Source organism: Ochotona curzoniae, unplaced genomic scaffold (assembly GCF_017591425.1).
Source record: "Ochotona curzoniae isolate NIBS_2020 unplaced genomic scaffold, NIBS_Ocur_1.0 contig_2210, whole genome shotgun sequence".
Lineage (NCBI taxonomy): Eukaryota > Metazoa > Chordata > Mammalia > Lagomorpha > Ochotonidae > Ochotona > Ochotona curzoniae.
Window position 1 is genome coordinate 28,735,321 of NW_024465369.1, and position 144,179 is coordinate 28,879,499.

The 144,179-nt window shown below is 36.8% G+C and overlaps 1 protein-coding gene and 1 non-coding gene across 2 annotated transcripts; both read right to left on the bottom strand.

Annotated features, from left to right (window-relative positions):
* Positions 1-24,672: 24,672 nt before the first annotated feature.
* On the bottom strand, positions 24,673-81,042 carry SCN7A (sodium voltage-gated channel alpha subunit 7). The gene is made up of 24 exons (XM_040971999.1): positions 80,812-81,042; positions 78,981-79,099; positions 78,575-78,664; positions 76,888-77,016; positions 69,416-69,507; positions 65,173-65,379; positions 60,601-60,670; positions 59,787-59,928; positions 57,382-57,579; positions 52,275-52,365; positions 51,014-51,252; positions 49,093-49,266; positions 46,871-47,227; positions 43,010-43,447; positions 41,223-41,328; positions 38,807-38,961; positions 34,589-34,762; positions 34,030-34,137; positions 32,771-33,049; positions 31,730-31,783; positions 30,914-31,051; positions 28,603-28,707; positions 27,489-27,759; positions 24,673-25,730 (listed from the first exon to the last, which is right to left on the bottom strand). The coding sequence occupies exons 1-24, from the start codon at positions 81,040-81,042 to the stop codon at positions 24,685-24,687; spliced, it is 5,013 nt and encodes a 1,670-aa protein (XP_040827933.1). The 3' UTR covers positions 24,673-24,684.
* Positions 50,029-50,135, bottom strand: LOC121150993. The gene has a single exon (XR_005883085.1). It is a non-coding gene; the product is annotated as a U6 spliceosomal RNA (small nuclear RNA).
* Positions 81,043-144,179: the final 63,137 nt, after the last annotated feature.

Below are 144,179 nucleotides of genomic sequence, written 5' to 3' on the forward strand. Positions count from 1 at the left end.
GGCCTTATCCATGGATGTCCCTAGGCAGCAATTACATACTCTAAAAAGCTTAGAGCTCACCACTGGGTGGCTAGCAGGCAGGCAGAGCCTGGCATCAAATAGGTGCACTGGCCGCCGAAAGCCTAGGACTGGCTCACTGCATAGCAGCAGTGACCATGGCCTGAATCCCAAGCATTCGGATCCTGCCTGGCTCGGACACCCCCCTGCTGCTGCCATGTTACAAAGGGCTCCTTTCTCCTTACCCCCTGCCTGAACACTGCCCAGATTCTACCTGCCACAAGATGGTGGCAGCAGAGCAGAGCCAGGGGTCTAATCTCATTCCCGAGATTTACTCATGGTGTACTTACCCTGAGGGAAGAAATCTCTTGGGCCTGGGCACACCTAGGACTCACTCACCGTGTAGCAGCAGTGACCATGGCCTAAGTCACATAATTGGGGTCCGGCCTGGGCACCGCCCCTCCCACAGCAACCACGCTACAAAGGGCTCCTTTCGCACCAGCCCCCTGCTGAACCAGTGGTATTTATTCTTTAAGTTGAAATCCAAACATTAATTTAAAAGTGTGATGTCTGAGGACTTTGCATTTTTGTTTCTGAATCAAATTTGCAAGTCTTATGACCACAAATAATAAATAAGTAAAAGTCTAGCAAGGTTGACAAAAGCAGGAGAGGAAGATGACAAATATCTAAGATTCAGTGGTCCCTCGATAGTTGTTGTTTGTCATACCTAAGTAACAGTCAAGAGAATGAAGTACACAACAAACTTACTTTGTGCTGAACTAGCTTGCCTTCTCCCTCCATCCCTCCTTTGATCCCATCTTCCTTTCTTTATTTTCTGGCCTCCAATAATTTATATCACAATCTTTCATTTTTATCAACTTTTTTCAAAATGCTCACTAGGTGACAGAAACAGTCTTCATTCAGCTCTGTCAGCTTTCAACATTACCAACTTTAACCACTCCCCTATTTAACCAGGGACCCTAGGATCAACGTTTAATTCCTTCTCATGCACATTGTGGCTACTAGCTTCCAGATCACTGTGTTTGTACTTTCCTGTGATGGAGCACTCTGTCCCAGCACCCATGAGTTCTGTCTGTCTTTTTGTAGATCTTAGTGTCACATTGCCCAAAACTTGCTTGCTCTGCCAGCTGTGGGTTAGACTGACCTTGTCTATGCTCCCATTATTCTCTAAACTTCCATATTTCAAAGCATGTGTGATATTTTATTGTAGCTGCTTGTTTGTATAAAGACTTCCCATAAAAAAAGGTTGCTTGAGCTGGATAGGGGAAGTTGGTCAAGACTAAGATAAATAATGTTGGAGGAGGGAGACATGGTAGGCAGAAGAAATTCCTTAAACAAATGTAAGACTCTGTAAAACTTCATGCCTCTGCAGTCTGCATGGATGGGGTTCAGGAAACATTTGGGAGAATAAAGGAAGGTAAAAGGGGGGAAAGAAACATGGCCATATATTTGGCTGAGTTATCTGGATTTTGTGAGAAAAGTGAATAAGCTATACACTTCTGAAAAAAGGAGTTAACATATTTGATTTTTATTTAGAAATATTTTTAAAGATTTTATCTATTGTATTTCAAAAGCTGAGTAACAGAAAGAGAGTAAAAGAGGGAGAAGTAAAAAAGGGTAAGGAGAAGAAGAGAGAGGGATCTTATATCTTCTGCCCAAATACTTATATCTACTCCCAAATACTTGAAACAACCAACAAAGGGTCAGGGTAAAATCAGGAGCCTACACCTCCTTCAGGGTATCCCACATGCGTGGTAGGGGCATAAGTACCTGGTTCAGAAGTGGAGCAACTGGTTGTTTCCAACTAGTACTTATGTAGTTATAGCCACTGCAGACAGTGGTTTAACACACTGTGCCACAGTACCAGCCACCATATTTTATTACTAGAAACATAGTTTTCATAACAAAAGTCAAACACATGTTATTCTGGTAACATTACAGGAATGGGTGAACAATAACACAGTGGGGGAAAATAGCTACCAGAAGAAACGAATGAAGTAAAAATCAGCAGCTTAGTAAGAATTGATAGTCTCTCTCCCCTCTCTCTCTCTTTCTCTCTGCTTCTCTCTCTGTCTCTAAGTAGAATGGTAGAAAGTAAGAATCTATTGGATACAGACAAGAGAGTAAACAAGGTATCTGATATATTAAAATGTTAATGAAGTTTTCAAACTAATACGTGGAAGCAAGTATTTGTCCTGAATGACCTAACACAGGAGTGGTTGGCTTCTTGCCACCCAATCAGGAAACTGATTTGAATTCCACACTATGTGTTTGTTGAAATCATTTTGAGAGTGAATCATCAAATGGGACCTTTGCTTTTCAAATAATGAAATAACAGATACATAAAATTTGTACATACTTATTAATTCACGCAATATTGTGATACATGTATACATTACATCACATCCATCCCCTAAATGGTCATCATTTCTTGATGGTGAAAGCATTTAAAATCTTTCTACTACTTAAGGAAATACACTGAACATTACTGTTATCTACTATCAATCTACTCTGCAACAAAATGCCATTTTTTTCTCCTATATACTTATAACTTAGCACCTGTTAATCATCCTTATCCATTATTGCCTCTGTGCCATATTTTCCAAAACTAAGTTTTTTTGACATGAGTGACAACAGATGGCAGTAATGATTTCATTACCAAGCCAATCATCTGCAACAGGTAAAAGAAATATCTTTTCTTAATCTTTCTATAGAAATGATATTCATCCTCAAAATTAACAAGTAATTTATCTTGCAACACCATACTGTCTATAATTATTTTCTTACACTGGCCATTGCAGAAACATCCCACTTCCAGTTACTGGCAAAAGGAACCACACAGATATATCAGTCCGTTCCCGGGACATAGGCTAGAACTCTGGCTGTGTTCAATCCAGGCTCCTGGTGCAAAGGTACCATAATCCAGTTTCTTCTACCCAGCCTCACTTCCTTGCTTCCATAGTGTACTTCCTAAAGAATATTCATGCAAATCTTTCTCTCTGACGTCTCTGCCCTAGAAGCAAGTCTGAATTGCGTAACAATATTAAGGAAAATGAAATGATTTGCCCTATGTTACCCCATTCTGGGAAAACTGTGGGAGTTTTCAGGAAAATCAACTTCAGGCTTTAGCATTTGGCACTATGTCTGATTTTTCATTGAAAGGATGAAAAAATGAAAGAGCTGGAAGCCAGGAAATGAATTGGCCAAATATTGATAGAACACTAAGAGCTGTTAGTGTGGGAAGGAAACTAGACAGTCTTCCGAGTTGCCTCGGTGCCTATTTTCAATGATGCTGTCAACTGGAAGTACAGATACCTATACAGACAAGTGAGAAGTTACAGTAAGGTGAAAACTGCTATTGACATCCAATCACACAGACTACCAGTGACAAATCCTTACCAGGTGATCCTATTTCTCCTTATACTAATCTTTGCCATAGACTTTAAAACATTGAGTGTATTCCAAATTAAATTATGTAAAAAAAATTTTAAACTTAATAAACTAGGTAGGGCCTAGCACAAGGTAAATCCTTACCTTACAAGCACTGGCATCCCAATGTGCAGGCTAGTTCTAATCCAGGCTGCTCCATTTCCTCTCTGGTCCCTGCTTGTGGTCTGGGAAAGTAGTTAAAGATGGTCCAAAGCTTTGGAACCATGCACCTGTGTCGAAGACCCAGAAGAAGCTTCTGGCTCCTGGCTCCTGGCTTCAGACTTCAGATCAGCCAAACTCTAGCCACTGCGGCCATTTGGAGAGTGAACCAGTGGTTGGGAGGATCTTTGTCTTTCCTTCTTCCTATATATCTACCTTTTAAATAAGTAATAAATAAACAAATAAATCTTTAAAAAATAAGGTAATTTGTGCTACACATATCACAAAAATTATCAAGGATCTGTGTGGTGGCACAGCAGTGTAAGCCACGGCCAGAATTCCAGTATCCCATACTGTAGCAATGGTTTGCATTCCAGCTACTCTGTTTTTGATCCAATTCCTTACTAATGTACCTTGGAAAGCAGCACAAGATGACCTGAGTGTACAAGCTTTTGTCATGCACTTAGGAGATACAGATGAGGTTCAGACTTCTGGCTTCAGACTGGCCCAGCCTCTGCCACTGTGACTATTTGGCGAGTAAACAGCAGAAAGATGTGTCTCCTCCATCTCTCTTCTTCCCCTTTCCCTTTCTTTCCCCTAACCCCCACCATATTTATCTCTTGTTCTTTGTTACGATGTCTTTCACATCAATAAAAATAAATGTCTAAAAGAAAATAATTCATGTTTTGAGAATGTTGAAAACTATTACCCGAAAATTCAATCTCTTGTATTTCCTTCCAACTTACAGAAATTCCCCAAAATATGTATCTGAACCTGACCATCAAAGACAGACAAACTGTGACCAATTGACACAATCATTTTACTGCCCTCTTAAGCCACTGGCCCACATTAATTGACATTGTCATAAGCATCAGCCTCTAGAGAACAACAGAAGGAAGAAGACTGCAATGTAAGAGTAAAGTAATGCCACTGGCTTTGTAATTATGGCTTTCAATAATCTACAAGCTTTCAGGAATCCATTACATTATGCATATATGTATGTGATCTGTGTGATCAACTTGTGTTGACAAGGACACTGCATTTCTCAGAAACTAAAAACACAATGACTCCATTTTGACTGATTTATTATTTTAAACCTGGTTTCCTCAATCACTTTGCTTTCTATCCTTTCTTCTAGTGAGGAATTTATGATTGTAATGTTCTGCTATTATATGCAAAATAATGCTATATTATATTACTTCCTGTCCACATGCAAGTTCTAACTTTCTGAATCTCAGCACATGTGCTTCATGTCAATATTTTTTAGAAAGGAGATGGAAGACAATTTTCAATGAAAGGATACCACAGGCTGTAGTGTTTAGAAAGCCTAGGCTGCAGGGCAGTAAAGCTAGTTGATGGATTGTGTGATTATGAAAGTAATTTAAATGCTCTGAGCCCTAGATCCCACATGAGAACATTAACACCTGTCTTATTAAAGTGTGTGAGGGTTAAAGAAGACCATATCTATACAAAGATTTCACAGAGAATGGCATAGTCAAAGTACAAGTTAACGTTCAGGGTTAAATACTTAAGCAGAGAAGTAGATAGCTAAGGATTTGAGTGTTCATGACATGCTAGAAATTGGTATTCTCATTACAATACAAGTGTTTGCCAATCTTATTCGTTCTAAATTTAAGATACTGGAGCTTTTTTTTTTCTTTTTTTTTTTTTAAGATTTATTTTTATTATTTTTTCATTGGAAAGGCAGATATACAGAGAGGAGAGACAGAGAGGAAGATCTTCCATCCAATGATTCACTCCCCAAGTGAGCGCAACGGGCCCATACTATGCCTATCCAAAGCCAGGAGCCTCTTCCGGGTCTCCCACGCGGGTGCAGGTTCCCAAAACCTTGGGCCATCCTTGACTGCTTTCCCAGGCCACAGGCAGGGAGCTGGAAGGGAAGCGGGGCTGCCAGGATTAGAACCGGCGCCCATATGGGATCCCGGGCGTGCAAGGCGAGGACCTTTAACCACTTGCGCCACCGCGCCGGGCCCTGGAGCTTTTCTTAAATTCTGCACAATAAAAAGCAGTAAGGCAGGAATATCAGTGTCTATGACTCGGTGACTGTGCTTTCATGTGGTAGGTACAATATCATCTCTCTAGAGAAAAATCAGTAATAAACAAAGGGGTTGGGAAGAAGTAAGAGTTGGAGAAACAAAAAGGTACAGACAGAAAAGCGAGACATTTCCTTTCAGTTATCGGAGCATGAAATACTCTATTTCAGAGGCCTTTGTCCACACAGCTTTCTGTGATTGGCAGACCACTCCAATCTTCCCCTAGCTAACTCTTTTCATCAATTGTTTCTTAATTTGAAGTCAATCCTAAAATCTCAAGTCTGAGTCTGCCACTTCCTGACAAATGCTGTCACACAGCTTTGAACTACTTCTTACTCCAAACTTGGCAATATCATGATTCATTTATTACCTACTTATTTTTCAGTCCCAAATGTCAAATGGGGGTCTTTGAGAACAGAGTACCTATCTGCTTCACTAGTATTCTTTGGGTTTGGAGGATGTTTAGCAAGCAGCAGCAGCGACATAATAAAGCATAACAAGACTTGCACTATTGAATCAGAGACTGATGGTGACAAGATAATCCAGCAAACAGTACATGCAAACTTGGCAGTGAGTGTCAATAAATGAGTATCAGTTGGGCAACTTAGAATAAAAACAAAGTTGATGATATGAGCAGGAATGAATCCTGGGTGGACTGAACAGACATGCCAGGAAGCTTAGGCTTTATCCTCTCAGTGATAAACAGATGAGAAGCTTGTTGCTGTTTTACGGGTACTTTGATTCATGCATTTCTTCCTTGTACAGGATTGTGGGAAACTGCCCCTGGATCTTTGCATGGTTGGCCTATGTGGGAAGTCAAAAACACAGCACACCATATCCCCAGAGGAGTCCCCTGGCAATGGTCTTGGCACATCAAGACCTCAACTTGCCTCCATTACTAGCCTAAGAGTCACAAATAAACTGGTAATATCAGGGCAGTGTGGTGGCTCAACAGACTAATCCTCCACCTGTAAGCACCAGTATCCCGGTTTGTGTACCGGCTTGTGTCCTGGCTGCTCCATTTCCCAATCAGCTCCCTGCTTATGCACTGGGAATGCAGCAGAGGCTGGCCCAAGTCCTTGGGACTCTGCATTCACATGGGATAGCAGAGAAGTCAACTTAGCTCCAGCCATTGCTGTCATTTGGGATATGAACCAGATGATGGAAGAACCTCTTTCTGGCTCTCATTCGTCTGTATATCTTTCCAATAAAAATTTTAAAATCTTTAATAAATAGTAATAACATTTCAATGAGGTTTTCGTGGGAGTTATAGCAAGAATGCAAGTGCGGCTTCAGGACGGCAAGTCGCGGAACCCGTGCTTAGAGAAGGGTCCGAGGTGGGCAGCAGCACGCATGCGCATGGCACCCACCACCGGCTTGCCCGCGGCTTCCCCTGTGAAAGCGCCACAGACAACTGCTTCCGGTGGAATCCAGCAGGTCGCGCCAGCACCGTGCGCTCCAGTTCCGGGCAGAGATGTAGCGACTGCAGCCTCATGGCCGGGAGTCTGGACACATTTATTCACCCTCAGTGTGCCCTTCCCGACCCATCTGGAGGCAGAATTCGTCCCGGAGTCCCGGCTCCAGATGCGGAACCCCACCAAAAAGCAACTGAAAAAGATCTGGCAATGAGCGGCGCTATGCTGGTGGTCTGTCGCACTGCAAAAGATCCTCGCCTCCTCAGAGAGTCCATTATCAACTTTTGGAGCAGCTTTCCTGAGAGGTGCGGTGCTTTGACCCCTGGTTTCCCGCTGAGACAGACTAACTAAAGCGCCCTAGAGACACAGCTAAAGGCCTGTACCCTCCAAACAGTGCATCTTGCCAGTGGGCACTCTGGCAGCTGGAAGAAAGCAGCTGGACGCCCTGTGGTTTGCTTATCAACTCCACGTGCTCAGGAACCATTTTGTGTACTGTTTAAATGTTTGTTGGTACCGAGAATAAAACACAGCTGCTCTTCCAAAAAAAAAAAAAAAAGCAAGTGCTTAACATAATGCTAATTTTAGATAAATTATATCATTTCAAGAATAACGTATAAATATCACTCAAGTTTTATTTCACTTAAGCAGCTTCATCCTTTGTGCTACTGTTATGAAGTATTTTATGTGTCTTCTAACTTGTCTATTCAAACATTACAAACATACTACAGATAGCAATTGTCATCTTTTACAGAGTATTTTTAAGATATCCCTCTAATTAGTAAATATATTTTATATTTACCTGCAAGTTACAATTTCGAGTGCTCTTTGTTGCATTTTTCATGTGTACAATTCCTTCTGATATCATTTTTTCTTGAAATAATTTCTTCGATTTTTCCATCAGTACTGCCCTATCGTGGTAAATTTAATTTTTTTGTGTTAAAATATTTACTCATCTTAATTTTAGAAATATTACCTATAAGTTAAATACCACATATTGACCCTCTGTCCTTTTTAATGTTTTCATCTTTTTATTTTTTGCACACTTTTCACTATTACAACTTCAAATCCATTGATCTCTTCTACAATGCCTTATATGTTGTTTATGTGCATTTAAACCCACTCAGTTTATTATTCAACTGAAATGAAGTGTTCATGTGAATTCAATTCAAATGCTTACTGTTTCATATGGATATTTAGCAAACATTTTCAATTTCTCTCTATTATATCTTTATAGCTATGGGTTGTGCTCATTTTATAATTTGTAAAGTCATTCATTCATTTCATGAATCTGTTTTCTTTTAAGGTATCATGAATTATATTTCCTGATTCTTCAATATCTTAAAGATTATCACTGGATATTGAATATTGAGAATTTTACATTATTAACCAATCGTTATAGTCTTTAAATTTGTTATACACTTACCAGATTAATCTTTTTTGATTGTTATGTTGGAGATTTACATCCAGCAAAATTTTTAATGTGAGAGATTTTAAAATGTAGTTGTCTCAGAATCACTTTTGCTATAGTTCATAGCTCTCGGTTGCCTGTTGCCCAAAGTCTAATGATTTTTGGTTCATACATTTTCTCCAATGTTCTTGTTCCTTACAAAGAGAAAATAATTCCCAATGGAAGTTAAAACTTCATAAATAGGGCCTGGTGCGATAGTGTAGCTGCTACAGTCCTCGTCTTGAACATGCTGGGATTCCATATGAGTGCTGGTTCTAATCCCAGCGACCCAGCTACCCATCCAGCTCCCTGCTTGTGACCTGGGAAAGCAGTTGAGGACAGCCTAAACCACTGGGACCCTGCACCTGCATGGGAGACCTGGAAGAGGTTCCTGGCTTCAGATTGTCTCAGCTCCGGCCATTGTGGCCACTTGAGGAGTGAACCAGTAGATGGAAGATCTTCCTCTCTGTCTCTCCTCCTCTCTGTATATTTATCTTCCCAATAAAAATATTTTTAAAAAGTCATAAATAGCAGCAGAAGACCTTGATGTTATGAAAAAGAAACCAAATAAGCCAAGCATCTCTCATGAGTACAACCCACAACAATAAAACATTTACATTTCATTTTTCTCTAAGACATAGGTTTAGTTTTTACTGCCTTTGCAGTCTCTATTCTCCACTTTAACTTATTTAATATTTGTGAATTAGATAGAAAATGAATACAAATGTCTCAGTTGTAGAAAACTATAGCAGAGTAATAATATAGGGAAAACTTTCTTGAATCTGTAAAACAAAATATTCACAACACTTAGATAAGCATTTCTGTCTTTTAATCTTAGAAAAATTAATTTCTGACTTGATGTTATGTAGGATTTATTGCTGACAAGGTAAAACACTGTAAAATGAGATGTAAGTTTGTGATATAAGATTGTTATGGTCTTTTACAAAAGTCAGTAAATGCTTAATATATAGTAATTAAATAAGATGGTGTGCAACATTATCTTGCTGAAGAAGTGTGTAAAAGCCTCAGGAAGCTTAGTTTTTAAAAGATTCTTAAAAATCTTTTAAATGAAAGATTTTTAAAATTTATTTTTATTGGAAAGGCAGATTGACAGAGAGAAGGAGATAGAGAAAGATCTTCCATTAAGGCCACAATAGCTGAAACTGAGCTGATCCTAAGCCAGGTGCTTCTCTCAGGTGTCCCACATGAGTGCAGAGTCTGAAGGTTTTTGGCTATTCTCTACTGCTTTGCCAGGCCACAAGCAGGGAACAGGATGGGAAGTGGAACAGCCAGGATACATCCAGTGCTCATGTGGGATCCTGACATGTGCAAGGCAGGAATTTAGCACTGAATCATTGCACTAGGAAGCTTATTTTGGACAAATGAACTGATCATACAGCAGTCACTTTCGCCCACCAACAGCAAAAGTTATGCTTAGTCAATTGTATCTATAATTCTAATGGAAGTGAATATACAATTGCTATTACACTGTAAAATGAATGCATAGTTTGTGATGGGAAAAAATGATCATTTTTTTCACATAAACTAATAAAAAGGTAATGTGATGCTAGTATGGATTAATGGTATCTATTCCAGGAAGGTGTTTGGATTCTCCTGACACTTCTTGTTATTCGGGTGAAGGAAATGGACAGGAGTGCATGCACATTGCACAAGCTGATCCATCAGTCCTGGATATTGCTCACAGGCACTTATCTAATTACAGAGCGCCTCCAGATAGCTTATTTTGCTTCTTCCATATTCTGTATTGAAAGGATGGCTCAGGATTTCCATACTTCAGGTTACAGATTACTTTGTATTTCTGTTTAATATTACAACAGTGCTTATTGCTCTGATTTGCATGAGTCTTCTGTAGAGAACAATTCAAGTCAGTGTAAGCTAATGGACATATGATCAATGCCCTGCGAAGCTTTTAATCACACTTTTTCCCTTGTACAGATCAATGACTAATGAAGGCATCCAATTACTCCTCTCAGAATGTATTTGGGGACAGCATTAAGTGCAGAGAGCTAGATACAGCCAGCTGCTTACAATTGTACATTACCCATGAAATAATTCTGGTGTGCATCAAATGCCGCTGCAGCAGAAATCCCCAGAAGACACTGACTCAGTGTATTAGGGCTGCATTGCAGTAGAGTCCTTGTGTGCACTGCAGGGAAGCAGTGTTTCCTTCTGCAGAAATAGTATGAGCATATAAGAATATACTTAACAATTCAAGTCCAGGAAGAAATGAGACATGTTAGAGATAAATCGCATCATTTTCCTTTTTTTTTTTGGTTACTAAATTCTTAAGTAATTTTTTTTCTTCCTCCTAAAAGTAAATTGTAGATTTTATAACTTTTATTAGTGTAAAGAAAACAGATTTTGTGAAATCTATAAGTACAGGGCCCGGCGCGGTAGAGCAAGTGGTTAAAGGTCCTCACCTTGCACGCCCGGGATCCCATATGGGCGCCGGTTCTAATCCTGGCAGCCCCGCTTCCCTTCCAGCTCCCTGCCTGTGGCCTGGGAAAGCAGTCGAGGACGGCCCAAAGCTTTGGGACCCTGCACCCGCGTGGGAGACCCGGAAGAGGCTCCTGGCTTTGGATTGGCATAGTATGGGCCCGTTGCGCTCACTTGGGGAGTGAATCATCGGACGGAAGATCTTCCTCTCTGTCTCTCCTCTCTGTATATCTGCCTTTCCAATGAAAACATAATAAAAATAAATCTTAAAAAAAAAATCTATAGGTACAGTTCCAACAAGACAACCACAATTCCATCACTGCCCTTTGCCCATCAATAACCCTGTCTCCTCTCTCTTCATAAGATTTCACACATTATTTAAATTCACTTTATATCAACAGGCTTATTTTTCCCAATAATTATGATATACAAGTCAGAGGAGCACAGACTGCATTTCTTTTAGAGTACAGACACAGACTAAAAATTAAAATTGTATCCCAATTTGACCATTTGGTGCCCATATTTTTATATTCTAAATTAGCTACTGCATATCAGAGGAAACATATGACGGATGTTTTTTGAAATCGGCTGGTTTCCTTAATCATAATGATGTTCAGTTGCATCTGCTTTGTTGTAAGGCAGAATTTTATTCTTTTATGGTTGGGTAGTATGACATGATGTACAAACACATTTTCTTTATCCAGTCCTTATACTGATAGAATCTGTGTTGATTCCATATCTTAGTTATTGTGAATTTAACTGCAATAAACATGGGGTATAACAGCTTACATGTATGCTAAATCCTTTTTGCTTGGTAAATTCCAAGGATGTCTGGGTAATAGGGTGGATCTGTTTTCAGAGTTCTGAGAATTTCTATACTGTTTTCCATAAAGGTTGCACTGGTTTATGTAACCACCAGGAGTGAATTAGTGTACACTTTACCCCATATCCTTGCCAGCACTTATTGTTGCTTTGATTTTCAGCTGACAACCATTGTTACTAGACTGAAGTGAAGTATCATTGAGATTTTATTTACATTTTCTTGATGGGTTATGAATCTGAGCATTTTAAAATATCTTTTGGTTATTTGCATTTCCTCCTTTGAAAAATACCTGTTCGTGTTCTTTGCTTGTTTCTTAACCTGGCTGATTGTTTTGTTGTTGTGGAGCTCCTTGAGGTCTTTCTAGATCCTGGAAATTAATCTTCTGATCCTGGAAATTAATCTTCTAACAGTTGTAAAATTTGCATGTATTTTCTTTCATTTTATTGGTTGTCTCTTTAATTTGTTGATGGTTATCACTGCAGTACAGAATCTTCTCAGCTTGTTATAATTTGTCAATTTTTGCTTTGATGGCCTGTGGTTTTGTGGTCTCTTCCAAGTGATTTGCATATACCTATGTCTTGACAAAATTTCCCCAATGATTTTCTCTAGCAGTTTGATGATATCAAGTCGTGGACTGTTGATTTAGTTTGAGTTGTTTTTATATGATGTGTAAGGGACAATTTTTGTTTCATAATTTTCTCACATATATATCCAGTTTTCTCAGCACCTCTTGTTGAAAACTGTCCTTTCACCTTGGATTGATTTCAGATCATTTGCCAAAGGTTACCTGACTTTAAATACATGGATTAATTTCTGAACTTTCTGTTTCACTGACATTCATGTCTAGTTTTTATTATCAGTACTACCCTGTTGTTGGTTGTGGCTACCCTGTAATATCTTGAAGTCTGCTATTGTGATACTTTTAGATTTGTTTTTGTTAACATTGATCATACATTTTGGTATGTTGTATTGACAATTTTTTCCTTAACTTTTTTATTTCCCTTTTGATCTATGATTCACTGTTCTTTCATTGGCATATTATTCAGTCTCTCTGTCATTGTATATTTTTGAGAATTTGTTAAATTATTCCTTTACAGCTCAGTTCCATTGCAGCTAAAAAAGATACATGGTATGTACTACATTATGGCCTAGAACATGGTCTATCCTGGAGAAGGTTACATACACTGCTGCTGACCAGAATGTGCATTCTGCCACAGTGGGATGCAATGTTCTGTAGAAAACAATTAGGTCCATTTAGTCCACAGTGTAGGTTAGCTCTGTTATTTCTTTATTGATTTTCTGTCTAGTTGATCTGTCCATTGATTAAAGTGGGGTGTTAAAGTCTCTTATTACTATTACCTCAAAGTCTACGTTTCTCTTTTTATCCATTATCATTGTTTTAAACAGCCAGGCTTGCTAGTACTAAGTACATACTCATTTACTATAGTCACACCTTTCTATTGAATGATCCCTTCATTATACATTGCCCTTATTTGTTTCCTGTGTGTTAAAGTCTATTTTGTCTGATATTAGGATGGTTATATCTGCTCATTTTTCTTTCCACTAGTATTTAACATCTTTTTCCATCCTTTCTTTTTCAATGTTTGTGTACTTTTTGAAGTATGCTTTTTTTTGAAGACTAATTAATTGATTAATTTTAGGATTTACTTGTTTTTATTGGAAAGGCAGATCTATAGAGAGAAGGAGGGACAGATAAAGATCTTCTGTCTGCTGGTTCACTTCCCAAATGGTCACAATGGCCAGAGCTGAGCAGATCTGAAGCCAGGAACCAGGAGACTTTTCAGGTCTCCCATGCAGGTATAGGGTCCCAAAAGCTTGGGCCATTTTCCACTGCTTTCCCGGGTGACAATCCGGGTGCTGGATGGGAAGTGGAGTAGCTAGGACACAAACCAGCACCCATATAGGGTCCTGATGCATGTGAGAATTTTAGCCTCTAGGCTATTGTGCTGGACCCTAAGCATGTTTCTTACAGGCAGCAAACAAATGGTCTTATTTTTAAATTAACTTCAGCAGTCTGTATCTTTATTTAGAGAATTTAAGTAATTTACATTCAAGATTGTTATTTACAAATAATTTTTGGTTCAAATATTTTTTTCTGAAATATTTTTATTTTTGCTTTTGTTTCCTTTGTACTTCTATTAGGAGATTTTCTATTTCACACTGAATATTAACTACAATTCTCTGTTTCTCTGTGTAGTACATCCTTAATGATCATTTGTAAGGCTAGGCAAGTTGAAAAATCATTTCAATTTGTTTGTTTTGGAATATCTTTATTTCATTTTCATTTACAAATTAGGGTTTTTCTGGGTATAGTATTCTGGGTTGACAGTTTCTTTAAGACCCGGAGTATTTCTGGCTAGCACCATGGCCTAATAGTCTGGGTAACGGCATCCCATGTGGTTTGCCACTTCATGTCCCAAGTGCTCCACTTCTAATCCGGCTACTTGTTTGTGGCCTAGGAAAAGCAATAGGAGATGGTTTGGGTCCTTGGGCTCCCATTCTTGCATTAAATAAATACCCAGAAGAGGGTCATGGCTCCTGGCATTGGCTCGACTTGGCTCTGGCCATTGAGGCCATTTGGGGAGTGAAGAGTGGATGGGGGACCTCTCTCTATCTCTATACACACACACACACACACCTACCTTTCAAAAAGAAAAAAAAAGACAAAAAGATAAAACAAGACAAGACTGGGTTGGCATCTCTCCATTCTCTACTGGCCTGTAGAAGAGGAGTGATGAGAAATCAACTGTTTACCTACTGGGGTTCCTCTGAAGGCAACCTTTTGTTTCCCTTGTGCACATTTTAGAATATTTTCTTTGTTTTACAGTTGAAAGTTTGACTATGATGTCTCATCATGAAGACTGTTTCTGATCCGGCCTATTGGGGATCTACACGCTTCCTATACTTGGCTGCCCATTTCTTTCTCCAAATTAGTGAAGTTTTTGCTATTTCACTGAATAGAACTTGTATTCTACTTTCTCTTCCCACAGCTTCAGCAATTCCTGGGCCACATACATTTGATTATGTGGTAGTATTTCATAAATCCTGAACACTATTTTCCATTTTTCTAAGTTTTTCTTTTTATCAGAATGAGATATTTATTTCCAGTTTTGATTTCCAGCTCAGATACTTTCTTCTGCCTCGCCAAGTTCGTCTTGAAATTTTATATTTAATATACTGAATTCTTCATTTCTAATACTTTAGTTTGATTTCCCTTCAATATCTCAGTGTCTTTGCCAAATGTGCATGTTTATCCCATGAATTTGTTTCTCTGTATTTCTGAATAATCGTATGATTATTCTTTTGAAATAATTTTCAGACATTTAATTAATTCTTCATTTTCAAATTCTAACAACGAAATGTTCTTATATTCCTTTTGGGGAGTCCAGTACTTTTCTTGTTCTTGCTTCTTGTATTTCTTCATTCATTTTATGACATTTGTGGAAGCACTAGGTTGTTTTGTCTGATGGTTTCAATGTTTGGATCACATCACAAGTATCTGCTTCTTCAGTGAATATCAAGGCATTTGTGCTGGGAGGAGCCAGGAACCTCTATTCATTGCCTCTGGGTGTGTGTGGCAAGAATCCAGGGTGAGCCTAAGTTAGGTGTAGGAGATCTCTCCTGCTGTCCGCAGGAGGAGAGAATGATCATGCCTGTTGATGTAATCATGGCTTCACCTCCTGTCTTCCAAGGTAATCAATGACCACGTTTAGTCCACAGTGGGGACAACCTTAACCCTCTGGATATATGAGTCTCACAAAGGATCTGTAGGGTTGTTGATGTGAGCATAAAATTCTGTGGAATGACCTACTCTAGGCAAGTAAGAAGCTCTGTGTGTCTGACTTCAGACATAGCAGTTGCCCAGAGAACTTGCTATATTTCATGTCCTGTGTACTATCACAGAATTCCTACAAAGACATGTGAAAGAATGCTGTAGTCACAGGGCAAAGAGCTGCCCAGAGAGCACCACCTTGGCTATTTGAGCTCCTGAGCCTCTGCTGCAATGGAGGGATTGGAATGACTCACAGTCCCAAGTGGGAGTTCAGGCCCCTGCCAACCTCTAGTGCAGATACAAAAACCACTGGCAATTAATCCCTTAGATGCAATCTCTTGGATGTGAGATTTTTATCACCACCACATTCTCTACTGGGATCAAGACAATGCCTTCTCCCTGCTGGTTGCAGGAAGTCCCATGGGAGAGTTGGGGGAAATAAATTCACCTTTAATTCATTGGATTATATTAATACCCTGTCCCCTGGTCAGGCACCAAGGCTGATTCAAATTTAGTGTGGTATCACCAGTGGCCTAGCCTACCACAGTCTGCTCTCACCTCATTCTCAGAAGCTGGCGTCTCCTCCAGCCCCTGCTCACATTGCTCCATGGCACCTCTCCTTCTTCTATAGAACTTCCACTGAAAATGTTGCTCCAACTCTCCCCTGATTATGCTCCTCCTCTGTCTTTCTTGTGTTACATTTACCTGGTCAAATCAGTCCTGCATTACTTTCTATGATGCAAAAGAAAAATAAACAGCATAAGTTTACCAATCAAACTGTGGAGTCTTATTTTTCCTAAATATGTCAGGGCTTCTCCTTGATCTAAATTAAGTTCACTCAACTGAAAGAATATTTTTCTTATTCAGAACTATCAAATATGATTGATAGACTATTAGGAGAAATATTTGTTCGATAAACCAATTCAATTCTTTTTTAGTCTCAAACAACAGGATCTGTCCAAAGACCAAAATGTAGATCTGTTTTAGATTGCACAATTTTATGAGTTCATAAAAATTTGCTTTAAATACTTTGAGCAACAAATTAAAACCCAATGTATAACTAGAAATTATTGCTTATATCTATATAGTATAAATTTAATTATATAATAAAATATTTTAGAAAATTATGCTTTTTATTACTACTATATAAAATATCCAAGTTTAAGCTCTAGAGAAAATGATACTTCTATTAAGGTGTGATTTTAAAGAAAAACTCTTCTGATCTTTACATGTAAACCTCAGGGAACATATTCAGAATATCATCTTAGTGTCACTCAAAATTTTTGTTGTATAGTCTGCTTACATAAAAAATTTATTTTGGCTAATGTATATTTTCTGAATCAGGGTCTTATGTTTTGTTGCTTACCATTTAGTGACTGGTTATCATTAGTGGCTTCATTCGTTTTGCAACAGATGGCATACCCCTTATCTTTAAAAAATTTTTAATATGAAAGGCAGATGTACAGAGAGAAGCAGTGACAGAGAGGAATATCCTCCGTCCAACGACCCACACTCCAAGCGACTGCAATGGCTGGTGCTGCGCCGATACAAAGCCAAGAGCCAGGAACCCCCCTCCAGGTCTCCCAATGCTCTGGGCCACCCTCGACTGCCTTCCCAGGCCACAAGCAGGGAGCTGGATGGTAAGCAGAGCTGCCGGGATTAGAACCAGCACCTGATAGCATACCTCTTAATCTATGTTTTGACGAGTAGGAAGAAGTTTAAAAGTATGGAATTTATTTGTAGAATATTACTTCGTTAAAAAATAAGAGGTAATAAAATATAGTGTTAATTTCAAATCATAGGATTATCCAAGAATCAAGAATGTTATTACCTTAGGAGAACAGTAATATAAATTTGTGTCTTAAGTTTTATTTGAAAGGCAGAGTTACAGAAAGATAGGGGAGATCTTTTGTTTGCTGGCGCAGTACTTGAAAGGTCATAGCCAGAAGCCAGGAGTCTACCTGGTTATCCCAGTTGTGTGGCAGGTATCAAAGCAATGGAGACATCTTCTGCTTCTTTAGGTGCATTGATAGGGAACTCGATCAGAGGGAGAGCAGCCAGGACTCGATCAGACTCACATGGATTATCAGCAGTACAGGCAATGTCTTAATCCCTTGAACCACAAAGCTAGCCCTGAGCATAAAATTTTCACAACCAGTAGTCTTTAATGCTGTATCTAGTGTTGGAGTGATGATACCATAGACAGACAATAAACCCCTACCTCATTTAAGATACATACCTGTTAAATTAATTATCTAATTTTAATTGCCATGCCTTGTTTAAACTGAGCAGTTTGGGACTACGGAGATGACAGAGCTGGTACCCGTCTGTGCTACAGGTTTGTGATATAAATTCTGTTAGACAGCTTTGAGAGCATTAACTTATACTATAGTAATAATACATGGGAAATCAGCCGGGGAGAGTGGGTTTGGGGGGAAGGGAAATTCCATCAACTATGGAACTGTAACATAAAACAAGCAAACAGAAAAGACTCAATGTTGTTGATGATAGCTTTCCAAAACTGAGATTGGGCTATTCTGTGTCAGAAAAGGTGTGGTTTTCTCAGAAAATGATTTGGAAAAGTAGGAGCTGAAGCAAAAGAAGAATCATGGGGCTTACATCCATGAAAATGCTTTCAGTGTAATTATTTGGGAGAAAATTCATGAGGAAACTCAGCTCAAGACACAGATTTTATGTCAGGAGGTCCAAAAACTAAGGAAAAGATGAAATCCAACAGAAATATCAGCTTAGCTTCTATAGTATCTTTAATCCCATTAATAGTTTGGGTTGGTAGGTTTTTTAAAAAGATTTATTTACATATTTCAAAGGAAGATTTAAACAGAGAAAAGGAGATGCACAGAAAGAGAAAGTGAGAGAGAACGAGTGAGCAAGAATCTTCCATTTGGTGGTTCACTCCCCAAATAGCTTCAACACACAGAGCTGGGCCAGAATGACGATAGTAGCCAGGATTTAAATTGGGGTGTTCTGCATGGGTGCAGGATGCCAAATACTTGGGTCATTTTCCACTGATTCCCCAAGGAAATTAGAGGAATCTAGATGGGAAATGGAGCAGTTGGACTTTAAATCAGGTAGGGACCAACCCGCTACTCCACAAAACCAAACTGAAGGGTTGGTATATTCTAACATTTTTATTTATTTATATTTTTAGCAAAAGAGGAGGGAAAGAAAGGAGAGAGAGATTCCCCCACCAGCTGGTTCACTTTCCCAAACGCTTGCCATAGCTGAGACTGGATCAGGCTCAAACTAGGAGCTGGGAACTCAATCTAGGTCTAACACGAGTGGGAAAGACACATTCTGTGGATATCAATCAGAAGCTTGAAGGGGGAATTTAATCAAACTCAGCCATTTCAATATGAGGTGTGGGCACTGATATCAGCTGCTAAAGTGTTAAACCAAACACCAGTGTATATCCATCCAGTGGATGGAAGGTAATCTCTCTCCGCCTCTTTATGGGACAATGAGGAAAATTGGCAGGGAGGGAGAGGAGAGGGAATGTCATTGCATTCTTAGAATTGTTTCTAAAAATGTTATTGAATCTCCTGGATGCTATCAAAAATTAAAATATTTTTAAAGGAAACTTTGAAAAGGTGTTCTGAAAATTGAAATGGAATACTTCCATATTTATTAACATGATCAGAATGAAATATTAGCCACACAATGATATTATCAGTATAGAAAATTATAAGCCAATATCTCTGATGTGCATAGAGGCAAAATTCTTTAACTAAACACTGGCAAGTAAACTCAAACATTTTAAATGATCATTCGCTATAAGTCAATATTTAGTCTTATGCTGCAACATGATTTGTTCATGTTGAATTGTTCTGTATTCTATGGATAAAAAATTGAATTGATTTGCCAGTGCTCAATAATTTTGCATCTATACTCAGATTTAATTTTTATCCTACAAGAATGCATTCTATAATGCAGATTTAGATGCCTGGTATTGTAGACTGGTCGCTAAAGGCCTCATCTTGCATGTGCCAGGATCCCATTGGAGGCCGGTTTATCTCCATTCATTTCGTCCACTTGGAGAGTGAACCAGTGGCTGGAAGATCTCTCTCTCTATAATTCTGCCTTTGCAATGAAACAAATAAATCTTTATAATCCACATCTACTCTTCTCAGAATACTTTTTGCAAGACCACACTAGGGATAACACTCTGTTTCTTATATTTGCTATCGATTTGTCTTGAAATGTCATTTATTTCCTTCAAAAAACTCCCCAACAAAATCCCATTCATGAGAAAACTCAGCTCAAGACACAGATTTTATGTCAGGAGGTCCAAAACTATCAAAAGCATCATGCCTTACTGGCAAGTGAGATTGGAAAATTTCCTTTACTTTTTGCCTTTTTCTCACTATTGTGAAGAAATTACATTGTCGGGCCCGGCGCAGTGGCGCAAGTGGTTAAAAGTCCTGGCCTTGCACGCCCCGGATCCCATATGGGCGCTGGTTCTATCCTGGCAGCCCTTCTTCCCTTCCAGCTCCCTGCCTGTGGCCCGGGGAAAGCAGCCCAGGATGGCCTAAAGCTTTGGGACCCTGCACCTGCGTGGGAGACCCGGAAGAGGCTCCTGGCTTTGGATCGGCATAGCACTGGCCGTTGCGCTCACTTGGGGAGTGAATCATTGGACGGAAGATCTTCCTCTCTGTCTCTCCTCTCTGTATATCTGCCTTTCCAATGAAAAAATAATAAAAATAAATCTTTCAAAAAAAAAAAAAGAAATTACATTGTCAAATTTTAAATGCCAACATGGTGATTAATGGATAAAAAAGGACAGACTTTCTGATTCTTCCTTGACAAGCACTGAATTGTGCCTATCAATATTTAAGTCACAGAAAGAATGGAGTGTGTAGATGACTTGGGGGATGTTTCTGTAAGCAGCTCATTTGGGAAGAAAATCTACCAGATGCAACGTAAGCCTGACCATGACCTAATTCTGTGTCAGTTTTCCTAATGTGAAATTTCACAATGGTTGTGCAAGTCAGGAAGCTCACACATTCTTCGTTCAGGATACCAGAGGAGCTGGCAGACCTCACTACCATCACCAGGCATTCTTCCCCTGCTGTGTTTGTTCCGTGCACTGGCAGAGAGAATGGGACAGCAGAGCGTTTTTCACTTCCCTGAGCTTTCCTTTTCAAATGCTGGCTTTCTGATCCCCAGCGTCTGTTTCTGCTGTGATTTCCAAGAGCGCTCCCTGAACCTCTTCCTAAAATGCCTCTTGCCCCCCAGTTGCGCTGATGTGATCCAGGGCTAAGAGAACCTCTGGGTTTCCTAACCTCGTGTCCTCTCAGGGGTAGATTGCATTTTCATATCAGAATAAAATTTTCAAACAAAAATAATTAGGGCCTCTGTTTTCCTCTCTTCAACTGTTAAAGGTTGTCACTCTGCTTTTTGACTTTTGAACATTGACATTGCTTTTGTCTATTTTTTCCTCTTTCAAAATGTGACCAATTCCTCCCCCCCCCCCCAACCCCCGATTTCCATGTCCTGCTTTAATTTGCCCTTGGTTTTTGTTTAAATGATTGTCAGGATAAAAAATGAAAATCTTGCATTATCTCCATGAAATATTCCATACAGACTAGTTTTAGGGATCATGAAGGCCTCAAATTGCTCGTCCCCTTATCGAGATTATTTAGCTGATCAGGTGGTTCATCTTCTACATTATCTCTGCTACACATCTTTGCCCAGTTCTTGGTGGATACACAGGAACCTGAAGAAAGTCAGTAAAATGGCATACTCTTCTGCTTGCAGTGAGTGGCAGCACAGATGTTGCATACTGTGGCCCCAGCTCTACCCTACCACATCCTGGGGTCAGCGTACCCACCCATAGGGCTTAGAATGCAGGCAGCAGAGCCAAAGGGGGAAAACTATTGGAGTTTGTCATGGCTTGCTGTAACTGAGAAAGCAGACTCAGCATGCATGGAATGCAACTGTTTCAGAGAGGAGAGTTCGAGAACAAAGAGGAAAGGTAAATTGTGTTTGGAGTGGACACCGCTGCCAGGAGTAACTTTGCTGGCTTTTTCTAGTGCAACACTGAGGTGGAAATAGTGTCCTCTCCTTGGCTTCTGTCTGTCCACTGTCATTGCTGCTGTCCATCTAAGAGACCTTGGAGTTGCCACTGTGGTGAAGGAAGTCCTGTTTTTGTCACATGGGTGAAGGTTCCTTTTTCTTCAAGGGCTCTTCTTTCCAGTGCAGGCCTCAACATTTCTTCGTGTGTGCTCACGGTTACTAAAGTGGCATCAATGGTAGGAAAATGATCTTTTCCAACGTCAGCTGAACAGTATTGCTTTTGTCCTGTATTTGTTAATTTCTTCACTGTAAGTTATCTTTATATGCAAATATGGTTTGAAAAGATCTCTGATGTCAAGCATTCAGTAAATGTTGAAAAGAAAAAAAAAGTTCCTGGCCTTTTCTCAAGCATTTTTTTCTGTATTTAAAATGAATTACTCCCGTTCCCCCCCGCCCCCAAAGAGAAGGGAGAGTGAGGAGAGACAGGAGGAAGAGAGGCGAAGAGGAATGCTTGCTTCTCACCCTTCTTGCAAAGATCACGTGAGAAGAGGAGAAATGAGAATTAGAGTTCTGGAAGTTAACCTTATTTGATACTTTCTAAGGTGGCTTTGTCATTTATATGTTCTATGTCACATAAAACAAATGTAACATTTCCAAATCTATTTTTTAAAATCTATAAACTGAGATTGAGCACTGTCTTATGCATGTTAAATAGTTAGCACACTAATAGTGCTGTAAATAGAAATAGTAGCTATTCTATAATTTTAAAACTACTTCAAGTATACAATATTTATTACACAAGAAAAGTTTTAACGAAGTGCAAACAGATAAACAGTAACAACATATTTCAATCTTAACATTAATTTGCATAAAGCAGATTTTGATAAGTCTGAGATAAATCTAGTAAAATTATTATGATTTTGATGAGTGAATCTTGCATTTTCCAGATGCATAGTATATTCTCCTAAGTTTATCCACATTTAACAGAATTAAATGACCCAAAGGGTATACAACTGTTTACAATTTTGAACTTTGCTATCCCATTCACTTGCCAATTTATTTATTAAGCTTATTTATTAAGCTTATTTATTTTAGCTTATTTATTAAGCTAAAGAGAGAGAGAGAGAGAGAGAGAGAGAGAGAGACAGAAAACATAAGCAAAGTCCAATGTGGTTAACAGATTGTTTTATTATCTTATCATTTTCTACACTATCTAAAATGTAAAGTATATTGTAAGACTTTGTGAAAAATAATCCTTTACATACTTTTCAGAAGGTTATAAGCAAATACAATTTATAAGTAAAAGTTAGTTTTAAATTAAAACCAGTTTGCGATCTTTATAGAATTTATAGAAGCAGCCAACTTATAACCCAGTTTGAATACTTGAAGCATTCCACATTAAAGTATTTCTAGTAAATAGAAAATTCAAAGTTTAGATAGAACACCAGCTGTCACTGTGTCGCCAAGGTAACACTGAGTCCTTGCTGGTCCCCAGAACATGATGGAGAGCAATAGGAGAAAGAAAAAGAACATTTTTAGAAAGACCAGAAACCTGAAATACATTTACTGAGTGACTCCTCCAAAGGCATCTTGGTAAGGTTATTCAATTTCTGAGGAACAGAACTTGATTACAGTAATTAAGGCTCCAGATCATGCATTAATAATGAAATATAATTACTAATATGTAAATGATAACAACATATTTAAACTTGTTATTTAAGTTATCAACATATGGATTTTCATTTTGAATCCTTTAGGACTTCATGGACAACTGAAAGCAATCTTCATAGAAATATCAGAATCTCAAACTACATGAATATAAGTGAATTCATTTTATGAATGTGAAATAATTATTTATGACAATTTTAAAAGACAATTGCAGTAAGAAAACCATTTTTTAGGATTTTGAAGTACTTAATATATAAAATGGTTTACATGGTTATTACGTATGTGACATAAATTAAAATTATTTAGAAAGATAAATAAGTGAAAATTAACTTTTATACTGATTATAAATAAGCATGGACTTACATTTCCAACTTCTGATTCATGGTCCTCTTAGCCTGAATGAACACTGTTTTCTTGAAGGTACAAAGAAAAAACAAAGTGCAGTGAAAAATACTTTTAAAAAACTACATCTCCTGAATGGTCAAGACACTGAAAATCCTTTGACGTAATAATAGCTCTCAATAGTTCAAATTTATATTATTACATTTACCAGCTCTCACTGAATATTGCATTACAAATAAATAGAAAAAAACGTGTTCATAAGGTGAAGCTTGAACTTAAAATGCAGTACCTATGATAAGTTTAGCAGATATGTGCTTTTTAAAAGAAGCAAATTAAAGAAAATGAGAAAATGTAGGTCATAACTGTGGTTTCTTTATATGCTTCTCATCCTATAAAACATCTTTAAAAAGAGCTGGATCTTAGGTTCAAATTTATGATAAGCCATGAGCCCAGGATCAGTAATACAACACAAATCTCAAACTAAAAAATAAAAGAACAAAGAATAAGGCTTCAAATAAACTTATACAGTCCTCGTGTTCGTTAAAAAAAAAAAAGGCACTTTCTAAAGAACTGTCTTTGCATTTCTGCCACTGGCATTTATCAGCAAAAAATATGATTTAATGGTCTATAACATTTCACTGTTTTAATTAGGTCTTAATATAGTTACATTATATGTATTAACCTATACATACACATATAACACAAGGAAGCTCACAGTTCAGTTCATCTCTATCACAACCTCGCTACTCCTTCAGCAGTGTACACCACATGGTTCAGGTGAGACAAACACTGAATTGTCAAATGCAACTTCAACACACTGCAGCAACATTGAGAGGCTATCTTTACTGACAGATTGATTAGAATGAACATATAAGGGTAAAAGTATATTTTCAAGGAGTCATGTGGACACACACTTTAACTTTCTCAGGCTATAAACAGTAGATCTCTGCTTGATCTCTTTTAATGACTGAGATGAGCTTTGAATATTTCTGTGGTACATGAAGATCAAGAGGTGATGAGTACGTTTGAATCTGTCCTTGAATATTTCACTTTTCCTTGGCTTTATCAAAACAGTCACCTTCTTTAGAAGGCTGAAGATCTCTGTCACCATTTAGCGTCTGGATATCTGATCTGTTTTTTTCATTTTGCCTTAAGCGGTAACTTTTATAAGCACGTTGAATAATGGTTGCTGAAACTGCCTCTTGTTTTCGTTTTAGCGTAGTTGTGATTGGCTCATATGTGATCTTAAAAGGGTTAGCTAACAGAAATCCCGTTTCTATCTCTGAAAGGACTTTGTCCATCCTCATATCATTACCCATCACTCTGTTGGTAAAAGCAAGTAAAATGTCCAGGCAATGAATTCTGTCTCCAACAGCCATGGGAAGATCCATGGCGATGAGCTGGCCCTTGTTGGGTTTTGCCATGTAAAGAGGAGGATCGAGAGAAGCTGCGAAATCTGAAAGTTTGCTGGAATCTAGGTACTGGGTCCTATCTGGATCAAACCTATTCCATACCTGAAAGAACCTCCTAAAATCATCTTCACTCAAGGTTTTGTTTTTTTTCTTAGAAGCAATGTTTAAAAACTCCATGATAACCACAACATACATATTTACAATGATCAGCCATGATATGAGGATGTAACTGACAAAATAAAAAATCCCAACAGAGGGATTACCACAATCTCCCCGAACCCCAGTCCCAGGGTTAATTTTATCAGGATCACAGTCAGACCATTTACTGTTGAAAATTGCATTAAGCATCCCATCCCATCCAGCAAATATTGTAACTTGAAAGAGACAAAGCATACTGCTTCCAAAAGTTTCAAAGTTGGACACATCATTAATTCCAGCTTCCTTTTTAACATAGGCAAAGTTGTACATTCCAAAGATGGCATAGACAAACATAACCAGGAAGATCAGAAGACTGATGTTCAACAAGGCAGGAAGTGAGAGAATCAGAGGGAGCATCAAATTATGAAACACCTTTGGTCCTTTCCCAAGACGTAGGATGTGGATAATCCGTGAGAGAAGTATCATGGGCACAAGAGAGGAGGGTACGAGTGAGTGTCCTACAGTCACAGGCAGAAGCAGACCTTGGCGTGGGACAAGATGAGAGAGGCAATAGAATTACCCACATTCAATTGTGTTTAGGAGGAACATACATCACTACACATTTTGTTGACTTTCTGTATTTTATTAATTCTTTATTAATCCCCTGCATTTTCTGAAGAATGATATTCTATTGCTTATCTGAAATTTTCTATTGCTAATCAGAAATACTACTTGTATCAACTATCAGAAGTCCAGTAAAATCTGAAGCATTATTCTAGCATATAATCATAAGGATATTATATATTATACATTTCTGGAATCACAGAGTATCTGAATACATAAAGAAGGATAGTACATTATTTTTTTTATTAGTTTTATCCAGGAGCTCAAATATAAATAATCCATAGTAAAAAAAAAAGTAGTTGCTACTTTTTTTCTGATTGCTTTTGAATCAGGATCTTCTATGCAGTTTGTCTTTTACCAAATGCCTAACAGATATTATTTAAATATGTAAAAGTGAAAAATGTGATTTTTGTCCTCAAAAACCTTATATTACAGAAAACAGTGATAGGCAATTAAAATAATTACAATGCCAGGCAGAAAGGCCTAATTGATAAATATGATTACCAAATTGTCTGGCACCCAGTGATTCATAGGTTATAATATAATTTGTAACTAGTATTTGGGCCTCCTGATCTTTGGATATGTGAGTTCTTTGTTTAGAACTCTTTGTGGTGATGGTAGGTAGATGAGGCAAGTATTAGAGTTATTAGGGGAGGAACAGTTTAAAAAGAAAACATTATACTCAATTCCTGTAAGAGATATGAGAGATGTTTTCTGGAGGTGCTTGAGAAAATGTGGTTTATTTTGAATGTGTAGGTGGTACAAGGATGAAGTCTGCAAATTACGCAAAAGAAAGGGTATGCTTGCTGCATCTGGAAGCATGACGCCTCATGTTTTCTATTAAGCTTGGTCACTGCTTAGGATGACATTTTTCTGATGCTTTCCATCACCTGTATCCTCATCTTCATGGTGCCTTAATAGTCCTCCACTCTGACCTCCATTTCCATTTCTTCTCTGTCTTTCAAATGCTCTCACTATAGAAGAAGGGCCTTCCTTTAATTGTAAATTTCTCTCCATACTCAGCACCTTGTTTTTTATGAACTTATCTAAAATATGACTCTACTTGGAGATCACCACTCTCCTTCCAAAACTCAAGGGTAGGCAACTCATACTCTCTTCCTCTGTATGTCTCAAAGTAGAAACATGGAAGTAAATACAATTTTTATTTCGTCATGTGATTTCCAATCACTTCTCCTTCCTATCATTTTTATAAAAGTAAAGTAAGTTTATAACTTTTTTTAGAAGATGCAATTCAACTATATTATTTCCTACCATTGCTTAGCTCCTTAAATCTAGTTGTCCACATCTATGGCCACATTCTGGACACAAATACAGAATACTTTCTGAAATCATAAACTCAAGCAACTTTCTGACTCCAATTTCTTTTTCCAGCTCTCTGATTAAGTGACTCTAACTTTGAAAATAAACAAAAACAACAAAATCCTCTCCATACACAACAGTTTGTTACAATTTTGCTTTGCTCTTTCCTTATCCCACATATCTCAATTTAGTTTTGCTTCCATAATGTAGCCCTATGAACCCTAATTACCATTCAGACAACCCTCCCTTGTACACTCGCAGCACCCTCTGCTTCCCCGACCCTAGTCTTAATAGAAAGCATTAAAATGTAATTTGCCCATACCAACAAGTGAAAACTTGACTAGACAATATCTTACCTGTAATGGAGAAAATGACTACCATGAAATCAAAAATGTTCCACACAATGGTGAAATAGTGACAAACAAAAGAGATGAGCTTCAGAACGCATTCCACAGTATACAGCATAACGAAAATTGAGTTAATCCAGTAGATAGCAGTTTGCATTTGTGCACTCTGTCCATCACTTTGTATCATAAAGGTTATTACTTGGAAACATATCAGAACTATAATGATGACATTGAAAACTTGGCTTGTTACCAAGTCAAAAATTAATCCTTGGAACTTGTTCTGTAGGTAAAGAAAACAGGTGTAATAGTTTATAAATTTTTTGTTAATAGTTTAAAATTACTTGTTAATTTTTACTTACATGTTTTCATTTTATTTTAATAAGGCAGGTAACAGAACAATGTTTAATCTTCCAGCATGCAAACAACAACATGGGCTAGGCCAGGCCAAAGGCAGGATTTCAAAGTTCCATCTGGGTCTTCAATGTGGTTGGAAGGGACCCAATTACTTGGGAAATCATCTAGTGACTCCCAGGAGGAAACCATACAAGAAACTGGATGAGAATTGGGGGAGCTCTACTTGAAGCACGTATCTTGATATGGGCATCACAAGGAGAAACCTAATTACCCACTCTGCTTCAAAGCATTTGTTAAGAAGTTTAAAAACATTTTAATTTGAAAAGACAATGTATAAATAATATGTTAACTGCAAAAAAATCTTTTTACTTCCAGTGATATGGCATAGCACGTTAAACCTCCAGCTGTGGGAGTCAGCATACCTATCAGCTAGTTTGGGTCCTGACTATTCCACTTCCCATCCAGCTCCTCTGCCTGTGGCCTGGGAAGGCAATGAAGAATGGTCCAGGTGACCTGCATGCACTATGGAGAGTCAGAGTCTCTTAAGAGACTCCTGAAGCTCTGGTCCTGCTTCCAGATAGGTCCAGCTCCGGCCTTTGAGGCCATCTGGGGAGTGACTCAGTAGATGGAAGGTATTCTCTGTGTGTGTGTGTGTGTGTGTGTGTGTGTGTGTGTGTGTGTGTGTGTGTGCGCTTGTCTCCTTTCTCTGTAACTCTGCCTCACAAATAAAACCAAATAAATCTTTAAAAAGATCTTGATGTTTTCTTACTCCTGGACGAGGCACTGGTCTTTGAGAGTCATCACACATCAGCTTCTTTAGCTCACGGTACTGTTTCTTTTGTGTTGCGGTTACAAAGATGTTTGAGCCTCCCTGGTAAAGAAATGAAAGAAAAAAAATATTAAAATTACATCTAACCCCAATCTCCTCTGTACTGATGCATAGTTTAGAAAACTTGTCAGTTATTGATCTAATTTTTAAGAAATGTTTAGCTGTAATAGGCTAAATCTTATTTGAATATGACTGACTTCTGCTTCATAATCTATAAGAAACACATGAGAATATGTGCTAGCTATGTGTGACGTTCAATAAGCCTTATTTATCTCTATGTACTTTTGATTCTTTTGAGTAATCAACCCTATTTTCATTTTTTAATCTATTAAAGGCTCCTTCTTTCTAAAGAGGGAGGGACAAAAGGGAAATGTGGGTGGGTGGGGAGACATTAAGCAAAAGGGTAAGCTAATTTGTGCTTTTTAATTAATAAAAAATATAATTGGTCACATCTATATATTTTTAGTGATAATTTTACTATCTTACCAATACACATTGTATACAATGTCATATTATTCTAGGAATTAAGAATTGCTACTGCCATCATCAGTCAGTACTTGTTTGTCACACGCACTTGTTTGTAAAAAATAACACTGTGACTTGAAATAGAAGAGCAGAGCAGACTGTGTCTGGAGGTGTCAGAGACTGGGGTCAAACTCCGCTGGTATGGCCTGTGAGTGGACAAAATTCTAAGACCAAAATCGAGGCCTGCAGATTAAGGCCAACAGCTGGGCAATGGTCCAAAGCTATAGGACTTTGTGTTTTAAGATATTCTGGTGGGCAAGGTGCAGCAGTATACTAATGAAAGTCCTTGCTTGACATGCACTGGAATCCCATATGGGTCCTGGTTCATACCTCAGCTTCTCTGTCCATCCCACTCCCTGCTTTTGGCCTGGAAAAGCAGTCAACGATGACCCAAAGCCTTGGGTTCTTGCACCTGCATGGGAGACCTGGAGGAAGCTCCTGGCTCCTAGCTTTGGATCGGTTCAGCTCTGGCCATTGTGGCCACTTGGGGAGTGAAACAGCAGATGGAAGATCTTTCTCTGTGTCTCTCCCTCCCTCTGTGTATCTACCTTTCCAATAATATCATTTAAAAATCTTAAAAAAAAAAAGATATCTTGGAGACAGTCATGTACTAGCTTCTGTACTTGGCTCATACCTTTATGCTTGTTTTCTGATCATCAACCTTTGGGTGGTTAACATGAGCCGTGGCTATCAATGTTTGTGCCAGATCAATTCCTAGGTATTGACTCACCAAGAATTTCAGTAAAAGACTGAGGGAGTGACACTTCTAAGTCAACCCCCTTTCTCAGAGAAAGAAGCTTTCCTCTTTATCTTGTGCCTGTCTTAATTTTATTTACTCAGTTACATATGGCCCCCTTTCCAACCCTGTTCATGCCAACCTGGTTGTAGTAACATAGTCACTTAAAATCAATAGGTATCAATAAGTAAAGTTCAAAAACCTGTTCTGGATTTTGAAGTCCCTTGGTAGCAGGAATATCCAATGAAAATCATTTTTTAACACTGGACTCTTGACCCTCTGCAGATCATTGGGAATTCAGTGCTATACAACCTTCTTTTCAGAATTAACATTTGATGACATGGCTAAACGTGGCATTTTAAAATTAAACTATTCTTCCCTTGGCTGTTTCAGAAGGCTTGCCTATATTTTATAGAGTTTATGTCTCATTCAAATGAACACAAATTTTTTTTGAGGCCTTTGTATTTGTGGAGATCCTTCAGGCAGTCTCAATAGCAATGGCGGCAAAAACAGGTTGTTCTCTGAACTCTGTTGTCGAGTTAAAAAAACTTGCAGTTATGCCATCCGATGTGGATTTATAAGTTTCTGTACTTTAAGCAGAAAGAGCTACTCTAATTTACAAAGCTGTGCAAGTTGCTTTTAGCTTAAAGGGCTAGCCAAAATAATAAGAATTTTTTAAAGCTCTTTACATATTTATTTAGATTCATGAAAACATCACTTATTTTAAACACATCATTAGCTATAATATGCTTATACATAAACGTTCACTTTTGTTCTTTTAAACTTGCTTATAATGCTGTGAATGTCGAAAGTAATAGAAAGATGAACATTTCAGCAACGTTCAACAGTGCAAAAACACTAGTAATTTTTCTTAGCAAAAATCAAAGAAATACATTAAGCCAAATCCTAAACCAATTATTTGAAACAGGGCATTTTTATAAATTGTTTCATTTCCTCAGGCATTGATGATCAAAAAATATTTATACTTATCTTTATTTTATGTTTGTTGAAATTGACCACAATCACACTAATCAGCACACTCAAAGGGAGAAATAGTCCAAACATAATAAAGATGATGAAGTAGCAATACATGTAGATACTATATTCAAAACTAGGCTGCATATTTATCTGAAAGATAATTTTAAAGAAGTAAAATATTAATTCTGAGTTTTTAAAGCACAAGATTTATAAACATTTTATTACAAGGAGATAAAACAATGCTATTTGAGGTGATGTCTTTTCTGTTCTTCAAAGAATAGTACTGATTTGCTTTTTATTTTGTCTTATTATAAAGGGACTAGATTTCATGTATGTCACAGATACAATTGTAAGAACATACTATCACTCTCCATCTCCTTTTCTTTCTCCCCTCATTCCTTTCAGTTTTTGTGGTAAGTTATTTTGAATTTACCTTATAACCAGTATTATTACTATGGTAGTATTATTATATTAACCAGTATATTAACCAGTAGTATTATTATACTGGTTATAAGGTAAATTATACACTACAGTATTCACCAAGCAAAAAGTAGAAAGACTATCGTTCCACAACTATATGGACCAGGGCTATAAACTATCAAAGCAGAGGATGTCGGCTTCCCTCTTATTTTATTCCACTGGTGTGGACATTGATACAAATTTACTAACTAGCCAAGTGACCCTAGATACAGTTCTATACTTCTGAGAGCATTCAGTTTCCCATGATATACTCAATCTAAGCTTGGGTATTGCTTCTGTCCTGTGCTTGAATTTCAAAATGACTTTGCTTGAAATAAGACAAAAGTTCTGAAGCTATATTGTACTTACACCCACAGAATCAACTGCTGAGTTCATAATAGTGATCCATCCATTAAATGTTGCCTGTGAAAACAAACCACATGTGTTTAATTCCTATGGAAATATATGCTTCACGGTAAATACAAATGAAAATTCAATTTGTTGTTAATATATTAAACCATTTGATAGTAAATACTACATACATAAATTATAAAATAATTAAGATCTTTAATACATCTGTTACTATGTTATTTCTTATTTCTTATTATTTTTGGTGGGGGAGGGAAGTCAGATATACAGAAAGGAGGAGAGACGGAGAGGAAGATCTTCCTTCTGATGTTTCACTTCCCAAGATTAGCCAGAGCTCTACTGATTTGGAGCCAGAAACTTGAGTCTCTTCTGGGTTCCCCACACAAGTGCAGGGTTCCAAGGCTTTGGGCTGTCCTTGACTGCCACAAGCAGAGAGCTGGATATGAAGTGAAGTCGCTGGTATTATAACCAGTGCCCATATGGGATCCCTGCACATGCAAGGCAAGGACTTTAGCCATTGAGCTCCTGCACCAGGCCTTTAGTTATTTTATTTGCACCACACTCTAACCAACTGAGTTAACCAGCCATTTGCCTTTAGTTATTTCAAATGCTTAGTTTATTGAAGGTAAATAACATTTTTAAGATGGTATACAATAGGGCATTCCAGCCATCTAGAGCTTGTACACCTGTAGTATTCTATGTGATCAAGAGATAAATGGTGTACCTCTAAATTTTAAAGGTACAGTGTAACATATTAGTCATTCCTCAAGGCAATAAACAGGAAAAAAGTGATATCTCAGGTTTGTGATGCTATTACTTGGTCATTGATGGCACAGTAAGTTTGGCCAGCAACTGCTTTTTCCTATGTAAATTGAAGCTTCACATCTATCTACTTCTCCCAACAGGGCAAGAGTTAATATTTGCTAAAGTATTTAAAAATTGCATAAAAATGTAATAATAATCTGAATTTAGTTCTTTATGCTCAACCAGTAATACATATGAAAAAGCTACTGTCAAAAAAAAATTAAAAATAGCACTTACTACTTGAAGCAGTGAAAGGAAACCGTTTCCAACATTATCAAAGTTTACTTTTGCATTTTCCCATGGCATGGATTCATTAAAAACAAGGCTCTCACATTGAGTCTTATTCATGACTTCGGATACAGGAAACCTTTCTCCACTTATTGGATCAATGCATTCATAAAATTTTCCAGCAAATAAGTGCACTCCCATGATACTAAATATCAGCCAGATCAGAAGGCAGACCAGAAATACATTCAAAGCTGGTAAAGTAGTTTTTATTAAAGCTCTCACAACAACCTGGCATATAAGAAAATAAACATATAAACTTAAGGCAAGCAAAAACTATTTTAATTTCCAAACTGGAAACAGCAACGGATGCAATATCATTCAGAAGAACTTGAAAAGATCATATCTAAAGATTTAATAGCCCACATGGCAATATCGTGATGATCTAAATAGAAATTCAATGTTAATTAAAATATACACTAAAACTTAAGAGATTTTCAAAGTCTTTGTGCTATTAATAAATCAAAGGTAACTCTGGTGTAAACTCCAGAGTAAGTATTTCACTGATTTAACCTTTTATTGCTTGAGTAAGAAAAATAATCAAGTGGTGTGTACATATGAGATTATCTAGAAAGCTCATAAACTAAGACATCAGATCAAGAACTGACTTGAGGAGTTTATATATAGAAAGGGTTTGCTCAAGGACAGTCAAAAAAGTAGGGAAGAATCAAAGAGACTGCATAAACTGCTTTACATGGTGTGGTCTACTCATTTTCTTCATAGTGGTCAGAATAATCCTTAACATGAGATTTGTAAGAATTAAGTTTTGATGTACGACTTTAATAAAAGTAGGTATATCTTAAAACCAAAACTTTCCTTTCATTGAGTAATTACTTTGTGTGTATTCTTCTAGTTTTTAAAGGTAGCTACTTGATCAAGTTTTCATTTTCTGATATATATGTTCCTAAAACTGAGACAAATACATTAATATCTATATATTGGTTAAAATATTCACGTATAAATGTCTCCAATATATTTTATCAGTTATGTTTTATTTGTCTATTATTAGCTTTCTGGTTTTTTTTACTTACTTAATTAGTTTTCATATCTTAGCAGTAATGGTCCTTAAGCCTCAAAAAGTAAAATTAACATCTTCCTCTGTCTTTAAGACTGCAATATAACACTTTCAATGTGTTGATGTTAAATGTACACATGAGAAGACAATAACACTTAGTAAAAAATATAGATCACTTCAGGAATTTTTATCTTACCTTCATTCTTTCAAATTGAGATAGAACTCTGAGTGCCCGTAGGAATTTAATGGAAGTAAGTGGTTTTAGCTCTTCTCGAGTTTTGCCTATTAAGCTAAGACAAAATACCTAAATATATATAAAAAAAGAGTTAGCAACATCAGAATTAAAATGACATGTAAGATAAACTTTGAATTTATTAAATATTTGTCCTCCTAAGTTGATTTTAATGACATAATTTTCTTATAGCTTTCTACAAGTTATTATCAAGATGTTAAAATATTACCCATACTTATTAGTAGGCATAGATCAGCATAGTACTGGTTATGACAATGCCATTTTGTAGACATGATTTAAAACTCAAGCCAACAGAATATAAGAATTTTAGGTTGCTAATATTTTTAGACTTTATGAAACCTATTAATTGTGATTTCATAGTCAATACAATACTCTTTTAGAAGAACAAGATCAATATTTAAGTGAAGAAAAGATGAAATTTTGGTTACTGAAATGTACAGAAGGTAGTAAGTTAAAATATATTTAAGATGTGGCATTTTAGATACTTGTTTGAAATACGTACAACAACAACCATGAAGTCCAGTTTGTACCAGTTGTTAGAAAAATAGGCTTTAAAACCATATGCCATCCACTTTAGAAGCATTTCCAGAATGAATATGTAAGTGAAGATCATGTCAGCATATTCTAGTAAAATTTTGATAGTTTTTTTCTGGTCAATGTATATATCTTCAAAAGCCTGTGAGTTAAAAAAGAATCTCTCAGGATTAATGTACCCAGAATTTCTAAAAGCTCTTTGAAAGAATGGAACTGTCCACAATAAGCAGCTGATGAACAGTGTCACAGTCTGTAGTCTAAAGGAATCTTTTTCATTTGGCTTGGATTATAGAGTTGCTAATTATCATTTCTGGTTCTCATGCCTATAGCATTAATTGGTACTAGTCTAGTCATTTGAGGTGGTCAACCCACAGACATAAGCTACTTCCCAATACAGGATGAAAGATTTAAAAACAGTATGTGTTCAGAGATCCTTACAGCTATTACCAGAAAATGCCAATAGCTTCTTTTGCTGCAGGAATAATCAGGAAACCAACAGGAAATTGGTGAATGCTAAATAAAATAATTGTGCAAACCTTCTCAGTTTTATCAGAGGACTCTTAATTTTACTGTGGTATATGTAAAGTCTAATCATCTCATTCAAAACAGTAATATCATTCACTCCAACTCAATAGAGATCATAAAGTACCAACGGGCTCAAGTCCAATTTCACAATCAAGTATTTTCAAGGAGAAAAAGTAAATAAGGATTAAAAAATCTAATTCAAAAAACGAAGGGATTCTCAAAACCCTACTGTAAAGTAACAGTAAACAGAAAATAACATTAGAGATGCTAACATTTAATCAAACTGATTATAAAGGGAAAATGTCTACAGAAGCAGAATCTAGTGAATGATCAAGTTTTTAAAATAAATTAATTTTTTGGAAGTACTTGTTTATTTAAAGGCAGAATAAGGAAGGGCTAGATGGGGGAGAGACAGATCTTGCACTCCTTGATTCATTCCCTAAATGGCTGCAACCTTCATGGCTAGACCAGGCTGAAGGCAGGATCCAGAAACTCCGTTGCATTCTCCACAGGTGACAAGGTTGCAGGCATGTGGGTCATTTGTAGCTGCTTTCTGAATTGGAAGCAGAGTTGCAAGCAGCAGCTTAACATGCTGTTTTACCATGCTGTTTCCTGTTTTATTATTTTCTTTACAGGAAATTATAAAAGATATGCAAAGATTTTCGCCTGAATTGGCATAAATGGATTGCCTTTCAGCAGGCAATGCTCCCGCTGTGCACAACTAGAAAAGTTGTGTATAAATTTTTCAAAACCATCCTTTCTTAAAGCCATCAGTGAAAATGAAATGGGGTCTAACATCATAAAGGACGTTATACAGAAAACAAAAACATTTACTCCATAAGGTCTAATAGAATCTAACATCAAATCAGACAAGACATATAACTAAAGATGAAAATTTCAGAATGATAAGGTGAATATCACAGTACACATTTATGCACAGAATACACCATCAAAATATTAAAAGACAATTTTAATAGAGAAGAGATTTACAAGAAAAACCAGGATGGTGCAACTATTTAACACATACTTTCCATGGCTGATAATTACACATAGTAATTTTTTTTTTTTACTATATAAATAAGAACGAAGTAGATGGGAACATCAGAAACGACAAACATTGACACTGCACCCAACGTGTCAGGAGGTACTGAATAGTTAATTTTATTTACCACAAAAATATACCCATTCCACAGCAACAGTGAAAGTCGTCTGATAACACATGACTAACCCCAACCCCATCTGGAGCACTATCTTTGCCAAACAAAAGCTATCTCACTCAAGAGGCAAAGCTGTCCTCTCAGAGGAACAAACTTCAGTTCATGTTGAATGGCACAGACACACAAATGCTAACTGCATCTACACTCAGCATGGGGCCCTGGGCAGCAGTTTGACTCCTCACATTTCCTTCAACTTTAGGACTGAAGCTAGCTTTGCTTGAGGACATTAAAATACTTTTAGTGAAGAAAGTATGCTTTTTTTAAAAAAAAAAATACATTTCTTTAAGGTCTTCTTTCGCTTTCTTTCCTAGCAACCACAAGAATAACTGGAGCCAAATTTCCTTATGATAGAATTAAGTTTGCTAAAGAAGAAGGCATATATGCCAACAAGACTTGGAACACAAGTAGCATATTCATTCAGAAAATGACAGAGTATGCCTGGAAGTGTATCCCAAGGGGAACTCCACATTATCACTGCTGTAATCTTCAAACCACATAAATATTCATCCTTATGTTCTTGATTTTAGAAACCTGAAATCAGATTCAGTGGGCTAAAACCAAATCAAATCTCACACACACATACATGTGTATATCTATACATATGTATACACAGACTTACATATATGTGATTATATATTAGATTTTTAAGTATTTGAAAGGCAGTGTTAGAAAGAGGAGAAGAGAGAGATTGCTTTTCTATCTGCTAGTTCACTCCATGGTGGGCCAGGCTGAAACCAGGAGGCAGGAACTTCATCAAGGACTCCATGTGGTTATAAGCCTAGGGACTTTGGCCATTTTCTGATGCTTTTCCTTCGCACTTTAGCAGGGAACAGGATCAGAAAGAGAGCATCCAGTACTTTAACTGACACCCATATGGGATGTTAGTGCTTCAGGTGATGCACCACAGCACCAGCCTCACCCTTGACAATACTGATGCAGTCTGTTTGTTCAGGGATTCCTGTATCCTTGTTATTTTTTAGCAGGTTGTAGTGCCAGAAACTGCTCTAAAGTGTGTGTTGGCTTCAGATTTCTGTTTGACTCATATGAAGACAATGGGACACTAAAAAGCTCTGTAGCAGAGAAAGACAAAGTACAGAGAATCTGGCAAATCTACTTTTACGTATTTGTACTTCCCCATCTTTCCATCCTAAGTGGGATTATGAGCTCATAGGTCCCAGAATAGGGCTTTTGAGGATGTTAAATATCTTCCACTAACTTAAAAAACGAAATTGTGTTATTCAAATTTTGTATTTCTTAGGCCAATAAGAAAAGGAAGGAGTTATCAGACTTTCAGGGATATTTGACCTTGCTAGGAACCTAGCACTGTAACAAATGAGGAAAATCAACACTGCTTAACTCTATTTTCTAATTAAGTATAAAAGTGGAATAGACTAATTTATGGTAATGGAAATACATGTACCATTCACGCTGAGTAGGAAAATATCTGTGGAAAATATTGCTCCAATTCTCAATCCAAGTGACAGCTATCCAAGCCTAATGGTTTTGTGAGTAATCATTCAAGCTATACATGCAGGGGACATTCGGCATTTATATGTTAAAGGCCACTTATTACATATTTACTCTAAAAACTCACCCAGGGCAAAGCCTACTTAGCAACAATGACTTTGCTCCATGTGTCTCACACACTACTATTCTTCTGTATGTTTCTCTGTTATCCTTTATAAAAACACAACCAAATCAAAATATATATTCTGTTTCTTTCCCTTGTTAAATGCACCAAGCATATAATTTGTGTTATGACTTTCTTCAATTACCACCATTATTTGTGGTGTGACAAAAGCAGCGTGTAGGTAGCTTCTGTATTGTTTAAAACAGCTGCACAGCTTCCCATTGGATCCTATACTGAAGTATATTTAAGCACTCATCTTAGGCACTCGCTCTTTTTTCCATTAATTCTTTGCTATGACAAATAATATTTTAACAAAGTTTTAACATGTGTACAAAAATTGGTTGAATAACTTTAAAGATTGGGCATAAGTTCAATTGTAGTTCAAAGCCCCCTAATACATTTGATAATTCTCTGTTTTGGAGGTGAGTACAAAAGTACTAAAAAAAAAGACAGCAGAATTTTGGATGTCCAAACTACAAAAAAAATTGTTTAACAAATAGCATTTCATTGAAAGCAAACAGAATCAGCTTATCTATTTTTGGTTCTTTTTACCACTGTAGCCCATATACTATTAAACTATATTACTTCCTTAATATTTTGATGTTAAATTTTAATAGCAACACTAAATTCAGCACTGAATGATGCACGTGTAGACTGTCTAAGAGCAAGTGATATATACTTCCTAAAATCAAAATCCGCAGGATACAAAATGTTGCACTTTGCTAGGTGTGCTGAAATGGTGACCATTTCAATTAAGAGTGTTGTGACACACTGTTCAATATAGCACTATCACTCACCATGAATGCTCACTTACCAGGGTACCTGTACTGAACAGAGTCACAAGTCCAATGAAACACTTGAACCAACTGTTTTCAACTATCTTGCAGCAAGTTTTCCTTAGGTTCTGCCAAATTCTGCCTTTCCTGGAGAGTCTACTGATTTGGCCAAGGGAAGACCTTTGTCTGCAACCTGACAAGAATAAAATCAATATGAACTGATATCTAGAAAATTGACTAAGAAATCAATATGTCAAACTTTATAACATGTTCTTCCACAATTATTTATCTACAGATTCTAATAAGTGATCTCTGATTAGCAAACACTGGAGATTTTTTTCTCCTGTGACCACGCGATCACTATGGAGAAACTGGGGGTTTTGTAGAAAAGGAGGAAACAGTCTTAGAACATCAATTCCACTGAGCAATATCCTGAGACTAAAATTTATCCTCCATCCCTACAGGAATAAAAAAGGTGCCCACATAACATTTTCTGATTGTAACATTTTGGTAGAGTACATGAACATTAACCCAGAAAATGTACATGACTTGGTGAGCATTCCTACTTTAAAAAAAAAACACTCATAAGATGTTAAAGAGCTGAAATCTAAATTAAGCCAATTGGATTGCTCTGACTTCATTCCTGTGGTGGCAGGGAAGCGGCACTTCTGACTGAGACTAATAAAGGAGGCATCCTGAACTGTGAAGTACTTTCATATGGGGCTGAACTCTATCTCTGGTCAAGAAGATTGGCAAATGATAAGGCTTCAAAATCATATGACAAGCAGGCAAACTATGAGGAGCAGGAGGAGAAGGAGAAAGAGGCAGGGCAATGGTAGAAGAGGAGGTGGTTGTAGAGGAGAAATTGAGCTAATGGAATTTAAGGTCCAATTTTTAGATTTTTCATTTTAGAATTCTGCCTAGTGTTAAATTTTACATCTCTAATCTGAAAAATATGAATGTGATTCTGTTCTTATCTTAGAGGATGCAGAAGTCCTGAAGGTAGACTACTAAGAAAAATTTCTTATTCTGAATTTGAGTACTCAACAATTACCATTTTGATCTTTTTCCTGTGGTTCTAAGTGATCAAATCTATAGTCATGTCTTAATCTTACAAAGAAACCAACTTCAATTATAAGTCAGAGATGCAGGTTTTGCCTCTCTAATGTATAAGGCAACTGAGTGAAGTCATATACATTCCTAAACATTCACATGGAATGTATTAACATGTTACCAGCACAGATTGTTTTCCTAGGAAAATGTTAGGAAGTGTATTAAGGGTATTTTAAATATTGATCCCAATTTGTTAAGTCTAAATACACTGTATTTCATTTCTAGACACACACAATGTGGATTTTTTTTTTAAATTTTATTGTTGTTTACATTGTGGTGCAGTTTTATAGGCGCTGGGGATTCCCCCCTCCCCTCCCATACCCCTCCCCCCATGGTGGATTCCTCCACCTTGTTGCATAACCATAGTTCAAGTTCAGTTGAGATTCATTCCTTGCAAACACATGCCTAGCATAAAGTCCAGCGTCTTATTGTCCAGATAAGTTCAGTGGCCTCTTGGGGAGACCTTCTCTGGTCTGAAGGTAGGGCTAACAGAGTAAAGATCCGGTCAGTTAAAAGCCCCAACAAGACTTCAGTATCAATATACAACATTATGGAATTAATTGAATGACATAGTATTGGGTAAACAATATGTTAAAAATAATGCAAGTTCCATTCTTCGAAACATCTGGGTTGAGACAGTATCAATGACAGGTTCAAAAAATAACAAACAACCAAACAAAAAATTACAGGTTAAATCAAGGCAAACTTTGATCCTGATTTAACAATATTTTGTTTTACTCCTAAATCACACTTTTAACAAAATATGAACATAATATAAGATTACACAATATTTTCTTATAGAATGAAAAGTATGTTTTGGGATCAATGCAGCTTTTACCTAGACTACAGACTGTTCCACTTAGACAACATTTACATTAACTTTATCAATCAAAATCTGAGTTTATTTAATGAAGTGTGATAATATCAACAGTATTATTTTAGGATATACTTTTTGGCGAGGTTATCTTTCTAAGATCACACACACACATTTACATACACACTAGTTTAATTTTTTCCTATAATCTTACAAGGTTTATCCTGGATTCTTCTGTTGGGTATCTGAATCAAAGAGGATGATTAGTGGTGTAAGGGAGGATAACTCAGCCTGGCTGATACCAGTGAACTATTCTGGCTACTGTAATAGGCTATGGGACATAGGCCCTTTCTGTCTTTTCCTGGGGAATACTGACACTGCTTTAAGTGTCTTTGAGGAGAGACGTGTATGCCTACATGCAGTGTGTGTATTCATTAGTCAAACATTTAAAAATCTAAGAACATTATTTAGATTCATGGAAATTTTGTCTGATTTCAGCAATATTTACCAAAGACTTTTTTTCTTACCATTTTTTAGATGCTTTGCCTTCTCACGTTCATAGCACATTTCTTCTTCCTCAGAGATGGCAATATCCACTGTACTGCATTCAGATGAGCTAGACTGCTTTAATTTCTAAAATGTTAGTTCCCATAAAAAGTTGTCATTAAAATACTAATATTTCTCACTGTAAGGTAAGTTCATTTCATTTTCAGAAGTAATATATTTAGGTATAAAAAGAACTACATCATGTCTAAAGGAACATTGGCCAATTCCATGGTTGAGCTGCAGTTCCAGAAAATTATTTTAAGGTCATTCCAAGTAAAATAACTGTGACTATAGCAATTATGAGCTGTAATCTAGTCTTACGTGTGCTGCTATAAGATGGAACTGACAATGCAGTTCTTTAGGTCTAGAACAAATCACAAGTTTAGGAAAGTGGTCCCAGTCCTACAGAAAGAAACTATATGGAAAACAACCACTTCTGTTTTTTGCCTCATACTGAAGTTCAAGGCTGGCTAGAAAGAGGTGGCCTTTGTATTTTATGTGTGGCAGTAATGTTAGTGTCATGCTTTTATTTTATCTAAATTTATGTTCTCAAAATGATTTATTTCACCTCACTGAGAAAAAAGGATATATTTTAAACCATCCTTTAAAATCATTAAGATTCCAAAATCTATAACAGCAATGTAATATTTTTGTTCAAAGGCATTTATTTATATGAATGAATAAAGTGAATGAACTTCATGACATGAAAGTTCTAACCCTCTATTCCTTAATTTTTCCTAATTTTTATACTACAGCTTATTCTCATTTCATTTCACAACCACAGACTTAACATTCAAGCCATAGCTAACTGAAAGGCCTACTGTTCTTCAGGAGTATGTTCAAAGGCTCTACACAATAATCAAATCCCAGATGCTAATCTCATTCACAGAGCAAACACGGTATTTATCTTTTTGGGCCTGGTTTATTTCACCAAATAGTATAGTTTCCAATTTCATACATTTAGTTGAAAAAGACAAGATTTGATTCTTTTAAAGGATGAGCAGTATTCCATTGTGTATATATGCTGTTTTCTAGCTCAAGCAAAATCAAAATAAATGTACTAAAATGTTTGGAAGAAAATCAGTAAATTTCTTTAAAAGGAAGGAAATATCTGTATAGAATTAAAAAGAGGCAACTGTAATTATTTTGTCAAATATTTTGGTATTATGCACAGTGAGTGTCAATGAAATATACTTGGGGTTCACTTTAGCATTACATAGTGAACTGTCATTAAGTCATCGTGCCAGAGATACTGAATACCTGGGAACAGACACTTCCTGCCATTCCCCTGATCTTGAGTGGTCTGTGAGGTTTGCACAATGAGATCCACAGCAGGAAGCTCACAGGCTGAATGGTCTCTGTAGGCTTAGCTCTCCATTAAATTACACTTCCCGCTGAGATGCTATGCTGCTTGCATAGCTTGCTTAAATGTGCTTCTCAACATCACATATTATCAGCTTATTAATTTATAAAATTTCAAACTAAGTATTTTATAAACTCCTACTATTTATTTAGCATTTTTCTACACAATGTTGAATTTTGATGTATTTTTAAGCTTCTATCCCCCCAAAGGAATTTTAATTCATTTATATACTAAAAGAGCAAAACTTAAACATCTTAATTAACTTTATCATAGGCACTCCACCAAAGCTAGAAGTAGCAGTTAGGACTAAATGCAGTTTCTGACTGAAATTGCAACCCTGAGTTAACTGTTCCTAAACAACACTATCAATCAACAACAAGTGATCAAGATACTAAACTCTCTTACCTCTTTGCTGTCTCCATCACCAGACTTGCTCTGAATTTCCTTATTATCTAGATTCTCTATATCCGATTCTCCGGAGGCAATCGGCACCGTTTCTGAGCCACTGGGACTGGGGATAAGTGACAGCTTCTCATTTTCAGTCATGGTGTTTCTCTCGGTGCCGTTACCTACTTCATTATCCTTGAGGACATCTTGAGAGTTGCTCAGGTCAGAGAGAGTATGATCAGAGATGTTCTCTGTAACATACACATCATTCACATGGTCCACCACCTCCTTTGGAGCACTTTGTTTTTTGCACAATATTTTGAGAAATACACAGCTTATTTTCGCCTTAAGCCTTGTTATTGCAAGTTGGAGATTTTTTGCTTCATTGCTCTCTTCAGCTTTCACAGCATTATAGGTGCCAAATGAGACCACTAATGCCAGAAACAAGTAAATTATCTAAAGGAGGAAGTGAAATGAAACTAAGTGAATACCACTTATATGTTTCTTTATTTTTTAAAAGATGTCTTTGTAAAATTTACCACAGATCTGAAAACAGAACACATGAAGAATTATAATGATATTCAGCTCTAATTAATTTATAATTTGTCAGGGAATTGCTAGGGGCTTTCATGGCCAGCAGTCAACTTTAGGCTCACCATGTCTCAAGCAGTATGACTTTTCTCTGTTCTAGAAATGGAAAGGTAAAGGCTTATTGAAGGTCAAACCAATTAGACTCAGGTTTCTCTTTTTCCAGAGTTTATTTTACTACTGTGTCAGGCTGTCTCACAGTTGGTAACAAAATGAAGTGCTGTGCCAGAAGGCAGACTTCACTTCAATTCTATCCTAGGAATGCAAATAGTGATTTGCAATAAAGTCCTTGCCTTGCAAGCAACAGGATCCCATAAGGGCACTAAACCCGAAGGCCCTGCTTCCCATCCAGCTCCCTGCTTGTAGCCTGGGAATGCAGTTGGGAATGGCCCAAAGCCTTGGAACCCTGCACTCACATGGGATTCCTGGAATAAGCTCCAGGCTTCTGGCTTCAGATGGGTGCAGGTCTGGCCATTGTGGCCGCTTTGGGAGTGAATCAGCAGACGAAAGATCTTCCTTTCTGTCTCTCCTCCTCTCTGACTTTACAATTAAGAAAAAAAATTCTTCAGCATTTGGATGTATGTGAAGAAGTCAGATTCTCATACATAAGCCATAGACCTCTTGGGAGCATTTGTATCATTTGTACCTTTTGCATTTGTATCATTCTCAGAAGACATGGGTCCCCAGCATAGGAAGGTGATACCAAATATAATTGAATTGGTAGTTCTTTTCCCTCTTTCAGTTAAGTATTACACAGTACAAAATAAGGAAAAGACTTTTTGTTAGTATCTTAAGCTTCATGGGAACAGGAACCAGGTTTTCCTCTTAATGAGGAAATATGCTGATATCTTTTTAGTGTTTATGATTTCTTATATCATACATACACACATGCATGTGTATACAGACACATAGTGGGCATTTTATAAGGCTGAAAATGAAGTTCATCTTAAAATGCACTGAGGTTACAGTAAACAAACACAAATAAACATAAAACCTTCAGAACATTGCAGAGTGCTACCAGTTTGCACAGTGACCTTTGAATTTTTAGAAAATAGTCAATTCCTTGAAGAACTAAAAAGGAAAATTAGGCTACATTAATGGCCAAAGCAATGAAGAATTGGTGTATTCTAATCTGAGCAATGAGAGGGGGGCAGGTAGGGTTAAAGAGTATCTTTCCTTTGGGGCCAGCCAATTATGAATTTCAAAACATAGATACTTCTATTTTCCTTTGAGAGCAAAGGCAAATTCATGTATCCTAAACATGACACTTGAGTTTCCCCTGAAACTGGTTTTTATCCTCTTCATGGTAAACCATTTATTAAATGAGAATTGAGCTTTCAAATCAAAATCAATTGGCATGAAAGAGACTGGAAGGCCATGATTTATCTAAGTGTCAATTTTCTGATGAGGAATTAGGAAATACATTTGCATTAGGAATTCAACATGAATAGAGTCATTTTCATGTATAATGCATAAAATGCATTAAAGTAAAGCAAAGCGAAGTTCAAAAGTAAAGTAGAAATACTGACATATTTTACACAAAATATATAATATTAATATAGATGTTAAGTGTGTTAAAAGTATATATAATATCTGTGCCACAGTATTTCAGCTTCCTTGCTTTTGGATTTTATGTGTGTTGTTTTTCTTTCTGTTGTTGCTTTCCTCAGCAGCCACAGACTTTCCTTTTAGAGACAGAATTCTGTAGTCTATTTGGTAAGCCACCATTACTCTATGATTATTCACATGGATTAGATTTGGACTAGTGCCATCTCTAGCTCCAAGGAAACAGAGAGTGGCTTAGAAATGGGCCCATGATTCAGAACTGACGATTAAATATAAAAATATGCTGTGGCTTCTAGGAAGGATATTCTGTATACATATGATTAGGAGACTACTGACTGCAGCAGTCATCTTAACAAAAGAGAACAACCTGAAAGGAGTACCAAGATGAAGCTGAAATGTGCAAAGACCTGTCTCTAATGATTGTATTTGGATGCCAGTATTGTTTCACAAATTAAGGTTTATGATATTTTGAGTTATGTGTGCAAATAATATGGTCATTTTTATACTGCTTTATGCCACTGGGAGTTGAACATGCATTGATGACTGCAAATGACCAGGAGTGGTGAAGTAGTTTTAAATACTGGTTACTGCTTCAAGCTTTAAGATAATGGAAGAGTTAGTCATTTCCCTCATGGAGCTAACAGTTTAATGTGAAGATTGACAACTACAGCAACCATTAAATAAAATTCCAATGTGATAAATGAGTGATAGAGATATTTTCAAAATAACATAAAAGTATGAAAGAGGACACAAAGCTGAGTTTAACTTGGTGTTTGTGTTTTTGTGGTTTTTTTTCAGCCTTTTGGGAAATGTGCTTGATATTTATAACATATGACTAAAAGCCAAATATTGAATATTCCTGTAAGAACTGCCTTCTATCATAAATCATACCTTTTTTCTCAGAAGCATTAAAAGCTACTGACTCTGTTCATGTAATACCACTTTGGATATTAAGAAATTTAGATGTGGAAGCTTTCTTAGTAAATGCATAAAAACAGACTCATGTTTTCCAGTTTCTGCCTCACAGTTTAATCAAGTGCAATTTTTTAGATGATCCTGATGACCAGACAATAACAATGAAATCAGAATCTCTGGGACTAAATCCAAGATATGTTTTAACTAAATCCCCAGGGAATTCTGATGTACGGGCTATTTTGACAACCAGTGTTACACTTAAGTGCTTCTTAAAATTTAATGTGCACACAGTTACCTGGGGATGTTGTTACAATGTAGATGATGTTTCCTTGGGTCTAAGATGGTATCTGAATGTCTGCATTTCTAACCAGCTCTGTGGGATGCCAATTCTACTTTAGTCACAAGATTACACACTAGTGCTTTTTAGTTGACATATGATGCAAGTCACATGGTCTAATTTAAAATTTTCCATTAGCCACGTTAAGATCATATGAAAATAAATTAATTTTACTAATGTGTTTAACTACATATGTACATTGAAGTGTAATAATTATATTTTACTAAGTATTCCATACAAAATTGTTTCTGAAATTTTTATATCAATTTTCAGGTAACACTACAAATTTAGTGTGATTTGACATTTGTAACAAATTGAACCAATCGTGTTTCAATGGTAACATCCACATGTGGCTAGGTGATTCCTAAATCACCATATTGGATTGCAGGACTCTCATCAATTCACATTATGAAAATGCCAGACTACATTGTATCAAGCTTTCCAAGGGAAATATGAAAGCAAGAGCTACTTACCAGAAAATTTCCTATTAAGATAACCATCATATAAAACAAAACACACTGAGGTTGGCCTGCTACCTCCATGCAGTCCCATAAGGTCTCTATCCACTCTCCACAGAGAATTCGGAACACGTTCATGCAGGAGTGGAAGAAGTCACACATGTGCCAGCGTGGGAGTTGAAAGTCACTGTCTGTATGAGACAGATGTTGTTTGTAACTTCTACCAAACAACTTCATGCCAAACACAGAAGAGAAAAAGATGAATGTGAACAACAGTAGAATCACATCTTTCAGGGCCTCCAAGGAGTTGCCAAGTGTCAGCACCAGGATCTCGAAAGTGGGCCAGTATTTTCCCAACTTGAAAATTCGCAACTAATGGAAACAAACAAGAAACACAAGCACAAGAAAAACAAGCAGAAAAATCTGCTCAGTACATATCATAATGTACAGTACTTATTACAATTTACAATTAAAATTTTGACAGCATTACATATATGCACATAAATGGCCCTGAAAACAATATTTTGAAGTACTACAAATATATTATGTGTTATTCTTAATATTCATAGTATGTTACATATTCTGTAGTTTTGTATGCTAACTCTATTCATAGTCTTTGCAGTCATCATATAACAGTAGACTTTTCTAAAGCCCACAAACCATTTTTCTGTGTACTATGACTTCTGATTTTCCATTGTATTTGATTAGCATTCAGGAATCAACAGTAAGATTTTACATGTGCTCAGGCGAAATTTAATCATCTGAGATTCAGTCTGTTCCTATTTTAATGTAATTTGATTACTTTAGCATATTTTATGCATTTACCTGTCTTGTCTCATCCATAAATTTGGTAATAATTGTTCATATATTTGTCTTATTCATTAGAAAGGTTAGTGTTGATGAATGTTGATGAACAATCTTTTTTCAAGGAAGAAGCACCAGTGCACTTTTAGAAAGGAAAGATTAGTCTACTAAAATCTTGATTTTTTTTTAAGATTTATTTATTTATTGGAAAGTCAGATATACAGAGAGGAGGAGAGACAGAGAGGAAGATCTTCCGTCCAATGATTCACTCCCCATGTGACTGCAACGGCCAGTGCTATGCTGATCCGAAGCCAGGAGCCAGGAACCTCTTCCAGGTATTCCACACGGGTGCAGGGTCCCAAAGCTTTGGGCCATCCTCGTCTGCCTTCCCAGGCCACAGGCAAGAAGCTGGATGGAAAGTGGAGCCGCTGGGACCAGAACCGGCGCCCACATGGGATCCCAGGGTGTTCAAGGTGAGGACTTTAGCCGCTAGGCCACGCCGCTGGGCCCTAAAATCTTGATCTTTACTATGCTTAGTCAACTTGTCACCAGAACGCAACAATATATTACCTATCAAACAGTTAACATTTCCACAAAATATCATTCTAGTTAATCCAATTTCCTTTTCTAAATCCACACTATAGGCATGCACTGATTTAGAGCTAATAATTTTTTCACATATCCACCTATGTATGTGTGCCAAAATGTGCAAAAATTGAATTAAAAGCTTATATTGGGGCTGGTGTGATGGTGTCAACATGCCAATCTTCTGCCTATGCCACCAGCATCCCATATGGGTATCAGCTATGGCCCCTCTAATTATTTGGGGAGTGAACCAATGGATGGAAGATTTTTTTCTCTTTTTCTCTTTGTAAATCTGCTTTTCAAATAAAAATAAATCTTTTAAAAATAAAGATTGCCTTATTTTGATCCAAAATCTTAACTATTTTGAGCAGATGTTTTATTGTACATATTTTTCATGAAGGATCTGAAGATATATGCATGAATTTCACAACAAATTTATAAAAACAATATGCTAACCTAATATTTTTAAGTAAAATTTTCTTACATTTAGAATTATTCACTTGACTTCTGATACCAATATCTAGTCATATATTAGTATTAGACTTCTGGAACACTTTACTAATCTTTCCATACCAAAGGTTACACAGGCTCTAGCTCTTAGAATTACATGTCTCAAATTTATCTCACATATTAAATTGTTTCACTTAATATTTGGGTCCAATAACAGCACTGAAGCCTCTCTGTTCTCACTTGCGGGAGGGGGGCACTTTAGCTCTTTTATTATGAAGGAGTTCACTTAGTACTCTCAATTGTCCCAATGGGATAAGTACTACTGTCATCGCCCTTTAGGTCTGAGGAAACTGGGACAAATTTGATCAGTTATAAATTGGGTATTAAATTCTACTTACCATCCTGAATGATTGGAAAAGAGCCATTCCTTCAACATTTGCTAGATAAAGTTCGACTAATCCAAGGAGCACAATTATGCTATCAAAAATGTTCCAGCCTACTTGGAAATATCCATACGGATGCATGGCAATTATTTTAAAAATCATTTCTATTGTAAAAATTGCAATTATAACCTAAATTAAAATAAAACAAGTCAATGAGAACAAGATCCCCAAACCTCTATTAGAACATACATACATATAGGATCATAATCCTATTTTTTCACATATTCTGCATACAGCTCCTCTGTCAAGATCTAAAATTTAGCTACATGTGGAGTCTGCTTACAATGATAGATTCATATATTTTATTTAACAATCTAATACTGAATACTTTTTCCAGAATTTTCAATTATTTTATTTTTTTAATTTATTTATTTTTTATTTTTTATTTTTTTTATTATGTGACATGGTTTTATAGGTACTGGGATTCCCACCACCCCTCCCATAACCCTCCCCTCATGGTGGATTCCTCCACCGTGTTGCGTGACCACAGTTCAAGTTCAGTTGAGATTCCTTCATTGCAAACATATACCAAGCATAGAGTCCAGCATCTTGTTGTCCAGATAAGTTCAACGGCTTTTTGGAGAGACCTTCTCTGGTCTGAAGTTAGAGCCAACAGAGTAAAAACCCAATCAATCAAAAGCCCCAAAATTGACATTTCCACAATTGAGGTGCATTATAGGAGGGGTGTGCAGAGAAATCTTTGGTACCTTGGTGAGGAGTACTTGCTCTGTGTCCTGCCTAGCAAAGTATGTGTGAGTCCATGCTGACCAAGCTTTCCTTGTTGTTCTCTGTTTATCTATTCTAATGTGTGTGTGTGTGTGTGTGTGTGTGTGTGTGTGTGTGTGTGTGTGTGTGTGTGTGTTTGGAGGGGGGCTCTGGAGCAACCCTGACGAAAATATGGAACGCTTCACAAATTTGCGTGTCATCCTTGCGCAGGGGCCATGCTAATTTTCTCTGTATTGTTCCAATTTTAGTATATGTGCTGCTGAAGCGAGCACTTCAATTATTTTAGTAAATGCTCTTCGACGAAAACCAAGAAGTATTTGAGGGTGAAATGTTTCCATTTTAAATAGTTACTCATGCGATGCGGAGTTTATGTTACATATTTCCTTTTCAATTTAAAAATCATAAAAATGTATTATACACATGCACTCATGCCATTTTTACTATAGGTATAAATTATGACATAAATACATGATCCAGAAAGAAAACAGGATAAACCTTTGGAAATTATACTTTAAAAATTGTACTGTTAAAAATAACCAAATTACTACTTTGGTAATAAGTTCCCTGCATTAATACCAAGTGATTAAACAAAAACAATAAAGAAAGCAAAGAAAACTAATACAACATATATTTTGTGACAAATGTGACTTTTTAAAAACATAGAATTCTGTTTTGTCTTTTGAATTGTATGTAGAAAAGGACAAATGAATCTCAAAATATAAATAGCCAAAATGATAAGATTTGATTTAAGAGAGAGAGAGAGAGACAGACAGACAGACAGAAGCATACAGGCCAGGCTCCATTCTAATCAGGATTCAGAAACCTGGAGCCGGCAAAAATCTGTGCCTTCTCATTTTTACCTCTACCCCTACTTTGATCTTTGGAACAGTGGTACCAAGAGAATATACATTTGGAAAAGAAAAGACAATGACAAATTTGCACTTAACTGCTACATAGATGGCTGGAAATCATAAATTTGTATGGTAGAATTTTTATGTCCAGCTGTCAAAACATTCAGTGATAAGTATGGACTGGGGGCATGTGAAAAATACCTTTTCTGATAATTATACATTCTGCAATGTATTGAAGCTAGAAAATAAAGAGAAAAACTGACATTATAAACAAAACTAATGTGCAAGGAGAGTCTTACCAGGTTTCCAAGGCTGAGAAGCTGGCTGATTCCTTCACTCATTGGATAATGTTCCAAGGCCAAAAAATATATACTTAAAATGATGCACATGGTTAAGAAAAGATCAGTAAATGGGTCTGTTATAACTTTGTGGAAAATCTCTTGCAGTTTTAACCAACAGGGAGAACAATTCCATATCAAGAAAGTTCTAGCAAACTTATACCAGCACAATGGGCATAACTTCTTGGAATTTCCAAGTTCTAAAATGAAAGAACAGAAAAACCATAGAAGCATTTACTCTGATTTTAGTAAAAATTTTGAGCTTTGCATGCAGAGAGAGGGATTTGGAACTAGATTTATTTGATATGAGGAAATGGAAATATTGCATACTAATAAAAACTGTGATACGAATTTTCCACATTTCATTTAGACAAATAAAAAATTAGGAAAAACAGAACTAACACTCAAGGAGACAAACAAAACTACTGAATACATAATCACTTACAGTATCCAGATTATTTTTTACAAAATAATGCCTTTTAGCAATGTCAGTTAAAGAATTACTAATAACATGTTATAAAGAATAAAGTAGAAATAATTTACTACTAAAATACTAATTCTACTGAAATATTAATTACTACTGAAATAATTCTACTGAAATATTACTGCATCATGCTCCCATTTGTATTTTAAAGTTACTTATTAATACATCAATATTTTAATATTAAAGGAAATTTCTTGAAACATTTTAGTGCCTTTTTGAAATGTTTAAAACATGTTTTTAAATGTCTTTTACTATTCATTCTAATATCCTCTAATACTCCTTAAATTTGAGTTATAACTATTTAAGACTCTAAAGATATTGCAGAATTTCTTTAAAAGTTAATCTTCCGGGCCCGGCGCGGTGGCGCAAGTGGTTAAGTCCTCGCCTTGCACGCCCAGGATCCCATATGGGCGCCGGTTCTAGTCCCGGCAGCCCCGCTTCCCTTCCAGCTCCCTGCTTGTGGCCTGGGAAAGCAGTCGAGGACAGCCCAAAGCTTTGGGACCCTGCACCCGTGTGGGAGACCCGGAAGAGGCTCCTGGCTTCGGATCGGCATAGTATCGGCCCGTTGCGCTCACTTGGGGAGTGAATCATTGGATGGAAGATCTTCCTCTCTGTCTCTCCTCTCTGTATATCCGCCTTTCCAATGAAAAAATAATAAAAATAAATCTTTAAAAAAAAAAAAAAAGTTAATCTTCCATGAATAGACCTTCTCTCAGTGAATGTATACTTTTTCCTTACCTTCTTTTTGTCTGAAAGTAGGATCTTCCAGTATACCCAAAGATGTGTTCATAGAAGCTGATGATCTAGTCTTCATTTCTATGTGTGTGGTCTGAAAAAGCATTTCATTAGTTAATTCTGCCTTTTTATCTTTGTAGATCTAACACTATAATGGTGAATTGGCTAACCTTACTTAAAATTCTGATTCTTGCCTTTAGAAGTGTTTTAAATTTCTATCATTTATCAGTATTTATATTTTAGGCAATATTAAACTGATTTAGGATCACAATAGTCATACTTGAAAAAAGTGTACACTTGAAATTCAATAAAAGCATATTGTAGAGCCAATTAAAAGAGAAGTAGAAATAAGGCAGTGATATTAAAATATATTTGGCCAAAATTTCTAAATACAGTTTGGATCACTGTGACATGCTGAGTTTGGCAAAAATGTCACTGACTAATAAAAGAGTATTTCTCTAGCATCTTATATTTTTTCCTTAAGAATGTTAACTTTCTAACTTCACAAACTATATTGATATAACTAAAATGACTTGATTTTGTGATGATGGAATAAGCCCTAAATTAAAAATAAACAATGGCTATTTTAATTTTAGTATTTAGCAGTTCATAGCGTTGAAGCATGATTTTGCAGAACCTGGCTGTTTTTCGGGCAGTCTAACTCTATAACTGTAACAAGACATATGTCAACAGTTTAGGTGAACAGTTTTAGGCGGGATGTGCAGAGAAATCTTCAATACCCTAGTGAGGAGTAACTAATCTTCGTGTCCCACCCATTGAGTTATAAGTACATCCCCACTGCCCATTTCCTGTTTCTAAGCTTTCCTTGCTGTTCTCCATGTATTCTAGGTTTTTGTTTGTTTCCTAGTTTGTTTGTTTGCTAGTTTGTTTTGAGGGGTTTCTGGAGTGATCCTGATCATCATTACGAGAGAGAGTGGGGACCCAAAGTCGGCACAAGGCAAGAACCAGAGAAAGCTCCTCTCCCTAGTCCCGAAGGAAGTTTACTGTTTTGTTTCTGCGGACCGCTCAGTGCTCCTGGTTGCTCCGATGACCTTGGGTCCTGCAAGGCGGGGTATGCGCTTCTTCCATCTCATGAGGGAGAGCCAAATGGAGGTGGGTGACCTCAGAGTTCTCAGCCTCTGCCCTCCGAAGGCACTCCTATTCCCCGTGGTCTCCTTGGCGGTTGGGATGTAGTCCTTGGAGCTCGCACTAGGAGTCTTCAGGGTTGGGATACAAGCCTCCTCCTGTCTGCCTGCTCCACTCTGGGGTCCCCCCCTGCTCTGCGCATATGACCTCACGAGACAGCTGAACAGTAATTTATAGCCGTTTTAAGGTGTATAGAACCCAGCTGTATATAAACTAATAATTGTAATGTCAATGTAGAAGTAATAGGATGTGGTTCAGAACTTGCACTCTTTTTTTTTTTTTTCCTCTCTCTCTTTTAACATGCTGGTTACACAATACCATGTCAACTAATTGCATTATGTTATAAATTGTTACTGATGTAATGTCGGGGCTTTTAATTGATTGGGATGATACTCTGTTGGCTCTACCTTCAGACCAGACAGGGTCTCCCCATGAAACTGTTGAACTTATCTGGACAATAAGATGCTGGATGGACTCTATGCTTTGTAGATGCTTGCAAGGAAAGAATATCAACTGAATTTGACCTGTGGTAATGCAACAAGATGGAAGAATCCACCATGAGGGGGGGCGGGTTTTGGGGAGAGGAGGGGGGAATCCCAGTGCCTGTAAAACAGTGTCACATAGTGCAATGTAATCAATAAAAATAAATTAAAAAAATAAGAAAAATAAAAAAATAAGCAATGGGATAGATTTAAAAGCTTTGGCTTGAGTGGAAATGACATAATGACATACAGGAATCACTTATTTTTGTTCCTTGTGTCTCTTGAGTAATGATTTTAAGTGGTTCACTGCTTTGTTGAAGTTTTTAACAGGGTTGAAAAAAATCTTACTTTGGAAAGGCGTCTGAGATGTTTGGACTTTAATATAAATGTTACAAGGTCTATGCAGTCATAAACGACACAAAAATAGTCAGATGCTCCTTGTGATCATATTTAATAGTATATTTTAATTCAAGCCCTAAGGATATGATGATGGATGATAATCACATTATAGTGGTTCACAATAGGTTTTATATTTGGCACACACTAATGATCAAAATAATGGCATACTTGTTACCTGGATCTAAACAGATGAGATCACTCTTCAACAGGGTTACATGGCATGGAGGCCCTCACTGCCTTCCAAAGGGGAGGTTGTTGCTTAAGATTCATGGACTACACATACCCTGCACACTGTGACTAGCAAGTGCTGTGGTGACATATCTAAAGTGTCCTAACAGATACCCAAGGTTTGACTATGCTCATGACACTCACACATCAATCAAGTACTCTCTGGTTTCATAAATACCAGTCACACCACATTCTGAGTTTCATCTCAGAATGTGCAGTTCAGAGTCTGCAGGTCCACCGAGTCCTGCTCTTTAGCTTTTTTAAAAATTCAAAAGGAAAGCTAAATCTTGGGAAGCAAGAATTGTTTATTTAAATCACACTTGCAAGTATTTTACAGGCAACTCTTTAGAAAGTTACACGAAACGGAATTAATAATTCATGCCTTTCCAAAATTTTTATGAACAAATAATAACAGAAGTGAAAGACTTTATTAAGATGCAGCAGTGTATATCCAAAAAAAAAAAAACCGATAATAGTGATACAGAAACCAACACCCTCAAATGTATCCTGAATATACAGACATTGCTTGTTATAAAGCTATTATACTTAGTGATAATTGGAATTTCACCAAAGACCAAGTCAATAAAGATAATCATTCAAGTACTTCATAAGAGGAAATAGAATGTCTCGCCATGAGAGAAGAGAAGTACTGTGATGCTCTTGGACGTATTTGTGAGCCCTTGAGAATCTGAAGTGCCACTTCAGAACAAACTACATATTCAACATATCTAATTCTAGTCTTCATCTCAAGGACTTCGGGGTCATTTCTAGAGATGGAAAGCTTTCGTAAATTGCTTTCCTGTGACTTGCTAATAGGTGATACAATGGTTATTCAATAGCATCTTTTCCATATGTGTTTTCTTCATATGGACTTAGATACTTCTTATACAGTGGTATACCTGTTATGGGCACAAGTAGCTATCAACCCATATGGTAGGATCCAACATCACATTATTAGACCCCATTTTTTCATTCAAGGACCTTCTTGGTGTTTTTTCTTGATGATTCCTTAATATAAGTCATGATGTCTTAATATATGATGTCCTATTATAATGTAAGACTCTTCATCTATCTCCTTGAGAGAGAGCAAGGAAAACATTCCATCCTCTGGTTCATGATCCAAATCCTTGCAATGCTCAGGATGCAAATCCTAAAGCTAGAAACTCAATCCAGTTCTCCCTTTTGAGTTTCAGGAATGCAACTACTTGTATTATATGCTTTCTTCTATGATTTGAATTAGCAGGAATCTGGAATAAGAGGCCAGAGTCAAGAATGTAGCCCAGGCACTCTAAAGTGGGACATGAACATTTTCATCAGCATCTTAACCACAAGACCATGTAACTTGCTCCTTTTTATCTTATCCCTCAATCTAGATTATTTTCCCATATATCAGAAAAAATAATTTAAGGAAGAGTTAAGATTGTCTTTAGGATTTAAGATTGTTTGTTTTTAGGATTTAAGAAAGCACTACTGCTGCTTTCTTGACCCTATTTTTCCTTCTGGTACACTTATGGCACAATTTGGCATTTAAAATAATTTTAAACAACTTCTTCAGTGCTACTTGGGGCAACACGTTCAGACTTAGACGGAATTTTCTGCCATGAGACCAATGATATGATACAGTATGCATGCACACAACAACAAGGCAATTGAAATCACCATTAAGTTTTATTAGATTTTACTAATTATGTATCTAGTTATTCTATGATTAAATTAACCCCTACACCAAGGTGCAGCACATTTCATTAAAAAAAAAAAAAAAACCAAGGCCCAGAGTGGTGGCCTAGCAATTAAAGTTCTCACCTTGAACACGCCTGGATCACATATGGGCCCCAGATCTAATCCTGAGATCCCTGCTTTCCATCCAGCTCCCTGCTTGTGGCCTGGGAAAGCAATCAAGGATGACCCAAAGCTTTGGGATCCTGCACCTGCATGGGAGACCTGGAAGAAGTTTCTGGCTCCTGGCTTCAGATTGGCACACCTCTGGCTATTGTGGTCATTTGAAGAGTGAATCAGCAAATGGAGGAACTTCCTCCCTGTCTCTCTTCTCTGTGTATCTGACTTTGCAATAAAAATAAATATTTTTTAAAAATCAGAAAGCCAATAATGTGAGGTTTTCTTTTCACAACCTTGATGATTTCTCTTTTTAATTTTACTTTTATTTGAAGGGCAGATTTATAGAAAGGAGAGACAGACAGAAATGTTCCACCAGCTGGTTCACTCCCATGGTCGCAATGGCCAAAGCTAAACCAATCCAAATTCAGGAGCTTCTGGGACTCCCATGTAGGTACACGTGCCCAAAAATTTGTTCCATATGCTACAGCTTTCCTGAACCATAAGAAGGGAGCTGGAGCAGAACCAGGACACAAACCAGCACTCTAGGCATGCCAGTAGCATAGCCTGAAGTTTGACCTACTATTCCATGGCATTGGCCCCTACTCCTCAAAATTTTCTAAAGTGGGGAAGGAATGAGCATATTTAAGTGGCACACAAGTTCCATAATTAGTTCTGGTGTGCTGTTTGAAGTAGCTTTAAATGAACAGACTATGCCTGTAATAAAAACAGTCAAGTTCCAAAAATATACACTTCAGGTAATCCTACAGTTTATCAGAGCAATTACATTTTTTTAAACATGAAATTGCATTTTTGGGGGCATCTTCTAGGATGTCATTTACTCTTGCCACTGTGCTCTAAGGAAGAAAATATATATAGCAAAAGTGAAACTCCTCTTGCATAAAGTGTTTCTTACTCCACCAAAAACAATTCATATATCAAAAAGCAACACACTCCAGGACATGACATTTTTAGCACTTTGGTTTTAAGAATTAAAAAAAAAAAAACTGTACCTGTGTTACCTCATCTCTTTCTTGCAGTTCCATTACACTCTGTTTAAATGTTGATATAATGTTCTTGGGTTTTTCGGAAGCTGCTTGCTTTTCTTCTTCATAGGCCACAGCAATTATGCTTAAGAACAAACTTGCCATATAAAAGGCAAACCAAAAGCTTACCAAAACAAAAAAGATCATATAGACCTTCCCAGAAGCATAAAGAATCTAAGAGGAGGAGAAAACAAAAACAAAAGATGAAAATGTTATTTACCATCTTATGGTGCATTTTAAAAATAAAGAATTAAATTAAATTCTGAAAACATTTAGCAATAAGTAAAACAATCACAAAACAACTTAAGTACTAGTTCTACCTGACCTACAAATGAGTATCTTTAATTTTAGACATACATATATATGTCAATACTATATATATATATAATACACACACACAATATAGTACTATATATATAGTATTGAACATATACTACAAAACCAGATTATGTCATTCAATTCACATGGATGACCATGTGTCTTTAAAACAATAATAGAGAAAACATATTGAGAGGAAAACTATTACCTTTTGATAAAAAAATTACGTGGTTCAAATAAAGAAATTTCTTATCTTTGCATTTGGATTTTTAAATTCATGCCATTTACTCTTATTTGAGAAAATTTTCAGATTGTTTCCTCTGATCATTAATTTATGGTAAAGTCATAATGTGGTGCAAGATCAGATTGGCATAAGAGGAGGCAAGCAGATATTTGCTTTGGTGAAAAAATCTTTAGGTAAATTACATGGAAAAGGTATATAACCTAGATGAAGTCATTACAGTAGGAGTAGACAATATTTGAATGCAACACAAAAAGAAACACAAAAATAGATTTACCTAACTGAGTAAAAGTTATCTATGCTGATTATTCCAGTCAGGCAACAATTAAGGACTTAGTTACCTGTTTTTACTGCTGTACTGGTTGTTATTTACAATTATGCATTCAACAGTCAGAAATAAGTATTATAGAGGACCATGCAGAATATGTACATTTATAAATAGCCTTAATTTTCTCATTCTGTACAAAGTTAATGTAGTATTTAATGTACTACATACAAGAGAGAAAGCAAAAAATCACATAGGGGCAATTTCCCATAAGATCTCAAGTTTTATGTCTGAATCAGAACTTTCACTCTTTCTATAGATGATTACAGTAAATTAAAATGCATATAATACTAGCATGGTTAAATTATATACATCTCATGGTAGTACTGAAAAGTGTACATACTCTAATTTTGTGCTTCACAAATACAGTTTTGGCCCCTCAGATGAAACAGTGCATGTGGAATCTGTACAATAAATGTTGGTTATACTATTAAGTGCAACTCTTTGGTGAGATTTACATTGTTGGTTCACTTCTGTATATAGTATACTGAAGAATGCTTGGATCAAATATATTTTTACCTGAAAATGAAACACACTTTTCTCCAGAACATGAACTGCAGTCTTTAGGATGACTAATGACTTTTCATCAGTTCCACTTTGGTTCAGTTTACAACAAGGTTAAAAATCCAAAGCAAATACTACTTGTATCAATTACCTAAAAACTCATTTTGCAGTGATGAAAATCTGAAAAGAACTAACACTAGACACCTTTAGATTGGTCTCCTATTTCATTAGTAGAAGGGAAAAAAATTGCCTTTAAATAAATGTTACCAAAAAAATGCCGATGTTAAGTATTTGGGGGGTATAGAGAAAACCAACACCTTTATTGGGCTGTATAATGATATAATCCTTCAGTATGAATTGGTATGTCTTACTGAAACTTCTATGGGTCTTACTATCTTCACACAAAAAACACAGTTAATCCTGGTGGCTTTATGTCTCAATAAACCCATTTGTAGCTAAAAGGGTCATAAATAAAAATAAATTATCACACCTAATCTAGTGAAAAGCACAGCTGAGTAACACAGTGCACTGCAGAATATGGGTGATTTAAGCTGGGACCACCTGGCTGGGAGCTGCTTGTGAGTCTGTGCCAGTGAGTATAACAAGCGAGCATTACATTGCATACTGATACCCCAGGATGAGATCAAAATTCTAAATTAAACTGTGTTTTTGATGTGATGACTTCTCTTTTGTCACACAATAAAGTCAAAATGCTGTGAATCTGAAGCATTGTAACTTTGGGAGTGTATGTGTATGCGTATATGTGTACACACACATTACTTTCATCACTTCTAAGATTAAATAAAATACAAAAGCACAAACTTAGCAGTTATCTGCTGATAGTATAGCATTTACTAGTTTTGATTCTCTTCTTGTGCTTTCAAGTTCTCCTGCACATAAAACTTTAATGAAATGTATTACACTTGAGGATCATTTTGGAAGGGAAGTCACGGTGCCCTTCCCAAGTGTAGTGATGAATCTCCACATTCTTACCTGGTGATAAAGTGCTTCGGGGTAATCCTGCATCATCAACCGAAACAGAGCCAATAGGGCTGAGCCAAAATTGTCAAAATTAGTGAAGCCATGATCAGGATTAATGCCAGCTTTGACACACACATATCCTTCAGGGCACTGACTGAAAAAGCCAAAGAAAAGAGAAACTGCTCACTTTAGGGACTTTCAAATGATAGAAACCATAAATGTGGAACATCTGTCTATAAATAATAGAAGTTCCTCAGGGAGTAATATATCTTTCAAACACGTGGCTCATCTCCCACTGCCTTCTCAGGCCATATTAATAGCCCAAGGGGGATGTTGACATAGCAAGCAGTTGTTTAACTCTCTGTGCCACACCTCTGGCAAAATTCTTACATTGAAATTCTAACGTTCTCCAAGGTTATTGTATTATGAGACAAAAGTTTGGATCATGACAATGGAGACTTGCAAATATGATCACCACCCTTGCAGGAGAAGTTCAGGAGAGATTCCACATCCTTTAAGCATGGGAGGAAAGAGCAACATGGAGCTGATTAAGAGCCACTTGTGACCCCCTTCAGACACCACATTTATGGATAGCTTTTTGTTGGATTCTCAGCCTCCCAGCCTGAGAGAAATTCGTGTTGTTTGTAAGTCACTCAAACTATGCTATCTTATTACAACAGCCTGAATGGACCAAGATAACTTCTCACCATAGCTTTTATCATAAAATGAGATAATCAAGTAATGATGTACAGTAAGAGCTACAATCATTCAGCAAGTAGTATTGATTTGTGACATCACCTTGATGGAAAGCATTCTCTGCACTTACCCAGCATCTGTTCTGTTACCACACAAAAGAGCATATCTTTCTCCTTCCAAATAATAAAAGGTTTTTGTTTCTAGAATAAAGAAAAGATATTCTGCGTGTCAGCCTTAGTAGAAGATGTGCAGGCCAGTGGGATCTATACTGAAGATGAGCAGCCAGTCTGCAGCTGAGAGGGGGTAGCTTATGCACAACCTTTTTCACCTACCAACTGATGCATAGCAAAAGACCTTCAGGAATCCAGCTGATGCACTGCCCTGGAAGTGACAAAACTCAGTACAAAGACAAAAATGCTTCTTAAAATGAAGACTTTTAGAGAAAGAGTAAGAAAACCAGCCAGGAAGAGCAGATTTATGAAAAAAAAAAAACCTCCAACTAAATTGTTTGAAAACAACACTACTTGTGGTCTATGACTTGCATTTATAAGCATAGCATTTTCATTAAATTTTTTATATAACAGATGTTATACATTTCATAGGTATAATCTTTTTTTTTAAAATAATAAAATTTATTTTGACATTCTTTACATACTTAGTTAGAGTAAGAAGGTTCAAGGGCTACAGGAAAGTGGATAATACTAATATGTTTTCCATATTGTTACCTTCATGTTTAAAAGGGGGGTATTAAGGGAGAAGGCCCACCCAATTTCCCACCCTCCCCAAGTCCCGGGTGTAGGGCATGCTCTGAGGTTCTTGCTCAAGTGGCCCTGACATTGCAACAGTTATGAATCGCTGTCAATCCTGCCGCTCCAAGCACTATGAGGTCTTTGAAAAATCCACTGATTGACATAGTCCATCATAGCTGAGATGGTTGGTTGACCCGTTCTGTCTTCTCTCTTTTCTTCGTTAGGGTTCTGAGTCCAGCATTTAGATTAGGAAGATCTCCAAAGAAACTTCTTGTATGTGCTAACAAGTACAGGGCCTGGCACCGTCCATCGTTCCAATCAGTTGGTGGTTGTAAATGCTGGGTTGGTTCTGTTTTCACTCCCGACTTCCACTGGAACCAATGGGTGTTGCAGTCCAGCCTGGTTCTGCCCAGCACATACTTGGTCCTCACCTAAACCAGTGGGAGCTGCAGCCTAGTTGGAGCGACCCACAATAACCCCCACCAGGACCGCCCCTACTCTGGTTTGCCAGTAAGTGTAGCAGTAATCCAGTCTGTCCCACACCCCATTCCACCCCAGCCGCTGTTTAGTTTTATGTCCTCCCATGAAAGTGGTAACCCAAGAGGGATGAGCCCACTATTTCCCTCCCAGGCCTCTCCCACTCCCAGATTCCAATTGATGCTGCCCAAACAAACCTCACCCACTTTAATTTGTTTGCACCAGTAGGAATAATCCGCCCAGCCCGGCTTTTCCCTGATCTAGTCCACATGGGGCGCACAGGTGTGGTAGCTCTGCCTAGTCAGGTCTGCCCCCATCCCAGCCCATGCTCTCCTGTGGAAGTAGCTGTCCTGCAAAGGAACCCTCCCTTATTCCCCTGCTGGCTCTGCCTACTTCCTTCTTGTTCTCAGGCTGGTTGGACGCTGCGGTCCCCTCCGGTACAGGCAACCTCACCTCGGCATTCCGTATTGTGCACTGGTCTTTGTTGCGACCGAACCTGGGTCGACCCACACTGGTGCTTGGATTTGCCAGTGGATGACGTGGACAGATTCAGCCTGGTCTTGCCCCCACGTCTGCCAAGTGTATGCCAGTGGGTAGCTTTCCATGGCCTTTCCTGGGCTGTTTCCTATCATGTTTCTTGCGCTTACCTGCCGGGTCTGTGTCCTGCCAGAGGAGTTGCCCAGGCTCCTCCATCAGAACCTCTCCCAATGCCAGGTTACACGCTTACCAGTGGGTCCATGAGCCAACCCTGCTCAGTCCACCTCCTGTCATAGCAGGAACTGTGGCTTTTCCTGACTGGCCTTCCACCCAATCTGGTTCTTGCTGTTGGATGTTCCAGCCCAGCCATGGTTTGTCCATACCTACGTATGGCTCACACATGGCTCAGTAGGGGTTTGAGACCTTGCCTAGTCTATCACACATCTGCCCTGGTCCTCCAGAACACCAGGGGGAGTCGGGGTCCAGCCTGGTTCGGTGCATCCAATCCCAGTCCACACTTGTGCCAAGGGAGACTGCAACTGTATCCAGATCAGAACGCAGCCCCCCTTCCAGGCCACGCGCCTCTTTGTGGGAACCTCAGCCCAGCTAGGGTTGTCCCCTTTGCTCCCCAACCGGGTCTGTTCCCAGCCATAGCACACTCGCATGCCAGTGGTTGCTCTGACTCAGCTTGGCACAGCTCCTCACCTGTCCCAACCTCTGCCTTAGACACTGTGGCTTCGTGTCCCTGGCTCCCGCAGACCAGTAGGTACAAGAGCCTAGCTTGGCATGACCTTTGCTCCCTCCTGGTTTCTAGTTTTACTTGTGGGCTAAGGTTTGCTCATTTGTACCAGATCTACTCTGTTCCCTACCAGTTGACACGCTAGCCAGCCGTTGGAGCTACTTTTGTAGGACAAGCCCCAAGCCCAGGCTTCTGCATGGACTGGTACTTGGTGCCCAGCATTATTAGTGATTACAAATTTTGCAAGGAAAAGTTACTGCCTGTTTGAGGTCCGAGAATCACAATGGGTTCAACCTGGAGCTAATTAAGCAGCGACTCAAAGAATAAAATCCCCAGAGCTCCCCAGCCGGGCGGCCAGCAGGCGGAGCCTGGCGCCAATGGCACACTGGCCGCCCGGACACGGCTCACCATGTGCCCATGGCGGCCGTCCGGAATCCAGGCATGAGACGCCCCGTCCTGAGACCCACCAGCTGCCGGGAGGCTGCTGGAGGTTTAAAATTCCCAGGCCCAAGGTCGTGCCCCTCCCAAATCCCCTTCGCCGCCCAATGAGGGCGGCGGGTGGGTACCGGACCTGCCCAGTCCCAGAGGCCTCCCCCCTCGGGTCTACTCACCCCAAAGGAAGCAGCCTCTGGAACCCAGCAGGCCCGGACACGGCTCACCATGTGCCCATGGCGGCCGTCCGGAATCCAGGCATGAGACACCCCGTCCTGAGACCCACCCTCATAGGTATAATCTTAATATAAGCATGTTTGTTTCCCTCCCTATCAGGCTCCCTCAAAATTCCCCTCCTTTCTTTTGTTTAATTTTTGCAAAAACATAACTAGATTCCACAGCAATCCCACTCCTGGTTTTTTACCCAAACAAAATGTGTGTATTTTTATTAGTTTACTGGTCATGGAAATGGGCACATATACACACATGTACATACACAAAGGGAGGGAGGAAGGGAAGGCTGGAGAGAGAAAGACAACCCTCCCATTTGCTGGTTAACTCCCCAAATGCTTTCTAACGCTGAGGACAAACTGGGAGCTGGAAATGAAATCTGGGTTTCTGAATTGGATGGCAAGGACTCAACTGCTTGAGTCATCACCCACATGCTCAGAATATACAGAAGTAGACAGAGGAGCAGGACTCAATTCAGCCACTACAATGTGTGATGTAGGTGAGCCAACTGACATCTTAGTATCCATGTCATATATTTTTCTACAATGTTATGTCTGTGGTTGAAAAATTTGCTTCTAGTTTTTCTAAATGCTGGGAGAAAGGAATCGATCATTTTAATAGGAGAAAAAAAGACCCACTAAGAGAGAATGTCCTTATGAAAGAGAATGGGTTTTGAAGGCAAACTGAGTGCGGTTTGAATTCCAGTTTCACAATATTGTATTTAAAGCACCATTGATTTTCTCTGAATTGCCTTATTTGCAATAAGGCATGAGTTATTAACACCTTTTCTAAAGGATTATGGGGAAGCTATAAGGCAAGGACAGTGAATGATACAGGTACAAGAGCCAAGAAATTATCCTATTATAAATGCTATACAAATGATAAATGCAAGTTTTTAAAATGCTTATCAGTATATGAAATAAAAAAGTAGTAAGAATTTTCATCGCGTGGACCTTTTTACTTTGCTTATAAAGACATCTCAAACTGTTTTGAGGATGTATTGCATTTTTTTAAATGGCAGAGTTAGAGAGAGAGAGAAAGAGAGAGAGAAACAGAGTAAGAGGGAGAGGAATGAGGAGAGATGCTGCAACTTCCAGAACAGAACTAGGCTGAAGTCAGGCGCCTGAAACTCCAATCAAGTGGGTCCAAGCATGCACGCCATCAGCTACTGCCTTCTTATGGCACTTTAGCAGGAAGCTAGAAGTGGAGTAACCAGGACTCAAACCTGTGTCCTGGTATAGGATGCTGGCGTTGCCAGTGTTCACAATAAGGACCTCTCAAAAATCTTAGTTAATAAACTTACTTTTATATTTTAATAAGCAACTTTATTAGAAGAAAGCAATATTATAAAGAGACTATTTTAAGATTTCTCTCATGGATGCGAGTAATATTTTGGCTATAATCTTTGGGGAAAGGAAATTTGCACAATTAACTCTAAAGATTGGGCACTTGCTCTTCTAATAATGAAACAGATCCAAATTAGCACTTTAGAATTACAATAGATTTACACAGTTTGCTCTGAAGTTCAACGTTCATAGTTTCTGACATTGCCTCTATAAATAACTTGTATAAAACTGCCATAAGTGGTATTTCTTACCTCGAATGTAATATGGGTTTTCAGTACTGTTACGCAGTGTTTCATTTTCATTTTCCTGAGGCCATCGTAAACATTTGTGCTTTAGGTTACCCATGAAGAGCCCCATCCCAATTAGAGAAAATACACTCAGAAAAAACAGAGTTAGGATAATGACACCAAGCAGTTTCTTGAAGCAGTGGATGAGGATCACTACAAGTGACTTCAGACCTGGAAAGAGAAAGGCTTATTTTTGGTAAAATAAGATCTAGTTAAGCAGCATTAGTAAACTTTGCCGTGCAAAATGCTTTATCAATTGAAACTGATAGTTTTATATCTCATATTGTTTCCTTATTATTCAGCTCTACTGAACAGAATATTAAAAAATCTGTGATTTCTGTATTGCTGCTAATTTAAAATACCTGACAAAATAATTCAGACACAACATTTAGAATTGTTTCTCTTTACAAATATTAAAATACAAAACTATAAATGTAAATGAGTTAGAAATACTGCTGAAATATAAAATAGCTTGAAGGAACAAGATGAAACCGCCCTTTTAACTGTGACATATGGACTCAACCATTGTTTCCTTGCTTCTTTATTCACTTCTCTCCTTCCTCTCTGATATATATGTTTAGGACCTCAAATGAATAAGAACATTAACTCTGCGATGTTGAGCAAGTAAGTCAACATTTATTTACCTCAATTTTATTTTCATAAAATTGGGAGTAACCATACCGCGTTATTAATATAGAAGACAAAAAACTGTAAGGATGAAAGCGGCATCTTATAACTTGATTATTGTGTGTAGGCCCTGCCCATATTGCTGTTGAACAGTAGTCTTTATATGATTTACTTATTGAACATTATTTACGGTGAATGTAGCAGTAATCCTGTGATTATAAAGTAACTTGAAATGTATTGTAAAAATTAAAGGAAAGAAAAAGAAGTAAGGAAGGGGGATTAAGGTAAGTATGAAGGGAGGGAAGTATGGTTACATATATACATATAGTATGATTAGATCTATGAAATACATGAAACCTATTCTCTTTACACTAAACATTAAAAACAATTAAACATCTATCCATGTATAACATACTCAGTTGTTCATTGAATGAAATGGAATGGGAACAGTCATTTATGTCTCTATAGAAATATGGTATTTAGGATTAAACCTGAAAGTTTACTTCTTTTCATGCAAAAACTTCTTTGTAATCTTTTGCCACCACTTTTTAGCTTTAAAACATTTTTATTTATAAACAGAACAGATTTCATTTCTTTCCTCTGTACAGTTTAAGAACATAGTGCTTCTCATTTATCCTTGCTTGCTCTCTTCCACTCTCCCTATTTGTTTGTTTCTTATTTTTCTTTTTATTTTTACAGTAACATGCATTCATTCCATTTATAGCCACAGTCCTAGTCCTCCACTAAAGGAAGAATTTAATAAATAGAAAGTAGAAAGACTACTAGACAAGAGCTATAAACAACAATCAAATCTCAAGTCATCACTTTCACTACTATACATAACTTTCTTCCTAGTAAATGTATTATTTACAGGTCAAATAAAACGTTTATTTTTAGTGTTACAAATCTTTTTAAGTTTTACATAGAAATTCCTTGTCAAAATATGCAACCATGCTTAAGAATTATTACATATATTGACATTTTAATTTTATTTATTCATTGTATTTGATAGAGAGGAAACCCACTGCTTTGCTTTCTACATGCCCACAAAAGCTGAGGTTAGCCAGGACAAAGCCAGGAGAAGGAACTCACTACAGTCTCCCATGTGTGTGGCAGGGATCTGATGACTTTTACAATCACCTGCTGCCTTCTTTGGTACACACCATCTGTAGTTAGAATTAGGAGCAAAGTCGAAAACTGGAACTCGGGTGGTCTGACAGCGGCAGTCCACAGGACCGTTTAAACTGCGCACCAAAAGCCCATCCCTCATGGTATCTTTTTCAGGGTCATCAATTATACATGTGATGAAATTAATTTTTTTCATCTTTAATCCATCCCAGTTTTTGCTCTACTGCATTAGCACAGAACTCCTGATTTTTTAATATATAAATGTGTTTGCTGCACTGATTACACTATTTCCTATTGCTTCTACTACCACTAAATATTTACATGGGGTACTTTAATCTTTACCATTTTTAGTTTCAACTTTATTTGTATTTGCCTATTTTATTATCTTGTTTTCATCTTCTGCTTAAAAGTGTCTAGGGCATATTATACTGAGGTTACAAAATGCTGATTCCATAGGCTTGCTTCTATTCCTTAAACAGGTTTCTTTAAAAAAAAAAATCACATTGTTTTGGGCCTGGCACGGTGGCCTAGTGGCTAAAAAGTCCTCACCTTGCATGCCCAGGTTCCCATATAGGAACCGGTTCTAATCCTGTTGGCCCTGTATCCCATCCAGCTCCCTGTTTGTGGCCTGGGAAAACAGTATAAGAGGGCTCAAGTCTTTGGGACCCTGCACCAATGTGGGAGACCTGGAAGAGTCTCCTGGATCCTGGCTTTGGATCGGCACAGTTCCAGCTGTTGTGGCCGCTTGGGGAGTGAAATCAGACGGAAGATTACTCTCTGCCTCTCCTCCTCTCTGTATATCTGACTTTCCAATGAAAATAAAATCTTTTAGAAATCACATTGTTTCTATTAACTAGCCTGTTTATCTTTCTGTATTGAGAAATATTTCCACATACTTCATTTTATTATGATATGCCTTCTTTATGTTCCTTCAGGCAAATAGTGTGAATCTCAGAGCCTGCATACTCCAGGCTCCTATGAGCAGGTTCTTCCTCTGTGAACTTCGATTCTCCTGTTTTCTTTCATTATCCTAAGTTCAAGGTGCAGGTTATGCAACCTTATGTTCTAGTAATTGCAAGTTTACCCTGTGGGTACCTGGGGAGGAAATGCTACCAAAAAGAAATTGGGGGACAGTACTGTCTTAGACAACTGACAAAGTTTATTTCCAAGGTTACAGTTCTTACAGACTCAGTAAAACTTAGTTCAGACAACTCAGAACTGAGTTCAAGCAGGCTAATAAGATAAACTGATCAAAGCATTATTGAAGTTGGGAACAGATGAGGAATACTCTCCACTCTTGGCTACCTGACCAGGCAGATCTTGCCTATCATCAAGGGGAGCACAAAGGCACGTCCAAGGACCTACTGAGAGCAACAGCACACCCTGGGTGAGAGGCCCGCCACCTCCTCTTTCCTGGGTCCTCTTCTCAACAGGATCCCACAGGCCTCTGCTGTCCCAGCTGTCCTGGTGGATGTATTCCAACAAGTAATATTCAGAGTGTGACAAGCAAACAACAGATACTGACAATCCAGTAAGGGAATTCTCACTGCTTGTTTTCTTAGCTAGAATTTGGTGATGTCACAGGCCATTTGGCTAAACAATCTTATGCAGATACAATTCCCAAGACATATAATTTATAGTTTTGATTATGGGTTGATATTTTACTGTACTCTCAGGTTATGAATATATTAAGATTTTCTCCAATCTTCTCTTTTTCTCATCCTGAATTCCAATCTCACAGTATGCCCAAGTCTGGCCTTAGCGCTCCACTTCAGAACATCCTGTAAATAAAGTGTGTCTGACAGTCACCATTTCATTTCTCAGTGCAGCTATTTCCTGATACTTCTCACAGCGGCCAGAATGAGTGAAACTGTTTGCCTCCTTCAAAAGGATATATTAGGAGTTGGTGGGTACCTGCTGAAGCATCTTCAGAAACGGAAGCTAAAATTAGCCCTCGGCATCTTCTGTCTACATGATCCTAGCTGTAATTTATTTAGCAAAGTCCTTTGAGCACTGTAACATGTGGATTGCACATTCTCAAGCACTGAACTTTGTTAGCTTACAGTCCTTTGTATCAACTGATTTCTCAATGCAATGAGGAAAAGGAAACAGATCAGTTTTCTTTCTAGCTTGCTATCTCAGAAATTTCAGGATAATTTTATAAACTCACAAAAATATAAATAGAATACGTACATAAAAAGAATAAAAATAAAACACACTTGATTGATCCCTATATTTTGTATTGTAAGTACTGGTCCCACATATCCACATACAATAAATATAGTGTAACATTTTCTCTTGCCTTTCTGCAGTGACAGATTGAAACTACTCTTGCTTTCAAAGCAGAGACATTATTCAAGTTAATACTTTCTCTAAGGAACAAAAGATTTGAAGTGAATACAGAGCAGTATATAAAACAAAATGAGGAAAATGAATTCAATAATAATCTTACCTTGATTTAGAGGAATAATCTTCAGAATTCTCAGAGTTCTAACAGTTTGAAGCTTTAGAATCAAGTTTACAGGTACATATCTGGCTATGAGCCTGTGAATTTAAGTCATAATTACTGAAAAGTCATGTTTATGTTACCTACAGTTTTATACTTTCTGAAGCCATTTTAAAAACCACGTATTCAAGTGTTGTTCCCATTCTAATTATGCTGTTTTGCAAATAACTTTGTTATTAATTGGAAGACAAAGACAGGCACAAAGCAAAATGGCCAGGAAAACATAAATTTTCATGCTTAAATTATAAGAGTTTGTGAAATTTCAGATTGCAAATACTTAAATTCTATAAGTTAAATATTCTGCATTTTGTTCATAAATATTTAGCTACTAAAAAAGTTAGAACATTAAAAATAGATAATTTGTAAAGGATTGAGATTCATTAAATTATTTGATAAGATGACAGTAATCATGGTGATGATAGCCTCTGATGAGTGTAGAAGGCATTATGATATTGGTCAAGGGCAGTTTGAGCCAAATGAGGAATTCAGGCCCCGCGACTCCAAGATGACTGAATAAGGAAAAGTCACACTGATTTTGATCAAGGGAAGCTAGTCAAGGAAAAATGAAGGAAACATTTCCAGGGAGAATCGAGAGAAGTTTGCAGTAGAAATTGTACAGGTTATATAGAGAGAGGGCATGGAGAAGTACGGACAGTGTAATTATGCAGCACTGAATGAGACTGAAGGAGAAGGCAGTTCTAGAGACAAGAGCGAGGGTTCAGCAGATCAGCATAGTCAGAATACTGGCAGCATTGCAAATGTTGAATCTTGCAGGCCACGCTGACTTTGTGTGCAATGTGGAGCCAAAACAGGAGATGGGGAACCCAAAATAACCATTCTTAAAGAGCCCACTTGTTTCCCCTCATCAGCTGAGAAGTGTGCCCAGACGAGCTGTGAGATAGTGTGCTATTGTAAGAACAACAAAAATTGTGTGTCCATGTTTGTGCAGGTACACTTGACCAAGTGATTTTAATAAAGGAATAATCTGCATTCCACATTTTGAATCTTGGCTTGTGGTCAGATGGGTCTACTCACTCATATTGAATTGTAAGGCATGCACACCTTCTGCCCTACAACAGGCTACCGGACGCAAAGTTGCCAAGGCAGAGCACACAGAGGGAGCTGGCACTGGGAACAACTCCTCTCACTCTATGGGCAGAGCAGGCTAAGGGAATGAACGGATCCACAGCACCCTGTGCCTGTGTGGGTCTTGTACAGAATGATTAGGAATTCTGTGACAGTCTGACAGTTTATGGCATGGCAACTGGGTCTCACGGCATTCAGCGTATTTGACACGAGAGATGAAGAGATCTCCATTTGTCCAACTAGCATAGCAGGGTTCTGTGCTCACAGGGAAGACTGCACAGATCTTTTGTGTGGTTCAACTGCCAGGGTGAGTGGAGACTATATTCACTGTGGCCAACCCCAGGCAGGCATTGGTCACCTTGAGAGGACATGAGACTTAGATCCCTGAAACTATGTGGAAAATTGGGAAGAAACTCCTGGCTCCTGCCTTTGAATTGGCTCAGTTATGGCTATTGCAGTCATGTAGGGAGTGAATCAACAGATGAAAGATTCTGTCACTGCTTCTCTCTGTAAATCTTTCAATTAAAAAAAAATTAAAACCAAAGAGCAAAAAAGAAATCAGCAAGTGCTTCAAGAAATGACTAAAAATAAATATAAAAATGCAAGAACAAAGCCAAGGAAGACACGACTCCCCAAAAGGAAGTGACAGCTCTTCAATACTAGAATGTGAAGACTAAGAGTCAAAATGATGAAATGATGAGAAAAATGATCACATTATTAGGCCAAAGGACACAAACACCAATCTCTAAAAAAATCCATACATGACATGGATAAAAAGTTTTACTGATTGAGAAATTAAAGGAAAAAATATTGAAGCACTAGAAATAAAGAATTCAATGTTACAAATAGAAAATCCTGAAGTAATCCCAACAACAGAGTAACTTTTCCTTGAATGCAAGTGACAGTACTGATACCTAGTGGTTTATAGGAGAGAGACCAGATGATCTTTATGGGTCAGACTGAAATACCAGCCTACTTATAAGTTCTGTGTAGAACTTGTTATCACTGATCAATGCAGACCACCACAGAGCAGCCTATGAGAAAGCTAAGCCTGGGGGTTGTCTAGCAGGGCCAGATCCTAGTACCTGACAGAATGTTGGATCAGGTTATGGGTCACATTAGGCAAGGCCATGACACTATCCAGCACACGAGAAAATCATTTCCAGGGGTAGATTCTGTGGAGGATGTGTGGGCCAAATCCTGTGGAAATACTAGTCGCACTTGTTAGCTCAAGAGTTGGAGGGAGGGGTGATGGGCTGAACTAGGTGTGACCATGGAATCTGCCATTACTTACAGGTAAAGGAACTGATAACAGTCTGGGCTGGTCAAGACAGTAGCACCCGCTTGCACATCCTAAAACAGGGTATGGGTTGGGCCAGACTGCGATGTTCACCAGCTCATAGAAGGCCAAAATGGAAGGCCAGACTATGTCAGGCACTGGCCTAACACTCACTGGCATGTATGAGAACTGGCTCTGGGAGAGGGTCAAGTGGGAGAAATTGGGAAACTCCCCTAGTGGGTTACAACTCTCAATGATGATCACATGCTCCAGGCCTGGGGGTTGAATAAGCTGGGCAAGGTAGCTCCAACTGTTGGCTAATGTGTGAATTGATTATGGAGTGGGGTGGGGGGCCTAAACTGGGCAGGGCCAAGCAAACATTAGCTCACAAGTAAGAATAGAAATCAGGATGGAGCAAAGGTAATGCCGAGCTAGGCTCTTACACTTTCTGGTCTGCATGAGCCAGGGATGCTGATAGGGAGCAGCCCAGACCAGACCAGGGAAAGGTATTCACCAGCATACATTTGGCATAGGCTGTGGGCAGACCAGGCTGAACCAGTTCACATCACCCATTGGTGAATCTGAGCACCAGAAGAGAGTATGGGTCAGGCCATGTTTGGTTGCAACACATACCAGTACATATTACAGCTTGAATTGGGTGCCTGTTGGGCTCGGCTAGACTGTAACCCTCACCAGTGTCAGCTGGAAGTAAGGGTGGGCCGGGCCGGGTCAGACTACAGCACCCACTGGCAAATGCTGATTTGAGGGAGGGCCATGCTGGACTGGGCTGCAGCACCCAAAGCACATATTTAAGAACCAGGGAGGGAGGGGTAGAGCTGATAGAAGGAATGTGGAGGGCACCCCTGCTGGTACACCACTCCCACTGGAGAGCATGAGTTGGGATGGCAGCAGACCAGACCAGACAGGGCTGCAACATCTGTGGGCCGCATGTGAGCCAGATCAGGGAAAAGCCAAACTTGGTTGACTGTCCCTTCTGCTACAAGCATAAATTAGAGAGGGCAAAGGTTGGTTAGGCTTTGCCGCAGCATCAGCTTGCAGATGCTGTCACTGGGGGCTGATTCTGTCAAGTTAAACTGCACAGAAACACCTGGAAAGTGCATGATCAGGGATTGGAAATGACCCAGGAAGAAATAGTGGGCACCTCCCTCTTGGGTTATCACTCCCACTGCAGAGCATGAAAACCAGTAGAGCAGACCAGGCTGGACAGAACGGAACCCATCAACATGAGTGTGTGGGGTGGATGGTGGGCCTGGTTGGGTTCAACTAGGCTTGAATGCCCATTGATATGCAGGAGAACTGAATGGGATGTGGGACAGACTAAAGAAGTCTGTGGTACTTACTGGCAAGCATGGAAACCATGGCAGAGCGCAAGCCTTTTTGGGGTTACTGGGAGTTGCCCCAACTGGGCTGCAGCTCCCACTATTTGCATGAGGGCCAAGAGTGAAGTGGACAGATTCAGGATGGACTGCAGCACCTATTTGTTTGTGTGGAAGACAGGGCTGGTAACAGAACTAACCCAGCAATTGCAACCACTAGCATTTGCATAAGCTGGGGCGACGGAATTTGCCAGGCCCTGCACAGGCAAGCACACGCAAGAATCTGGTGTAGGATCACAGCAGACAAAGTTTCTTTGGGGATGTCCCCAATCGAGCTGCCGGATTCAGAACCCCAACAATGAAGAGAACTGCAGGTTCCATGATCTGACCTTGGAGTGCAAGTGTCAAAGAAGAACCTTCTCAGAGGCTCAGACAGAGCAGTGGACAGCATACCTAGGTGCACGTGGAGGACATGGCAGTCCATCAGAACCTGCAGAGGAAACCTGATACCACAACAAAGCATGGAGGACAGAACAAGTCAACCCAGCCATGTGTTGGCAGTGAAAATCTGGGCAAATGGAGACTGTAAGTTGGACTATGTCAACCAGTGGATTCTGCAGCTATTTCATTGGGCTTGAAATGGCGAGATAGGCAGCAATTCAGAACTGTTGAATTATCAGAACCACTCAAGCATGACCCTTAGATCATGCCCCATTTCAGGGACCTGGGATGGGTGGGAGGCTGGGTGGGGCTTCTCCCTTTATCTCCCACTTTACCCCAGATACAGAAAAAAGCAATAATGTGGAAATACTCTTAGCCACTTTCCTGTATCCCTTGACCCTTTGTGCCCTAATCGACTATGTAAAGACTGTCAAAATAAAGCAACTAGAAAAAAAGAAAAAGAAAATACAGTAGGAAGCTTCAACAATAGGCTTGGTGAGGCAGAAGGAAGAATATCTGAGCTAGAAGAAAAATTCTTGGAAATTGACAAAAAAAAAAAAAGAAAATATTTGAGATTGTGATACTATCTAACTACTTATGTAAATTTCCTGAAGGTTTAGAAAGATACTTGATTAGCTGCTTTATTCAGCAAATAGCATAAAACTTCCCTGATATGGAAAAATAAAGGGACTTTCTAGTACAGGAAGCATAAAGATCTCCTAACAGGGTTGATCAGAATCAATATTCACCATGACATATTACAGTCAAATTTTCAACAGTAAAATAAAGAAAAGTTTCTTAAATGTGTGTAAGAAAAATGCCAGATTACTTTTGGAGGGCCCCCTTCCAATAGGTAATAGCTGAAAGTAGTCTAGGTCTTAAAAGAAGCACAATTCCAATCCAGAATTCTGCATCCTGTAAAGTAGTAATCTATGAAATAAGGCAAAATAAAGACCTTCCAAAACACATGGAATATAAAAGTATTTGCTATAACTCATTCAACCTTACAAATGATATTTACCAATATGCTATACATAGAAAAAGCCAATTATATAATGAAAGAATGAGTAAAAGTACAAAGGATTTCAAGTCAAACAATAATACTTAAGGCACAATGTCAGAACCCAGTCATTGCCTTTCAATAATAGACCTGAATGTAAATAACCCAATATCTCCAATCAAATCACATAGACTGGTTGAATGGATTTCAGTTTTAACAAAATCTATTTGATGCCTGATCAACTAAGATACATGCAAGCTGAAACTGTACAATGAAAAGGAATATTCCACAACAAGAACAATAAGGAAAAACAAGCAGAGGTAGTCATCCCAGTCTCACACAAAGTGGACTTTAACACAAAAACTATGAAAGTGATGAAGCAAGGCATTAAATAGGGTTAAAGGATGAACTAAAAAAGATGCAAATGTAGTAAATGTACAATCTATCAATGCATCTCAAGGACCTAGAAAATAGAAACAAGTCAAGCTCAAAATTAGTATGAGAAAGAATTTAAAGTTAGTGAATAAAACGAAAGCAGACACACAAAAATTAGTGAACCAAACAGCTGAGTTTTTAAAAAGTAAAATCAATATACTATCATCCCAACTAACCATAGAAAAAGAGAAAAGACTCAACTCAATAAAATTTGAGATTTAAAAGTAAATTTAACAAAGGACACCACAAGGGGAAAAAAACAATCATCAGCTACATGCCAACAAATTAGAAAATCCAGAAGAAATGGATTGATTTCTGGATACACAGTCTTTCAAAACTGAGTCATGTTGACACAGAAAACCTAAACAGGCCAATAACTGAGGCAGAGATTGAGTCAACAGCCTCATCCAAAAAAGACCAGCCCAGGAGCAAATGACTTCACTGTTGAATTTTACTAAACTTCAAGAAAAACTAATTCTAATTCTTTTTTGTTTAAAGATTTATTTATTTTATTGGAAAGGCAGACGTACAGAGAGGAGGAGAGACAGAGAAAACTATGGAATGCCAGTCAACAATAGAAAAATAATGAAATCCTATCTTTTGCAACAAAGTTGATGAACTGGAAACCATTATGCTCTGCAAAATAAGCCAGTCTCAAATACAGTGTTATTTCTGATATGTGGCAGCTAATAGAGAACACACTTATAAAAATAAGTGTGGGGATGAAATAGTCACTTTGGAGTATGATTGCCATTTTTAGCTTGTGTTTATAGTACAGTGGAAATATAATTTTTTGGTCTTTTTACTTTTTATTTGTTAAATATGATTAGTGGCAAATTAAGCTTCTGACTACAGAGATTAAAATTATGTCTGCAAATACTGATGGAGAGAAGGAAGAGAGACAGGGGTATTGGTGGAGGGGAGGAGAGTGTTGGAAACATTTAATTGTCTTCTTGTAACTGTACCTATAGAACACATAAAACAGAAATTGTGAATCCATCATTATCTAGAAGCGTGGCATTTGCAAATACTCAAACGTTCCTGCTTCATTTGCCTCAATTGCATAGCAGGCTTGCTTCAGGGCCTTCTCTTTGGATTAAATGAGGTAACAGAGGTAAAATACTGAGAAGAGCAGTTGACACATATGATGGCACTCTGCATTGTATCTTAGATAACAGCAACTTAAACATATATATATATGTCTAAACATATATATATATATTTAAACATATAACCACTATACTACTTTTTCAATTACTTCTCACAAAGTAGATGCTATTTATTCCTGTTATGGTATTTTTAATCGAAAAAAATGACAAAGTATAATTTAGCACCTTTAATAAGAGTTTAGTAATTATCTTTTCCATAGATATATAGAATGCATTGAACAGAAGCATTGCAAAAAATAGATACAAAATCATTAGAATTCCATGTACCATTCCAGAAATTGTTTGTGTTTAAAATACCCTGCTCTAATAGTTGACATATTTATTGTTTTAAATAATGTAGCTAAGTGAAATGCAGACTGGAACAGAGAATCAAATATGCTAGTATCCCTTCCTAAGCCTTTAGGAAATCTGTTCATTATTGACATGAAACAATTCAATCCACATTCTTGTTCAAAATAAAACAGAAAATACCACATGCCTTCACTTTCATCACAAATTCTGAAGACTACTCAGGGACAGTTGCCTGTGAGATTTGCTATGACTACTACCTATGAAGTACTACTTAGCTGCCATATAAAGGGGCACAAATCTTTGTGGCTCTCAATTATGTTTTATGAGAAGGATCTCCTTAGCAAGACATCTAGCTGTTTGCAATTGAGAGAAATACTCACTCAAACAATGTCACACTGAAGTCAAGCCAGTTCCATGCATCACCAACAAAAGAAAAGGATCCTGTGCAGAGGCCTCTTGCAATCAGTTTCACAATGATTTCAAAAGTATAAATTCCAAGTAGTGTATGCCTGCAGGAAGTTTTTCATATAACTATTAAATCATGACACATTTTCAACTTTGAAAACTATGTTTATGATTACTCTTGTCTGTCAATTTCTGAAAATCTCAATTATAACAAAATATATTGCTTCTTCATTCTATTCTCTTGCATAAATTGTGTATCTAGTCTCAGCCTTTCACATGTACCAAATCCTCTGTAGCTGCTCCTAACCTTCAGTATACTTGTACACCTGCTTTCCTCAATCTTGACCTCCTTTATGTTTCTCACAATATGCTTTTACTTTCTCATTTTTTAAAATTAGGAGTTCATTCCTTCCTCTCTGTTTCCTCCTTCCCCATTTTTCCTTCATACCTTTTCCCCCATAGTAGCACACTATTATAATCCTGTAGTACCATTTACAAATTTAACTTTCTGACATTTAAAAGCATTATGACATTGTAAGTACTAGCAAAAGCATAAAACCTCATATTGCAATATAGAGATATAATTATAAGCTTTATTGGGAGTCCTTCTTTGTCAACAGAGCCACATACTGCCTTGTACTTTTACTTCCTAGTGTGCTAGTCTCCCTTGAACTCTATTTTGTATTTTAAATAATTCTTAAGTAATGTGGGACCAGATTTGCTTGGTAAGCCCCAACCAGGCAATAATCAGAAAAGCAAGTGTCCCTTGAGTCTTAGCACAGTGCTTTAAAAAGGACTTTTAGGATGGGGCTATCTCGTGATATTACACATGAAATTTGACTACTGACTTTTGAAAAAATAATTCCTAGAAAAGAGATGACGGACTATATGTTATTGAGGTAAATGATCATATAGCAAATATCATATAAAGACAGCACAACAATTAACCTGACAGTAAGGAGGGAGCAGAGAAAATATAATTTCATTATCAATACATGTAAGGATTTTTATGATAAACTCAAATTTTAATTGCTCTTCAGAGTCAACCAATTTTAACAATAGAGTTGAATCTCAAAAGATAAAGTGTTATTTTCTAGAAAATTAAATGGGTCAGCCAATCACTATAGTCTGATTAGACTATTTACATAGCTCAAAGACAAGAGAAGTAGAATAAAAAGCAAAATAAATGATTTCCTTATGAATGGAAAGAAAAGGAAGCATTTTGAATTAGAAGCCAATTAGGGTTATAGTTACAATAAAAACCTTAAGCACTAAAATATTAATCGTTAATAATTCAATTTGAAATAAATCCCATTTGTATGATTTCATAGGCAGAAACATATGGGTAAAGACTCAAATACTTATATTATGCTAATCTAATCTGTTGGGAAATAGAAATATTTAAGATAAAAAAAAACCAGTAAAAATAATTCCTAAAACGTGTGAATCAGTGTACATATGTGAATACTTGGTTTCAATCATAATGATGTTTATAAAATTACTGTAACATGCATCTTAAATATATAATTATGTTAAATTTTGAAATTTATATATAACTACATTGCTTTTTCATTTTAATATTGTTACATATTTTGTTTTGAAACAAAAATCTTAAAAATTATATGTATGTGATATTATATAAAGTAAAATTACATAGCTTACTCTATTGCTGGTCCCCATTTTGGCAAGTTACTCATAGACATAAATATACAATCAGTAAGGACACTGATTAAAATTAAATATCGGAAAAATGTAGATTACAGTCAAGGAATAATGGGAAATGCATAATATCAGGAAAGATACTTCTGTGATATATTTTATTTATACTAGACCATGAGGTAAATTTTTCCTCTATGTTTAAAAATATGTATTCTTATGAATATAACAGCAACCATTATTGTTTATTGCTACTGGATGTAACAGAATACACTTTATACAGTTTTTCAAATATGGAACATTTAAATTTAGATTAATATGATGTTACATGAAATATCAGTTGGGAAGAGAACAATACCCCCAATTTTTGAAATAGTTAGTTTCAAATGCAGTGAACAAGTCCAAAGGATATGGGTGTACCAGAACCTTGATAGTTGCTCCTCTAACTGTGCTGAAAGGAGATAAGGTGCACAATATAGAAACAGCATTGAATCTGAAGATAGTTCTGTTTTTATTTAATGCAATGAAAGTCTGTAGAGAGAAAAAAATCCAGTTAACAGAAGTGAGAACTATAATGTATGAATTATGCAACATATTTCTAATGACCATTGCTGTCTTAAGACCATTGCTGAGATAAGATTTGCTCATTTTTAATGTTTTCTTATGCACTCAGTCAAATGGATACATTTCATTAATATTTAGATGTGTTGTGTTTTGCAAGTGCTATACCTGAGTTATTTGTATTGGAGCACACTCCCAGACTTCCTCCTAAAAGTAACAAAATACTATATCCCTCCTGTACATTGAAACATATTCAACAATACCAATGTGGTATATCTTAGGAATTAATGAAAGCAAGATATTCCATTTTGTTTTAAAAATGCCAAGAAGTCAGAAGTCAGAACACAGCTAAGTTCCTGGTTATATGTCATTTTGTTTTTTTCCCATTCCATAATTCTTGCTTTTATGTGTTCATACAAGATCTTCATTTTGTAAAAGATTTATTTATTTTTATTGCAAATTCAGATACACAGTGAGGAGGAGAGACAGAGAGGAAGATCATTCACTTCATCCGATGATTCACTCCCCTAGTGACTGCAACAGCCAGTACTATGCTGATCCGAAGCCAGGGGCCAGGAACTTCCTCCAGGTCTCCCATGCGGGTGCAGTCTCCCAAGGCTTTGGGTGGCCATATGGGATCCAGGCGCATTCCAGGCAAGGATGTTAGCTGCTAGGCCACAGCGCTGGGCCCCATAAAAGATCTTCTTTGCCTTTTTAAACTTTCAAGTGCTCCTCAAGGCATAACCAAAATTTTACTTTCTTAATGAATTCTTGAAGCTTCATGTACTTTCAAAGATTTCTGCCTTTTCTGAACATACTTATGCTCATATTTAATATTGTTATTATTTTGAGACATATAGTAGTAAGGTGTTTCTAGTTACTTGGAAGACAGAAAATAAATATTTTTGAATAAGAATGATAAGCAATATACAAGCTGACTTTTCCTTCCTAACATATCTGTAATCTTATCAAATTGGACAATTTTAATTATGCATATGTTACACATTTCATAGTCAATTAAAGTGGACAGCCTGGGCCTGGCGCAGTAGCCTCAAGGCTAAAGTCCTCGCCTTGAATGTGCCGGGATCTCTTTTGGACACTGGTTCTAATCCTAGTGTCCCCACATCCCATGCAACTCCCTGCTGTGGCCTGGGAAAGCAGTTGAGAATGGTCCAAAGCCTTGGGTCTCTGCATCGGCATGGTAGACTACGAAGAAACTCGGGGCTGCAGGCTTCGGATCAGCTCAGTTCCAGCTGGCCCTGGCGGCCACTTGGGGAGTTAATCATCAGACAGAACATCTTCCTCTCTGTCTGCCTCCTCTCTGTATATCTGACTTTGCAATAAAAATAAGTAAACCTAAAAAAAATGTTGACAGCCCATAAATGATTAATCTTCAACCTCCTGTACAACAAGTTCATTTATAGGAAGGCCTAAGAATGCATACATTAAGAAATAATCCAAATAATCCAACCTAACAGCTACCCAGCCAGGTAGTGTATCAATTTTGATAAAATCCTCAACTATATATTATCCCATGAAGAAGTATCTTAACATAGTTCTGTGAAATTTAAAATGATCTCTTTGTTCTTCATTACCTTAATGCACCCTATGTCAATTACCTTTATTTGCATTTCTGGAAATATGATTAAAATGTAGTCAGAATAATTTCAATGAATTCTTACATTTTTCCCTTTGTAATACGGGTCCACATCTTCCAAGGGCTCTGACACCATTCCTCTAGACAGACTTCCATAAATAATTGGAAGCTCTTTGCCATCTTGCAAGTCAGAGTTGGGCTTTAATTCTTCTTCCTCAAGTTCCTCATTGTGTTTTTCAGCGAGGTGCTGTTTTATAGCCTCAAGAGACTCTTTAGTGAAGGGGACAAGGCCCTTTGGTTCTTGGGGAGCCAACATTTTCAATTTCGTATCTGTAAGAATTTAATTTTTTAAAGTTCTAAATAGAAGCTGAGTAGTACTTTAAGAAAAACTGAAAATTACAAAATGTTAGGGTATGAAAAATAGACACCAGCAAAATTTATATTGGGCTTACCTGTAACTCATGAGTCACCCACTCAATCTGTCTTTTTACTCACTATTTTATCAAAGAATGTAAGCGTAATCTGAATTTTTTTTTTCTGCCCAAATCCAATGATCTCATATGAGTTGTATCTCAAAATAGATTGGTTCTTCCTCTTTAAACTTCACTAACCTTGGCCGCAATTTCCTGACTACCTTTTGATTTAACTTCGCTAGTTTAATAATCAAAACTTTATCTCTGATATCCCTCAGATTTTTGTCTTTCCATGTTTTTGTTATCCATCTTTTCGAAGAATGCAGATAAAAAAAAGATCCTTAACTGCTATTCCCATATGTCCATTTTACTAACTACATTCCCCAAAACATTTCCTTCTCCTAAATGTCTATGTGGTAATTTTACCAATAGCACCAACTTAACAGCTGAAAACAAAAATCATTGTCATTTTCCATTATTAAAATTATTGTTCAACATTTAAATGTAGAGAAAAATCATTACCTGAGAAATTGTCCATGATACTTTCATCCATCCCTGTACACAAAAATAACTTGCTTCTCAGAACTTTTCATTATGTAGTTTGAATGCTACCTATTTCTATATCCATTTGAAGGTTGTCAATCTTTTAATTCTGTATTTGGGATAGACCAGCAGTCTTTAGTTACTATGCCACAATACTGACTGCTGATGATTTTAATGAATGCCAATTTAATACTTCAATATAATAAATTTCCTTTATTTGCCTAAATTCTTTGATTTTATTATGATAATTAAGGCTTAAGAAATTTTCTACTAGATTGTGGCACTTTGTAGCTAGGCACTTTGTGTGAAGAGTTGATGGCAGTCAATTAAATTGTGCAACTCATTCCTGAGAAATCACACTTTCATTTCATTCCAAAAATGTCCATTATAGTGAAAAATGTGTTATTGAAAGCTTTAACATTGTACTTGTGTAGTATTCAAAAATAAGAAAAAGGTAATCAATACTGGTGAGATAGCATTCATTATGACAGTCAAGACTTCTACTACTTCAGGTACATGGTACAGCGGATTTTTAAACATACAAAACACATCTCACTGATATCCAAAGAGAAAAGAAATATTTGTGTCATGGTTGTGCTATGGAAAATGGATAATAAAAGTAGAAAATGAAATACTGGAATGACTACTTGGATTAAATATTCTTTGGATTTGCTTTAGCTTTCAAGCATTTTACATGAAGAATACTTACTTACTCTGTTTCTATAAAGGCACTTTGATGAAAACTATTATCATAGCCTTAACATTACTTGATTTTTCAGTTTAATTTTTTACCATAAGTCTCTAAACAAGATCTCAAAGACATAAGCAAAAGGCAATTCAAGTATTCTAGCCCAGTCCAGGGAGTATTTTCCCCTTCAACTAGTCAATTAACAAAGAGAACTATATCATTTGCATATGTTTCTTCAAGAAACATATCAGAGATAGGATGTAAAGCAACTCAAAAGACAGTGGTGAGGAGCAGCTGGGGGTTGGGATGAAAGTACCATGGGGCAACTAATTAAACTTCCACCTGCAAGCATCATTGATGCCAATATATGTCCCAGCTGCTCAGAAGAGGCTCCTGGTTCCTGATCAGCTCAGCTCTGGCCATTGTAGCCATTTGGGGAGTGAACCGGTGGATGAAAGATCTTTCGGTCTCTCCTCTCTGTAAATCTGCCTTTTCAATAAGAATAATATTTTAAAAATACAGAGAAAGAAGTAGAGCTGTAATGAACAATAAGGCAGACATTCTTCAACAGACTGACCCATTTCCTTTCTATTAATACCTAGTGATGAGATTTCTAGATAGTATGGTTCTGCCTTTGTCTATTTTAGGAACCTCCATTCTATTTTCCATCATGGCTATTCCAATATACATCCCTAGTATATGAAATTTTCCCTTTTTAGGAATTCTCACCAGCATTTGTTATTTTTCTCTTTAGTGATAGCTTTTCTAATATGGATGAAGTAACATATCATCATTGTTTAAATTCACATTTCCCTGATGGCAGGTTTTGCCATGTGCTTGTTGATCATTTGTATATCCTTGAGAGACTTCCATTTCATTTTTTTAAATCAATTTTATATTGCACTCCTTGCCTATTTGCTACTGAATTGAGCTCCTTAGGATGTGGTATCTATACATCGTGAAATTTTATGCAGCTCTAAACCATAAACCCTATCAATTATAGAAGCATGGATAAACCTAAAGGTCATTATATTAACTGAAGTAAGCCAGGCACAGAAAGGCCAAAGGTTGCATGATTTCACTCATTTGAGAATCAATGCATTCTAAGCTCAATACAAACACAAAACAGAGTACTAGTAGTCATCAGAAAATGAGAATAATAATAGGAAGGGAATGTAGGGAGAAACCAGTCAATGGAAACAAAATTATAGTTAAATATGAATAACAAACTCATGCAGCACAGAGGATATATTTTCAAGTAACTAGAAGACAATTCTGAATGTTCTTGAACAAAAAATGATAAAAGTTTAAAGGGATAAATATATTAAGAACCATGATTTGGTCACTACACATTGCATGTAACTATCACAATATCATATTGTATCTCATAAATTATAAACAAAACCAAATTATCATTATAAACAATCATAAACAATTACAAACAATTATAAACAAAACCAAAGAAAGAAAAATACGGATCAGGCAGATCGTCTCTTGGAGTTCTCTTTCCAGACAAATGGAATAAAATTTGCTGTTTCTCACGTTAAAATACACTTGTTTTCAAGCATTCTGTTCTATATTTCAAACAAAATTCTACACCCACCAAACATGCCACCAAACATGTACCATAATTTCATCACACAATACATACCACATACAAATATTCATGAAAGTAAACACTGTCAGACAGCTAAGACATTGTGAATAAACACAATTTCCTTAATATAAAACTTTTCCCCTTAAAATATTAAAAATGACACATGCATTTGATGTGGTAGCTAAAGCTCCACTTGGGATGGCTACAACCCATGTGGGAGTCCATGGTCTTGAATCCCAGAATTTCTCCTGGTTCAAGCTTCCTGCTAAGGTGCCCACTGGAAAGCAACAAGCCTGATAGCTCAAGTATTTATATCCCTGCCATCCAAAAGAGGAGAGTACTGACTTCCTAGCTCTAAGCTTTGCTCTGTCTCAAGCACAGCTGTTTTGGGCATTACCCAGTAAACCAACAAACGGAAGAGCCCTTTCCTTCTCTTTGTTTCAAATGTACTTTACATTTTAAAAAATATGGGGAAATATTTAATAAGCTATTCAAATTATATTCATTTCATAGATACTTGGGTGTACTTTAGATTTTAAATTATTCAAGTGTAATTATTACTTATCACAATAGCTTGTGCATTCTTCCTTCCTCCTGTTTTCCCCTCCCACTATTTTTTATGAATTATCATGACAGCATATATCTTTTAGCTTCTTAATGGCTTAAGGATATTATTATACATATTAAAATATTCAAATGCATTATAAGGATATTCCCACAGGCATCTACTGAATGATAATGTCATGGAGTAGAGTTCTTCTGCTTCCTAATTTAGCAATCAATTACAAATTGATACTATGTTGCTCTAATTTCCTCCTTCTATTGTAGAAATGAATAGCAGAATTTTCTAGGTAAAGAACTAAAAGCAATATCATTTTCAAATAAAATTATTTTCACTCTGACAATTACTGGCTGCTCAGGGTATTTTTTTTGTTTTACACGAACTAACCTTATTTTTTTATTGTCTCAATGACATTTCATCTTATCTAATAGGAAAAAGAAAGTATCAATGTATCAATTTATAAAATGTCTCACTATGTGATAAATACATGCTGCAAAATATTTTTAGGGTAGGTGTACAAGGCTGATACTCTATTCAAAGATTGCTAAACCAAAAAACACATATATTATGTTTTCTCCGATACGTGTGAGACAATACAGAATATAAAAAACCCAATATATGCAAGTGAAATGGGCATCTTATGATTTAATGGCTTATGGCTCGTCTCTATATTCCTGTGGAAAAGTGATATTTCTACTTTTTGCTATCTGAACATTATAGTAAATGATTCAGTAAGCCTATGAATATAAAATAATTTGAAAGTATGTTACTGTAAAATTTCAAGGGAAAATAAATAAAGGAATGAGGGGTGTTGAGGAAGGGAAGAAAGTATTCTTATCAACTTAACATTGTATTTCAGGAATACACGAAAACATTTTTCTTTGCCTAGTGGCTAAAATTCTCGCCTTCAATGCACCAGGATCCCATATGGGCACCGGTGCTAATCCCAGCAGCCCCACTTCCCATCCAACTCCCTGCTTGTGGCCTGGGAAAACAGCTGAGGCTGGTTCAAGCCTTGGAACCCTGCACCCACAAGGGAGACCCGGAGAGGCACCTGGCTCCTGACTTCAGATTGGTTCAGTACCAGCTATTGTGATCACTTGAGGAGTAAATCATCGGATGGAAGATCTTCTCTGTCTTCCTCTCTGCCTTTCCAATAAAAAATAAACCTTAAAATAAAATAGATTTAAAATAAATTTTTAAAATTTAAAAAGAAAAATCAAAATGATTTTTGAGCTATGGATAGTATTAAATATATGATTTACTGTATATTATCAACAACTTAGTTTGTGATATATAGAAAAAACCTAATGAAAATACATAAGCAGTTAACAGCATAAACTCTGAAGGTAGAGTTACATGCACTTAATATTTCAAACTTGGTTCCATATTTTGAAGCGTTGATTAGTGTTTTATCTATCATAAAATTGAGATTTCTCCTTGGATCAAAAAAGGATAAAATAACATGAGTTAAAATACTTAGAGCAGTTATTGTAAAATAATATTTGGGAAATAAATTTGTCATTTGCATAGTTTGTCATCTTGAAGTTAAGGACCATTTATAAAGAGAAATTCACATAAGACTTAAAACCTGGATTTAAATCATTGATTTGCACAAATATAGTGAAGGAATATGCTGTAGCAAAGAAAACTACAAGGGGGTTGGTTAATTCTATTTGCAATTTGAGTCAGTACTGCTTGTATCTGTCAAGATAACGGATATGAACTTTGTCCAAGTTAATGGAGGTTGAGGGGACAGTGCTTCTCTACTTTGCTGTAACTCCAGAACACCACGCTCAAAGCATGTTTACATAAACTAGAGGTGTTCAAATGGGACCAGAATGCTGTCTAGAATTGAATGCCACCATATACAAAGTGGTTAAAATTACATGCGTAGTTGAGGTAGAAGAAATAAAAAAAAATGGAACGTTTTCAAGTGTCTGGTAGATTCTCATACAGAAGAGAAATTAGACTTCGATACTATTCACAAAGCATAAATTTCAGTCACTGAACTGAAGCTAGAACAGATTTGAGTAAAGTTTACAGAGTTTTCTTAACAGCTGTCTAACACAGAAAGCATGAATTTGGGCACTAAGTCCTTTGCCTTCCCTCCAGTGTGGAGGTATGTGCTTGCTGATGCTTGAATGACTTAATTGCATACAAATATGGACTGGTAATATCAGTGCCATGTATTTTAGAATGCTCTTATGTTAAGATTCTTAGACAAAAATTTTTAAAAGATTTATTTATTTTTATCAGAAAGGCAGATATACAGAGATGAGGAGGCAAGAGAGGAAGATCTTCCATCTGCTGATTCACTTCCCAAGTGGCCACAATGGCTGGAGCTGCCAAATTAAAGCCAGGAGCCAGGAGCTTCTTTCTGGTCTCCTGAGTGGATACAGGATCCCAAGGCTTAGGGGCTGTCCTCAACTGTTTTCCCAGGCTACAAGGAGGGAGCTGGATGGGAAGTGGGGCTGCTGGGATTAGAACCAGTGCCCATATTGAACTCTGGAGCATTCAAGGTGAGAACTTAAGCCACTAGGCAACCACGCTGGGACCAGATGGAATATTTTTATACAATATCATATGATCTAAGTTTGCACTTCACTACTAGCTAAACTTATTCAGAATTGAATTAACAAGCCTTTTATATCTTTTTCAGATTCAAAAAGTAACTATGCCTGCCTTCTAACTGCTAATAAATATGATTAAGTTTACATGAGTTAATGTTTTCCATAAGGCTGGGCATTAGGTTTAGTGATTAAGACCCTGCTTAAGAGGTACGCAGCTCCCATCAGAGTACACGGGTTCAATGTCAGGTTCTAGCTTCTGAATCTGCTTCTCAAAGGAACAAACCCTAGGAGGCATAAAGGTAATGGCTTAAGTATTGAGTCTGCTACTCCTATGATAATCTTGTTTGAGTTCCTGTTCCTGGCTTCAGCTCTGGCCATTGCAGGAAATCAAGAAGTAAATCAACGAATTGGAGCGCAATCTCTCTCTTCATCTCCTTCACAAGGAAAAAAATGCATATATCTTTGAGCATATACAGGTAAGGGTGGTCTCAAGCTTACTGCAAAAATGTTGCCCTCAGAGCAGACATTTGGAGTAGCAGTTAGGACATCATTCGGGATGCCCACATTCCACACTGGCATACCTGAGCTTCAGTCCTAGTTCTGTTTTTGAGTGAAGCTTCCCACAAGTTCAGACATGGATACAATAGCAACACGAAATACTTGGTGGTAGCCACTTCTCCCACTGGCTTTTACTTGGTCCAGCCCTTGCTATTGTGGGTGTGTGGAAAATGAATGTCAGAGGGAAATCTCTATATCTGTTTCTCTGCCTTTCAAATAAATAAAGTCAAAGTAGAATTAGCAACATTTCTATTAAAAAATCAATATGTTGCCATTAATGAAAGTAGTCCAGACACATTTCACTGAAACCTCAAGAGTCAATTTGTCAGGCAGTCTTATTACTGAAACATCCAAGTACAATCACCCCTTGCTTTCTTCTGTTACACTTCATGGTAAAATAATCTTTGACTCCCTGGTTTGCTATTTACAACTATAAGAATTTAAATTACTACTCAAATATTATTTTCTTCATACATAAAATTTGTAATTCATTACCTCTCAAGCTCTGAAAGATTAAGTAAGATAATACAAAAATCTTGCACCATAACAATGGTTTAACTGGTACTAATTTTCTCTCCCAACCCAGTTACTTATTCCAGAAAACACATTTTCAGCAATAACTTTGATGTTAAATGAAGCTAACTTGGGTTACTGATTTGATGAATGAATGAGTATTGGGTATTATTTTCTATTTATTAAGAAGAAATGCAACCACTTATCAGATGGAGCTGGCATACACCTGACTTTTAGATGGTTGAATGCAGACTATATATTATTTATCATTAAGCCATAATTCAGTGAAACCATTTCTGTAGGGAATTTATGTAATATGGTACAAGCAATATGCCTTCCAATGAACCTTCTTAATACAGCACCAAGGTCTGCAAAGCATAGAAAGATTAATAGTTAATCTGCCCATTAGGCTGCCTTTCTGAAAAATTCAGAAGCTAAAGTAACCATTGGCAATACTTTTTTTAAAGTTAGTTTGGATTTGAACTCTAATTTGGAGGGCCAGCTACAGTAATATTTTATGCTATTGATTGAAGAGGAAATCATTTCTCTTGACTACAAACTGAAAGTGATAGAATTGGAAAAATTATGGAGAAATTGACTAATGCTCAGAGAAAATTCTTTTGAAGAAAAATGTAAAATTAGATTGTTAATTTTTATTCTAATATTTATGACAAATATGATTATGCTGCTTATGGGGTGGTTATTACTTGGGAGGGAGGCACTGCGACAATTTTTAGAATATGCTCCATTTTGTCACACACCCTTTTTGTTTCCTATTTTACAGCTGAGGAGATAGAATTTGATTTGGGTAAACTAATCAACTGAAGCAGCTAGAGATTTTATGCCTGGAGCTGGGACACAGTGAGGGGTCATGGATAATCTACTTTTGTATGACAGGCAGAAGCTTTTACAGTTCCTGGAAAACAGTGGTAGCTGTGGAGCCAATGGCAGTGTCCAGATGTTTCTGTTGGAAAGAGCTTTAAGAAGGAAGGGATAGAATGAAAAATCATGGGAAATATTTTTAAAGGTCATATTGCCAAAGCCTGGAATTCTCCATTAAGAGTATAGATTTAAAAATATAAACAGTAGCATATTTATACAACTGAATAATTCTGCATCAAAAACGATTGAACTACTAATACACATAACAGTGGCTGAATCCCAAAACAAGACAAATCTTCCATCAATGATTACAAAGTACATAGTCAAATCTACATGATGCCAAACAGGAAAAGTTTATTATCAGGACTAGGTGAGGGATTGACGGGGATGGTGTCTTTGATGGAATTTTGCAAGTTAATGGGAATGGTCAACATCTTGTTAGCGATTTCAATCACATATATACAGAATGGTACCCTTAAAATTTGAGCATTTTACATCAAGGCCAGTAGAGGACATTGAGTGCCTCACCAGAGGATGGGAAGCAGAACAGGTTGGACAATTCTGCTGACAAAGCTTTGCAGCAAATGCATAGGTCTGTGCATGCACACTGAGGTGATCTAGTCATTCAGTAGAACTTGGAAAGATTTCCTCAGCCCCAGTGCAGCAAAGCCATAAGGTCTCAATACTATCAAAATCACTCAAGTAACACAATCAGAATTTTCTTTCTCACATCAAGGTCTTCAAGTCATCATCTAAGGACTGTTCCTCACTCCTGGGCTTGATGTGGTTTTACAGAAATGAGTAGTCCCCTTGCCATCCCAGCAAGCAGACACAGAAAAAAAAAAATAACTGCAACATTCGTCCCACCTACCTTCCTCTATATTTTTACCTTCCCCACCCTAATCAAAGGTGCATATGGGTGTGTATCACTTTTAACCATGCAAATAATAAAATAATTAAATAAAATTTGAGCATTTTACTTTGTATTTTCTTTAAATACAAAATTATTGCATTCTAGTTAATTATATGAGTGATAAAGTTTGTGGGAGTTACTTCCGCTTGCAACTTAGTTTAAAATGCATCACAAATAAAAACTTACATGCAGAGATTTGCAATAATGTAAATGGAAAATAGGATTCTCTAGCTGCTGAGCATTAAGATGGCCATGGCATAGTTCTATCAACTTTTTAAGGAGGGTGGCAGTCTTAGGAAGGCAAAGTGGAAAGAATCATTATGTGTGCAAAGAATCATTATGTTCTTAAAACTATATTTGAAATACATGAAATCTTTCCCCTTTATATAAATAAATAACAAATTTTAAAAGTTTGAAATATTTTACCATAAATGTTTTGAGAAAGTTTAGTTTTGGGGGTAGATTTTCTGAAATCAAATTGATTTTTACTACTTTCTGTGACCTTAAGCAAGGCACGTACCCTCTCTATGCCTCAACTTCAACTGAGAAATGGGAGTAATATGAGTATCTTCCATGTTTTACACATCAATGAATATTAGATATTTCAATGCAATAATTTTAATCCTAAAACCACTATTCCATATTTAATGATCTTTTTAGTAAAATAATTGCTGTAGGTTCTGGAATTTACAGATATTATACAAGGTAAATTTTTGGTGATAACTAGATAGTAACAATAAGCAAATATGGTAAATATATTTGTGAAATTCTTAAATTTTAAAACTCAAAGGACTCTGTACTCTGTATTTTATTCTGTATTACTTATAAGTCTTTTACCATCAGGCTTTTAGATTTCCTTCTTGCTACTTTCAAGTTACTTGCTTTTAACTACTATCTCTAATTCACCATGTTTAAAGAACTTAATAATTTGGGTGTCATCCCAAGATATCCAACAAAAAATATCAGTCATGCTACAAAAGTTGCAGCTCTGTAGTGACTTCAACCTTTCTATCTCCTTCAGCCAGCAGGAGTCCCATCATCCTCTTAAAGGGTAAAGCTTGGTAGATTACAACTCCTGGCTATCTGGTATGATAGATAGAAGAAGCTAATGTTATTCTTTCGGCTATAATACCAAAACATGTCATAGTTATTACTTAATGATTTCTATACAGGAAGACTGACTGAAAGACAGCTAACTGAATAGATCTATTGTCTCACAGAAAGTGGTCGAGAATACCAGTAAACTTTCTCTCTATAGACTAAAACCAACCCAGATTGCACTACAGTTGTTGCATAAGCTGTTTATATTTACATTGTTGTAATTATATCTTTATTGTGATTGTCACATTCTTTCATATCCTTGACATGACTTTATTTGTTCCCAATTTTAACAGCTTTCAATTATTGAATCATATCTTTTCTTTCAATCTCCTGCAGTTGTGCTCTGCCTACAGTTCAGGCAGTTCTGGCAAAGGCTCCTCAACATCTATGCCCCATCTAGGATTGACTAATTGTCCTGCGAATTTTTTTTTTTTTTTGCTGCTATGAATCCAAAAAAATGTAACTCTACCCTTCCTTCTTTCTCTTGTCCTACTCATCCTCAGACATTTGCAACACTTTATTGGAGTATGTTATCATACAGAAAGGATATGCATATCAACAATCAAATTCACTGTTCTAAATTTTAAATTTTGGTTTAAGGTATGTTTTAGTGAGCTTAGATTTTTTTAAAGGGTTGCTCAGGAACTTCTATATGGTGATAAGCTTAACAATATTGTTATTCATTTATCAGTAGTATCTGGGAAACAGGACCAGGCAGCAGCACTAGAAGCATTAGCAACATGAATATAGTCACAGAATTCAAGCACAAAAGGTGACATTTAAAAAAATCAGGATCCATGTCTTAGTTTGTGCATCTCTGGTAATAATTAAAATTTTAAGAAAACAGAAACTGAAGTTAAAATCATCCCAAACACTGGTGTACCTACTCATTGAATTGCCCAATAACCTGGGAATAATCAATGCCCCTTCAGTAAGGAGTAGTCTAATACATTCATCTTCACAATGATAGCTAACTGACTTATTAAAATTAAAATGCAAAAAGTACCAGGTAAACCACACCAAATTTCCCTGTCTGCATCTGAATGCCAACTAACCAAGAGCAATCAACATCGAGGAGCATATCCAGGCAGTAGGGAAGATATCTTCTCTAGTCAACTGCCTCACAAGGAAATCTCTTACAGTTGTGATAAAGTTAACAGAAACAGAAGTTGCCAGAAACACCTAGTGATGTTGCTTCTGCTTTAAATCTTCCCACCTGAAGATGACAAAAGTTCCCAGTAACCCTAAGAAAATGGTGTAATCCAACATTATAAACCACTCCCTATCCCCATCATCTCCAGATGTTCTCAAAACTTGCTGCTTGGTGAAATCAGCTTCTAGCATTTCTGCATTATTCTTTGTTAACCTCACCAAAACTAGCAAGTTGTAAAGGATCCAGGGTTTTCCTAAAATCATATTTCTGATGGGTGCATGACAAATATACATGGCAAGTGATGAGGGGTTTAACAAGGGAAAACACCCTTGCATTGCATAGGAATGCAAAGGAGTCATTTTCATGAAAACAGACTTCACAAATTGCCCTTTATTTTGAGATCTTGTCTAATTTTAAGGATTGATTTATTTGGAAGTGTTATGAAGTAGGGATAGGGACAGAGAAAAATCTTCCATCCTTTGGGTCACTCCTCAAATGGTCATAATGGCTGTACTTGGCCTGGTCGTAAGCCACAAGGTCCATCCAGATCCTAAACCTAAGAGCAGATCAATTGAAGAATTTCCAACCCTTGACCATACAAGTCAATCATATACTCAGTCACCTGCCTCTGTGTTGTTAGCTTGAAAAGGATACAAAAATACTTAGCCTCACAATAAACTGAGAAGCTAAATAGATGGACAATTCTGTAGTGTACATGAGATCTAACATCTTTAAGGTGACAAAGCAGGTGAAAGGAAGATAGCCTCTAATGAACTCGTTATGGTGAGAGCTTTACAGCAATATAATCATCTCAATAGAGTGGTTTTGAATGCTTCTAGCTTCTGACTGCACAACTTGTAAGGCTGATAACAAAAACCTAGGACTCAGTGGCACAATTCAGCCAGATTATCTTGGGCTAAAGTTCTGGAAGAAAATCTGATACAATACAATAGAAAAGAGTGAACCTTCAATCAATCACTGTCATAAAACAAGCAGATACAACACATTCTCTCTTTTTTTTTAATCTGATATTCTTAGTATAGGCAATGAAGCATCTACCAGAATTATCAAGGAAAGTATGTGCTTCACAATATCCAGTCTCTAGAAAATACATATTATTGTCAGCTCTTGACACCCTTTTTTTCCCTTCAGGTCCCTCTCTTTTCTCAGTCATTAAATAATTGTTTGACGATGACTGTCCATTGTCATTCAAGTAACACAGGTCCCGGTACAAGACAGTTGTAAATTGAAAATCAAAGGAATGCAGATGGAACATGCATTTGATCCAGTGGCTCCCATCTGACTTAGAGATGAAAATTGTATCTTGTGTCTTTCCCCTTTCCTATTCTTTCTCAAGCACCCAATCTCATCTTTCAGTAGTGTGGCCAAATGCACCAGGTATCTGGTTGAGAATATTGGTGATGTCCTCTGTCCTTGTCAAAGTTTTCCTGATTTGGATGTTGAGTTACATGATCATTGGTGACTAAATGCTGGTCTGCTCTATAGTCCAGTTCCCAGGGAGGAGAGCAAATAAATATTCTGAATCTACAACTCTCTGCATCATTTTAGAGACAATGTGTAAAGAGTTAAAACATGCAAAAGTCAGGATTTCCACTCCCTCACCCCCCTTCATTCCTTGAAAATGTTCTCCCATCCCTTAGTTTGGTTTCCAGAATAGGCAGTCATGAGGTTTAGGCACTAGCATCAGACTCTTCACATGGAAGCGAAGGAGTCACACATAGGAAAATGAAAATACAGCATCTAAATAATGAATCATTATACTTTCTGTAAAACTAGAATTATTCATCAGGGAAGAGAATTGTTAGATTGTTTTTGCCTTTAAAAGTGTGAAATATTTACAAGATACCAAATGAATTCCCAAAAAGACTCTAGATTACAAGGAAGTAAGCTATAAAGCTAGCTAACATAAACGAAGAATGAAGAAAATAAGATAGGACAGTGGATCCATCAAGCAAGAATATCTTAAGTGTGTATTTACTTTGACATGAAATATGATATATGGATAAAATGACATTTCACTATTGTTCAAACTATCTTGAAAAGTCATGCTCCAAATGAGACTTGGGTAATGCATCAAAGCCTTGAACCAGTGACATTCACCTAATCAAAGAAAATGAAAACAATATGGCCATAAAACAAGTTAACTTAGAATACACTATCTCAATTTAATTTAAATACAGAATTCATATCATTACATAGAAATCATATCTGCTGGCCATTAAAGCAACTTAATGACCAATTTAGATGATTGTTTTTGTTGGTTGAGGCAACTTGACTGTTCTTGATAGATACAAAATGGCTTCTATTTCATTTTCCTACCTTTCAGGGTGACTCACAGCAATATTCTCCAATAAAATATTTTCCCTAAGATCTCTCTGACCACAATCCTTACTCCTTCAAGGATTTACAACTCATTTCACTTTTTAAAAAAAAGTAATGGGATTATAAGATTATAACATTGGCTTAAAGAAAGAGTAAGTCTGAAAGATTGAAGTTAATGATATTCTGAAGGATATGGGTATGTTTAAGATAATAATCTTAGTAGTAAAAATCTAGAAACATAATTGAGACTCATCTCCATGCATGTGACCTTTTACAAGCTAGGATATGGAGGCACCAGCCCCCAAGTACAGTTCAGATAACAGAGTAAATTGGTGCAGTTTTGAAGGGTAACTTGCCAAAAAATTTTCTCTGTTACAGTTATATGTAATCATTGGCTTTGCAATTAAGCTACCTGAAAGTTCTTGCTGAAGTTTAAGAAGTGAATTTTGTAAAAAGATTTATGGCAATATATCTTTAATTCTAAGCACCAGAAACAAAGTCTTCACCCTAAGGAGCTAATACCAGAAATGCTTATGGGTGATATCATGGAAAAATAGCCAGTAATAAAAGAATAAGACAAATATGCCTTCCTACACTCACAGGAAAAGACCTACTGATCTTCCAAGTGAAAAAATAAAGTTGAGAACAAATTGCATTACTCATTGAGTAAAGCAGATTTTTTTTAAAATAAAAACTTTTATCTCTAAAAAAGTGTTCTTGAAACTGAAATAATCACATTTGTTATACAGTCTCTAGGAGGTTGGGAAAGAAAGAAGGAACTAAAAACAGTTCACCTGCTTCAAAGATACTTGGACCAACATTTAACTTGATCTCTGGGAAAACTTAAACACACCCTAGGAAAAGCAGGTGTGTAAATGCACATCACAGTAAACCAGAAACGCAAAGTCCCTACCTTTGTGCAACTTAGAGAGGCAGAGAGCATGTGACATACATCCACCTGAACAAAGATTTACCACTCAAGTGTCAGAGACCCTGCTTTTCAAAGTTCAGCAGGTTCAGTCCCATGGGTACAGATAAGGAATTCAAGGGGAGAGAGAAACAAGCTTCACAACTTCAGATCTGAGAGTCCTTAAAGCAGATTAGGTGTCCACATGGCTGACCTGGAGGGGAAGGGCTGAGAGCCTACTGCAGCTGGAGCAAAGGCAACGGTGAGAACAGCCAACATTTGGTAGCCTAGAATACAGAATGCCAGATATGCCATGAAGGTCTTTGGAGGCCACAATGAAGGCTGAACTGGACCAGCACAGAGAAAAGGTCCCTACAGGGCTGATATCGCAGCAGGGTCTCCTGAGCCAGCTCTGTCCCCAAAGCTAACCTGGTCCAACTGAGACTCGTGAAGCAGAGAGATATCATCTAAGGTAGGGGATTTGAGGCAGTTCCCCATCTTCCGGAGCTGGTTTATGTCAGTTGTACATGCCTCTAACAGTCTTATCTAAAGCTGTTTTTAAAATTTCTCATTTCATTGTTTTGAAACTGACAGACAATGCTGTACGTTTTCATTCTGTACAAGATGACATCATGAAGCACAGATATTTCTCAAATTGCTGAATCCAGTTCTTTAACCAATTTATTACCTCACACAGGTACTATTTTGATAGCACCTAATATCTACTCTTGGCATTTTTACTAACAAAATATATTGTCATATGTTATGATTTGTCACCTTATTTTAAAATTGATTTAAATTTATTCCATCTAACTGTAATTATATATCCTTCTATATACCTCTCCCCATCCCCACTAAATACCAGTCTTGCATCAGTATCAACACACTTAGAGCTTTTTCTGATGATTTCATACATAATTATGTATATGTTAGTGTGCATGTTTCTCCCACTGGAAGTAAGCCTTTATATCTTTGAAAAGGAACAGAAAAGGGTGTTAGGATTCTAATGTTTTCTGGTGACTTCTATTCTACTTGAATCTAACTCTCCATGTGTATACTCTGGTTTCTCTTAAGAGCGAATAAATCTTTGCCTTTTAACTGTCTATGTATAACTATTACTAAAATAGAGCAGAGAGTTTGCAGACAGTTTGAAATGTCACCAATATTCCTGGAATTTTGCAGCTGTTTGTGTGGATAGACACTTTTTAAATTCCCTCAGATTTAAACACACTCCTTTTTGCTTTTGGATCATTTTCCCACGAGTTATTTACTTACACATTGGTTCTGATTGCCTGATATCTACACTGGTACTGGCTACCCTAATTTGATTCACCTTTTCCACTTGGTCCTTGGACCTGGCTTCCAACCCCAGCCACATTCTCTTCTTAGATCACCTCACTTGGGCTCCAGCTCTTATTTCTCAATGCCTATTTTCTACTGGATTCAATTATCCTACTCTATCTACAGTTGTAGAATATGCAATCTTGTTAAAGAAAGTATAAATAAGTGACTTTAGTAAAATGTTATCTTTGATAAATAATTACATTCATGAGGCCAACTGTGATTACACATGTAATTAAATCAGACTAATCATTCTATCTATAACAAAATTGCTTATGTCCTTATTTTTAAAATATTCAAAATCTGTTATTTTAACTCTTGAAATATATAAAATTCAGCACTTAACTGTTACCACCATATCATACTGTGCATCACAAAGTGAAGCTTGCTAAAATTTTATCAACATTTCCCTTTCTGTCATCCACTCCTTTGCTTTCTGTATCTATTAACTATTCCTCTATTTCTGCATTTGATTCACAAGTTTCTACCTGTGAGTGAGCACACAGTATAGCTCATGCAGCTCTTAGTGGATTCTGCATTCATGGATTCTTCATCAACCATGGATAAGAAATAGTCAGGAAAATTGCATTTGTATTGATCTCTCCATATTTGTAATTATCCACTAAGAACACAATTAAAGAACTATATAGTATTTATATTGTATTAGATATCATCAATAATCTAGAGATGACAAAGTATAAAGGTAGATATGCACTGGATAAATATTAATACCACAGCCATCATTTCATATAAGGAACTTGAACATTCTCAAATTGTAGTATATAATGAGGATCCTAGAACCAAAATGCTACATGTACAAAACTCCACAGGTACTTGTCCTTTATCACTTAGCATTATGACATCAAGATCATCAATACTTTCATGGGTGGTATTTATTCAAACAAACTTAAGTCAGTTTATTAGAAATACCTGTACACTCAAGGTTATGGCTACATTATCTATAACAGCCAAATGTGGAAACAACTTAAAGTTCAATCAATGGAAGAACACAGAAGAGTATTATGCTAAGCAAACCAAACCAAACAGTGGTCTTTCTTATTGTTAAGTAAATTTTGTTTTATATACTGTTTTGACTATATTCAACATTTTTAATTCGGGAAAAAGTTCCACTTTGAGAAAGTGTAATAAATTTAAATTCTAGTGAGCGTTCATTAAGAAAAATCAAGTCTGAGGTCTTTGCCAGAGTCTCCTTTCCAGAGAGGATGATTACAGATCATGAACATTCAGAGAGGCACAGTCAACCTCTGTTAGAAGAGTGGACACATGACAATGTTGGCGATCAGCACACAATCTCAAAACCACACCCAAAAATGACTTCAAAGAAAGATCAGTGGAAGTTTGTAAGCTAGACAAAGTTAGTCCATTTAGAAATATGATGCAAACAGCTGTGATATATGTTAGGGTTATTTGAATGAAGTATAACAAAATGGAGCCAGATTGTTTGTTTTAAGTAATTGAATGGGGTCAGTGCTATGACTCAACAAGCATTAACATCTCATGTCGCTGCTGGTTCTATTTCCAGAGAATCCAATTCTGATCCAGCACCCTGCTTATGAACTGGGAAGGCAGTGAAGAATGGTTGTAATCTTTGGGCCCCTGCACCCAAGTGGGAGACCCAACAGAGGCTCAGGGATCCTGGTTTCAGATTGGTTCAGCTCCAGGCAGCTACTGTGGCCAGCTGAAGAGTGAACCAGCAGATGGGTGGGCGGTAGGTGTTTCTTCCCTCTTGGTAAATCTGCCTTTTAAATGAAAAATATTCTTAAAATGTAATTGAGCAAATAGAAAACTTAATTTTTAGCTTGATCAAGTGATATGAATGAAGTGAAAATTTCTTTCAAATGTTTCCAAATGAAATACTTTCCTTTTATTTCAGAGGCTCAATTTTTAAAGGCGCTGAGACCTCACTACCTGACACTTGTTAGCCCATGCTAATAGAAGGGGATCAAAACAATGCAAAGCAACCAATGTGATAATAGATGACTATGCATTGCTGACAGCTGGTGGAGATAAGCAAGGGTTATCGAGGTCTTTCCCATAAATAGTTCAAACTGCTATTGCTTATTGGAAACAAAATGGGATCAGACCTTCAGAACCTAAGAATGTCTTTTTTACATGAAGGCTTTCACCATTAAGGTCTAATGTCAAGAGAGGATCTCCAGAGGGAGGGGAATGTGTATCAGTATCTCATCATCCAATTATGATGCAAATTTTATGCCAGTGAAATTTTGGTTGGGTTGCATTAGAACCGTTGTTCCCTAAGTAAGAGACTGGGATACACACAGTTTTACTGCTGTTGTTTCTTAGATGTTTAGCTTTGTATTTATCCTACTTGGGCATAAACAGTGAAAGTATATGTCAATTCCTTTTCTAAAACTTAACTGCATTAACCTATTGAGACAATGCTCAGTTCCTAAGTTCTTGGCTCTAACTTCAGTGGGAGACTGCTTCATTAGTAGGTGCAGGGTCCCAAATGTGTTGTTGGGCTCCTGTTTCTTGCTTTTCCAGAGCCAATGTTCAACTTAATGTCCAATCACTTTAAATATATTCATAGAAAATAGCAGTTTAACTGTATGTCTTTCCTGAGTGCAATGTTTAAACAAATCTCTGAAGTTCAGTATTCAATAATTTATGCCTAAATTAATTAGTAGACCAAATAAATACAGCAATATTTAAAATGCTTAATTATTTCATTCCCAAGAAGTAGAAACACTGCACCCCCCCAAACAGCATTTAAAACTAAAAATGGAGACAAAAAATGATTGGAAAATATTCAAAGGAGTCTGAATATGAGTGTCAAGCCAAGACATACACTTTTTCAAGGATGGAGGTCAAATAGTCTTTAAACTGTTCAAGAGGAAAGAAATAAGCTTGAATTTGACTTCCTTCAGGGTATTTGAGAAGTTCTTCAAACCCTGCTATATACTCATATTGAATTAGATTTAAAATGTGAACTAGAAGGGCAGGTAGAAATTAAGTAACACTAACAGTTACAAATGTAATTTATACAACAAAACCTTCCCTGTAATGTCAGTTAATTCTCAACAGAACTTTATGGCATTGCTTACAGCTAAGGAAAATAAAACCTAATCAAATGAACCAATGTTCTTAATTTTCACGCTAATGGAAATCAAGCTTTACAATTCTAAATTCAAACGACAGCTTCATTGGATTTCCAACACAATTATTGATTTGCCTAGTAACCTCACCAGATTACTCCATCCAACCTTATCTTCCTTATTTGTAGGTGCAGCAGCTAGATTATTAAATCTTCAGTTAGAGCTACTCACAGAAAGTCTGGTACCCAGAACCCAGTTTATCAGAGCCCTCTTTCCTTCAACTTTTCCACAAACTACTCACTTGAAGGATAATTAGACAGAAAGGACCCTCAAAAAGCACCACCCAAACGTCTTCTCTTTTCAAGATATTTTTTCTTGCCAGTATCCAAACTTGATTCCTTGAATTCCAAAAATGAAGGGATCTTTCAGCACTTGGATTCATCATTTGCTGTCTTTTCCCCAATGTCTTAAGTATAGGAGGTAATCATAACATCACTTCTAAAAGAAAATCATCAGAAATTGTGCATTTTCAGAGCTAAAAAAATGAAGTGAAAGACAAAAGCCAAATCTTCACAATTCTTTGCTCCTAACAATACCAGTATCTAATTGTTCCAACCCTAGTATCCCATTTCCAATTATACCTATGCCTCTACTTTTATATTATCAATTCCTTTGTGAAAATCATGAATCTTGAAATCACTAAAATACTTTAATTAGACATAAGATTTTTTGGGAAAATCATCCTTCATGCTGCCCAACCTTTCATCCCTCCCATACTATCTTTGTGTCACATAATAAAACAGCCATTGCCATGTAAGGTTTTTACAAATGTCATGCTGACAGACTTGGTTTAGAAGCTTACCTGGTGGAATGAAATAACTGACCACACACTCACCATAAAGCTGACCCCAAACACCACTGCCACTGTAGGAATAGCTATCTTAACTCTTAGCAGGAGTCTTCATCTCCTGCTTGCTGCTGGAGACCCTATGGATGTGAATGGGTGGAGCAGGTAGGGGTGGATGGGAAAAGCAGACAGCAGATGGTGCCTATCACCATCCGGCGACTGCACGTAACAGCAAGAAAAAGGCACTTACTTGGTACCAAATGACAGGTCACCACCGCACCTGCGGGACTCCTAGAAGCAAGGCTCCAAGGAGTTCCTTCCTCTTCCTGGGCTTCCCTCTCTTCAAAAATCTTCAAGAGCTCTGACTGCTTGGGAGGTGTTGCTAGGCAGGCATTGCTCTCCGCAGGGACTACCTCTCAGGCCACACCAGGGGGCGGAGGACCCCACTGAAAGGCCAGGGCTGACCCACAGACCCACTACCCAGATGCCCCGTGCAACTGCGCCTGCAGCTTAGAAGTTGTTTTCCTCTCTTACCGCTTCCCCCTCCCTTTCCCCAGCCACACCACTCTCTCCCCCGCCCTCGTCCCCAGGCCGGTGCGCAACTTCAGCCCCGATCTGGCGTGGGCGGGGAGATCTTGATGGAGATCCGCTGCGGGAGGCAATAACAGCGGCAGCTGTGGCGTCTTTTATTCTATTTGCCTGGGAAGGGAGCGAGCAAAAGATGTGGGGATTAGTGATGAAAGGGAGTTGAGGGAAGCCTTGGAGGGCAAACGTGAATTTAGAGACAAGAAACAAACGGGTGGAGAAGAGCAAGCTTCATATAAGTTAGGGAGGTGGCTACTGAAAAGCCCAGAGAGGAGAGCAATGTCAGGTTCATAACTGCAGTTTTTTTTTTTCTCTCCCCTCTGCAGCTGGTAGGGGTAATTGTCAGTCTGCCTACTGTGTGCTGTTGCGTGCAGGTGTGTGGCTGTTTAAGGAAGAGCCGGCCGAAGCCACTGGAACCCACTTAGCTCCAGATCTTTTCCCTACTCTGGTGATTAGAAATTATGCATATTTTTAAAACCTGGAGAACTACCGTGTATTTGAGGTTGTGAGGAGAGAGTGATGTTAAACCTTCTTCCAAAAGGAGTTTGGTAAAATATTGGCCAGCATAGAATATTAATTCTGTAACCTTAGGCTTTTCAGATAGAACATTATTTTATCCAAAAAGATGTATTTCTAAATAACAAGAAATTTTAAAGTACTTCGACAATATCATGCTAACACTTAAAAAATCAAGACTGATGATTTTGCAGCAGCAAACATCCACTTTTTAGCTCACAATTTATGGCATTCATTTCTTTTCTCCACACTTTGTGGTGAAAATTTAAGCAATATTCTAGTGCTTTACCTGCTGCAATCAGAAGCATTCTTCATATCCAGCAGTACATTCAAATATAATACGAACTTTAGACATTTAATAACATCAGTCAAGCTTCAAAAAGGCATTTGAAATAAACAAAAATGAAGCACTGCTTTATAAATAATGACAGGCAATTGTTCCCAAAGTATTGTACCTTAGGGCAAAACATGGTAAAAGCAAGGGGCAAGTGGAAGGGAAAATGTAATGAGATTCTATTTTAAATTAGATGTTTTTGCTGTTGTTTCTGTTATTCTGGAACAAATATTTTGCTACCATTGTAAGATGGTATTGCTAGTTGAGATCTGAAGTATCTTGACAATTTTATGCTCCCTCCTATGAGCTTTCCTTCTCCTGTACCACCCAGCTTTAGGAGCTTCTCAGGGGAGGACTATGTGGTGTGAGGGGTCTGTTTTTCACTCCTTTAAAAGCCCCAAGAATGTTCTCATCATTTTCTAAGCCATACTTCCTAAAGATATCCACAAAGTGGAAGCTTTAGGTGCTTCCACCCTCTGCCTTTCCAGGCAAAGGCTACTGTTTCACACAAGGCTTGAGCCAGATTGTGTCTGGGTTCATTCCTTTCCTTGCAGCCTATTTAAATGAAGTTGTTTATTCTTACCTCACAGGTGTGGTTCCAGGAGAGTATCTGCTCTGATGCAATGCTCATCCCCACTCCATGTCAATACATCTAGGGTAAAGAAAATATCCCATAAATGAGAGAGAGAAGCAAGTAAGTATTCCCAAACTCAAATTATTTTGTAAAAAAAAAAAATCTGTCTTTGAATATAGACATGTCCTCCAGAAATCATCTTTTTTTTCTGGTCATAATAATCTGCCTGTAGGACACTGTTATTTGATAAGAATTTATTTATGATTGATAGTCTTCTACTCCCTCTGAAATTCTGCTGTCATTCTTAACAACTATTACATCTACCAGAAAGCCAATGACCATTGGATGAAACATGCAACAGCCAATTCCTGATTTTATCCCTAAGAGATTGCCTTTTTCTCCATACTACTATGAATTTTGTCATGTTTAGTGACTGCTATGTTTTTCTCCATAGAGTTCATGTGATATACAGAATGTTGCTTAGTTTTTTTTTTTCTTATTCTAGTTACTTACATGCTTTTGACAGCTAGGACTTGTTTATTACACACTATCCAAGAGTACTTAGAACACAGGGTGTAAAATACTGTTTGATAAAATAAGTAAAGAAATTATCATCAAGTGTGAGCCACTCAGCCACAAGCTTCCTGGATGAATGTGGTGACTCACTACAGGAATGACCATAGATCATCAGTTATGTGAAGACCATAAAATTTTTTATTTGGCTTAATCTCTGATATTTAAATATGTATGTCAATGCTTCCATAATAAATAAGTGTGACAATTTCCCTGGCTGCAGATTCTTAATACAAAGCACAGGCCTGCCTTGAAAGGAAATAACAAAAATAAGAAGTCCAATTTGTCAAATTTTTCTCTCTGTTGAATGCAAATAGACTCAGCGGAAGACAGCAAGCAGCATCAAAAATGAAAGTGTGTGTTTTATAATATCCATCCTAAAAGCTGTCAGATACACCCACGGCAACATTATCCAAACAATCGAGGCCAGTGCGCTGACACAGCCAGTTTATGTCCTGGCTGCTCCACTTCTGATCCAGCTCTCAGATTGTACCTGGGAAAGCAGCAGAGGATGACCTAAGGCCTTGGACCCCTGTGTCCATTTGGGAAAGCCAGAAGCGGCTCCTGACTTCTGGCTTAGGACCAGCTTATTCCTGGCTGTTGTGGCCTTTTGGAGATTGAGCTAGTGGATGGAAGACAATCTATCTCTCCTCTCTTTGCAAAATCTGCCTCTCAAATTATGACAAAAAAACAAATGATGGTAAGTATTATGGATGGGGTAGAGAAGAGGGAACCCTTGTATGTTGTTGGAAATTAATACAGCCATTTTGGAAAATAGATATTCCTCCAAAACACTAGAAGTAGATTTACATGAGATCTGGCAATCATATTTCCAAATTCAAAGTCAAGTATGAAAATTGGCAGTTGAAGGGAAAGTTGTACTATTATGTTCATTTCAGCATTATTCACAAAAGCCAAGATGTGGAAATCATCTAAGTATCCATTAATGGATGAATAAATATAGTGTATCTATACATAGTGAAACACTATGCAAACTTAAAAAGGAAGGAAATGGAAACATGGGTGGAAGTAAAGGATTTTATGCTAAGTAAATACAGCAGAAAGAAAAATACTGTGTGACAGCACTTATATGTCACATCTTCAAAAGTCAATCTCATGGATGAAAGGAGCAGGAAGGTCATCATGAGAGGCTGGGTGGAGGAGGCAGAAGAATGAAGACAGCAGATCTTATTATCTAATGATGAAAGAGCACAAAGTCCCAGGAGGAGCATGTTTCAGTGATCTGTCACACTGCTTGGTGTCCATAGTTATCAGTAGTGTATATTTCAAAATGACTAAGACAGCTTTTCACTATTCTCATAAACTACTACTACTACTACTACTACTAACAATAAGTTGGTGGGGTGGTGGATGAGTTAATTTGCTTGACTGAATCTTTCTAAGGGACATACATATTGAAATACCATTTTGTCCCACAAAATAAACTATTTGTTATCTAAACCTGAATATAAAAAACAAAGTAAAAAAAAAGAGACAGAGAAGAAATTCATTTATAAGCATGTATTTATAAAACAGGGCCCTTGAGGTGCATTATGCACCTTGTGAAGAAAAATCTGTTCTATCACACTAAGCTAGACCTGGCAGACCCACAAAAAGTTTCTTTCCTAAAAGATATTTGAATGGCTACAGTCCTCACCTTGCACACAATGGGATCCCATATGGACACCAGTTCTAGTCCCAGCAGCCCAGTTTCCCATCCAGCTCTCTGCTTGTGGCCTGGGAAAGCAGCCCAGGATGGCCCAATGCTGTGGGATCCTGCACCCATGTGAGAGTCCTGGAAGAAGTTCCTGGCTCCTGGCTTTGAATTGGTGCAGCACCTACCATTGCAGTCACTTGGGGAGTGAATCATTGGACAAAAGATCTTCCTCTCTGTCTCTCCTCCTCTCTGTATATCTGACTTTGCAATAAAAATAAATTTGAATGATGATTCTTTGTTTCAAACAATTGATCTAATGTTCAAACATGTATATTTCCGCTACCTTTGTTATGGAGCAATAAGGACTAGAAACTGGTTTGGGATTGCTATCAAAACTCCAAGAATGAATATAATAAACATTGTAGGAACATGTATCTTCAAATCATTTGAACTTCATGATTTTAAGACTTCATATTTTATTTTCAAATTATTGGAAAATATTTATTAAAATATTTTATTTTCAAATTATTATTTTCAAATGCCAATTAACTTCCCAAGTGCTATCCATAGTATTTTAGAACATGTATTTGACCTTTTCCTTTTAATTTCTATAATTTTATTTTTTAAGATTTATTTTTATTTGAAATGCAGTTACAGGGAGAGAAGGTAAAACATCCATCCAAATGGCTCCAGTGGCATAGAACTGGGATGTTCTGAAGCCAGAAAGCTAGGAGCTTCTTCTGCACTTGGGTCTCCCTCTGCTGCTTTCCTAGGTAATTAGCAGGGAACTCCAACAGGTGCCCAAAAGGGATGCTGGCACTGTGGACCAGGGTTTAACCTACTAAGCCATGATGCTGGCCTCAGTTTTTATCATTCTTATAAACCCAAATAATACAAAATGGCTTCTTGTCATTATTGTCATGTATGTGAAATTCTATTTTAATTTTTAACTTTTATTATTTTAAGTTCATTGAAACTGCTCCAATAAAATGTGTCAATCTTCAACACTGTCCTAAGTTTCAGAACCATAAAATTAATCTGATTAGTGAATAAAACTGTGAAGAACTCTTTGAAAATTGCAGAGGAACAATAGAAACAGCTTGTTTCCTTAGGATTCTCAAAATCAAAGAATATACTACAACAGTAAGAATCACTTGGGCTCCTCTATTAAAAAAAAAAAGTACACAAAACCATTCTAGAGCATTGATTATCACCTAATTCCTAAACTGTTTCCAATCTCTCAGTTCCCTTGGGAGAAATAGGTAAACATATTGACCAAATCCAACTTTTACAAAAACTCCCAAAGATTGAAATACTAGATAAAAGCCAAAAAATTGTTAGAAATAATATGTCAAGTATCTTACAAAGAACAAAGCATATTTTATACTGCATTAACTCAACTGTTTTATACTTTATTTTACAATATTTCTTGGTCTCTAGAATCACATTATTACAAAAAATAATAGACATATCTGAACTTCATATTCAAAATGTTCCTAACCACAATACATTCCATTTGCAATTTCATGCTCAACCATCATCTATCAAGTAATTCCCAGCCAAGCTTGGCAGAAGCCTATAATAGTTTAAAGTAGAAAAAAAATAAGAATGAAAACACAGATAATTACAAAGTTGCAATTTGGGGTCATTTATCTGCACATCCCTTTGTCATTTGCTTGTACACCCATGAAATACTTGAATGTGTGCATGCTAAAAACCTAAAATGACAGTATCTATATGGAACAGAATTTCTCTCAGACACAGTAATCTAGTCATGAGCAATTGAAAGCTACAAATTAAAAATCACATATTTTCAGTTTGTTGATTTCCAGTGTGTTACCTTCATCCTCATGATTCTAGCGGCTAACTAATACATTTGTATTCTAGCCAGTAGAAAAGGGGAATGAAGGATATTTTACACAAAGGCAACATATCTTTGATCTCTGTCATGTCCTGTCTGTATCTGTGGTTGTCAATGCTTTTAGAACTATATGTCAGCGTTGAAGACTAAATTAAGAAAGATGTTGTCATTTTTAAAGGCATAAAAACTTAAAAATCATAACAAAATTTAGCAGAAAATAGTCTTCCTCCCTAAATCAGAACTACCAAGTCCCTGTTATTCAGATTTAAGACCAGCCAAATGAGGGGGGCAGATTTAGTCTCCACCTAAGGCACGGGTTTGATTTTCAGCTGTTTCACTTCCGATCAGCTCCTTACTTATGACCTGGGGGAGCAACATGGACTGACACAAGTCCTTGGGTCCCTGCCACTGCATGGGAGACCCTAAAGAAGCTCCTGGGTCCTGGTTTTGGACTGATCCAGTTCTAGCTGTTGCAACCAATAAATGGAAGATCTCAATTGCTGTCTCTCCTTCTCTCTGTAACTCTGCCTTTCCAATAAAAGGAAGGAAGGAAGCAAAGAAAGGAGAGAAAAAGAAAGAAAAAAGAGCCAAATGAAGAGTGTTGCAATAAATTCTCCTCGATTCCAAGGTCATTAAATTTTGTAATTATATTATTTTATTTACTCTATAACTTGTTTTTTTGGTTTGATAATAATGTGCCAGATCAAAAATTTTTCTCTTGTTGCAAATTTTTAAAAGTAAGCATTAAAGAATCCAGAAGTGTCTAGCTACGTTACAGCTTCACCGAAACTAAGAAATATCTGCAACATGAAAACATGGTATAAGTGGATTATAGATGGAAAATACTAAATGATAGATTAAAGTGAAGAAAGTCTAATTTAATCAGTATAAGTAATACAGTTGATGATGACATTCATATAGTCCTTCATAACTTGCACACAAAATGCTGCTTGTCATGTTCAATAATTCAGAAAAGGCAATTATGAGATTTTCCTTTAAAAAATATGACCTGTTAGGCCCAGCGGCGTGGCCTAGCGGCTAAAAGTCCTCACCTTTAACACCCCGGGATCCGATATGGGCACCGGTTTTAGTCCCAGCAGCCCAGTTTCCCATCCAGCTCCCTGCTTGTGGCCTGGGAAAGCAGTCGAGGATGGCCCAAAGCCTTGGGACCCTGCACCCATGTGGGATACCCGGAAGAAGAAGTTCCTGGATCCTGGCTTTGGATCGGCATAGTATCAGCCATTGCGCTCACTTGGGGAGTATCAGCAGTTGTGCTCACTTGGGGAGTGAATCATCGGACGGAAGATCTTCCTCTCTGTCTCTCCTCCTCTCTGTATATCTGACTTTCCAATAAAATAAATCTTTAAAAAAAAAAACATGACCTGTCTCAGATGGTGACACACTGGTCCTGGTGTTTGGCCATTCTCAACCAAAAGTTGGTTGCTTACTGAATAATCCTTGAGTAAAGTCATTTGGACCACAGATTTCATTTTTCAATCTCCTAACACATGCATAAGGGCATAAAGAAGCCAATGGATGTTTTGGTATTTACTCACAAAGACTGTCCAGACATTAGAGGAATGCCTTCAGCACTCCAAAGAACCCAACTATCAAGTATTCCTAGTGAAGTATGCCAGTCCCAAAGGGACAGATAGCATGTGTTCTCTCCAAGACATTCAACATGCCAACTGTATAAGGGAAGTAAAGGTATTACATCGTGTAAGCCTCTAAACCTAAATAAAGTAGGACTCCCGATGAACACACACACACACACACACACACACACACACACACACACACTTTCACATTATGATACTAGGCTTTCTTCTTTTGCCTATACTTCGCACATCATAGCACATTTAAATATGAAAAAGTTAAACTTATAACTTGCACTAATGTGATAATACTGTAATACTGTGATAGCACAGGAATAAATGGGAGAGCTGTTATATAATCCAATAAATGCAGGGACACAACAAACTAAATGCAATATGATAAGCTGCACAGGTCACGCGAACAAAAAAAGGACATAAGGTCAAAACTAAAGAGATATGAATTAGTTACAGAATTTAGTTTATAATTATACCAAAACACCGTTTCATTAACAACAAATATACCACACTAATGTAAGATGCTAACAACAGGAAAATTCATTCCTGGGAATATATCCTAAAGGAAGTGAAATCAGCACATAACTTACCTCAACTCCCATATTTCTGGCAATTCAATTCAAAATAGTAATAACATGCAATTAGCCTAGATGTTCATAAATTGGTTATTAGAATACACATATTCATGTGTTAGAAGATACATACATATATTCAAATATTACTAATCCATCAAAAAAAAAATCCTGAAGTTTGTAACAAATTGGAAGCAACTGTACATCATTATGCTAAGTCAAATGAGCCAAGCTCAGAGAGAGAAAAACATGTCATGTTTTATCTTACATTGTGGGAGATAGTAAATAGAATAAAAATTGTCAGAATGTAATATAAAAATTAAAAGTAGTATCATTTAATTGTACCATGTAAATGCCAATCGTTCTTTTTCTTCATGTTTTTATTGCTATTATAATTGCAATTATCTCTAAGTTGTGATGTTGTCTGCATTTTCAAGAAAAATAAAATGAAATTTTAAAATGGAGGAAGAGTTTATATTTAAACCCTATGTATTGTTCAATATTTTTAAATTGTAAATGTGCTCTTAGCAAAGTCTATTATTTAAAAACAGATAAAGTATCTGTTATTATATGCAAGACTAATTGATAGATGTTAAGATTAGTGGATTAAACTAGGAAGAGACACATAGTTCTGGGTCTCAAGCTAGCAGCAGCAGAACTAATTATCAAGGGAAAAAAAGCAAGTATGCCCTGGAGATTCATGACAGAGGCCAGCACGGTGAAATGATCAGCATCAACTTCCCCAACAGCACACTGAGAAATAATTAATATTATTTCTTTGTGTTACTTTATCACCTAAACCTGAGCCCAAGCTAATTAAAAATATCCAAATTGAGGAATAGCCTACAAAATCACCACCGGGAATTTATTTAAAGATACGAAGTTGTGAAGTATAAAGAAAAGACAAGAAACTTTCACTGATTATGGAGACCAACAATATAGGACAAATGTATATAAGGCGGAACTCTGAAATAGACCATGGGCTAGAAAAAAGACATTGGTGAAAGCTGATGGAATTCTAACAGCAACTATATATTTACAACTGAAAGAAGACATTAGAGCTATGGATGGTATCAGACATAGCAATAGCAGCACAAAAGTCCAGAAGACAATAAAGTAAAGCATTCATATTTCTTGAAATCAATTATCTCTAATATTCTGCACGGAGCAAACTCATTAAACATGACAAAATGCAAATAATTCCCATAAAAAGGACTATTTAAATTTTTCTTGTGCATTCTTGCTTAAGAAGTTAGTTTAAAACACAGTATCTCCAAAGAGGAGAGAATATTTAAAAAGTTCTCTAGACCCAATAATTAGCATTTTGACCCATGAGAAAGGTGTGGGGAAATGTGAGGGGATGTCAATAAACAGGAGCACAAGTAGTCTGAGAATGCTCAAGATAGAATCCAAACAAAACTGTATACTTCAAAGGAAAAAATGAGGGTCTGACAAGACTCAGTAAGAGTTAGAATTTGGGAAATGATTGTTCTGAGAAAAAGCTAAAACATACCCATGTAAAAACATACAGTTGTAGTTCTCTTCTTTATGGCATAAAATCATAAATATATAAATTACAAGTGTGGCCTTAACCTGTGTTATGTAACCAATGTAAAGTCAATCCATGTCTGCACAGAGACAGAATTTTTTGTGAAATGGGTAGCAAGTTACAGCTGAACTCAGCAAAACAAAGGTTTGATTGGAAAAGGAATTTAGGAAGATGAGATGGTTTCAACATAAGTATTAAACTGTTAAACCATATTTTTCTTTTACCTTAAGAAAACATAGAAAAGTAATTAAAAATAGTTAATGTACAGTTTCCAAGAATTTATTGCACCACTTTAAAGACATTAACTGTGTCCCAACATTTGCCTTGATTAATACTTTACTTATTAAATCAATCTGAAGGAAAAAAAATCTTGCAGTTTTACACTTTACACAATCCGCCCCCCCCAACACACAGAATTTAAGACATGACTCCCCAGAGAGATGGTATTAATATCTTTTCATCTCATCAGAGGTTATATATATATTTTTAAAAATATATATACACACACACACATATATTTGCCTTTTGCTTTATTTTCACATCAGTTGCTTTTCCTTCATTTTTCAAACTCTCAGGGGATCCTTTACTGCTGCCCATTCCACCAAGTTAGCTAATCCAGCTAGATCCTTCTTTCTTATTTTTTTAAAAGAATTATTTATTTATATTTGAAAGGCAGATTTATAAAGAGAAGGAGAGACTAGAGAGAGGGATCTTCGTTCTGCTGGTTCACTCCTGAAGTGGTTGCAATGGCCAGAGGCAAGTTGATCTGAAGTTAGGAACCAGGAGTTCCTTCCTGGTCTCCTTTGGTGCATGAATCCAAGAACTTGGGCTATCATCTACCATTTCCCAGGCCACAGGGAGGGAGCTGGATCAGAACAGGCAGCTGAAACATGAACCTGCGAGGGGCTTTCCCATCACTAAATTGAATTGAGTAATTATCACGGTCACTTTCTTTAATTTACATTGTTTTTTACAGAATAAAAAAAAGATATCAGAGAGCATATATCTTTCATAACAACTCATCCTTTCTATTTGCTCAAATGTATGTCTGCTTTCAACTAATGAAACATAAGCATGAACAACTACAATTTTGAGCTTTAGAGACTCCAGAGCTGTTATATATTAAGTCATTGGCAAAGTGACACAACAACATAGCCATAATGTCAAAAGCAGGTTCAGTGACATCACTGGCATAGAACTCTTTGATATGGCAATGACTCATTAAGTATCATGTTTGCTGTTCCTGGACAATGAGAAAATAACCAGGAAAATAACAGAGGAATAAGGCAATGACTAAGCAAAATAAAATACTGACAAGTTAAAGGACAAACATACACTATAATTGGCCTAGGTTACTGTGACTGTATATAAACAGTGCAATGGTGACTTTGCACATGTTGGAGAAAGGTGGAAAATCAATTATGTATTCTTGCATTGATTCCCAATGTATTAAATGTTTCAAAATCACTGAAATTATGGTACAAGAAAACACATGTAATATCACAAAGTACTTAACAAAATCAACTTACATTGACTGCTTAATATTTCTTGATAAATGAGTTAATAAGCTATGCTTATCAATATTCCGTACAACTGTAATGTTATTTTATGAGTAGAATTGTCTTTATTGAAATGTTATTTAGCAAAACTATCCGGAGAAAGCCTGGGTAAAATCATGAGGAAATGTGAAAAAATAAAGCTGTCTTAACAAAAATGCTATAAAATTTTCTAAAATGTGTTCCTGTTATTATTTTCCATAATACAGCTTTGTAGGTATAGGGCTTGCCCTCTCCCATTCCTGCCATTCCTTCCTCTTAATTTTCTCCTCCCACCTCCCTCCATATTATTACAGTAATATAGTCCTTTAGTAACATCTACAAGTTTAACAATATTCTGCTATTTAAGTGTATCATTGCATTATAGGTATAAGCAATGGTAGAAAATATACTATCACATTGCCAAAGTATATTCAATTATTTAATTGGGAGTCCTCCTTTTATTTGGAAGTAGAGATAAAAAATACTGTAGAACTGTTTGAACTAGTTATTCAAGACTGTCTTTCAACCTGCTTTCCCATCTTCCTGATTTCATTGTTTGATTCTTCAGAAATTCTAATTAGCTCTCGACACTTTATTTCAAATTCTTTCACATAATTAATCTTCGAGTATTCCATATATTCTGGTTTCAGGAACCACATCAAAAACAAAACACAAAATTCCCAAACCTTGGAAGTTTTATACTTCATAAGATTTGTGAGTGCATTTGAAGTTCATGTATTAATATTAAAACAGATGATGCAGTAAAACAATCTGCTGTCTTCCAGTTGGATATGATCCTCTCTTCTTCCCACCAGCTCCTTAGAATACCTTATACTTGATGTTCCTGCTTTCATTCTGATCCTTTCATTCTCTGGAATTCTCTCCACATAGAAGCTCTAGGTGAATCACAAATGAGAACATCTTCTAGTATGACTTTACTTTAGTGGTGATGCACATGTAATGGCTGTATCTCCAGTAAGCACCCTATCAGTTTATCCTCCTTTGCTATCATAGTCACAAAACTTTATAGCATATGATTCAAAAGACTGAAGGTGGAAACAGTTCTATGCTAATGAATTGATATGCTATATCATCATGTATGACAATTCAGTACATCTAATTTTCCTTAAAATTGTTTTCTTTTTGGGAAAAAAGTGCCAGGAAGTGGGACATTGCTATACAAAACTATGGAAGGAGGTGCTAGAAATAATGAATGTATTTCAATTTCCATTTACTAGCCACCTATGTTGTTATATTCTTGAAACTTTCCCTGTCTTTATTTTTAGTGACACCACACTTTCTTACCTCTATTTTTTTTTTTAGGATTTTTATTTACTTTTATTGCAAAGTCAGATCTACAAAGAGGAGAGAGAGAAAGATCTTCCTTCTGCTGGTTCACTCCCTCACATGATCACAGCCTTCAGAGCTGAGCCAATCCCAAGGATTTGGGACATCCTCTACTGCTTTCTCAGGCCATAAGCAGAGAGCTGGAAGGGAAGGGGAGCAACTGGAACATGAACAGCCCATATGGGACCCCAGCACATGCAAGGCAAGGACATTAGCCACTAGGCTATGGCACCGAGTCCCCTACCTCCATTTGTCTGAAACATATTTCCACTGGATCTGGTTGGATAACAGCTTCTCTTAAGTTCAACTCTGTTAAAAAAGAATGTTCTGTCATGACAGTAACGATCAATGTCTATAGCAGTAACTAGCCACAGTCACTAAGCATTTACAATATATCAAGGGAAATAACGGTACTATATTTTTTAAAAACTATATGTTTTTGGAAGTAATTTCAGTTTAAGTAGATTATGTGACTGGTGGCTGCTACAGTATAAAACCTGGCTGTACATCAAACCAGTCTGAGGTTGGGGACACCATTTCCCTTCCTAGTTGCTTCACCAAGAAAATAAGAAGGCAGGAAAAAAATTGTTTTGAATGTTCTTTTCTACCTCTGCATTTAAAATTCTGTGTATTTCTTTTTCACATGAAAGGCTCAGATTTCCTGACAACATTAGCTCCAAGGAGTTTCTTTTTTATGATTTAATGCAGTGTGAATACTGGAGAACTGAATTAGCACTCATTTAGTTATTTAAATCTACTCAGAAAACAATCCCACAAAGAGAGAGAATACTGATCACTCAACAAAGTGTGCTACTCTATGAGTCTTAGATATTAGTTATTTTAAACTGGATTCACCAACAGAAATTAAATAATATAAGATTTGAGATGGATTTAAAATTATTTCCTTTCAAATCTCTGTGAATTATGTATATTGTTCCTAAAGGAATGTCCTCAACACACTATTCCAGAGTCTGCAAAGTATAAGCATTCAGTAACCATGGCTGCTTGAAAAATATTTCAAATTTGAGTTTTTCATGACAAGAATTTCAATACCATTGCCAAATAGGAAAATACCCTACTGCCCTCTGGTGTTCAAATTCAGCCACCTATTTGATACAGTTAGACTCCCTCTCTCAAACATTTTATATTTTATTATAAAGCTTTTTTTTTTTTCTACTGGAAGTATAATGTTATTCCTAATTCTGGTTCAGATATTAGATATATTTTCAGGTTACCTATAACTATTGTGAGATTCGTTATTACATATGACGTGTTTGAATCGCTTTAATTGGTATATCTGAAGTAATTTCAATCTAAAATCGCAAACTAAGTGTTGAGAAGTACATGTCCCAAACTAAATGCCTGTGTAAGATCCCTGGCTCTGGCTTCTGACCCCATCTTTCTGGTAATGCATAACCAATGGCAATGATCAGATACTGGGTTCCTGTTATGCATGTTATCGACATGGATTCAGTTCCCAGCTCACATTATTATACAGGATGAGAAGTCTGAAGACTTGTGGTTATCTTACTGGTTACTCAAGACAATCTGAGTTTGAGACCAAAGTCAGAAGACTGAAATCCCAGGTAGAAAAAACACACAGGCAAGGAAAACAGTCTTTTGCCATTCTTGTTGAAATGAAAAGGAACAGCAGTAATCACAGATTTTTTTAGATATTCAGAGCTGAGAATTATTGCTAGACAGCATCTAATTCTAGTCTCTCACTGTAGAATTTGGGAAGCATTTCACAAAGGACATTGAAGGTAACAGAATAAGATCATGTTGATGAATGTCTTGCTAAAGAGTCAAGAGTTTTTCCTTCTTAATAATGGCAAGCAGCAAAGAAGTATTTCTTATAAATACCTTACATAATTATTTGTTCAGAACCTACCAGTGCCACATATTGTGCTAGGCCCCAAACTGCTTATTATCCTAGGGCATATATTATAATGTGGCAATGCACAGAAAGAAAAATTAGAAGGTAATGTACAAATCAAAGAATGGTTCTGAATCTAGATGATAGATATTTGAAAAAAAATGTAGTGATAGCTGACCTTAGAACATGACTTCAACAATAAACAAGGTTTGCCTGTATCTGCCAGAAATCTGTCAATAAGCTCTAAGAGGAGGGTCTCATATTTCTAGAAACAATGTTTGTTTAGAAATAACAATCAAAATGTTAAGCAAAAGTAGAAAGGAAATTTGGAAACTATCTTCCTTAATTAATTGCCTGAGTCTCTCCTGACATAGACATAGGAAGAGTAGCAATGAAGAGTATAATAATAATAAATTAGTTGGCAAAAAGAACATCAGAAATTTTGAAAATCACTTTAATAAAATAAAGAACTAAAGTGTTTCAGGAAGAGAATCATATTTGCAATTCTGGGCAGACCATTGGAATTTATATGAAACCAAGACTCAAATTTTACCTTAATCACATAATCTGTTTTAAGAACTTGAAATGCATGTAAATCTCTGAAACACTTGATAAGGAGAGCTTAATAAAAGACTATCCATTGTGGAATCTAGGAAAAAATGTAAGATATTGGAAATTAGTTTCAAATCTTCATTTTTTTTAGTAACTAACACTTTCATATTTTACTGATAATTGAGAATTTAACTTTTTTCACTTTAAGCCAACTTTATATTTGCATAAATCAGAATTTATCTTTTGAGACATCTAAAGTTGCAGATCTTCAAATATCTGCAAATGCTTCAGTGGTGACTCAAAGAACTTTCTACACATAATCAATTGCAATTGCTTTTTGGCTTCCACATTTGGAGTCATTAAGAATAAATGTCAGGATTTGTAATGGTACAAAAATTGGTCTTGTGTCATTCGTAATGACTCTTAATAGTCCAAGAGTAGAAGAAAAAAAAAAAAAGAAAATGCATTTAGGAGTGAAGATAATGTAACAAATACATCACTATCCTAGCAGCTTCTCAGGCTCTTAGAGATTGCGAGACCAAGAATACTATGATTGAGAACAGACAGTTGTATCTGGAGCACACAGGATTCATTTTACCTAAAAACAGTTCTTTAGAAACATTACTTCTACATTACAGTTTTTCTGCTAAGATTATACAAAAGTGAATACTTCAACTCAAAATCAAAACCAATGACAAGCTTCATCTCATTGAGGATTATTTGTTACAGTCAGAAGTATAATGGGGTGTGTGAATAATGCAATATCTGATACTCTCAAGGAATTTGCTTCGAAATAATATAGCTTCTCTTTTCCGTGGAGCTCCTTATTCCTTAGCTAGTTTTATCATTCTTCTCCACTTATTACTGGATTTAGAAGTCATAAAAAATTTTTAATCATTTATCCGGGTCCCTGTTATTTGTGGGTAACAATCTGTGATCTCTGACATTATTACAACTCAATAAAAATATTTCTAGTTATAGAACTCTAGTCTCCTTGCCTTTCACAGCATCATTTTTTAAAGATATATGTATTTTCTTACAAAGGCAGAGAGAAGAAGAGACAGATAAATCTTTCATCTTTGGGTTCACTCCCCAAGTAGCCACAATGCAAGAGCAGAGCAAATCCAAAGCCAGAAGAAACTAGGCACCTCCTTCAGGTCTTCCATATTCATGCAGGGTCCAAAGGCTTTGGGCCATCCTCTACTGCTTTCATAGGCCACAAGCAGGCAGCTGGGACAGGAACCCCAGCCCCATATGGGATCCCGGTGCATGAAAGGTGAGGATTTATCCCCATCCTCTCTTGCAGTGACCATCAGGGTCGCCTTGGAGTCCCCCCAACCCCCGCAAAACAAAACAAAACAAACAACAAAAAATTAAAATAGAGAACAACAAGGAAAGCTTAGATATAAACAGGAAACGATCAGTAGGGACTCACACATACCTTACTAGGTAGGACATGAAAATAAACTACTCCTAACTAGGGTATGGAGGATTTCTCTGCACACCCCTCCCAACAGTGTTCTATGCCTCAACGAGTGTCATATGCCTTGTTAAAGCTATAAGCCAGTTTAGACTATCCTAAAATCTGCCAAGTTCAGTAAAAATTATGCTTCAACACAACAAACTGCTAAATACTAAAATGAAAATAGACATGAGATAGCTGAATTGTATCCTATAGCCAATTTAAGGTAGATAGAAGCCAGTTGTATACAAACTATAATTGAAACGTTAATGAAGTAGTCTCAGGATACAGTTAAGAACTCGCATTGTCTAACATATCAGTCACTCAATACAATGTTAATTAGCCCAATAATGTTGGAAACTGTTGTTGATGTTATGTTATGGCATTGAATTGGTTGGGACAATATTCTGCCAGCTATGCCATCAGACCAGAGTTGGTCTCCCCAAGAAACAGTTGAGTTCAGCTGGACAATGAGATGCTGGACTCTATGCATGGCACATGCTTGCAATGAAAGAAACAAGACTGAAGTTGAACTGTAATATTGCAATAAGGTGGAGCAATCCACTATCGAGGGAGGGCACGGGGAAGAGGAAAGGGGGAACATCAGAGTCTATGAAACGCTGTTACAAAATGAAATGCAATAAAAAATATATGTAAATAAAAAAAAAAAAGAAAGGTGAGGATTTAGCCACCAGGCCATGGCACCGGACCCATTTTTTGTATATATTGGCATTTTCCTCTCTACTGTTAAACATTTTTCTAGACCTTAATACATAGGTGACTGAACGCTAGCATGAAATGCAGAATGCTCAGTCTTTTAAATAAAAAATATGTTAGCACCTGATGTGATAAATGTCCCTCTCAATACTGTTTTTGCTACATCTCAGGGGGTTTGGCATTTTTTTTATTTTCATTTCATAAAAATTGTTTTACTCATTAATTTCTTCAGCAACACAGAAGTCATACAGTGGAACTGTTTTCTTCAAGAAAGTTTTTAATTTTTTCATTTTTTCAGTGACACATTAGACATTCAATAGCATGTTATTTAACTTCATGTTGTTAATGTTTAATTTTTTTCTTTGTTGTTTATTTTGTTTTATGGCTTCTCATTTAAGGGAATGTATAGTAAACATGTAATAGAGACTATCATATTCAGATGTGAGCTATGAGTCTGTACTTCCAAATCAAAGATGGACTCTCAATGAAACTTAAATATATCTTGACAACAGGACGCTAGACTTTCTGCCATTCTCCATGGCTACAATGTCAGGATACACTTAAATAGCAGAATGATGGACTAACGAATGCTTATGAAGGACTGTACTATTGTAAAAATTCAGGGAAAATCAGTGGCAAAAGGAATGGATATGGGGAAGCAGTAGGTGAAATCCCAGAGCTTATGGAACTGTTCATAAAATAATAAAATAAATAAATTAAAAATACATTTCTAGTTTTTCAGATTTGAAATCTGGTTGAAATGATCATTGAAATTAATTTATTTTATAAAGAATTTCTCAATACATTAGACTTTCATGGTCACAGCAAACATAATTACTATAATTCTCATGTTAATATGATATTACTACAAAGAGAACAGATTCAAGGCAGTTTGTATACACAATTCTAAGACAACAATATTTCTTTCTATTTTTTTTCTTTCTCGCTTCATTCAGATCATTTTTTAAAAGAAAACCACATTATTAAAAGGAAGCACCCAAGGGACAAAGGCATCACAGTCAGGATTCACTCACTTCTGTTTTGCTAAAACAGAAGCTCTATTGGGAAATAAGATTATCATCCCAATGTAAATAATGAGCCACAGCAGAATTATTCAGCATGTATGCTCTTAACATTAAGAGAATAATATCTTCACATTTAGGTTCTATGCTACAAGCAGCCCCAAAGTTTAATTTCAGTTTGACAGTACGAAGGATTGTTAAAAGTTTACTACAAGTTGAGTAGCACCAGTGACACAAATTTTGGCTACAATTCATACCACAATTTGGGATACACTTTAGGCTGGTATGCTGTGCTGATCTGGCAATGATCCTGAGTACAGCGAAATGCTAAGGTACATATGGGCTTAAGACAAGTATTCGCTAACAGTTTGAAGAACAAGTGCTTGACTAAGTACCTTCCCCATGCTTTGTGCTGCCTCCTGCATCCTCGCTGACCACCAGCTATGAACTTGCCTAGGGCTTGTTCTGGTTTCTAAGGGAGAGTGGCCCTGGGCTTCTTCCAAATATTCACTTTTCCTAATGTAACTTCTCTGGCCAAGCACTAACATCTTCTTAGAATATTATATCAAGTGTCGGAAGAACATAGTTCTCACGAGTCCATTGGGACTGCTGAGTGGAGAATATTGAAAAGCAGCTCCTTCCAATCTTCCCTAACAACAGTAAGTGGCAAGTTAAATTTGAATCCATTTTCTAAATATGATTAAGTATTCAATGCCAAAAGGAAATAGCCATCTCTGACAGTAATAATACAGTTTCCAGTATTACTGTAACTTGGATAAAACAAAAAACTGGTTGTTAACCAACTTACAAAACTAATAATGTTTTGGTCATATTTCTTTCTTAGTCGTAAACACTAACTTCTCGCTTCTACCAATTTCAAAATATATTTATAAGTTCATCTTTTCATCTTTGCAACGCATTTTATTTACAACATATAGAATGGATCCAGTGTTTGTCATTTTACCTAGTTTCACAATCACTGAAATGGGACTTATATACCCCATAAACATTACATAATTAACTAGTGTGCTATAAATGCTATAAAATATGAAGCAAAATATGTTTGGATGAAATTGTTGGTTTTGATAAAAATTTGATCTTAGCAATTTCTTACTTGTGTTTATATAATTAGAATTTCAAATTATGGTTTATTTTAAAAATATATATTAATATTTCATTTTCTGCTAGCATGAAGGCAAGTCTGGGAAATTTAAAATGTAGCAGTATTATTTTTGTCAAGTTTTAGCAACAAATCTGCAAAAATAGAGTCGTAACAACAATAATCTTGAAAACCAAACCTAAACTTGTAAACAATTTTGATAATTTAAAAGGCAATACTGTGGAAGTATGAAAGATGGTCTCAACAGGCTAGAAGAGAAACTCATGCGGTATATCTAACATCACTTATTGACATCTCAAAAACCTGCAACTCCTTTGCTTTTCCTAGACAAATTCTTTGTTCTCAGGTGCTATCACTCTACCAAGCTAATGGCAACTTTGCTCCAAGTGTGGCAGTACAGGAGTGCTGAGCCAAAGAGAGCAGCAGGTAGAGAGATTATGTTTCACTGATGAGCTGAAAGAGTCAACTGAGACATCTGGAAGTGAAGCAAAGTTGATCTTCATGGGGAAAATTTTGACCAATAAGTTTCAGGAGTCTGGATATTACCAGAACATAGCTTTTTTCAAAACCTTCCTGTTTGAGCTAGTTAAAATGCAGTAGTTTCACATTTGAAAGACCCAAAAAGATAAGGCAAAAAAAAAAAAACAACATTCTTTTTACAAAGCTGTAGCAACTTCAGTTTCTATATTGAGAATGATTGTTAGAATCTTTGCATTTATAATAATAGAGAATTAGAGCATGCAAGTTGTCTTTTATACGGCACTCTAGTCATATACTGGATTCATGGTTATTACAAAAGAATTCAAGTAGTTCATCAGTTTTCTAAAAATGCTAATGAATATGTTTTAAAAAAACCACATGTAAAATCAACTCAATGTGAATTTTAAGTGGAGATAATTGTTTAATATTTTATTCAATTTTAAATAGATATGAAATTTAATAATTTCCATTTGTTCCCATGGAAATATGGAAAATTACATTTAAAATATATGTCACCAATTGATCTAAAGTGTTCAACTTATTAGAACAGAGTTCACTGTTTTATTCTCTTTATCATCTTAGACCTGCAGGATATGTAATGTGCCATTATTATATCTCCTTTATTTTTTAAATAAGTTTTATTGCTTTTAAAGTTTTACTAAAGGACTGAATTTGTTTATGTTGAGTCATCTATTGTTCATTTACTTTCTATGTCATTGTGTATCCTATATTACTTTATTTTTTTAATTGCATATACTTCACTATTTCCTTGAGATTGATTCTTGAATTAATGTTCAATCTTTCTTCATTATAACAAGTTGTATTTAAAGTCTATAGATTTCAGTTTTATTACATTCTGCAAGGTCTTTATTTTTCCAAAATGTATTTATTTTTAACGGAAAGTCAGATCTACAGACAGGAAAGACATAAAGAAAGATCCTCCATTCACTAGTTCACTCCCCAAGGATCTCGTCCTCTTCCATGTCTCCCATGCATCCTCCACTGTTTTCCCAGGCCACAAGAAGGGAAAACAAGCAAGATGAGAAGTGGGGCTGCCGGGATTAGAACTGGCGTCCATATGGGATCATAGTGCATGCAAAGTGAGGGTTTTAGCCACTAGGCTATAGTTCTGGGTCCTGTGTACTTCAAGTGTTTATTTTACTGACATTTAGATCAAAAGAGTATTTATTTGCTAATTTGCTTAGTGTGTTGATTAGAAGAATATCAATTAGTTTTGCAATAGTTGTAGATTTCCACTTTTTGCTACTTTGTTATAGTTTAATTCCCTTCTTTTCAGAGAAATCCACTAAATTTTAAAACTCTGGCCTTTTTGGACCAAGAAATGATGTAGGTTGTTAGATGTTCCATGTACCTATAAGGAAAAGGCACATTATCATGCTGGGTAGAATGCTCTTTATGTCAGGTCATTTGCATTCAAGTTGTTTCTCTCTCTCTCTCTCTCTCTTTCCCTTCTTCCCTCCCTTCCTCCCTCCTCCCTCCCTTTATGTCTTTGTAACTCTTGTTTTCAAATAAATACATCTTTAAAAATGAAGTAATGAAACTCTGAACAGAAGTATCAAAGGCACCAAGGGGACAGGAACAAAGCACAACACAGCTCCACCCTGGCTCTCCATCCAAGATCACCTTACTAGGAAACCATAAGAGGAAAGATCTGTGATCCCTACCATCACCACAGATTAGTAGCCCTACCTACAACAGAATCCAAAGTCCTCACTGATTCTAAATCCAGTGTAAAAGGTTGACTGACATCCAAGCTACTGTCTGATAAAGAAACTCATGTTGCCTTTCTGCCTCCCCAGGTCAGACCCAAACTGCTAGAGCACAACTGCTGTTAAACTATATTAAATCATAGCATGCAGCCCCATTGCCACCAGAAGCCCCTGCTGTCCCCAAGTCAGGGTGCTTCTCAGGGAAGAGATCCAGTAGCTGTAAGGTTACTAGACACATGCTCCAAAACCAAGTTCTTCCTTTGCATGATCTAGCAAAGTTTTGGAAGATCAGTGCCAGCATCAGCAGATACACAATCCTGGAGGATCAAGCCTAAAGAAGTTTCCCTCTGAATCACTTAGCAAAAGTTGCTGATGGCCAAGGCACAAGTCCCATGCCACTGATGTTTTTAAAAAGATTTAGTTATTTGTTTGTTTTTATTTGTTTATTTATTTATTTATAAAAGGCAGAGAGAGAGATAGACAGAAAGACTATCTTGCACGTTCTGGTTCACCCCCCAAACAGACACAAGGGCCAGAGCTGGGGCAGTTCAAAGCCAGGAGTCTCTTCTGGGTCTCTCACATGAGTGCAGAGGTCCAACTGCTTGAGCTATCTTCCACTACTTCCCTAAGTAAATTGGGAAGGAGCCGGATGAGGGCAGAAGCAGCTGTAACTTGAATGAGCATCCAGCATCAATATGGGATGCTTAAGCCACAGTTGGAGGCTTAGCATATTATATCATGACTATGTCCCCCTCTGTGTCATTCTTGCAGTTACTGTGGAAACTGGTCACAATGCTTTCTGTCTCATATTGCTGTGGGACTGTGACTATTGGGACTATATTCCCTGGAGTAAATCGCTCTCATCAGTGGACTTGGCTGGATCTATCTGCATTCATCTGTCCACCTGTCAACTACAGAATCTCCACTATAATCTGCACTTACACTGTAAGACCTGGATAAAGAACCTACTGTATCCTACACATCTGGGATGTGACTTTTGGCTGTAAGTCCTAGGGATAGCCCTGGCTATTGCGGCTATTTGGGGAGTGAACCAAGCATGGAGGTTCTCTACATTTCTGTCTCTCCTATCTCCCGCTGTAGCTCTGTATTAAACAAATAAACCTTTAAAAATGAAGATGATAATATTTTCAGAAAAGAATGTATCTGTAGCACTTTAAGCTTATTTTACTGCCACCACCTACCTCACCAAACCCTTGCACAATATCTAGCATAAACCCTTCTATGGCTAATAAAATATCAGTAGAATTAACTCATGAATGAGAGAATATTCACTTGCTCTTAGCCAAAAGGCCGAGAAGCGATGAGAGAATATTCAATGAATCATTCAAGTGATATGACTGAAGTATTGAAGTGACAAAGTGATCTGAAAAATTGCATATGGGTTAGGAAAAATAAACTATAATTGATTGTTGCACTTCCCTAAAGAAACACTTGTAACTGGGAACTTTAGTGGTTGGCATAGAAAGGAGATCAGAAGGCTTGGCCTACAATATAAGCATGCACTTAATTAGAGGGCCACCCTTTACAAACGAATCAAAAGTGAAGTTTTAAAATTATTTTTCTCTTTCATTTATGTATCTGTACAAATACAGAAAAAGCATTTTACACTCATAAAAAATTAAATATCTCACAGTCCAAATTAAGATTTATCATCTAGGGACTGGTGCAGTAGCCCACTGGCTAAAGTCTTCACTTTGCATGTGCCAGGATCCCATATGTGTGCTGGTTCATGTTCCAGCTGCCCATTTCTCATTCAGCTCTCTTGGGGCTCTCCTGACTAGTAGGCCCCTGTGACCACCAAGGGGATGAGTAGCAGTGGTGTTCTTCACATGAACCACTAGAGACAGTCTGATCAAGCATGCCCATTTATTGTGAAGCAAGCACAAAATTACATTGACTAATAAAGGGGAAGGCAAAAGGGCATCTCCCAACAGTCCTCCCACTCAACAACACTGTAACTGGCTTGAAGGCATGTCTATCTCTCTGGACCCTCCAGTCCCATAGCAGATCACGTACAACATGCATAGCTGGTATGTATGCCACAAGTGAAATTCACCACATGTGGCTATGAGTCAGCTGAGGGTCACATACACCACATGGGACTGACAGGTAATACGGGACCACACCAACTTCTCAGAGTTGCTTATCAACGAAGTCCCAAGACATCTTATCCAAGAACAGAGAAGAGAGACTAGGATGCAGCCCACTGCTCTGTCCTATATGGCCAGGGGTAAGGCCAGGTTGAGGTATCAGTGAACCAAGATTATCGTCAGAGAGTTCCTCTGAAGACACGGTGTGGCACATCCCTATGACCTCCAACACAAGCAAAGCAAGCAGATTCAGGGGTGATCTCCCACACAGCTTCCTGCTTGTGGCCAGGGAAAGCAGTAGAAAATGGCCCAAAGCCTTGGAATCTTGCATCTATGTGGGAGACCAGAGGAGGCTCCTGGTTCCTGGCCTCTGGCTCCTGGCTTTGAATTGGCTCAGCTCTGGCAGTTACAACCACTTGCGGAGTGAACCAGCAGACAGAAGATCTCTCTCTCTCTCTCTCTCTCTCTCTCTCTCTCTCTCTTTCTCGCCTTCTCTCTGTTTGTATGACTTTCCAATGGAAAGATTTATCATCTAGAAAAAGATCTACTTCTGCATTAACAGAACTTATAGTATCCTTATAATTTCAGCATTAAGCAATGAATTTAAACATTTTCCAGCAACATGCAAAGTTCTTTTTGCTTTTTGAGCCATCTTTATTTTTCATTTTAGCCCATAATAAATATGAACATATTTCTAAGCATTACTAAGGTAGAATGAATAATACTCTGTTGTTCCCCCAAACATCTGCCTCCAAACCTTCAGAATTTGTAAAAATATTAGTTTATCTGGCAAAGTTGACTTTAAAATGTGATTAAGTTTAGAATTTTGAGATGGGAGATTATGATGGATTATCTGCATTGATCCAATAGAAGGCCTCATAAAAGGGTTAGAGATGTCACAACAACACATAGGATTTTGAAGACACTCTGCTCTCATCCTTGAAAAAACAGGAAGGGGCTTTGAGTGAAAAAGATAAATGCAGAGTGTTCCTAGTGACTAGAGAAAATAAGGAAATGTTTTCCTCTAGAGCTCCAGGAAAGACACAACACTAAAGACACATTGATTTTAGGATTTCTGACCTCCAAAACTCCTAGAAAATAAATTTATACTGTTTTTAACTACTGTATTTACACTATATTACCACAGCAGCCAAAGGACTGGACCACCTTTACAGTAAACTCATAATTTAATTATTTGCTGGCAAAGTAATCACTTTTGACTCATCTCAGCGTCAGTTGCTGTGGCTGAGGCAAGCACCAATAAAAGCAACTGAAATAACTAAAGGCCAAAGAAAATTATTTTTGTTGTTATTTTTCATAGATGTTTTTAGTGATTTTAATGTATCTTATTTTCTCTAAGTCGTATTAGTTCTGGAATGATGAAGAATTGCTAATAGAAAATTAACATAGGTATAAACACATGCAGATATCTCTATTCAAATAACATAATTTATAAATGAGTGATTCCTGATTCCATTGTGTAAGACTTTTAGAAGAAAACATAAGAGTCCCCTCATAGTTAAATTATATATACATATATATGTATATGCATTCATCAATTTAATAATATTCCCTTTCTACATACAAAGCATTCCAGAGTAATACTATGCAAGCGAAACTTTTCTAGTATGTTAGGAACAATTTTTCTCCATCATAGTTATTCTGTTTTATGCAAGTTCTAAACTGCGATTTGCACTTGAATAGTTTACTTTCTTCCTTGTAGTCTAGATATCGAATGTCTCCCTTGTATCTGGTGGTAATAGGTTTACAGTTTTTCATGTGTTGTATATCATATCCATGCATTAGATAAAGCTGATTGAAAATGAAATAATGCTGAAAATGATTCACATCTAGATATACTACAATGTTCAAATAAAATAAATTGAGATAAAACACTCCTGCATTCTTCTATATTGATGCATCTTCTCACTGTGCTTGTTAAATTTTGTGTGATTAACACAGTAACTCAGAAAGAACCTACCACTTGTGAGATTTCCCTCTCAATCTTTATTACACTTAATCAAGCAGAATTTCATGATTCAAAGTTTGCTTTCCCAGTAGCTGTAGAGTAAAATCTAATGGTCTATGATCTCATAAGATGATGCCTTTGAGAATCTATTATTCCTGTTAAATGATATCAAAGTATGGGCAGAATCAGCATCATCAAAATGTTCATTTTACCAAAAATCATATACAGATTCAATGTAATCCCAAGCAAAATCCCAGCATTCTTCTTAGAGCTGAAAAAGATGGTTAAAAAAAAATTGTCTGGAAATACCAGAGACCACAAATAGCCAAAGCTATCCTGCAGAATAAAAACAAAGCTGAAAGAATCATGATTCCAGATTCAAGGCATATTGCAGGGCAGTGATGATCAAAACACTCTGCTACTGGTACAGAAATAGAGATCAAGGGAGCAGAGGAGAAAACCAAGAGTGAAGCCCACACATGTACTGCCAACTAATCTTCAACAAAAGAATCAAAATAAACCAGGAGAAAAGGCTGATTTCCTCAACAAATGTTGTTGGGACAATTTGGTAGCAGCCTGTAGAAGTAAGATGGAAGACCCCACCTCTCACCGCAAAGAAAAAGTATCCATAAATGGATAAGGACCTAAATATACACCCAGAAACCATTAAACTATTAGAGGTAAACATAGGAAGCATTCTGGAAGATAAAGTCATTGGTAAAAACCTCTTACAAAAGCCACCAAAATCAAAGGTAGTCAAAGCCAAAATGAACAATTTGGACATTAAACTAAGAGGCCTCTTTATAGCAAAGGAAACAATCAACAAAGCAAAGAAGCATCCAACAGAATGAGAGGAAATCTTTGCATGCTACACAACTGATAGGAAACTAATACCCAGGATCTAAACACAGCTTCAGAAAACAAATTGTCCTGTGAAGAAATGAGTGAAGGAAATGAACAGGCATTTTTCAAAAGAACAAATTCAAATGGCTGACAGACATGAAAAAATGCTCACGCTCCCTAGCTATACAAGTAAAATCACACTGAAGTTCCATCCAACTGCAATGAGATTTGCCTATATCCAGAAACCTACTAAAAACATCTGCTGGCATAGACACGGGGAGAAAGGTACCCTAATCCACTGTTGGTGGAAATGTGGGCTAGTATAGCCTGTATGAAAGTCATTACGAAGAGTACTAAACAACGTAAAACTCTTCTGCTGTATGACCCAGCTATCCCATTGCTGAGAATATATCCATAGAAAATGAAATCTGCATATAAAAAAGTAACCTATAACCCCATATTTACAACAGCACAATCTACAACAGCAAAGACATGGAAGCAGCCCAAATTTCTGTCAAAAAAGAAATGGATGAAGAAATTGTCATATATCTACTCCATAGAATACTACTCATCCTTTAAAAAAATGAAATTCTATTAACAAAATGATTCTAACCTGCGACTATTATTCTTAGTTTAACAAGGCAATCCCAAAATGACAAATATTATGTTCTCTTTGATATAAGGCAAGCTCCATGCAAAATACAGGATAAATAGGTATATAGGTGAACATGTATATATACATATATTCTCATAGATGAACTATATAAGGGAGACTAGCAGACTGGGAAGAGAAGATATATCTCAGTATGCATCTCTACTCTTGAATAATAGGAGGATTCCCAATGAAACTGTTAAATATACCCTTACAATAGGATACTAGACTATCTACCATTGTTGTACCTGTAGTGCCATCATAAATTAAATCACAGACTATTGGGCCTGTGACTATCACTGAGACCATACTATAGTAATAATATGTGGGGGATACCTTTGGGAGGGGGAGATGGAAGGGGGAATCCCTGTACTCACTACAGAAAGAAGCAGGTATCCACTTAAAATGTCCCTGAAAAGAAACAGTTCTTTCCTAATCTCAATTGCACATTCTGCATTTCTTTATGCCTCAAGTAAACTATTCTTACCCAGAATTAAGGACCTGCTCTTCTTAAAAACCAAAGAATTTGAAAACTATCCTTTTAATGTGCTTGTTCTTATATCCATCATCATTTTGCTAGTTGAAATTCATTATGTCAAACCATTCATTTAAATGGTGACTGTCATTGACCCTTGTAATTCATTCCATAGTCCTTTGTGATTTTACATTGTCTTGTTAGGTTCAGTTTCAGATCATTTCATGGTTAGACTGTAATTTATTAGTTATCCATTAACTTCATTGTATGCAATCATTTAAGAAGCCCTCTTAAAGAGCTGTCAAGGGGAGCAAATCCAGCATATCCAGAATGCTCTATAGTTATTCTACCTTTCTGCAAATAAAATTTTGCAAAAAGCAAAACAGTACCAAAAAATAAATAAATAAATAAAATAAACAAACTTGGCTTGCCTCCAAGTACTCTCAGATTCAAAATTTCTAGCATTCCTATAATCATTACTAACCCTTCTATCTTTGGGGAATTAGTCAATTAAAGCCTGACAAAGAGTCCTTTAAAAGGCTCATAATTCTTACCAATAAAGCTGGATTGAATATTGTAATATGGTCTTCAGATGTTTATATTAGATCCTAAAGGTTCTGTCACCCTACACTGAGGTGAAAGCTTGACCTGTTTAGCACATTGTATGGAGATAAACTGGACATAAGGGGCACCCTGCCTCTAAAGCTTACTGCATGGAATTGACAAGAGCAAGCTTTTACTGTGCCTGCACGCTGTTTTCATAAAAACAAAAATCCATAATACTGGTGATGTGTGTCTTGCACTTAAGTTAGTGTGACTCGGGTAACAGCAGATTCTCAATCATATTTTCATTTCTATCAAGGAAATAATTCAATACTGGATCATCAGGAAAAAGGTGAGCAGGATTTAAAAAACGTTCCTTTTAGAAAAATGACGTGGGTGTGCCTCTGTAGAAAAGTGGGCAGGAGAAATACTTCAAGTAACATATCATATATGATCCCCTAGATTTATGCTCAGAATTTAGACTTGGCAGACATGACTATAAATTTCTAGCTAGTACCTTTCAACCAGAACTTTGGATAACTATATGCATCCAAATCATGTTACATAACCTGGGAAAAGGCAAAAATACTGGTAGAAAGAAATATTTATCCCTATTCAGAAGCAGATGGAGTCCTCAGTATGCTTTCAAAAAATAATAATGATGAAAATGCTAAGTTATCTGTGATTCAGATTTTTAAATTTCCTTTATTTTATTAATTACATTGCATTGTGTGACACTCAACTGAATGTGACTCAGTTTTATAAGGCAGTCAGACAACAAGAAATTTTCTAGGATGACTTTGAAATAAGATTATATTTGGACCCGCCAACCAGACTCCAAAAGGCAGGTTTTTTAAAATTTACATTGTTGCTTCTTAATTTCACACCTCTGAACAAAAGAGTAATCCTCTCCTTCCCTACTTCTTTTTCTTCATTTCCTTAGATAGGTCAGTTGTTTTTCCAGAAATTTAAAGGAAATGTTAACTCCTACATTTTCCAACTTTTTCAATTAGTAGGTAAATGATTTATTTAATGATGTATATTTTTATTTTCAACCCTATTTTTTCTTGAATCCACAGATGTTTAATAAATTGTTCTATATTTCACCAAATTTTAGTTTGTAAATGTTTATGGCTTTCTTTGAGTCAAGAGTTACTTAAGATTGTACTTCTTAATTCCAAATAATTATTTTTTTTATTATTATTAATAAAATTTATTTTGACATTCTTTACATACTTAATTAGAGTAAGAAGGTTCAAGGGCTACAGGAAAATGGATAATACTAGTATGTTTTCCATATTGTTACCTTCATGTTTAAAAGGGGGGTATTAAGGGAGAAGGCCCACCCAATTTCCCACCCTCCCCAAGTCCCAGATGTAGGGCATGCTCTGAGGTTCTTGCTCAAGTGGCCCTGACATTGCAACAGTTATGAATCGCTGTCAATCTTGCCACTCCAAGCACTATGAGGTCTTTGAAAAATCCACTGATTGACATAGTCCATCATAGCTGAGATGGTTGGTTGACCCGTTCTGTCTTCTCTCTTTTCTTCGTTAGGGTTCTGAGTCCAGCATTTAGATTAGGAAGATCTCCAAAGAAACTTCTTGTATGTGCTAACAAGTACAGAGCCTGGCACCGTCCATCGCTCCAATCAGCTGGTGGTTGTAATTGCTGGGTTGGTTCTGTTTTCACTCCCGACTTCCACTGGAACCAATGGGTGTTGCAGTCCAGCCTGGTTCTGCCCAGCACATACTTGGTCCTCACCTAAACCAGTGGGAGCTGCAGCCTAGTTGGAGCGACCCACAATAACCCCCACCAGGACCGCCCCTACCCTGGTTTGCCAGTAAGTGTAGCAGTAATCCAGTCTGTCCCACACCCCATTCCACCCAAGCCGCTGTTTAGTTTTATGTCCTCCCGTGGAAGTGGTAACCCAAGAGGGATGAGCCCACTATTACCCTCCCAGGCCTCTCCCACTCCCAGATTCCAATTGATGCTGCCCAAACAAACCTCGCCCACTTTAATTCTGTTTGCACCAGTAGGAATAATCCGCCGAGCCCGGCTTTTCCCTGATCTAGTCCACATGGGGCGCACAGGTGTGGTAGCTCTGCCTAGTCTGGTCTGCCCCATCCCAGCCCATGCTCTCCTGTGGAAGTAGCTATCCTGCAAAGGAACCCTCCCTTATTCACCTGCTGGCTCTGCCTACTTCCTTTCTTGTTCTCAGGCTGGTTGGACGCTGCGGTCCCCTCCGGTACAGGCAACCTCATCTTGGCATTCCATATTGTGCACTAGTCTTTGTCGCGACCGAACCTGGGTCAACCCACACTGGTGCTTTAGTAGCATGTTATTTAACTTCATAGGGTTGTTAATTTCTTTTTTCTTCCTGATGTTGATTCTGTTTTGTGGCTTTTCCTTTAAGGGGATGTATAGCACCTTTGTAATGGAGACTGTCATATCTAGTGACATATTATTTAACTTCATGGCATTGTATATTCCTATTTTTCTTTCTATTGTTGATTTTGTATTATGACTTTTCATTTGAGGGGATGTACAGTAGCTGTGAAATGGAGACTAATATCCAGATGTGAGGATGCAGTGTGATATGCATTTCTGCTTCCAGACAAAGATGGACTTACAATGAAACTGTTCACTCTATCTTGACAATAGGATGCGAGATTATCTGCCATTGTCCATGCCCACAATGATGGACATATGACTGTGTATGAAGAGCTATGCTTTAGTAATGATACAGAGGAACTAGGTGGGTGAGGAGAGAATTGTGGAGGGGATAAGAGAAATGCCAGGAGCCTATGGAATTGTATCATAAAATGATAATAATAATAATAATAATAATAATAATATGTAAAAAAAAAAAAGACTCTGTACCCATATCGTAGAACCAGAAAAAATTCCTGGTTCCTGGCCTCAGATTGGCTCAGTTCCAGTTGTTGAGGACATTTGAGGAGTGAATCAGCACATGGAAGCTATTTCTCTCTGTATCTCCTTCTCTCTGTAAATCTTTCTTCCTAATAAAGATAAATAAAAAAATATACAATAAGGTTTATTCTCAGTTATGTGAATTTAAGGTTCTCTTTCTTGATACATTGCCATGGTTATCCATTAAACATAGACACTGTATTGCTCACAGTCTCTGTGTCCTTAGTTATTTTCTTTCCATCTCAGTTCAATCCAAAAATGGATATAATTAATAATTTAACTATAGCTTTTAAAATGCACAATACACTATACTAATGCATGTTTTAAAAAAAACCTTCATATGTGCAAGACCCTTTTAATTCTTTAATGCTTCTGCTAGTCCCCTCTTACAGCATCATCATCATGTCAAGATTTCTATCACAATCTTCTATTTTAAAGATGGCATGTGAATAAATACTTGTACCTGCCTTGAAAGAAAATTCTTATTACTTGATCTAACAACGATTTCCTTCATGTGGCTGTTTTTCAAAACAGTAACCAGGAAACATGATCACAAGCCTTTGTATTTCTATGGAGTAACCTCCCATCTTAATTTCGGTTACCTGATCTGTCTTGTTTCCACTCCTAGGATGTGTTCCCACTGTAAGACACGAGGTGGGGCTAGAATCACAATAAACTCTTTTCATAAAAAAGCCATCAATTGATATTTCACCAAAATCAACCTCAGATTCTGATTTAGATTGATTTTTTTCTATGCCGTTTTCTTGAGCATCATATGCAGAACATATTCTATGGTGATCTTTTAAGAATCTATTGCATCTATTGATGCTGCAAAAGCCTGTGTATGTGAGGAAAAAAAAGAAGTTGAAACAAAAGGAAATTATCAAAGTAATTTGGCCATGCTACTTAGGTGTATCTGAGGTTGGGAATCTGAAATCCTCAAAGTACAAGTTAATTAAGATGTAGTTCGAAACTTTCCTCTAAGTCTCCTAATATTCAATCGTTTAAAAAGTTGCCAAAATAACATATACTTCTTTTTGGCTGAGGCTTTATTTGCTTGTTTCAGAAAAATGCATTCATATTTTAAGCCTCTGAGAGACAGAAATCAGCCAATAGATACTTGTTCATTGCCTTTCTCACACAATGCAAAAAGTTAGTTTTCATCATCTTTTCAGGAAAAAACTGTTTCAATATTTTTCTTGTATGAATTCATGTATATATTATTCTACATCCACTTTTAAAATTTCAGCTTATTTTTTTCATGAAAAAGTTTTAAATTAGCCTGTAACACATTTTTAATATCTGGTTCATAAAAGGAAGTTGCTGGAGAAAAGGCCCATAGAATGAACTGGAAAGAACCAAAAGCATATAGCAATGTGTCTACTATGTCTTGTAGAAAGAAAAGAATGTTTTTAAATTTAATATAAATTTAAAGTGACAGAAATAAACAAAAACAAATTTAAAAGAATATGAATTTAAAGTCATCAAAGGAAATATGACTCTTCAAGTATAACAAAGCAAAGAATAAAGCAAAAAAAAAGTTGCTATACAATAAAAATACAGAGTAACTTGGAAAAATATTTTAACTTTCTAGCTTAGGATTCTACAGAAAAATGTTAAAAGACTGGGTGACTTAAGCAATAGGAAATTCTTTTTCACAGTTCCAAACACTGGGAGAGCAAAGATCAAGGTATTGGTCAGTTCTATTTCACGTGAAGGTTGTCCTTCCAGGTTACAGAGAATGGGATTGTCACTGTGTTTTCACATGATTGAGGGAGAGGAAGTTAGCCCTCTAGCCATTTGCTCATAAGGCTGCCTGTTCAGTTATGAGAGGATGAGCCCCTGCTGATCTCATCCAAAACAAATCTCATTATCTCCAAAGTCCTCACCTGCAGCCATGACTTCTTTGTGGGCCAGTGTTTTAACATGTAAGTTTTGGAATTAAGTTAGGGAAGAACTCAATATAGAGCAATATTGTGAAAAATAATGCAAAGTAAATGTTTTTAAGTTTAATATAGTTTGTTAAGTTTTTTCTAAAGATTTATTTATTTTTATTTGAAAGGCAGATTCACAGAGAGAAGGAGAGACAGATCTTCCATCCACTGGTTCACTCCCCAAGTGGCCCAAACAACTGGAGAAGAAATTCAAAGCCAGGAATGAGGAACTTCCTCCAGGTCTTCCACAGGCATGCAGAGTCCAAAGGCTTTGGGTCATTCTCCACGGCTTTTTCAGGTCACAAGCAAGTTGTTCAATGAGAAGTGAAGAAGCTAGGACCTAAACTTGTATGCTCATATAAGATTCCAAATCTTGCAAGGGGAGGATTAGCCAATGAAGCCATCATGCTGACCCCTTTCAACTTCTAAATGGATTCAACCCACTATACAAATGGCAGGAACTCTAAGGTAATATATAGATAATATATAATTCAATAGATAATGTTTATATGCATCTATATAAATATGTATAATAGCTAAATGGTATATCAGCTATTACCTGTTATATGATATATTATGCTTAATATTTATAAAATATACATTATGTAAGGTATGCAAAGAAAGATTCTTGACTTAATTTGAACTGTAATACTGCAGCAAGGTGGAGGAATCCACCATGGGGGGAGGGCACGGAGAAGGGTTGGAGGAATCCCAGAGCCTATGAAACTGTGTCACATAATGCAACGTAATTAATAAAAAAAAAATTTTTTTTGTTAAGTTCATAGATAACAGAAAAAAAAAGAAACAAAGTGGGTCTGTATTTTTAAATCTTTTTACTCTTTTTAGATTAAGCTGTGTTATTCTCATATAAATGTGTGTATGTAAATAAAATATACTGTTATTTTTAACAGCTAAAATATACATATACATTATATAAATATAATCCATTACAGATATTAGATAGGTTTTTGAGAAAGAAATATTAACCAAATCAACTAAAAATCAATAAATCCTACACAACAGAAACTAACTTAGCAAGAAAGCATCATCTTTATTAAGAAAATTGTTGTTACAGTAAATTAATTACAAGGAGCTGAACAAATAAAAAGTACACAATTCATTCACAGTTAAATGACATAATAGAGGAAATGTGAAAGAAATTATGATTATTTCCCAATGAGTTCACACATCCATAATAGTCTCAAAAATATGTTGGATAAGTGACCTAATGATAATTTTAATTCTGAATTTTGTACTAAAAACTAAATACCTGTAGATGGCTAGGTTCACTTTAAGACAACACACTAGCTCAATATTTACATATGCTATAGTTATAGTTAAAACCAGTATCATTTGTCCCTTTGTGGAAGAAAGTAGACAAAGGAAATGAAACAGAAACTTTAGAAATATACATATGCATTTGTGGGAACTGGTATAAAATATGATACCACAAATTAATGGTTAAAAATAATGAGAAAAATACTCTAAAAGAAAAAAAAATAGCTCCAAGGCTACCATACTTCCAACACTTAAGTAGATTTTACGTATTTTATAGTCAAATCATGTGAAATTTATTCTGTAAGCAAAGCAAAGAAAATCAGAGTAACTTTGTGGATTATAGCTGGGACTAGCTCAATCATAAACTGTAATAAGTCGATTGCCATGATGCTATCAGTAGTATCACTTTCTGTTAAATGATGGATCCCATTGATAAATGGCTAAGCAATTGACTCAACCTGAAACTAGTGAGGGACTAATGCATGGAATACAGAAATAAATGCAACTGATTAAGGAAAAAAAATGAAACCCCAGGGTGAAGAAAGCGACCAAAAAGAAACAAGCTACCATTGATCTGACTTCATGCAGCTATAGTCATTAAAGAAATCCTCACACTCAAATGCTTAGAAGTGAAAAAACACTGGGCCATTCCTCTTGTTGAGAAAAGCATGATTAAAAAGGATTGGTGAATGTGTATGGAAAGGCAACTCTCATTCATTTGCAGTAGAAACTTTGTGGAAAATATCCTTCCTAAATGTAATACTAATACACCTATGATCCAGTGGTAATTTTTTACATCCTACAGAACTTAGCAACTCTGTTGGTGAGGACAAGGGTACTGATCATGGTATCATTTGTGGTGAGTTTTGGAATTCTCAGTGTGTCATTGACAGAGGGATATGGCGCTGATTTAAATGAAGTGAATGTTTACTGTGGTTCACTCAATATGGAATAAAAATAAACAAACATGCCCCGATAATAAAGATCAGTATTCACAGCTCTCAGGAGGGAAGGTAGAAAACAGAATGAGATTTATTTCATCTCAAAAAGTTGAAAACACAAAAATCTATAACAAACTTTAGATATTTTATAAAATAATATTTAAGGATATAACACATCAAGCATATTAGCTTAGGCATGAGAAAGGTAATAATGATCATGAAGGAAGTAGTAAAACAAGAGCCACTGACAGATGTAGGAAATGTGCTTTTTAATTAAAAAGTGTAATTAACTCAGTGCTTTTCCAATAGAAAAACAAGCCAAAGGGTGAAAAAAAGAAAGGAGTTAACAGAATAAAATCCTAAATTCTAGGATTTGTCATGTGGAACTTTGAACATTTTATTTAATGTTGTTTTTAAAAAGTAAATATACTGAGCCAGCATTTATAGCTGGTAAAGCTGCCCCTCTCATTGCCAGCATCCAATATGGGCACTGGTTCAAATCCAGCTACTTCTGATCCAATTTTCTGCTAATGCACCAAGAAGACAGCAGAGGATGACCCAAATGTGTGGGTTCCTGAAATCATGTGGGACACCCTGAAGAAGCTCCTGGCTCCTGACTTTGGCCCAGCCAGGCTTCAGCCAGTATGGCCATTTGGGTAATGATCTAGCTAATAAGCTCATATTCTCTCTTTCTTTTTCTCCTACTCTTTCTGTGTGAGTCTGTCTTTCAACTAAATCTTTTACAATTAAACATATTGAGAATGTTAATTAATTTTAACATACTAGGAAGAAGAAACTCCCCTAAGATTTTTCCTATATGTGAAATTTTAATTTGCTACTTATTATACCAGTTGTCTTTAGATTACTCCACAAATACCATTCTATCACTACAGTGTGGTACACTAATTCCCAATTGTCCTGCATGCATTTTATGTGTACTTTCCATCAAAAGCTTCATTCCCTTCATACTCGAATATTCTTAAACCTGTCTCTTTGAGTGCTTTCTCCAATACTTTCTTTGTTGTCTCTCTTGTGCCCTCCCTTTTGAGGTAAATTCATGTGACATGTGTCTCTGAACTTCTTTTTAATGTTTACCCCTAAACACCTCTTGTGTTAAATGTGTGCTCTTTGTAACAATAAGCATATGCTTTAATTCTTTTGATGGCATCACTTCTTAACCTAAACAATCTCAACTTTCATATCTCATTATCACTTTAGTACTTTTCATTTAGAACTAATACTTTCCATATCATAGTTGCATATTTCATAATTTCATTTCTCCCATTCCTTTGACAATCTACAATACTCTTATTTTAAGATCATCTTAGATTTATTATTTCATACTCTTTCTGAAGTGAAAATATCAATTTTTAATATTGTTGCCTATTTTCTTTAACACTCTTATATTTGTGTATTCTGCAGTTTTTGTCTGCAGCTCTACCTATGAATACACTGGCATATACGATCCTTGTGTACAATTTTAGGTGCCCAAATTTGAGCTTATATTCTGTTTTTATCCAGATTCTATATTCTGACTATATTGGAGCTGCCTGAGGTCCAGATATGGCCTCCTAATCAGGTTGGTAGCAGTCCTCAGTGAGGACACTTTGTCTTTTTTCACACAATTAAGCATGGCTCTTGATATCAATTCTTTGGGAAGAATTACAATAGTTCTGTGTCCCATTTTATACATCTGGATTCAGATGGTGAGTCTGGATTTGGAGTCCCCCTCTATTAGGCATTTAGAATGGGTATTTGAAACATAGAGAGAGTGAATGAGTGGGAGCAAGGAAAACAGAGAAACAAAGAACTTTCACCTTCAAAATACAGGTAATATTCAAGACTGGGCCTAACCTTGGCAGTAACCAAGACTAGGAACAGCTCAGATCTCCCATATGGGTGAAAGAAGTCTTGAGTCATTATCTAGTTTAACCCTAGATCTGCACTGGAAGAATGCTGGAATTGGAAATTGTGGATAAATGCAGGCTTAATTCCCAAGCCAAATATGTCACCTCTTCAGGCATTTTAATCTTTGTTACTTCCTATCTACTCAGTGTGCTGTGGGAGCCAAAATCTAACAGGCCTTTTGTGGGGTGTTTTTTTAAGTATTTGTGTGCTCATTTTATTTTATTTTCAAGAGAAGGGAGTTGAGATGGGGAAGAGAGGGGATGTAAAGAGAAACGGGGAAGAGGAAAGAACAGAGAAAAAAATTAACTGCTGGTTGACTCTCCAAAGTTGTAAAATGGCCAGTGCTGGGTCAAGGCAAAGACAAAAGCCAGTGGCCCATGCACTTGGACCACTACCTTCTGCCTCCTAAGATGTGCCTTAGCAGGAAGTTTGGTAAGAAGCAGAACAGAATTCAATTACAGACACTGGTAGAGGATGTAGGCATACTAAGTGCCAGGTAAACCTACTATGCCACACCACCTGCCCCTAGTCTGAAAGCTTTGTGCTGTTAGTTTTGATTTCATTTCTGGCTCCATATATGCTTTTAATATAAAAAAGAAGGTATCCTTTATTTATTTGATCAGCAGAGTTGCAGAGAAAGGGACAGATAGGTTTCCAACATGTTTATTCACTCTCCAAATGGCCACAATAGCTAGAGCTCTGCCAGGTAGACGCCAGGGACTTCATCCAGGTCTCCAAAGTGGATGCAAGTGACGAAGGACCTAGACCATATGCAGTTACCTACCCAGGCACATTTGCAAGGAGCTTGATAGGCAGTGGAACAGCTAAGTTTCAAACCATCATCCACACAAGATGCTGGCATTTCAGTCAGCGGCTTAACCTGCTTCACTGCAATGCCAGGTCCAGATGTCAGTGTTAATTGTGAGGATTGCTATGCTCCTCAAGATGTATTCTTTAAATATTTTCCCTGTAAAATTATGTGCTTATTTATATACAGAATTTGTCTGAAAGAATGAACTGGTCTCTGTCTTCCTTTCCATTAAAAGCAAAGCAAAAATAAATAATCATAAGGCCTAACAGGGATTCTTCTAAAGTAACTTAAAATAAACTATTTTCTCAAAGTTGAAAATGCATAACTATTTTCAAGTCTCCAGGTGGTACTTCAAAAATTATTTTTCTAAACCATGTAAATTCTATTTAATCTGCTAGTTACTAGCCAAGAGTTTTAAAGTTTAACATGACATAATTATAGTTTTTAGAAGAATTAAGTCAATTTTTTCTTTAGATGACACACTGGCAAATCATACTACAAATAACATTGCTTAACAGGCTTATTTTAGTAGCTTAGTCAAATTTGTTTTAATGGTTTTCTTTCAAAAAAATAAAACTCAGAAGTCATATGCTGTTGAGTCATTAATTCAGCCCACTTTCCCCACTTGAAAGTAAAATTTCACACCAACTCTTGGCACCTAATAAAATTTTGAATTTTAACAGTATCGCAAAATAAAATCCTTTTAAAAGCCTTTGTAGGGGCCAGCGTTGTTGTCTAGCAACTTGGACTGTCACCTGTGATGCTGAAATTCCTTGTGGGCTTCGGTTAGAGTCCTGCCTGCTTGGCTATCCATCCAGTTTTGTGCTAATGCATCCAGGAAAGCAGTGGAAGATGACCCAAATATGGGGTTGCTGATACCCACTTGGGAGACAAGAATGAAGTTTCAGGCTCCTGGCTTCAACCTGTGCCAGCCCCAGCCTTTGTGTCCATTTAAGGAATGAACAAATGAATGATATTTTCTCTATCTCTGCAAATGAATATTTTTAAAAGTACTTGTACTTTAACATCAATATTTTAATCACAAGGCAATAAATCTAGTTTAATACAAATATTCACATTGACTTAAACTATATTAATTAATCATGATGCAAGTTTTGCAAAACTGCTAAAAAGTCATTTCTATGAATCATTCTGATATTTATCATAAAGATACAAATATATTAATTTGAACCTAACAAGTATGGAGAATATTGAGTACATATTTTTCCACTAAGGTATTGGTAATTTCATCCTTATAAAAATGAAAATGATGTTGAAATTAAGGACACTGACAAGATATCATTTTACTCACTACATGGCACAATCAGAAAATTTGCTATTAACTTCAATTGTGTCAAATAATTCCAGTTTTCTTTTAAGATTTAGCAACTACTTATTTTCAAAATCATATATATTTTAATTCCAATCACTTTAACTTCACAACTTTATAATTATAAATAGTTTAAACCATCTTGATTAGTCTTTTTGAAATTATTATTTTCCAAGATATGGTTTTGTAGGTACAGGGATTTCACCCTGTGCTTCCATTTCCTAGCTCCTCATTCTCCCACAAACACACAGCTTTCCCCCAGATTATTATAATAGTATAAGCATTCAGCAACAGTTGGAAGTCCAACATTCTGCTATTTAAGTGTGCCATGGCCTTTAAGTATAGGCAATATCATATTTTTTAATCTACTGTTAACCTGGCTGTACAGAAAATTTGCAGTTATATAGATACAAACGTCACATGAATTAAATATGAAAGTAGCCTGGCCTTGGAGTCTAAAGGACTTTAAATTTTATCCTGACTTCATCACTTAATGCCTCCATGACCTTAAGAAAGTCATTTAAGTCTCAGTCTCTTCATCTGAAAAATGCCTGCAAATAGCATATAACTCCCAGGTTTGTGGAGGATAAAATTAGGTTACATAAAACCACTGACCCAACAGTTATTTCAAGTAAGGAACTTGTTCAGTGATGAATCTATCAGATGTAAGAACTCTAAGTGATCTGTTATTTCATGTAACCAAAGTATCTCACAAAAATTATTGTCTTCAAAAACATGTTTCAATCAATAACCATTATTGAGTATCCACTGTGAGGCTTATATAGTTTTAGCTGAAAAAACAAAGATGAGATCTGAGATTGTGGTGTAATCAGTTAAGCCACTGCCTGCAGTGCAGAATTTTATATGGTCATCAGGTTGAGTCTTGCTGCTCCACTTCCAATTAATCTTTCTGCTAATGTGCCTGGTAAAAACAGTAGAAGATAGCACAAATGCTTAGATTCCTGCACCTATGTGAGAAAGCCAAAGAAGCTCCTGACTTAGCTTCAGTCTGGTCCAATCCCAGCTATTGCAGGCATTTGAGTCAATTAGTCGATGGAAGACCCCTTTTCTCTCTGCCTCTACCCATCTATCTCTGTAATGCTCCTTTCAAATAAATAAGGATTTTTTAAAGAAAATAATAAAGATGATACCAACTTCCATTTTGATACTAATTTATTTTTTTGAAAAGCAAATGTCTCCACTGATTGTTTCCTGTCTAGTTGTCTAGTTCTAAGCTTTCCTTGTTGTTCTCTGTCTAATTTTTTGTTGTTGTTTGTTTTGTTTTAGTTTTTTTTGGGGGGGGAGGTTTCGGGGTGACCCTTATGATCATTGCAAGAGAGGGTGGGGATCCAATGTTGGAACTAAGTAAGGACCACAGAAAGCGCCTCTCCCTAGTCTTAAAGGGAGTTTATTGTTCTGTTTCTGTAGACCACTCAGGGCTCCTGGCTGTTGTTCCAGTGACATTGGGCTCTGTGCGGAGGGATTTGGACTTCTTCTATCCCATGTGGGAGATTCGAATGGGAGTGGATGGCCTCAGAGTACTTAGCATCTGAAGGCACTCCAATTCCCCATGGTCTCCTTGGCAGTTGAGATGTAGTCCTTGGTGCCCATACTGATAGTCCTTGGTGAGGATCCAGGAGTCTCCAGGGTTGGGATACAAGTCTCCTCTTGTCCACCTGCTCCACTCTGAGATCCCCCCTACTCTGTGCATATGACCTTCTGTTAAGAAGTTGTTAGGATTGCTCTTGATACCCCCTATGTCTTTGTGGTTTTACTATTTTCTAATGCTGATTCGAGTCTGTTGTCTATAAGTTACCTGTTATGTTCCTGATAGGTTATACTTTATGTCTGCCTCACACATTCTAGGGAGATGGATGATCTCTCTGCTCTCCCTCTCCATTGCCGAGAAGCATAGGGTCTTAAAAGTACATCAGGTTTTACAGTTCTGTGCAGTCTGCCTCACATTGATTGCTGGTTCATTGATTACATCACAATATGTTGTTGCATGAGATACAGATTGATAGAGGTTGAAATAATATTACATTTTACAAGTACCATTTTTCAGATTGACAGCATTTCAACTTAAATTAAGGCAAACATGTGGTATCTAACCTTTTGGGATTGACTCATTTCCCTTAGCATAATGGTTTCCAGTTGGGCCCATTTGGCCACAAAGAACTGCATTTCGGTTTTTTTTTTTTTTATTTAATAGCTGAGTAGTATTCTATGGAGTAAATAAACCATAGCTTTCTTGTCCAGTCTTCTGTTGATGGGCATTTCGGTTGCTTACAAGTTTTTGCAATTATTGGTTGTGTTGCTATGAACATGGGGGTGCATGTAGGTTTCTCGTGTAGCAGGTGTTTTGGATATATTCCTACGAGTGCTATTGCTGGATCATATGGTATGCACATTTTCAGTTGTTTGTGTGTTCTCCATACTGATTTCCATAGAGGCTGCACTAACCTGCATTCCCACCAGCAGTGGAGAAGGGTTCCCTTTTCCCCACATCCTCGCCAGCAAGTGTTGTTGGTGGTTTTTTGTATATGAGCCATTCTTACTGGCGTTAGGTGGTCCTCATTGATCAATCAGTAGGGACTCACACATACCTTACTAGATAGGACATGAAAATAAACTACTCCTAACTAGGGTATGGAGGATTTCTCAGCACACCCCTCCCAACAGTGTTCTATGCCTCAACGGGTGTCATATGCCTTGTTAAAGCTATAAGCCAGTTTAGACTATCCTAAAATCTGCCAAGTTCAGTAAAAATTATGCTTCAACACAATAAACTGCTAAATACTAAAATGAAAATAGACATGAGATAGCTGAATAGTATCCTATAGCCAATTTAAGGTAGATAGAAGCCAGTTGTATACAAACTACAATTGAAATGTTAATGAAGTAGTCACAGGAGGTGGTTAAGAACTCGAATTGTCTAACATATCAGTCATTCAATACAATGTTAATTAGCCCAATAATGTTGGAAACTGTTGTTGATGTTATGTTATGGCATTTAATTGGTTGAGACAATATTCTGCCAGCTATGCCATCAGACCAGAGTTGGTCTCCCCAAGAAACAGTTGAGTTCAGCTGGACAATAAGATGCTGGACTCTATGCATGGCACATGCTTGCAATGAAAGAAACAAGACTGATTTTGAACTGTAATATTGCAATAAGGTGGAGCAGCCCGCATGGGGGGAGGGCACAGGCAAGGGAAGGGGGAACATCAGAGCCTATGAAACGTTGTTATAAAATGAAATGCAATATATATAAAGAAAAAGCAAAGTAACAGCATGATTAAAGATAGAGAGAGAGAATTTTATATCTATTGAGTTCACTTCTCAAATGACTACAGCAGTAGTAAGAGTGGGATTAGGCCAAAGATAGGACAAATGAACTCTGTGTAAATCTTCCATAAGGAAAAAGGAACTCAAGTATGGAATCTTCTGCCTCCTTGACATATTAGCAGGGGGATGAATTAGAAACATGGAATAGCCTGGACTCAAACCAGAAACTCTGATATTGGAGGCAGGGATCCTAAGCAATGCTTAACCTTCTGTTCCACAATGCCCATCCCAGTAAAAATATTTGTTAGGTGCATATTTTCCTAATTTGAAGGAAAATAAAAGCAAAACAAAAATCCCACAGGAAAAAAATGTCCACACACAAACTGACACAGAAAAGAGCTATTAGCACTGTTTCTTACTCTCTGTCTTCATCCAAACCAATTTTCTTCTGTGGTTCAGCTTTCTTCTTCTACCTATACATCAGATATTAAAGAGAGATGTACATGATTGTCATGGGAGTCACAGAACTGATTTGGAATTAGAAACAGCATGAGGTAATCTGCCTGAATGCCAAATGCATATGCTTTGGTAATACATACAATCAAAAGTATCTAGTTTATATATATGGCTGTGGCAGGTAACAAAATCATGGAGCAAGTTGCTTACAAATGGAAAATAGGACGTAAGAATCTAAGAATGTTACCTGTGTAGGCCAGATTGGTTGATAACTCATCACTAGTAAGTATTCTTCAG

What these genes read in the sequence shown, in the direction of transcription:
- SCN7A (XM_040971999.1), bottom strand. Translation starts at nt 81,042, where the DNA reads ATGTTGGCTCCCCAAGAACCAAAGGGCCTTGTCCCCTTCACTAAAGAG. An exon ending in TTCAGTGTGACATTGTTTGA is followed by an intron (nt 69,508 to 76,887) that starts GTGAGTATTTCT and finishes TTAAATTCACAG; the next exon opens with GCTCATAGCCAGATATGTAC. An exon ending in TCCTTTCACTGCTTCAAGTA is followed by an intron (nt 31,784 to 32,770) that starts GTAAGTGCTATT and finishes TTGTTTTCACAG; the next exon opens with GCAACATTTAATGGATGGAT.